This window comes from Bombina bombina, chromosome 3 (genome assembly GCF_027579735.1).
Source record: "Bombina bombina isolate aBomBom1 chromosome 3, aBomBom1.pri, whole genome shotgun sequence".
NCBI classification, from domain to species: Eukaryota; Metazoa; Chordata; class Amphibia; order Anura; family Bombinatoridae; genus Bombina; species Bombina bombina.
Window position 1 is genome coordinate 271,489,572 of NC_069501.1, and position 144,179 is coordinate 271,633,750.

Here is a 144,179-nt window from a genome sequence, read left to right on the forward strand (position 1 = left end):
TATTTCACAGGTAACTTTGTATTTATTTTAGCTAGTTAGAATAGTTATTAAATAGTTATTAACTATTTAATAACTACCTAGCTAAAAGAAATACAAAATTACCTGTAAAATAAATCCTAACCTAAGTTACAATTAAACCTAATACTACACTATCATTAAATTAACTAAATAAACTACCTACAAATAACTACAATTAAATACAATTACATAAACTAACTAAAGTACAAAAAATAAAAAAAGCTAAGTTACAAAAAATAAAAAAATAAGTTACAAACATGTTAAAAATATTACAACAATTTTAAGCTACTTACACCTAATCTAAGCCCCCTAATAAAATAACAAACCCCCCAAAATAAAAAAAATCCCTACCCTATTCTAAATTAAATAAATTTCAAAGCTCTTTTACCTTACCAGCCCTTAAAAGGGCCATTTGTGGGGGCATGCCCCAAAAAGTTCAGCTCTTTTGCCTGTAAAAGAAAAATACAACCCCCCCCAAACATTAAAACCCACCACCCACATACCCCTAATCTAACCCAAACCCCCCTTACAAAAACCTAACACTAATCCCCTGAAGATCATCCTACCTTGAGTCGTCTTCACTCAGCCGAGCCACCGATGGAACTGAAGAGGACATCCGGAGCGGAAGAAGTTAATCCTCCAAGCGGCGCTGAAGAAATCTTCCATCCGATGAAGTCATCATCCAGGCGGCGCTGAAGAAGTCTTCGATCCGGCCGATGTCATCTTCAAAGAGGCGCTGAAGAGGTCTTCTATCCGTGCGAAGTCATCTTCCAAGCCGGGTCTTGAATCTTCCTTCCGCCGACGCGGAACCACCTTCTTCACCGACGGACTACGATGAATGACGTGTGCTAGGTCACATAATTTATTATAGGTGGCGACGATGTAGGGGGGGCAGGATAGGGGTTAATACATTTAATATAGGTTGCGGCGGGTTCAGGGAGCGGCGGTTTAGGGGTTAATACATTTATTATAGTTGCGGTGGGCTCCGGGAGCGGCGGTTTAGGGGTTAATATGTATAGAGTAGCTTGCGGTGGGCTCCGGGAGCGGCGGTTTAGGGGTTAATATGTATAAAGTAGCTTGCGGTGGGCTCCGGGAGCGGCGGTTTAGGGGTTAATATGTATAGAGTAGCTTGCGGTGGGCTCCGGGAGCGGCGGTTTAGGGGTTAATATGTATAGAGTAGCTTGCGGTGGGCTCCGGGAGCGGCGGTTTAGGGGGTAATAACTTTATTTAGTTGCGGCGGTGTAGGGGGGGACAGATTAGTGGTGTTTAGACTTGGGGTACATGTTAGGGTGTTAGGTGCAGACAGCTCCCATAGGAATGAATGGGATGTCTGTCAGCAGCGAACTTGTACTTTCGCTATGGTCAGACTCCCATTGATTCCTATGGGATCCGCCGCCTCCAGGGGTGGCGGATTGAAAACCAGGTACGCTGGGCCGTAAAAGTGCCGAGCGTACCTGCTAGTTTTTTGATAACTAGCAAAAGTAGTGAGAATGTGCGGCACTTGTGTGCGGAACATCTGGAGTTACGTAAGAATCGATCTGTGTCGGACGGAGTCCGGCGGATCGATGCTTACGTCACAAAATTCTACTTTTGCCGGTCTCGAGCCTTTGATAACTAAGGCATATCAGCCTCGCCACAAATACGCTGCGGAATTCCAGCGTATTTGAGGTTCACGGCTTGATAACTACCCCCCATGATATCAATTAAACTGGATTCTAGGAAGGACATTAACCTATGTTCTACATTTAAGTTTTTACATGTTTTATGTTTAGATGTCTAACCGGATACCAGTTTTATGTGGTTTGTGCACATCAAGACAAAATGTTGTATTTGATTTTCAATAGGCAGTCTTCAGGTATATACATTTTCTATTTCCAGTGAATTCCAAACTCTCCATACTACTGGGTATAGATGTTCTCTATTTTGTTTCAATACTGTCTGCTTACAGGCTCAAGAGTGATTCCTTACCCCAGCATATTGGTATAGACCTATTGTATTAATATGTTTTATTTATATTAGCATTTCATTTTAGCTATCAGCTGCTCAGTTTCTTTAAACTTTATATGCTGGATTTAACCCTAATGACATATAATTCCTGCACCTTGCAACTTGCCTGCTATTGTCTATAGGTTCTGTCAAGGTTGGGTAATGTTTGTGGAAGGTACTATTTGATCAAGTTACCGCTTGAGCTAGGTATGTGCTAGGTACCATGTGTCCTAGACGTTAGGTACTGTATGTGTTGGGCACTGTATGTGCTGGATACTGGATATGCCAAGTGATATGGGTGCTCGTTGGCGTTGCTGAATATCCGGTGTGCTAGGTGTCTTGTGTGCTAAGTACCATGTGTGCTAGGTTCAATGTGTGCTAGGTACTGCGTGTGCTAAGCAAGGGGGGTGCCAAGTACGGCATGTGCTAGGTATAGCGTGAGCTAGGTATAGTAGGTGCTAGGTACAATGAGTTTTAGATACAATGTGTGCTAGATATAATGGGTGCTAGGTATAATGTGTGTTAGACACAGTATGTGTGAGGCACAGCGTGCGCTAGATTCAATGTGTGCTAGGTGTCATCCAAGATGGCGTCCCCTCAATTCCGATTGGCTGATAGGATTCTATCAGCCAATCGGAATTAAGGTAGGAAAATCTGATTGGCTGATGGAATCAGCCAATCAGATTAAAGTTTAATCCGATTGGCTGATCCAATCAGCCGATCAGATTGAGCTCGCATTCTATTGGCTGATCGGAACAGCCAATAGAATGCGAGCTCAATCTGATTGGCTGATTCCATCAGCCAATCAGATTTTTCCTACCTTAATTCCGATTGGCTGATCATCATCTTGGATGACGTCCCTTAAAGGAGCCGTCATTCGTCGTAGTCCGTCGGTGAAGAAGGTGGTTCCGCGTCGGCGGAAGGAAGATTCAAGACCCGGCTTGGAAGATGACTTCGCCCGGATAGAAGACCTCTTCAGCGCCTCTTTGAAGATGACATCGGCCGGATCGAAGACTTTTCTTCAGCGCCGCCTGGATGATGACTTCATCGGATGGAAGATTTCTTCAGCGCCGCTTGGAGGATTAACTTCTTCCGCTCCGGATGTCCTCTTCAGTTCCATCGGTGGCTCGGCTGAATGAAGACGACTCAAGGTAGGATGATCTTCAGGGGATTAGTGTTAGGTTTTTGTAAGGGGGGTTTGGGTTAGATTAGGGGTATGTGGGTGGTGGGTTTTAATGTTGGGGGGGGTTGTATTTTTCTTTTACAGGCAAAAGAGCTGTTTTCTTTGGGGCATGCCCCCACAAATGGCCCTTTTAAGGGCTGGTAAGGTAAAAGAGCTTTGAAATTTATTTAATTTAGAATAGGGTAGGGCATTTTTTTATTTTGGGGGGGTTTGTTATTTTATTAGGGGGCTTAGATTAGGTGTAAGTAGCTTAAAATTGTTGTAATATTTTTAACATGTTTGTAACTTATTTTTTTATTTTTTGCAACTTAGCTTTTTTATTTTTTGTACTTTAGTTAGTTTATGTAATTGTATTTAATTGTAGTTATTTGTAGGTAGTTTATTTAATTAATTTAATGATAGTGTAGTATTAGGTTTAATTGTAACTTAGGTTAGGATTTATTTTACAGGTAATTTTGTATTTCTTTTAGCTATGTAGTTATTAAATAGTTAATAACTATTTAATAACTATTCTAACTAGCTAAAATAAATACAAAGTTACCTGTAAAATAAATATAAATCCTAAGATAGCTATAATATAATTATTAATTATATTGTAGCTATCTTAGGGTTTATTTTACAGGTAAGTATTTATTTTTAAATAGGAATAATTTATTAAAGTATAGTGTAGTGTTAGGTGTAATTGTAACTTAGGTTAGGATTTATTTCACAGGTACATTTCTCTTTATTTTAGCTAGGTAAGCTATTAAATAGTTAATAACTATTTAATAGTTATTGTACATGGTTAAAATAAATTGAAAGTTACCTGTAAAATAAATGTAAATCCTAAAATAGCTAGAATATAATTATTATTTATATTGTAGCTATATTAGGGTTTATTTTAAAGGTAAGTATTTAGTTTTAAATAGGATTCATTTAGTTAATAAGAGTTAATTTATTTAGATTTATTTAATTAATATTTAAGTTAGGGGGGCGTTAGGGTTAGGGTTAGACTTAGGTTTAGGGGTTAATAATTTTATTACAGTGGCGGCGGCGTAGTGGGGGGCAGGATAGGGGTTAATAAATTTATTATAGGTGGCGACGGTGTAGGGGGGGCAGATTAGGGGTTAATAAATGTATTATAGGTGGCGACGGTGTAGGGGGGGCAGGATAGGGGTTAATAGGTTTAATATAGGTTGCGGCGGGTTCATGGAGCGGCGGTTTAGGGGTTAAACTATTTATTTAGTTGCGGAGTGGTGCGGGATCAGCAGGATAGGGGTTAATAATTTTATAATAGAGGGCGACGGTGTAGGGGGGGCAGGATAGGGGTTACTAGGTATACTGTAGGTGGCAGCGGTGTCCGGGAGCGGCGGTTTAGGGGTTAAACTATTTATTTAGTTGCGGAGAGGTGCGGGATCAGCAGGATAGGGGTTACTAGGTATACTGTAGGTGGCAGCGGTGTCCGGGAGCGGCGGTTTAGGGGTTAATACATTTATAAGAGTTGCGGCAGGGTCTAGGAGCGGCGGTTTAGGGGTTAATACATTTATAAGAGTTGCGGCAGGGTCTAGGAGCGGCGGTTTAGGGTTTAATAACTTTATTTAGTTGCGGGAGGCTCCGGGGGCGCCGGTATAGGGGGTAGAACAGTGCAGTTTAGTGTGAGTGCTTAGTGACAGGCTAGCAATAAAGCTGGGAAAAAGCCGAAGGGCAGCGAGATCGGATGAGTGATAACTGTCACAGTCCGCTGCTCATCGCCCCGCGGCTTTTTGACAGCTTTATTTGATAACTTAGGCGTATTTTTTCAGGTCCGCGGCGGCGAAGGTAGGCGAGCTTAGGCGGGCGTATTGGGCCGGCGAAGTCAGAAAAGTAGACGGCTTGATAACTACCCCCCCATGTGTCAGCAATGAGATCTACAGGGTTACATCTATGAGATATAATGAGAAAGCAAGTACTGGGCCAAGATATAATGCAGCCATCTCCCTTCTCCACCCCGGGGCTTTCAATGACATGTCTGCCAACCATTATTACCCTCAGTCTATCTGCAGATTTTCGCAATGGTGACCCGTTACTCCACGTGGCTCCTCAAATTGGCGGACGTCCCCCAGCTGCTGCCAGGTACTCAGTCCTTATTACGGTTAACCAGGGATAGTATTTTTAGGGATGAGCTACCCCTAATATTCAGGGCCTATTATAGCCCCACGACATCCGCTTAGCAGGTGTTCATACTTCAGATTATCTCCTTTGCCTGCAGCCTGGGATCGCCACCCGGAGCTGCAAGGTTAAACAGATGACTCCTCTTTCTCCTGCCTCAAACAGCATGCTTATATCCCACACAACAGAGCTGCTTACTTTTGGCAATCAGTTGTTTCTTCTCAGCTACGGTCTACGTGCCAAAGTTTTGTCAGCGTCTATTTTGGATTTCGGCTAGCCGCGTGGTGCACTGCATATGTTAAGATGGCGCCTGCATAAGCTAGTGCTGTGTCTTTACAGCTTCTTTCTCCGTCCTTGCGGTTCATCTGGAGCGTGCAATTCACCAAGTTTGATAGGAACATGCCTCCTCCAGTAGCCCCAAGTGGTGACACTGCTCATATTTGAGAATTAGGGCTTAAAACATCCATTTCATGATTTCACTACACGGAGCTCAGCACTAACACATCCATCCATGAGTGCTGCTTGGCTCCGCCCCTCCAATTTACTTTTATCACCAATTTTGCTTTGTTCTCTTGGTATTCTTAGTTGAAAAGCTAAACCTAGAAGGTTCATATGCTAATTTCTTAGACCTTGAAGACTGCCTCTAATCTGAATGCATTTTGACCACTAGAAGGCATTAGTTCATGTGTTACATATAGATAACATTGAGATCATGCACGGGAAGTTACCCTGGAGTGAGCACTGATTGGCTAAAATGCAAGTTTGTCAAAATAACTGGAATAAGGGGGCAGTCTGCAGAGGCTTAGATACAAGGTAATTACAGAGGTATAAAGTGTATTTCTATAACATTGTTGGTTATGCAAAGCTGGAGAATAGGTAATAAAGGGATTATCTTTCTTTTTAATCAACAAAAATTCTGGTGTTGACTGTCCCTTTAAGCCTTAAGTATAAAGGTAAATTCTTCATTCAGAGAATACACTTAAATTGCGATTAAAAAGAAAAGCCCATGATTCCCACTCCCCCTGACATGTTTCGCAGGAAGACTTTATCAAAGGCTCAGAGCTGAATTTACAATATTGACAGCATTATTAGAATATACTATGAAATAGCATGCACAAAACGGGATTAATACTTTAGTAACACTTGCAACAAATGTATCTTTATATCTAATAGACAACACTTATGAAAGCAGGATAACTGTTATGCTGATATTTTTTGCACTTTTACTTAGCAGTACTAAACCTCAATCGATAAGAGTTGTACCTTGTGGTATATGGACCCTCTATAATTGACCTGACTTTATGACTATTTAAATGTATGTTTGTTATACATACTGACAATATAATAATATCTCTATCGCCAATTCTGATTATAATTAACCATTGGGTCCAACTATCACTAAATGTGAAAAGTACTACAAGACTATCTGCAGTTAACCCCTTAGGGGCCAATTTATTATTGTGCGGGCGGACATAATCCGCTATAGTGGATCATGTCCGCCACATACGCTGTCAGCATTTATCATTGCACAAGTATATCTCGTAAAGGTTTGTGCAATACCGCCCCCTGCACATTCGCGGCCTATCAGTCGCTAGCAGGGGGTGTCAATCAACCTGATCGTATCCGATTGGGTTGATTGTTGTCTGCTGCCTCAGAGGTGGCGGATGAGTTAAGGAGCAGCGGTCATACGACCGTTGCTTCTTAACTTCTGCTTTAGGTGGACCTGAAGCGGAGTGAGTCGGCAGCAGCATATGCTTCATAAATTGATCCCTTAATGTTTAACTAATATGGCTATATAGACACTTTGCAGCCCTTTCTACTCAAATACCTGAAAACATCAAATATATTTTTTTTTTTCAGTATTAATATTTAATAATGTGTTTAACGGTTTATTTACTATAAATATTTTACTTTCTAATGTTCTTCACAGAGGGGAAAATGGTTTTTAAATAGATAATTCAATATATGTCTGTATATAGGCAGGGTGGGGCCGGGAGTGACTGGGGTGGGCCGTGTGGGAGCAAGAGCAACAAACAGGGGGGGAGAGAGAGCAACAGAGAGGGGGAGAGAGAAAAAGAAAGGTGGGAGAGAGAGCAAAAGAGAGGAGAGAGAGGACACAAGAGAAGGGAGAGAGATCAAAAGAGAAGGGAGAGAGAGGAAAAGAGAAGGGAGAGAGAGCAAAAGAGAGGGGAGAGCAAAAGAAAGGGAAGAGAGAGCAAAAGAGAGGAAAAAGAGAGAAAAAGAGAGGGGGAGAAAAAGCAAAAGAGGGGGAGAGAGAGTAAAATAGAGGAAATAAAGAGCAATAGAGAGGGGATAAAGAGCAAAAGAGAGGGGAAAGAGAGCAAAAGAGAGGGGAGAGAGAGCAAAAAGAGAGGGGAGAGGGAGCAAAAGAAAGGGGAGAGAGAGCAAAAGAGAAGAGAGAAAGCATAAGAGAGGAGAGAGACTAAAAGAGAGGGGGTAGAGAGCAAAAGAGAGGGGGGAGGGAGCAAAAGAGGGGGAGAGAGAGCAAAAGAGAGGAGAGAGCAAAATAGAAGGGGAGAGAGCAAAAGATTGAAGAGAGCAAAAGAGAGGGGAGAGAGACCAAAAGAGTGGGGAGAGAGAGAGTAAAAGAGAGGGAAAAGAGAGCAAAAGAGAGGGGAAGAAAGAGCAAAAAAGTGTGGGGAGAGAGGAAAAGAGAGGAGAGAGAGAGCGCAATAGAGAGGGGAAAAAAGGTATAAGAGAGGTGAGAGAGAGCAAAAGAGAGGATAGAGAGAGCAAAAGAGAGGGGAGAGAGAGCAAAAGAGAGGGGAGAGAGAGCAAAAGAGATGGGAGATAGAGCAAAAGAGGGGGGGAGAGAGAGCAAAAGAGAGGAGAGAAAGACCAAAAGAGAGTGGAGAAAGAACAAAAGAGTGGGGAGAGAGAGAGAGCAAAAGAGAGGGGGAGAAATAACAAAAGAGGGGGGAGAGAGAGGAAAAGAGAGGAGAGAGAGTAATAGAGAGGGGAGAAAGAGCAAAAGAGGGGGGAGAGAGAGCAAAAGAGAGGGGAGAGAGAGCAAAAGAGAGGGGAGAGAGAGCAAAAGAGAGGGGAGAGAGAGCAAAAGAGAGGGGAGAATGAGCAAAAGAGAGGGGAGAGAGAGCAAAAGAGAGGGGAGAATGAGCAAAAGAGAGGGGAGAGAGAGCAAAAGAAAGAGAGTAGAGAGAGAAAGCAAAAGAGAGGGGAGAGAGAGCAAAAGAGTAGGGAGAGAGAGCAAAAGAGAGGAGAGAGAGACCAAAAGAGATGGGAGAGAGAGCAAAAGGGAGGGTAGGAAGCAAAAGAGAGGGAAGAGAGAGCAAAAGAGGGTGAGAGAGAGCAAAAGAGGGGGGAGAGAGAGCAAAAGAGAGGGGAGAGAGAGCAAAAGAGAGGGCAGAGAGAGGGCAAAAGAGAGGGAGAGAGAGAGCAAAAAAGAGGGGGGAGAAAGAGAGCAAAAGAGAGGGGGAGCTCAAAAGAGAGGGGGAGAGAGAGAGCGCAAAAGAGAAGGGGGAGAGTGCAAAAGAGAGGGGGAGAGAGAGTGCAAAAGAGAGGGGGAGAGAGAGAGCAAAAGAGGGGAAGAGAGAGCAAGAGAGGGGAGAGAGAGAGAGCAAAAGAGAGGGGGAGAGAGAGAGCAAAATAGAGGGGGGAGAAAGAGAGCAAAAGAGGGGGGAGAGAGAGAGAGCGAAAGAGAGGAGGGGGGGAAAGCGCAAAAGAGAGGATGGAGAGAGAGTGCAAAAGAGAGGGGGAAAGAGAGAGCAAAAGAGAGGGGGAGAGAAAGCCAGAGAGGGCGAGAGAGGGAGCAAAAGTGGGGGGAGAGAGAGAGCGAAAGAGAGAGGGAGAGAGAGAGCAAAATGGAGGGGGGAGAAAGAGAGCAAAAGAGGGGGGAGAGAGAGAGCAAAAGAGAGGAGGGGGAAAGCGCAAAAGAGGGGAGGGAGAGAGAGTGCAAAAGAGAGGGGGAAAGAGAGAGCAAAAGAGAGGGGGAGAGAAAGCCAGAGAGGGCGAGAGAGGGAGCAAAAGTCGGTGGAGAGAGGGAGCGAAAGAGAGGGGAATAGAGAGAGCAAAAGAGAGGATGGAGAGAGAGAGAAAAAGAGAGGGGGAGAGATAAAACAAAAGAGAGGGGAGAGAGAGAAAAAGAGAGGATGGAGAGAGAGAGCAAAAGAGAGGAGGAGAGAGAGAGCAAAAGAGAGTGGGGAGAAAGAGAGCAAAAGAGAGGGGGAGAGGGGGAGTGCAAAAGAGAGGGGGAGAGAGAGAGAGTGCAAAAGAGAGGGGGAGAGAGTGCAAACGAGAGGGGGGAGAGATAGAGAGCAAAAGAGGGGGAGAGAGAGCAAGAGAGGAGGCAGAGAAAGCAAAAGAGAGGGGGAGAGAGAGAGCAAAAGAGAGGGGGGAGAAAGAGAGAGCAAAAGAGGGGGGGAGTGAGAGCAAAAGAGAGGAGGGGGAAAACGCAAAAGAGAGGGTGGAGAGAGAGTGCAAAGAGAGGGGGAGAGAGAGTACAAAAGAGAGGGGGAGAGAGAGCAAAAGAGAGGGGGAGAAAAAGCCAGAGAGGGGGAAAGAGAGGGCAAAAGAGGGGGGAGAGAGCGAAAGAGAGGGGGGTAGAGAGAGCAAAAGAGAGGGTGAGAGAGAGCAAAAGAGAGGGGGGAAGAGAGAGCGCAAAAGAGAGGGGGAGAGAGAGAGCAAAAGAGGGGGATAGAGAGAGCAAGGGGTGGGACCACTGTACTGCAAAAAAATGGCCTGTGTAAACCGGCTTTATGGCCTAATATATATATATATATATATATATATATATATATATATATATATATATATTTAAAAATAAAAAGAAAATTTTCTTTTATGTGAAGAAAATTTGTATGTAAAATATTAATAAATCACATCAGCTATAGCGCACTTGTTTAAATGCAGTCGAGTTATAGTGCGAACAAGAGGTGTTAGCTTGTTTTGTTTTTTTTACTTTGCAGCTCTATTGACATCTAAGGGGAGAAGACGTTAACATGGTCACGATATCCGAAATCCAGTGGTTAGCACACATTGAGGTAAAAGAATATGATAATATTTTACTTTCAACTTATATTATGCATCCTATCCCCAGCACGTAAAAACTTTACTTTCAGCGGTATAAGCACTTGAACGACCAAGCTAATTACCGCTCCACTTGTAATCTAGCCTTTAATGAGACAAAAGAAAAAAGGACTGACTATATTTTTGCTTCATCTGATATGAATGCATTTTAGGTATATCTCATACCTTTGGTTTTGTTATTGTAATGCATGTACCATCTAACTGTGAAACATATGATAAAAATAAGGTAATGCCTATTTGCCCACTAGTACGCCAACCTATTTTTAGGTTGGTGGGAGCACTCCCACATCTTTGGAGATAGGAATACGTTTAAGTCTGATATAGTCATGTACAAGAGGTACATAGACGACCTCATCTTTATATGGAAGGGGTCTAATGATCAAGTCTCAGAATTTGTGAATTATTTAAACATAAACACCATAGGGCTCTCATTCACATTTGAGCTACAACAAACCAACATAAACTACCTTGATCTAACATTAACAGGCACAGGACAGGGAATAACAACCAAAACATACAGAAAACAAATATCAGGTAATTCCCTCTTACATGGAAGCAGTTGTCATCCCAAACAAACAGCGGCTGCTGTAGCGAAAGGTGAATTTATTCGCCTAAAACACAATTGCACGCAAGAGTCAGAGTATAATAAACAAGCTAATGAATTGGTGACGAGACTCAAAGAGAGAGGATACCACAAGAACACAATTATCAGAGCTAGAAAACAATGTAGCAAAATAAGCAGAGAAAGTCTTTTCAATACAAAAAAGAAAAAACAAGAGAATTTCAAGGGAGTTAATTTTGTGACGACTTATAGTTCACAATATCAACAGATCACACAGGTTGTCAAAAAACATTTTCCCCTTCTGGCAGCAGACGATAAATTAACAGAATTAGTCAAAGAGGGAATTAGGTGTAGTCCCAGAAGAAGTCCGACTCTAGGGAACATACTATCTCCCACATTAATAAAACAACAACCCACCAACACCAACGCATGGCTGAGCAGTAGTGGTATGTACAGTTGTGGACACAACAAATGTAAACCCTGTGACTATATTGATAAAACTAGGGAGTTCACCTCTTGTGTCACTGGAGAGGTTTTTCCAATAAAATCTCTAATGAACTGCATGTCGAAAAAAAATTAAATCTATATGATTCGGTGTACCAGATGTAATGTCCAATACATAGGACTCACATCTATAGATATCAAATCAAGAATCAGAGAACACCTCTCTACCCTAGAGAGAGGTAAGTCCACGACCCCTCTCGTTCGACACTTTTCTGAACTTCATAGTGGAAACCTTAACACCATGAGATGGTGTGCAATAGAACAGGTAAAGGTGCCGAACAGAGGGGGGGATATGGACAAACTACTTGCCAAAAGAGAGATATTCTGGATGTTTAAACTTCAGACAAGACATCCACAGGGTCTCAACTCAAAGTATGATATTATCAATTTCTGGGAATAATTTTTGATAATTTGCTTAAAGAAATATTTCCAGAACAAGCCTAGTATATATATACTCTCAACCAGTTCAGTGGAATTTGTATATATACAATTAAACAGTATCCACCCAGTTTTAGAACTATCTATCTAACTGGAGGCTAACACTGTGAAACAAACAAGTACTCTTTAAATATATAACCTTTCCATGTAGATCATGGCCAGTTTAAAAGACAGAATGCACATGAGACTCTGATAGAATCCTACTTATTTCTAATAGTGGAATTAGGGACCTTTATCACATACTGTATATCTAATAGTGAAAGTACCCTATCCTTGTTTCCAACTGACACTTATTTAAGACATACAGCATTTCTTTTTTTATCTTACTTCACTCTCCCTAGCACAGAATTAGTAAAAATACCTTAACATAGTATCTATTTCAAGTCTACAGACAGATTGTTCTCCTAATTGTTCTAACTTTGCTTATTACCCTACAGGTAAATAAAAAGTTCTATCCAGAAACTGTATATTAGAAAACATCTAGTAACTTAAGAATTAAGTATTTCCTGAGGGTAAGTCAAAAACACAAAGAGATAATTGTACCAAATAATGACTTTTGGAGTATTAATATTTATTTGTGAATTCACTTATGTAAGAACAGAGGTGTATTAATTTTATCTTTATTTCTATAGATCCTGACACAATGTATTTCCATGTATATTGTAATTGTATTACTGAATACTAAGCAATCGCATCTAATTATATGTTTTAGGGATTTTTAGCATATTATCCCTTATCTACATAATGTTTAAAATAGTGCATACTAAACATGTGTGTTACAAATAATGTCCTGAGAACGTACAGGTTTAGTTATAATATAGTGTAGGTGTACATACTACACTAAACAAACAAATTACACAATTACTTCTCTTTACAGATTTAAGACATAGTTTTATTATTTAAATATTTTTGTATTCCAGTCATGTGTAACAGAATAGGGTCCCTATGTATTAGGTTTAGTATATATCACTTTCCAGACTCCTTTATGTTTAATGTTAACAAGTGCAAATGCTTTCAATGTACAGACTAGATAGCGTTAATGAGATTTTATCCAATCACTAAGCAGCAAAGGGTTTTTAAATGTATCAGGGACTTTTCACAAACAGGCTATGATTACGGGCAACGCCCGAAACGCGTAAGCCAGTGTGCCACGCTATCCAGCATACAGATTTTGACCGCTGTATATATTTCTTTTAAATGAAGACGAATAAATGTTATGTTTTATTTCAATACAAGGAGCGTGTTACCTTTTTTAAAATTTTTTGTAATGCCTATGGAAGCCAGAAAAAAGTATAACCAAAGAGTCAAAACCCTTTGAGAAAACCAGATAATCTGAAAAGGGAATCTGTATAAGGAATTTAATCAATTTATTTTCTTACATTTTTCCAACTCCCTCTCCCCATAGACTTCTATGGGGCACACTATAAAAGCTAACCTGCCATGCCGCACGCACAAGGTGGGAATCGTGACTGGATTGTTAGTGCTTTCATGGGTAGAGGAAGGAATCAGCAGCAACCTGGGTTATTGGCTGGGCCGTGGGGGAGGGGTTACTTTGTTGGGCCGGGCCAGAGGGGGGGGTGTGCTGGGGTCGATGTTCAAAAATATCCAGGCCGGTCTGATTTCCAAGTTCGGCCCTGATAGTGCACTCTGCACTATTAGTTGATGACCACTTTTAATCTAAGCCTCTATCTTTTGGGTAAATATGTTATCTCATAGATTAGCAAGCCTTTTACATGACAAAAATAGATTTTTTTTGTCTGTTTTAAAATTAAGTGCAATTTTTAATATTTGTATTTTTTTTCATTGTTTAGAAACAGTAACATTTTCATTTGAGATTTGTTCTCTGTCAGATTTATTGTGATATAGCTTTACAAATTTACTACAAGGGCATATTTAGCATGCAAAACATTTCACAGTTAATGAAATGCCTGATCTTAATTTTAATACCAGTATGCATAAAACATTGCATTAGACACACTGCTCCCATTTTAAATTATCCACTGACTTAGATAATAACCAAGAGTCTATAGTAGTGACTTCACTTTATTCTTTTGTTTCCCAGTCTGTGTTTTGTGGATCCCTGGTGTTCTATTTTGTATGATTAGGGATAACACAAGAATAATTGCTACAAAACATTTTTCTCTGTAGAACATTATGTACAGGAAACAAGAATATAGCAGCTGTGGGTATAAGTCATTGACAGCAGCATTAGGGTCTTGGGAAGATTTGTGTTAATGAAGGTTTAAGAGTTACTTTTAGGGTTAAACAATTGTCTGCATTTTTACATTTGAACTGCAAAATAAATGTATCCCTTAACATTTGCTCAGCAATGTCAAGGTTTCTGTAGAGTGAATATTAACATTGAATGTTAACATTCTAATATTTGAAGGTATCATTTGAATAATACATTTGAATATAAATGCCCTTACTTTGGAGTATCTGAGAATCAACATTTGGGATTCTGTTATTTTTTTTATTTTTTTTTAATAAATGTGCAATGTGTTAAAAGGTTTTTCAATATTGAACTTTTTAAATCTTAAAAAAACTACACGCATAAATGGCCAGATTACAAGTGGAGCATTATTTAATGCTCCCGCTCGAGCGTTAACTGTGCTTGAAGTAAGCTTTTTGCACTCGTCGGGTTGCGCTTATATTACAACTGTTTTTGCTCACACACAAACCGACGTGTGTAAAAAAGCCAAACTTAGAATATCATGCGCACGATAACCTATTCCCTTCTAGAAGTCAATTGAGCAAAGCCAATCCCATATTCTCAAGTGCATTAACCCGACATGAAAATATAAATATTTCACATTCCAATGTTCTTCACATAGAAGAATATGTTCTGTTAATTGATAAACACACACACACATATATATATATATTCATATATATATATATATATATATATATATATATATATATATATATATATAGGCTCCTTTCAACAGCTCAGCCCACCAGTGTCAGCTGCCTGGGTGCAGAAATATCAGGAAATACCCACTCAAACAAATGCACTCTCAGGGCTTTCAAAAATAGAATAGCAAAGGTTATTTTTATTGAAATGTTTTCGGGGATACATCAAACAATATATAGGCAAACAAATCATGTTGTAATCAAAACACACACACTCCAACCTGTGTACTCCCAAAGTGGCGCCAAAGTGAATTGCTGGAACGCAAACCTGCGTTCCACTGTTTCGTGCCACCGGAAGGACTAATATGTCACTTCCGGTTTCGCCATATTCCACCGGCTCTTACAAAATATACATAAATATATCATATAAGAAAATAAGTGTTAATTCAATAGTGTGTCTTACATAACATAGTGAACTTTTAGTGATACATGCCAACATAGTAACCTGTATGATTACTCTTAGAGAACGGGTCTTAGTTGCCATGCCAACGGTCCTAAACATCCGGTCTCGTAGTGTATTGTCAACAAACAAAAAATAACTTATAAGTGATCACACAAACATTATGAACTACAAATGTCATGAGTGTATATGCACACACAGCTTGTGATCTGAACTTCTTTCATTTGACATATCGTGACTTACACGTATGGGGATGGTATATTAGAGGCTAGAAGTGGTAACCATGGGAACGAAAACAAAATACAAAAGTTCCAATTAATCTGTAACCATTCTACTAACTCATGTGTGTTTTTACTAATGAACGCTGGACCGTTATCAGAATTAATCTGAAGCGGACAACCAAATCTGGGAATTATTTCAGTGGCTAAAATTTTAGCGACTGTTTTTGCATCTTCCCTCTGGGTAAGAAAAGCTTCTGGCCACTTAGAAAATTGGTCAACTATTACAAGCAGATATAATTGTTTAGTGCCAGTTTTTGGAATATGTGTAAAATCAATTTGTAGATGTGTGAATGGGGCTGTAGGTGGGGGTAAGTGGTCATGCTTGGCTTTATTGGGGATGGTTGCATTGGTCTGTAAGCAATATACACATCTATTAATGTATGCCTTGCAATGATCACCTATACCTCTAATGTAGAAAGATTGCTTCAACAAGTTAGTTGTTGGTTTTATACCTAGGTGTCCAACACCATGGGCTTGTGCTATAAAGAGTGGTGCACTGCTTTCCGGTATGCCCACCTTCCCCTCTTTAGAAAACAAATCATTCTCATCTAAAGTTAACCCTTTAGTAGTCCAGAAAGATATGTCACTAGGAGTGGCATGTCCCTGGAGTTCAAGAAGCATATGGTCTGTAGGACATGAAGGTGGGGCTAAAACAGCATACATACGGATGGTGGATCCGGGTGTATGAGAAACATAAGCAGCCTCTTTAGCAATTTTATCTGCAAGCGCATTACCCAAGGAAATAGGGTCAGACTTGTATGTATGTGCACAGCAATGTATGATCGCTATGTCCTTTGGGAGTTGTATGGCCTCTAAAAGGTCATTAATCAGGTCTGTATGAGAGATGGTCTTGCCATCTGCTGAAACAAAACCACATTGTTTCCATATCATACCAAAATCATGCACAACCCCAAAAGCATAGCGAGAGTCAGTGTAAATGTTAACAGATTTATTTTCAAACAATTTACATGCTTTTGTAAGTGCTATTAATTCTGCAGCTTGTGCAGAAGGATGAGGAATGGGGCCTGCATCTAGAACAATGTCTGGTAGTTGCACAACGGCATAGCCTGTCTTATAAATACCGTCACTAGGTCGGGAACAAGAACCATCAACAAACACATTATCAGCATGGTCAAAAGGTTTATCCATCAAGTCAGGTCTTGGTGTGGTAATGTGGTGTATTACATCTATACAATCATGGTCTGTTGGAAAGTCTGGTGATCCTGTAAGTAAGGCACTAAGTATTTGAGTTGGCCCTGAGGATACACTACTATATTTAATAGTCAGATTTGTATTATTCAGTAATATACATTCATAACCAGAAAGTCATGTGTTGGGTAGTGACATTTTTTACAAGATGTAAAACTTGGTGACTAGTGTGTAGTACTATTGGATGGCCTAATGTGATTTTTTCAACCATCTCTACAGCCATGGCGCAAGCCGCCAATGCTCGGAGACATGCCGGCATCCCTTGTACCGGTATTGGAACTACTTTGGAAAAGAAAGCTACGGGACGCATATTGCCTCCACCATGCTCTTGGGCACAGACAGCAGCTGTGGTTTTACAATTATCCCTCGCATACAAGTGAAATGGTTTACAATAATCAGGTAGTCCTAAAGCAGGGGCACTAATAATGCTAGTCTTCAGAGCTATGTAGGATTTAGTCATGTCTGTGGTCCATTGTATATGTTCAGGGCTATCCCCTTTTGTGGCTTGCCTTAGAATGGAACCATGATGGGAGAACTCAGGAATCCATTGTCTGCAATAATTAATCATACCTAGAAAGGTGAGCATGTCCTTTCTAGTAACTGGCTTTGGGATCTGTTGAATAGCTTGGATTCGTTTGGGACTAATGGACCGGTGGCCTTGGGAAAGCACAAAACCAAGGTAATCCACTTTTGTCACTCCTACTTGTAGCTTATGTTTTGCTATTTTATGACCTTCAGCAGCAAGGTGTTTTAACAGACTTATTGTATCTATTGTATTTACCTCCTGGTTAGGACTACACAACAGTAGGTCATCGACGTACTGAAAGAGGACGGAACCTTGGCTGGGAGTCCATGACCGCAAAGAATGTTGGAGCACCAGCGAGTAGACCGCAGGTGAGGCCACATAGCCTTGAGGGAGGCGTGTCCAGGTAAGCTGACGCCCATTATAATAAAAACCATAAGTAGCTGTGTCTCAGGGTCCAATCGGACTGAAAAAAATGCGTTAGCTAAATCAATGACTGTAAATATACAGGCGTCATGTGGAATGGCTGTGAGTAAGGTTGTAACATCTGGGACTATTGGGGCAATTGGGATTACTATTTCATTAATTGCCCTTAGGTCTTGTACTAACCTATATTCATTGTCTTTCTTTGGGATTGGATTTATGGGGGTATTATAGGGAGAAACTACTGGACGGAGGATTCCTTGTTTAAGGAATTCCTCTATCATGGGTCTTATCCCTTCTTTCTTCTCTCTAGACAATGGATATTGTTTAATAAACACTGGAGTAGTATTAGGTTTTAATCTGGCTTTATATGGGGTACACTGAACTAAACCAACGTCAAGTTTTGAAGATGCCCATACAGCGGATGGGACATCTGTCAATATGTCATTATAAAAACACAGGTTAGTGGACCCTAGACTCACGTCTAACCCACCCTGTCTAGTGACAGCTACTTTCACTCCAAGGGGACCCATAAGATCACGACCCAAAAGGTTAAGGGGACACCAAGTTATAATACGAAATGGGTTCAAAAGTTGTTGGCCAGTACAGGGTACCCTAACTTCAAGTGGCGGTGTGATGCGAGTCTGAGTCAGCACTCCATTAATCCCTAAAGAAGGTTCAGATTTTTCAGTAATGCCATCATACATATCTGAGCATAAGGCAGAGCATGTAGCTCCTGTGTCTACTAGAAATGGTAGGGGTTCTCCCTCTACTTCTAGGACTAAGTACGGTTGCTCATGATAACTTGTTGACACCACTGGAAAAATTGGAGTGCTACCTTCTAGGCACCCATATGGCCATTGTATGTTGTGTTTGGGTGCCTCCATGGGTGCAGGGGCTATGTAAGGCTGTCTGTTATACTGTCGGGGATTGTAAGGGGGGCCAGAATTATTAGGGGATTTTGGGCATTCATTTTTTCAATGTCCCTGTTCCCCACAGTTAAAACAATGTGTTCTGTTTGAAGTATAATTCCCTCTAGCTCTTCCTCTAGCTCTCCCTCTACTTCTTCATTCCCTCTTTTATATTGTGGGGTTATTGTAGGGGGGTAGGAAGGTGTTACTGGTTCAACCTTAATTGGGGGTTTGGGCATAATTGGGGGTTTAGTGACCTGGTATCGGGGAGTTACAGAAGGTCCTGGCAAGGTCCATTCCTGGGGTACCTGAGCAGAGGCAATAGCAATAGTCTCTAGATCTATGTCACTAGGGGATGGGAGGCTAGGATATAGTCTGTTATATGATGGCAAAGATAGGTGAGGGGCATTATATGGGGCAGGGGGGGTGAATATGCTCTCTGTCTTTGCTTCTCACTTTTACCCTTCTTTTTATTCCCATCTATATCAATATATTGCCAGTTGGAGCAACAGTCAGCCAATTTTCCCCACCCTTTTTCATATAATTCATATAACCATCCTGTGTCACCTTTATACCATGGAAATGCCTCTTCATCACCTAGACACAACCCTTTTACCATATTCATATGAAATTTATCATTATCCCCCTCTCTGGGGAATGGATCAGAGCTTCTCATAGCTTCTGTCCATTCTGCCATATTCTGAACCCAAGGAATAATATACATAAACCCATCGGGCGACACCCTTCCCACATAATCTTTACATTTTTCTCCTGGTCTAGGTGATGGAAATTGTTTAGACTGGGATTTGCCCATTCTCCACTCCTAACTTATCTTTTAAAACTTTTACAACAAAATATAATATAATACAAAAAAAAAAAAAAAATAATAAAAAATAATAAAAATAAAAAAATACAATACCTTTACATTTAAAAGCAATTAATTATTGAATCTTTTTTGCAAAAACCACATTAACTAGAATGGTTGTACTCCATTACCAGTTATTGTGCTTAATGCCTAAGTTTACAACAAGAGAGAGAGAAAAAAAATCACTATGCTGATTCTTTCAATAGTATCTGGCATTAATTATCTCTAGGTCAAAGGTCACCCTTCACCAGAAAAAATGTAGCGTTTTAACTAACATTCAGAAACAGCAATACATATTAGCAACAGTTTACATTCTTAATATTCTATACAATAAGCAGTATTTTGCCATATAGCATATTTACAAAGCAAGCAGCATAAGAATTCATATAAACAATGCAGTATTTATCTTATAACTTTAAAGCAATGTTAGCCATACAGCGTATTTCAAAAGCAAGCAGCAAGAAAATGTGTGGTTTAACCCTTCAGCCAGACTTTATATAATCTTTCTACCAAAGAAATCTATTATTCCCTTTTTATTTTTAATCTACCAAAGATTTATTTAGAATCTACCAAAGATTCATATATATATTTAACCTGATTTCTACCAAAGAAATCTACTATTCCTCTTTTTAGACAATAGTTAGAATCTACCAAAGATTCACATATATATTTCCCAACTATTCCTATGTAAAATTAAACTTAAGGGGAAAAAAGGTCAGAATAAAAAAGACTCTTTGTTCAACTCACCTTCTGAGAGTTCCCTGTTTCATCCCACGTGTCTGACACCAGTTTGTAGGGTTACTTCTATTGTTCCTTAGCTCTGCTCTGGCTGATAAAGGTGAACCCCGAGTCTAAACACCCCTAATCTTACACTTATTAACCCTTAATCTGCCGCTACCAACATCGCTGCTACCTACATTATACTTATTAACCCATAATCTGCCGCTCCAGACATCACCGTCACCTACATTATACTTATGAACCCTTAATCTGCTGCCCCCAACATCGCCGACACCTACATTATATTTATTAACCCCTAATCTGCTGCCCACAACATCGCCGACACCTACATAATGTTATTAACCCCTAATCTGCCGCCCATAACATCGCCGCCACTATATTATATTTGTTAGCCCCTAAACCTAAGTCTAACCCTTACCCTAACACCCCCTAACTTAAATATAATTAAAATAAATATAAATAAAACTTACAATTAATAATTCAATAATTCCTATTTAAGACTAAATACCTATAAAATAAACCCTAAACTAGCTACAATATAACTAATAGTTACATTGTATGTATCTTAGGGTTTATTTTTATTTTACAGGCAAGTTTGTATTTATTTTAACTAGGTAGAATAGTTACTAAATAGTTATTAACTATTTAATAACTACCTAGCTAAAAGAAATACAAATTTACCTGTAAAATAAAACCTAACCTAAGTTACACTAACGCCTAACCCTACAATTAAATAAATTCCCTAAATTAAATACAATTAACTAAATTCAATAAAATTAGCTAAATTACAAAAAAAAAACACACTAAATTACAGAAAATAAAAACAAATTACAAGATCTAATCTAATAGCCCTATCAAAATAAAAAAAGCCCACCCAAAATAAAAAAACCCTAGCCTAAACTAAACTACAAATAGCCCTAAAAGGGCCTTTTGCAGGGCATTGCCCCAAAGAAATCAGCTCTTTTAATGGGGAGCTTAGTTTTTTTTAGTTAGGGTTTTATTTGGGGGGTTGGTTGTGTGGGTTTTATTTGGGGGGTTGGTTGTTTGTATTTTTTTTTTTACAGGTAAAATAGCTGATTACTTTGGGGCAATGCCCTGCAAAAGGCCCTTTTAAAGGCTATTGGTAGTTTAGTTTAGGCTAGGGTTTTATTTTGGGTGGGATTTTTTATTTTGATAGGGCTATTAAATTAGGTGTAATTAGTTTAAAGATCTTGTAATTTGTTTTGCTTTTTTCTGTAATTTAGAGTTGGTTTTTTTGTAATTTAGCTAATTTTATTGAATTTAGTTAATTGTATTTAATTTAGGGAATTTATTTAATTGTAGGGTAAGGTTAGGTGTTAGTGTAACTTAGGTTAGGTTTTATTTTAAAGGTAAATTTGTATTTATTTTAGCTAGGTAGTTAGTAAATAGTTAATAACTATTCAGTAACTATTTTACCTAGTTAAAATAAATACAAACTTGCCTGTAAAATAAAAATAAACCCTAAGCTAGATACAATGTAACTATTAGTTATATTGTAGCTAGTTTAGGGTTTATTTTATAGGCAAGTATTTTGTTTTAAATAGGAATTTTTTAGGTAATGATATTAAGTTTTATTTAGATTTATTTTAATTATATTTAAGTTAAGGGGTGTTAGGGTTAGACTTAGATTTAGGGGTTAAAAAATGTAATATAGTGGCAGCGACATTGGGGGTGGCAGATTAGGGGTTAATAAATGTAGGTTGGTGGCGGCTCTGTTAGGGACAGCATATTAGGGGTTAATAATATTTAAATAGTGTTTGCTAGGCGGGAGTGCGACAGTTTAGGGATTTATATGTTTATTATAGTGGCGGCGATGTCCGCAGCGGCAGATTAGGGGTTAATAATTTAATTTTAGTGTTTGCGATGCGGGAAGGCCTCGGTTTAGGGGTTAATTTATAGTTTATGGGTGTTAGTGTACTTTTTAGCACTTTAGTTTTATGCTACGGCTTTGTAGTGTAAAACTCATAACTACTGACTTTAAAATGCGGTACGAATCTTGACCGAATAGGGTGTACCGCTCACTTTTTGGCCTCCCAGGACAAGCTCGTAATACCAGCGCTATGGAAGTCCCATTGAAAATAGAGTATACGCAAATTGCGTAAGTTGATTTGCGGTAAGGCCAAAAAAGTGTGCGGTGCCCCTAAATCTGCAAGACTCGTAATACCAGCGGTAGTGAAAAAGCAGCGTTATAACGCTGCTTTTTCAGTATAACGCTAAACTTTTAATCTAGCTGTATGTCTTTTTAGTCTGGTACATTAGATGCAAATAATGCATGACTTATGCATAAGTTATACTAATTGTAGTTATACTACCTTAATAAAACATTGTTTCAATACCACCTTAATTCCAAATGATTGAAGATTTAACCAATGAGTATCTGAACCGACAGGAATTAAGATGGTCCTTTATAAGAGCATAATCAACTAGCCACACTTATCTTGATAAAGCCCTGGAAAGGGTGAAACGCATTGAAAGCAGTGGCTGATGTTGTTTTGTGTTATCACAATATTGCTTTTATTCCTATGATGAACTTTTTAACCCGGGTTTATTGACTTTGTAACAATGAACAGCAATTTTTACTTAAACCTCGTGCGTGCGGAGCACTAAGTGCAGGAGTGGCTTCTATTACCACAATAAACAAGGTGTGTAACCAGCATTTTCTACTTAAAGTTACCCATCGAATAAGGCTACCGAATCCAGAAGGGATAAAATTTGCAAGTGTCACCCGTGACGTCAGACACCATCGGTCACGTGAGGGGAACTTTGCGGTTGTGAGAAATCCAACCAAGCCGAAATACTTACCTTCATAATCTGAGTGGCACAGGAGCCCAGGTATGAGTGAACGTGCAGAGACTGCATATAAGAGGATTGAGTGATTTGGAGGTAACCTTTATCCTTTTCCTTATCGGAATTGTGTGAGACTTTAAACTTATTTCAACTGATTCTAAGGTGGTATAACTTTAAGAATATGTTTCCAGTAAATGCTATTAAGCTTCAAATATAAGATCTTTTGGTACATCAATAAATTGGAACTTTGAATTGGAAGATGTTGTAATACTAACAAGTTTGTTGCTTCTCAGTGTATCTAAATGATTTGACACATTGCACATTTATATATATATATATATATATATATATATATATATATATATATATGTATATATATATATATATATATATATATATATATATATATATATGTTCTAAGGGACACATCACTAATTTTTAGATAGATGAATAAATGTTTTTAACATATGTTGAATAACTAGATGCATTAGTGATGCACTCTTACTAATATCTAATAATCTAACGTATTTTATTTAAACAAATAGAAGGAATTGTTTACTGTAAGGTGCCTGATATATCTGACCCTAGCGCACTACTATATATCTATAATCAGGAGAAAGCATCCCCAGGCTTCTTGGCATTGATGAGGTTGAGACGGCTTCTGGGGTTAGTGGAGCTTACACTGGCCCCAAAGGTAGAGCGTCCAAACTTTTCAACATTTGCGCAGCTTTGCCTCCCCGGACGAACGAATAGTGCTGATATACATCAAAAGGAAAGACAGAAAGACAAAGCCTAATGGTGAATTCTAATTGTGTGTCATACACTTCCAAAGATGTTATCATGTAAGTATTGAATCTTGTATGTTATTAATGGGAAGAAACATTTAGCTCCTCCTCATTTGTCCTCCACATAGCACTGGAGGACAACACTGCATCATCCTTTGCATAGGGCAAGAGTTAATGTATCCTCCTGTATTGCTTTGACCCTTTTTATGGTTTCAACGCAATTTATGTAAAGCAGCATGCAGATTAAGCATGATAAACTGGTTACAATATGATTATATGAATCTATGTACCACTGGCTAGTTCTTCACCAATTCTAGTCACAGCCAGATCCAATTTCAGAAAATATCACATTTGGTTTAAAGGTGAGATTAAGTTAATTGTAAACTGCACTAATGCTCCATTCATCAAGACTGCAATCAAAAAGCAAAATTAGTCTGACATTTTAGTCATCTATTTGGAATAATCAGCTTAGTCCCTGGGTAAATTCTATTTCTGATTTCCATCGATGAGGTTGACAACTTTAATTTTCTCATATATTTCTCTAAAAGGTTATAATTTATGAAGATTTTAATGTCACTTAATCCTTTAACTCTTCATCTAAGAAACTATTATGTTAATGTTTTTCATAACAAGTCAAAATATATTGATGGCAAAAAATATCTATGTTTTATGTATGTAAATTTAATATAATTTCAGAAATGAAAATTACAAATGCTTAAATATGCAGGGTTATGATGGTAAACTTAGATGATTTCATCAAAAATATTTGTAATACATTTTTTAAATGAAGGGAATGCCAAAGGGGGCACGGAATGATTGGATAGACCCAAATTCTTCATCGAAGACACAGAGGGCTAGATTACAAGTGGAGCGATATATATAATTTTCATGAAAGCGATTGTAGCACTCCACTTTGTAATACCAGCGCACGATAATGTGCGCAGGTATTACAAGTTAGCCGCAATGCGAACGCGAACTAGCGTTCGTATTGCTAGGAAGCATTGTGCTCACGAGAGCGCGCTTCCATAGGCTCCTATGAGAGCCTTGTTCTGATGCCGTCAGAGACGGCATCAGAACTTCAGCGCCAGCAAAGGGGAAAAATCATGCAGCGATGGCAGCAATCAAATAGATATGTATATGCTGATATAAATATATATTTATGTGTTAATAGAGGAGCACTATTTGAATCAAGGGGTGCCCAAAAGCCAACCTATTAACACAAGGGGGGCCCAAGAGCAAGTGGTTAGAACTAAAGAGGGGTCCAATAGGCTGCCTCCTATTTTGAAGAATAAACCCCCAAAAATCCCAACTACATGCCATTATAGGGAGGACCCTAATCTAGTAGGAGGTGAATACCAATGAGGTAGAGAGAGTACAATTGGAACAGGTTTTTTCCCTACCCCCAAGAGCACCCAAAGGGGGGGAGGAGAAAACCAAGAACCTCAGTACCAACAGAGGGAGCAGAGTCATTACCCCCTGAGAAGATGCCAGTGGAGGGGGCGTTACAGAGAAGGAATGTAATTTATCTGTCTGACTACCAACTGACTGAATCTGAATTTAAAGTTTTAAGTTTGGGTTTAACCTTTGTACCCACAACTAATTTCAACCTGTTCAGGATTTTATTAAATGTGAACAAACTAATCAGGAACCTGACTCTAAAGAAATGTTATTTCTCTCAGAATTAAGGGGAACACAATGAGAGACCTGATGACATTGATGTGGGAATTGATTCTGAATGTAGTAGTTCACATATTGAGTCCAATTTTGATTTTTGGGAGCTTTGTGATGTAAGGTCATTGGAATCTCTTCAGCATGATGAAAACATTATAGGGTCTGTAAAGCCCAAAACCCTTGTTCTGGAGTCTAAATCAACATTCTATCCTATACAGAACAGGTGTTCCATCCTGGAGAATTTTCAAAAAAGGATTGAAGAGTTTTGACTAAACTACAATATGTTACGGACAGGGGTGGAGAGATCAATATTACTAGGAATAAAAAGAAAGCTCTAGAAAGCCTGAGTAGCAATGCAAAGAAAGTCATAAGAGCTGTAGACAAGGGTGGTGCCATTGTTGTACTGAACAGAACAGATTTTGTGAAGGAAGTACACAGACAACTGCAAAATGAACAGGAATATGTTAAATTATTGAGTGATCTTACTAGAGCATTCCGGCAACAATTGGCCTCCATTGTGGATGATGGGGTAGAGTTGGGTTATATAGATCAGGACACAAAAAGTTACTTACTTGTACAGAATCCGGTTAGTCCTGTCTTTAATCACCTACCAAAAGTTCACAAATTGTTAATCGTCATACAGGGGAGGCCAATTGTCAGTGGAATTGGTTCTCTACTAGAGCACATTTCTGAATGAATTGACAATGTTCTACAGCCACTGGTGAGCATTCTATGTAGTTTTATATCTGATACCAAACATGTTCTAAATCTGTAGTCAAGCTTGGTATGACAGAGTAATTATAGATGGCTTACGGTGGATGTTAGATCATTGTATTTAACCATACCACATGAAAAAGGACTGGAGGCTGTAAAAGATATGGTGTTGACACAAACTACATTGAATATGTGGTCAGGGTAACCATATTCCTGCTTACCTACAACCATTTCCAGTTTGAGGAGAAGTTCTTTTTCCAGAGATGTGGGACGGCTATGGGGGTCAAGTTTGCTCCCTCCTATGCCAGCCTGTTCTTGAGTTGGTGGGAGCTGTCCCACGTCTTTGGCAAAGGGAATGCCTTCAGACAAGAAATAGTGTGGTATATATACTTCATTGATGATCTCCTATTTATTTGAAGAGGTACTGAAAGGGATCTTGAAGAATTTATTGTATGTTTAAACACTAATTGAGTGGGAATAAGTTTTACATCAGAAACTCATAAATTAGAGTTAAACTTCTTGCATTTAACACTAAAGGGTACTCCAGATAAGGGAATCAAGACAGAAGTATATTGTAAAGCTATCTCAGGGAACTGTCTCTTACATGAATCCAGCTGTCATCCACAGAGGGTCTTTAAGGGGGTAGCGGGGGGTCTATGTATCCACCCCAAAAGGAACTGCACTAATGTAGAGAGTTATGAGAGACAAGCTAATAACCTAGCAGAGAGATTGAGAGAAAGGGGACATAGATCTACAACTATTTCCAGAGCAAGGAGGTCAGTTAAGCAAATAGGAAAGGAGAGTTTACTGACAAAAGTAAAGGAGAATCCTAGAAGGGCTGTAGGCAATAAAGTTCATTACAGATTATTCCCAGCAATATTCTCAAATTTGTCAAATTATTAGTAAACATTTCTCCTTCTTGTCAGCAGACAATGGCCTACAGACTACAGAAGAAGAGGGCATTAGATTTGCCTGCAAGAGAGGAAGAACAATTGGTAACAGAGTAGCCCCCACAAGAGTGAAGACAAAGGAAAGTGATAACTCCTACTGGCTTGGATTCAATGGGATGTATCGTTGCAACTATACAGCGTGTGTGGCATGTGAGAAGGTAGAATTGGGTAAAAGTTTTAATTCCACAGTTACTGGAGAAAGGTTCCAAAAATGTTTATGCCTTAATTGTTGCTCCACATACGTTATATACTTGATCACCTGTACCCCATGTGCCCTACAGTATGTGGGACTCACAACCAGAAAGGCAAGGGTTAGAATAAAGGAGCATCTTTCAGACATAAGAGTAGGCACCCTGACTACACCGCTAATTAAACACTTTGCTGAATACCATCAGAAGGATGTGAGAAGCTTTAGATGGATAGCTATTGAGAGAGTTTTACCTTTAAAGAAAGGGGGCAATAGGGCCAGGAGGCTGGTGGAGAGGGAGACCTTCTGGATCTCAGAGTTCGATCTAATACATTTCTGATAGAATAGGATAGAATATCTATTAAGGAGTCATATCAGATTTTCATTGACAGCAATAGAGATAGCAACCTAATCAGGGAATTAAATGGTTAACCTGAGTGCTAGTATTGCAATAACATTCAGCACAGTTTATATTGTGCTATACTGAATTGATGTCAGGATAAAGAAATGTTTATTTAAAATAATTCAGTGTATATATTGAGTGTATCTAAGGGGATAGATTCATTCAAGGTGGAGACAGTAGAAGTTTTTGTTACATTACACAATATACATAGAGACGAGATTATAACGGAGCTTTGGAGCAGGATGTAATGGGAATGGTCGGACTTTTGTATATGTACATGTGTTTTAATTTTTCTACTTGTCTGGATTTCCTTTAGAAGAATAAATACTAGGGATCCCAGGTAGCTTTAGACTATGAGTCTCAATAGCGGACCATTGCATTGTAAGTTGCAACATTATACTGTTTTCTATATATACATATTTTATAGCCTCAAGTTAGGTATGAAATAATATGGAGAGAGGGACTTAAGCGTTGATTGCACAAAGAGTTTTATCTGGGGGCTAGGAGTACGGCGTAAGACAAAAATGTCAGCCTGTATCTTTTACTGTTTTACCCCAGGGGTTTGTGTTTACCCCGCTTTTAAATTTGTAAATGAATAAAAGTTGATTTTTTTACTCCTATTTGCGGTGCTCCTTGAATTCTTGGATTGTACTCATTGATTGGCCTTAAGTGAGCATGTCTGGCAGGGGATTGGTTAGAAGCATTTCTCTGACGAATAGGTGGATTTTGGCCACGGAGCATAATGCGGAAGTAGTGATTGCCTGCATTTAGCTAACAAGAGTATCTGGTAACCCCCCCAGGGAGGATAGGAAGTGGATGATACCACTCCAGGGGTGGGCAAATGAGGAATACCTGTGTGGCTGAGACAGATGACAAGCATCATGGACTCCTCACAGCAAGTCGCTATTTTACTATGATTTTAGGCAATAACCCTATTTCCTTATATTGAGAGCACCGGTGAGGTGCATATAGTGCCGCTTGGACTGTCACATTTATTGCTAATATAACTGCTCAAGTTTGAGCTCACTACTGTCCTACCTGTATTTAATACTGTAGCGATGTAACAGACCTTAACTCTTTCTTATCACCACTTTTATATTCACATATTAACACACAAACACACATATATATATATATATATATATATATATATAAATATAAATGTTTATAAGCATATACATATATAGTTACTGGGAACAAACAGTTCCCATTGACCCCCAATGTAGAGGCACTTTCAGTGCTGTTTTCTTTCTAACACCCCACTCCCTCCAACTTAAACCCCAAAATACTGCTTAGTGCAGTAAATATATTACAAAATAAAGATGCAGCCATCTTTATTTTTTAATTGACTAAACTAGACAGTATTTTGGGTGCATTTGGGACAGATTTATAAAATTAACTAGAAATCCGATCTCTGGTAAATTTTATAAGCGCTAATTGCTACCGCAAGCTTGCGGTAGCAATAACCAGCCACTTGTAATGGCTGGTATATTGTTGCACTCCTGCAAACGGGCAAATTTGCCCGTTTGTGGGAGTGCAATAATTTAGCGCTCCACTTGTAATCTAGCCCAGAGTATGAGTTGCGGGCGTAGGACTGGCGCAATGTTTAACTACACCAAAGGTGAATTATTTTAAAAAATTAAGTGTCTACATTTATTTTCATGAATGAAAGTGCCCCTCATTTAATCATTCATTACAATATTGTTGATGGAATCACTGAAATTTTCCATCACTTTAAGGAAAGTATAGCAGCTTAAGGGTTACAAGAAAAATTGATTAGTAAATCTTTACCTACACATTTTGAACAATGAAGAAATCCCCACATAATTATTTTTTGTGTTGGTTGCGTAGGAAATGTAGAATTATAGGGACCTAGAAAACAAATATTTTGCAATAACTCTACATTAGTCTTAAAAATGAAATTGCTATTCGTAACATTTGAGTGCTATTAAAAGTCAAGAACACTGACAAACACGTGTGAAGCATGAAATATGGCAGCTGCTCTTTAATTCAGACATAACAACAGCAATGACACAGGTATACTGTCACATTTGTGTATTTTGTCAGACACATGTATTGTTACATGAAATAACTTTTCTGCAACTGTTATTGTAGAAAGGAACTGCACCCCCCCCCCCCACACACACACACACTCAAATGTGTGAAAAACATAACTTGTCCATCTGGAAGCTGTTTTATGCCACTGATTCCTCATCAGAGCACTGCAAAACAAATTGCTGATAAGCTTTAAGGTACATGAAACTGATTTTTTTCTTTCTTTCATGATTCAGCTAAAGCATGTAATTCTTAACAACTTTCTAATTTACAACCCCAATTCTGAAAAAGGTTGGGAGAGTATGGAAAATACAAAAAAACTAACAAAAAGAGTCATTTGAAAACCCAATTCACCCTGTACTATATAGAAAACACATTAACACATTATTTGATGTTTTACTTTGTGAATTTAATGTATTTTTTAAAATATACACTCATTTCAAATCTGATGACTACAACATGTTACAAAAAAGTTGGAACAGGGGTAATAGGGATGTGACAAGTTGAAATAAGAAGGTGATGTGAAACAGGGGAGGCGATCGTTTAATCAGGGTCGGTGCTAGACTATTTTGTGCCCTAGGCAAGACCAGCTATTTGTGCCCCCCACCCACCAAAAAAATAAATAAATTAAAGCAAGAAAACATGAAACTCCTAGTGCATATTATTATTATTATTAATAATAATAATAACAATGATTATAAACTTAAAAAATAGCCCTAGGTGAAATGGGATGCTTCCTGTCACTGCCCTTACTGTTTGTGTGAGAGGAGCAGATAGCATGATCTGGGGAATGCGTGATGTGTGTGTGTTTAGGGCAGGTAGGGTGAGTAGGGGGCTGTGTATGTGAGAGGGAGAGTCAGGTATGGTGAACAGGGGGCTGTTTGAGTAAGAGGGGCAGCTAGGGTGAGCTGGGGGCTGTGTGTAGGTGTGTGTGAGAGATAGGTAGCTAGGGTTAGCTGGGGGCTGTGTTTGTAGGTGTGTGAGAGATAGGCAGCTAGGGTGAGCTGGGGGCTGTGTGTGAGAGATAGGCAGCTAGGGTGAGCTGGGGGCTGTGTGTGAGAGATAGGCAGCTAGGGTGAGCTGGGGGATGTGTGTGTAGGTGTGTGAGAGATAGGCAGCTAGGGTGAGATGGGGGCTGTGTGTGTAGGTGTGTAGGACTGGTAGGGTGAGCTGGGTGCTGTGTGTCTAGGTGTGTGAAAGATAGGCAGCTAGGGTGAGCTGGGGGCTTTGTGTGTAGGTGTGTAGGGCAGTTAGGGTGAGCTGGGGGCTGTGTGTGTAGGGCAGGTAGGGTGAAATGGGGGCTTTGTGTGTAGGTGTGTGTGTTTAGGGCAGGTAGGGTGAGCTGGGGGCTGTGTGTGTGTGTGCAGGGCATGTAGGGATGGGGGAAGAAGAGGGAGGGAGAGAGAGAGAGAGAGAGAGAGAGAGAGAGAGGGAGAGGGAGGAAGATAGGAGATTTATTCTTCTGTTAAAGGGGCATAGAAGTATGGCACTGAAATATAAAATGTTACAATTTTAGTAGAACAGACAAATTAGAAAGTCTGGGAAGGGATATTGATAAAATTTCAATTTTATTTTATCAAAAATACTATTACACACATATTAAAGGTACTCTATGGGTTCCATAATGCCAATCCATGTACATCTGCTGGGCATATTAGCTCAGAGATTTCTGGTAATAAGTTCACCTTGATATAGGGTAGGTGGTAAAATATCGCTTACCTGTAATAAACACTGTCAGTATATTTCCCTTAGCCTGCAGCATCTTCTTTGGTGTTGCCATACCCAGCAGCCTTTCACCCACTAACAGGCAGTGTTCAAGCACAGTATCCCCAGAGACTACCGGCAGGTACAGGTAGCACAGCCAGTGCAGGAGTACCAGGAGCAATACATAGAGAAGCAATGCAGGGGTCAATCCCATGTCAGAGCTCTGAGCTGGAAAACCTTAACAACAAGCAGGAGAAGAGAAACCACATGACTGTGTAAGGCTGTGAGCCCAGAGTGAAGGGGAAGATGCGAGCTTCATGACTGGCACAGGAGAGGTGTGAGAAATGAAAGAAGTTCAAGGAGCATTAAAAAAGTAGGTCAAGGGGGAGTGGCTAAGAGGCGGCCATGATCAGTCGCATTTCATGAAGCTCCTGGGAATACTCCTTTGTTTCACAAATTATCCTGGGATATAGCTTTTATTTTAACCTATTCTTATAGGATCCTATTACTGTTCAGCTGGTAGCATTGAAATTCTCGGTGATTCCTATAACTGAGCACCCAGGAGCTGAATTAGCTTATCAAGATCTTAGGCCGTCATCTCTGTTTGGAGCCTGCAGCGGCTTGTATCTACTTTTAATGCTGTATAGTTTTCTCTCTGAGCTCCGAGATCATGTAATACAGCTATTATTTACCTGGGGACTGTGGCTCTAACAGGATTACTACATTCAGAACTCTTTACGGAATAACTGCATTTATCAGGAGACGGCCTATACACTTTCACTTTGCTGTACCATCAAACCCCCCGGTAAGCCGGGTTATACTGGGCTTGTTGATCGCTGATTATCTATCGCAGGATGGAGGAGTTAAGTCTTGCCGCACTAGCCCTATTACGAGATCTGGACCGCAGGATGGAATCACAGTTTGCGGATCTTAGAGCTTGCATTAGAGAGGCCTATATGGAAGATGGAGCCCTGAGACCCCTTCCGCCTAAATCTTCTCCCTCCGTATCACAGGAGATATACTCTGCACAAGCTGGGACTTTACATCATACCTCCGTTAAGCCTGATATGATCCCGGAATCGATGGTGACTGAGGGCTCAGAAGAAAGTCCAGATATGCGCTATTTGGGTGCTTCACGTTCTCGGACAGAGGCACAGCAGCAACTGCGGACACTAAGCAGAACCCTAAGGCATAACCGCAAGCGACATACAAGTGAGGAGCTTGTGTCGGATCTTCAACCACCTACCTCAAGATCAGACAACAACCAGAAATGTATACCCTCACCCTCGGTGGCTTGTTCTGGGGATGCGGCCGGCCCCTGGATGGGGCACTGGGGACTCTCTCCTTCTCAGCTCGCAATAAAACGATTCTCTGCCTGGGTTGGGATCCTGACCTCTGCTCCTCCAAGACAACTTCATACAAAGGACTACCTTGACCTCCCACTGGTTTCAGACATATATCTCTATACAGAGTGGGTCTTTTCACGTAACAAAATGGACTTTAGCAGAGCCGGTATTGGATAAGCACTAATCTCTTTCTTTGTCTCTTATCTCTGTTTTGTTTTTTTCTCTTCTTGTTGGGGAAATGCATATTGGGTCTGCAATCTTGTGTGTACGGTGTGTGGACCTTATTTATGTATGTACCTGTCTTTTCTTTTGGCACCCAGCTTTAAGTTGAATCTCTTATGTTTCACATGCAATGTTCATATCCTGAGGGCATATTGTGATACTTGTAAAGGGTATACCTAGCTCTAGTTGTATATACTACATACATCATTTATAATGCTGCTGAGTGCACTGATAACTTTTTTCAAACCCCTTCACACATCCATTTTTATTTTTTTATTTTTTTATGTTGCACCACTAGAATTAACGTCCTGAGACTCCCTTTGCTCCCAGTTACTAATTTGTCTCTTTATTTTATGGGAACTCTTACAGTGAGATGTTATATGGCTCATATCAATAGTTAAGAAATATCACACACAGGCCATAAAAATGTAGGAAACCTGGATACAAGCTCCTGTTGTGCTGCGTCATGCCTAGTGTACATTAGCCCTCCTCTGTTTTTGTTTTTGTTTTACAGTCACAAATTGTTATGTATGTAATCTGCATTTTCTCTTGATTTATGGTGTCAATAGGGTGGCTTATAATCCTGGGATATTCTCAGAGTGGTCTCACCCCCTATGGGTTGTGAAGCTTATGTTCCAGCATTATATATTATTCCATAGTCCCTTGGTTTCAGCACGTAATTAAAGACTAATATAGCCTAATATATATTTAGTATACCCTAGATGAGTACCTCATTAAGTACATTTAACCCTCAGTAGTAGCTCCTAGATGCCTTTATGCCACGCAAATTTTTAATTCTCCTTCCATTGAATGTCCCCCTCCTTGCAAGTTTGATAATATAGAATTAGAACTCTGAGACATCTATCTATAGCAATTCGCTGCAATATTGTGACTCCCCTTAAAAGCTATTAGTGAATTCTGAGATCTGCTATTCATGTTTTCTTACTGTTGTATAGTATACACAACTATAAAGGAAGATTTATTCTCTTTAAGAGTTTTATTAGTTTGCATACCTCTCTACTTGATTAGCCTCCCATTTCAACCTCTTCCTTGCCCACATAATTGGACATGGTCCTAAATATGCATGTACCCTCTGCTTAGGGATGTTATGGAAAAAAAACTCCATCCTGCCTCTAATATTGAGTAAAGTGTTATTAGATTATCAGAGCCCGAACCCCCACCTCCCCTACTCTCTCACAGAGCAGCTCTTGACTGCTGACACCCCTCCCCCCCCTACTTTTAATATCTAGGTCCAAAAGTGGCCATTCCATAAACCAATCCTCTCCTTTTGGTTCACTTTACATTTCATAGGTCCAAAAGTGACCTCTAATGTCATAAGAGGAATCAAAAGTAGAAATTATATAAAATAGAGGTTCTTAATAATTCACTGCAATACTTCACTTTTGTATATCAAGCTATTTGTAAGTATTATATGCTTCTGTTATTTCTGTGTTATGAGATTGCATTCATTCTGTATTTTGCATAAAACCTCAATAAAAAAAAAAAAGTAGGTCAAGCAGGTGCCGGGAGGAATTTGAAGACTGTGATGTCATCAGCCTGTGCCGCATAATATGGTAGCTCAGGGATAGCTGCAGCAGAGGCTTAAGGTGGATTAGACTGTGACACACAATGATCTGATATTGACAGCAGTCCTAGCATTGTCGCTGCGCACTAGGTGGCTGCCTAGCTTGCCTATTGGGAGCAACGGCCCTGAGTGTAATCATAGTATATAAGGAGCCTCCAAAAAAGGCTTAGTCCTTCAAGAGCAATGATCGGTCAAGGCTTACCAATCTGCCAACAGAAGCGTCAGCAAATAATCCAACCCTTTCAGAAAAACATTCCCCAAAGACAAATCAGAAGGATTTGGGCATTTTACCTTCTACAGTTTACAATATAATTAAAAGATTTGTGGCCAAGCAGTGCCAGTGAGCGTGATGTCTCTCCCTTAGAAGTCAATGGGAGCGTGACGTCACCACCAGCATCGCAGACATTGCCGCTCATCTGCATTTTTCTGTGGTCAAGAGGGGGCCTATTAGAAGTAGGCCTACATGGCGCATACACTGAAACAAAAACTAGTTTCTGTGTAGTCACACTCCAAATATTACCAACAGCACATAAGTTCACTACACCTAAGCTAACTACTTCAGGAGATGTAGTCTTGCCAGCTAATAGCTGGCGAGACATACATGGCTGCTTTCTCCTCGCAACCTGGACTTTACTGATTCGAACATATGGCACTGGTGGCAATATGTCCAAATCAAAGTACAGCCTACGCCCACTAGTATGCCCCACTAACTCCCCCTGATCACCTATACCTTTGCCCCATCTAAGCTAAACTCCCCCTGCACTGCCTCACAACCTCCCACCGATTGCCTACACCTATGTCAGAGCTTGCCTACACTCCCCCTGAACCACCCAGATATCTCCCCTGACCACCTACACCTGCGTCATACCTAACCTACACACACCTGGAACACCAAGCTAAGTCCCTAGTACCGCCTACACTTATGTAATGTCTAACCTACTCCCCTGGAATGCCCAAACTAACTCCTACATTCTGCCTATTGTCTGCAAACTTCTTGACTACAATAAAGTATACTAAATAGTAAACCTCCCCATTATAACTATAGGAGCTATGTTGCTAAAATTATAAACAATGTTTAAATTATGTGTCATGGAGATGTGCTTAATGCCAGTGGCCGACCGCCGGAGGGCCGGCAAAACTCAGTTGGCCTAGTTGGACTCCTGGAATTGAGCGTCAATCAATAATTGAGCCCCAGTCTAGCGCTTTCTAAAAGGGGTGCTGATCGAACAGGGTAAATGGAATCAAGTTGCCCTTTTAGTTTGTTGTCGGCAATTTGATGAGGCACCTGGGGATATTACTTTTTTGGGGGTGCTACCATCTGGGAGGAATGGCGGACTGGAATTAAATTGTTGAGAAAATATGCATCGTCCTGTACAATGTAGATTCTTTAAATTATTGTAGATATCTTAAAATGAATTTATTGTTACTTGCTGTGTTTATTATTTCAAACATAAATATATATTTGAAAATATGGGCAAGATTACATATGCGGCTTTGCCTGCAAAAAGCGATGACGCCGGTTTTTACGCGGTTTTGTTATTACATATACCGTGTAGCATACAAGTATATTTTACTCGTCGCCCGCATTTTTTACTCCCATAAACTAACATAGAACTGGAGTCGCCATTCGGTATTACATATTCAGTGCAAGGACTTACACGTGCAGAATTGATAAAATCTACTCCATTTTTATCGTGCCGCATATAGGCAGACGCAGCATCCCTTGCACTGACTAAAAAAGCAACTTAACTCCCTGAAAGCCTTAAACACACAGCTAGATTATGAGTTATGCGTGCAATAGGAAAATTAACTAACGCAAAAAAAGTTGCGTTATTTAACTCCCTATAGCACAGCTATTACAAGTTTTCAAAACAGCTGGTTTGTGCGTGCGATATGGTGTTTTTAAACTCCATACCACACACAAATCAAGCGCAGTTTTGATGTGCTCGTGCACGCATTCCCCATAGACATCAATGGGGAGACCATGTCAGAAAAAAGTCTAACACCTGCGATCGCGGAAAGAAAAGCTCCATAACGCAGCCCCATTGATGTCTATGGGGAAAAAAAACTAACGTTTAAATCTAACACCCTAACATAAACTCTGAGTCTAAACAACGCTAATCTGCCCCCAACCGTTATTAACCCTTAATCTGCCGCCCCCAATATCGCCACCACCTAAATAAAGCTATTAACCCCTAATATGCCGCTCCCAATATCGCTGCCACTATTAAAGTTATCGCTGCCACTAGTTAAAGATATCAACCCCTATTTCCCTGCACCCCAACATCACCCACACTATAATTGTCAGGCTTCTGTACGTTCATCGCCGTGTCGCCGCGGCTCCCGGATCTCCTCCATGGGCTTTGACGTCTCGTTGCCTAGCAACGTGACGCGATCGTTCCAAACACGCCCCTCTGACGTCACGGCGTCTCTGCTTGGGCTTTAAAAGATGGCGGGAGATCCTCCTCAGGGCCCGTTTGTTCTCTGTATTCCGGACTGTATTGTGAGTACCTTATTCTGAACCTAACCTGCCTGACTTCGCTTGCCTGAAACCTGTTTTGGATATTTTTGATTCCTGCCTGCCTGACTTGGAGTTTTCCAGGTTTCCTCAATCTTTCTGTTTAAATGTTCTGACCCTTTTCAGCTTGATCATTTGCTTTACTCTAACCTGCTAAAAAGAACATTTACCTTTGTTTGGTGCTAACCTGCTTAAAGGGACATTTATCATTTACTTTACTCAAACCTGCTAAAAGGAACATTTACCTTTGTTTGATGCTAACCTGCTTAAAGGGACATTTATCATTTGCTTTACTCAAACCTGCTAAAAGGAACATTTACCTTTGTTTGGTGCTAACCTGCTTAAAGGGACATTTATCTTTTGCCTTACTCAAACCTGCTTAAAGGAACATTTACCTTTGTTTGGTGCTAACCTGCTTAAAGGGACATTTATCTTTTGCCTTACTCAAACCTGCTTAAAGGAACATTTACCTTTGTTTGGTGCTAACCTGCTTAAAGGGACATTTATCTTTTGCTTTACTCAAACCTGCTTAAAGGAACATTTACCTTTGTTTGGTGCTAACCTGCTTAAAGGGACATTTATCATTTCCTTTACTCAAACCTGCTTAAAGGAACATTTACCTTTGTTTGTTGCTAACCTGCTTAAAGGAACATTTATCATTTGCTTTACTCAAACCTGCTTAAAGGAACATTTACCTTTGTTTGTTACTAACCTGCTTAAAGGAACATTTATCATTTGCTTTACTCAAACCTGCTTAAAGGAACGTTTACCTTTGTTTGTTTCTATCCTGCTTAAAGGAACTCTTTACTTTGTAATTGCAAACCTGAGTGGGTCACGTCCTGGTTTATTCTCAGTGTGCTAGCGTGTGTTTTACTTTTCATGCTAGCAGTTGGGTAGAATCCTGGGCTGATCCGTTACGGCTGATATTACAAACGGGCCATAAATGGACCCCACTGAATTATCCATGGCCGTGGCCCACCAGGGACAATTACTGGGTTCTCATGCTACTCATTTGCAATCCTTGGACACTAAGTTAGATCAGATAACAGCATTATTACAGAACTTGGTTGCTCCTCTACCTCCCAATCCTGCTCCTTTGGAACCCACGCCTCCTCCGATTCCTCCTACAAAGTCACAAGGACAACTCAGTCCTAGGATACCCCTTTCCGGATAAATATGATGGGAATCCTGAAGACTGTAGAGGTTTTCTGAATCAATGCCGCCTTCATTTCCGTAACTGTCCTGTTCTCTTTGCTACTCCCTCTTCTAGAATCACATTCCTTATTTCCTTAATGAAAGGAAAAGCATTGGCCTGGGTATCACCTTTGCTTGAAAAGAATGATCCTATACTTCTGGATGTGGATTCTTTCCTTTCAGTATTTTCAAATGTCTTTGACAAGCCTGGAAGATCCTCCGCTGCTGAAGCTTCCCTCTTAGACCTAAGGCAGGGAGCTCAACCCGTGTCTCAATATGCCATTGAGTTCCGCACCCTTGCATCAGAAACTACTTGGAATCAGGGAGCTCTTAGAGCAGCTTTTCGTAAAGGACTTTCTGAACGTCTCAAAGATTAATTGGTTTATCGGGAACTCCCAGAGTCCTTAGAAGCCTTGATTAATCTTTGTATTTGTCTCGATTCCCGATTTCGGGAACGTCAACAAGAAAAAGAGAGAAATCAGAAATCCTCAAATCGTCCATCTTTTCGTCTGGCTCCTCGTTTCTCAAACCCCATAACTCCAGCTTCTCCACCTTCTGACCAGGTTGAGCCCATGGAAGTAGGCACCATAAAGTTGACCGAAACTGAACGCCTGAGAAGACGCTTTCTTGGCCTGTGTTTGTACTGTGGTCTTAAAGGACACTTATTAAGGGATTGTCCCTCTAGACCAGTAAAAGCCAGGGCTTAACTTCTGACCGAGTCTAAACAACGCTAATCTGCCCCCAACCGTTATTAACCCCTAATCTGCCACCCCCGATATCGCCACCACCTAAATAAAGCTATTAACCCCTAATATGCCGCTCCCAATATTGATGCCACTATTAAAGTTATCGCTGCCACTAGTTAAAGATATCAACCCCTATTCCCCTGCACCCCAACATCACCCACACTATAATTGTCAGGCTTCTGTCCGTTCATCGCCGTGTCGCCGCGGCTCCCGGATCTCCTCCATGGGCTTTGACGTCTCGTTGCCTAGCAACACGCCCCTCTGACGTCACGGCGTCTCTGCTTGGGCTTTAAAAGATGGCGGGAGATCCTCCTCGGGGCCCGTTTGTTCTCTGTATTCCGGACTGTATTGTGAGTACCTTATTCTGAACCTAACCTGCCTGACTTCGCTTGCCTGAAACCTGTTTTGGATATTTTTGATTCCTGCCTGCCTGACTTGGAGTTTTCCAGGTTTCCTCAATCTTTCTGTTTAAATGTTCTGACCCTTTTCAGCTTGATCATTTGCTTTACTCTAACCTGCTAAAAAGAACATTTACCTTTGTTTGGTGCTAACCTGCTTAAAGGGACATTTATCATTTACTTTACTCAAACCTGCTAAAAGGAACATTTACCTTTGTTTGGTGCTAACCTGCTTAAAGGGACATTTATCATTTGCTTTACTCAAACCTGCTAAAAGGAACATTTACCTTTGTTTGGTGCTAACCTGCTTAAAGGGACATTTATCACTTGCTTTACTCAAACCTGCTTAAAGGAACATTTACCTTTGTTTGGTGCTAACCTGCTTAAAGGGACATTTATCTTTTGCCTTACTCAAACCTGCTTAAAGGAACATTTACCTTTGTTTGGTGCTAACCTGCTTAAAGGGACATTTATCTTTTGCTTTACTCAAACCTGCTTAAAGGAACATTTACCTTTGTTTGGTGCTAACCTGCTTAAAGGGACATTTATCATTTGCTTTACTCAAACCTGCTTAAAGGAACATTTACCTTTGTTTGTTGCTAACCTGCTTAAAGGAACATTTATCATTTGCTTTACTCAAACCTGCTTAAAGGAACATTTACCTTTGTTTGTTACTAACCTGCTTAAAGGAACATTTATCATTTGCTTTACTCAAACCCACTTAAAGGAACGTTTACCTTTGTTTGTTTCTATCCTGCTTAAAGGAACTCTTTACTTTGTAATTGCAAACCTGAGTGGGTCACGTCCTGGTTTATTCTCAGTGTGCTAGCGTGTGTTTTATTTTTCATGCTAGCAGTTGGGTAGAATCCTGGGCTGATCCGTTACGGCTGATATTACAAACGGGCCATAAATGGACCCCACTGAATTATCCATGGCCGTGGCCCACCAGGGACAATTACTGGGTTCTCATGCTACTCATTTGCAATCCTTGGACACTAAGTTAGATCAGATAACAGCATTATTACAGAACTTGGTTGCTCCTCTACCTCCCAATCCTGCTCCTTTGGAACACACGCCTCCTCCGATTCCTCCTACCCAGTCACAAGGACAACTCAGTCCTAGGATACCCCTTTCCGGATAAATATGATGGGAATCCTGAAGACTGTAGAGGTTTTCTGAATCAATGCCGCCTTCATTTCCGTAACAGTCCTGTTCTCTTTGCTACTCCCTCTTCTAGAATCACATTCCTTATTTCCTTAATGAAAGGAAAAGCATTTGCCTGGGTATCACCTTTGCTTGAAAAGAATGATCCTATACTTCTGGATGTGGATTCTTTCCTTTCAGTATTTTCAAATGTCTTTGACAAGCCTGGAAGATCCTCCACTGCTGAAGCTTCCCTCTTAGACCTAAGGCAGGGAGCGCAACCCGTGTCTCAATATGCCATGGAGTTCCGCACCCTTGCATCAGAAACTACTTGGAATCAGGGAGCTCTTAGAGCAGCTTTTCGTAAAGGACTTTCTGAACGTCTCAAAGATGAATTGGTGTATCGGGAACTCCCAGAGTCCTTAGAAGCCTTGATTAATCTTTGTATTTGTCTCGATTCCCGATTTCGGGAACGTCAACAAGAAAGAGAGAGAAATCAGAAATCCTCAAATCGTCCATCTTTTCGTCTGGCTCCTCGTTTCTCAAACCCCATAACTCCAGCTTCTCCACCTTCTGACCAGGTTGAGCCCATGCAAGTAGGCACCATAAAGTTGACCGAAACTGAACGCCTGAGAAGACGCTCTCTTGGCCTGTGTTTGTACTGTGGTCTTAAAGGACACTTATTAAGGGATTGTCCCACTAGACCAGTAAAAGCCAGGGCTTAACTTCTGACCGAGGGACTGAGTTAAGCCAAATAGGATTTCATTCCCTCAATAATAAACTTTATGTTCCAGTGAGTCTCCAACTTGGAGGAAATAAAATTCATACTCAAGCTCTCATTGACTCGGGTGCTGCAGGAATTTTCATTGACTCTACCTTTGTATCTACTCACACTATACCCTTACTTAGAAAAGAATATTCTATTCCTGTCTCTACTGTTAGTGGAGATCCTTTGGGTTCCGGACTTATCCAGTTTGCTACTAAGCCCCTTCTCTTTACTGTAGGAGTTCTTCATTCTGAGATAATATGTTTCGCCGTCATTTCGACTCCGCAATTTCCCATAATCTTGGGTCTTCCCTGGCTCCAATTACATAATCCTATATTCTCTTGGACACAAGGTGAACTCACTTTTTGGGAATCTTCATGTCAAACCAATTGTCTTCAAGTACCCACAAAAATACCACTTACAGTTGCTCTCACTACTGATACCTCTGGGTCAATACCCACTCCTTATCAAGACTTGATTGATGTTTTTTCCAAGAAAGAAGCAGAATGTCTCCCTCCTCACCGTCCTTTTGATTGCCCCATTGACCTTCTTCCTGGGGCTCCCTTACCTCGTGGCAAAACTTATCCACTTTCAAGACCTGAGAATGTAGCTTTGGAGGAATATATTCAAGATAATTTGGCTAGAGGATTTATTCGACCCTCTTCCTCTCCTGTAGGGGCTGGATTCTTTTTTGTGAGTAAGAAGGATGGAGGTCTGCGAGCTTGTATTGATTACAGGGGTTTGAATCAAATCACTATCAAGAACAGTTACCCTTTACCCCTTATTCCTGAACTGTTTAATTACCTTCAAGGATCCACAATATTTACTAAACTGGATCTTCGTGGTGCGTACAATCTTATCCGTATGCGCAAGGGGGATGAATGGAAGACTGCCTTTAAAACTCGATTTGGACATTACGAGTATCTGGTCATGCCTTTTGGGCTTTGTAATGCCCCTGCTGTTTTTCAACACTTTGTGAATGAGATTTTTTGAGATTTCTTTAACACTTTTGTCATCATATACCTTGATGATATTCTAATTTTTTCTCGAAACTATCAAGATCATGTGCACCATGTCAGAAAAGTATTGCAACGGTTAAGAGACAACCATTTGTTTGCCAAATTGGAGAAATGTTCTTTCCATCAAAGATCCATACCTTTCTTGGGTTATGTAATCACCGAATCCGGATTCGAAATGGATCCTACCAAACTTACTGCCATTTTGGATTGGCCTAGACCTGAATCTCTTAAGGCATTACAACGTTTTCTGGGTTTCGCCAGTTATTATAGGAAATTCATCAAAGGATTTGCAACTATTTCTTCTCCTCTTACTTCTCTCACTAGAAAGGGGCAGAACTGTAAAGATTGGCCTCCAGAGGCTATTAAGGCTTTTGAGTCTCTTAAAGAGGCCTTTGCTTCTGCACCTATTCTCCACCACCCAAATCCGGATTTTCAATACATCCTGGAAGTGGATGCTTCTGCTGTAGCTGCTGGGGCTGTTCTTTCCCAACGATTACCTGACACTGGAAAGATTCATCCTGTGGGATTCTTCTCCAAGAAATTTACTCTTTCTGAATTGAATTATGACGTAGGCAATAAGGAGTTGCTTGCCATCAAAATGGCTCTGGACGAATGGAGGCATTGGTTGGAGGGTATTCCATTACCATTTTCCATACTCACAGATCATAAAAATCTTCTTTATCTCCAAACTGCCAAACGTTTGAATTCCAGGCAAGCTCGTTGGTCCTTATTTTTCTCACGTTTTCATTACAATCTGTCTTATATACCTGGTTCTAAGAATATTAAAGCTGACGCTCTTTCCAGACAATTTCAAACCACCTCTATTCCAGAGTCTGGTACTATCCTTCAACCACATAGAGTCATAGCCCAGTTATCAGCCTCTTGCTTACAAGACTTACAGACTGCTCAAAAGGATCTTCCTTCGTCCTGCAAACCTCCTGATGGTTTGCTATTTGTTCCTGAACGTCTTCGCTCCAAGATTCTTCATTGGGCTCATGATAGTCCTCTCTCCGGACACCCAGGTATCAGTAACACTACTCGGAACCTCAAACAATATGTCTGGTGGCCTACCCTCATTCAAGACGCTAAAGACTATGTTTTAGTATGCACACAATGTGCTGCCAATAAGACTCCTCGTCAACTTCCTCATGGTTTGCTTCAGCCTTTGCCCATACCTCACCAGCCTTGGACCCATTTATCCATGGATTTTATAACTGACCTTCCTCTTTAAGCGGGAAACAACACTATTTGGGTGGTAGTCGACAGGTTTACTAAAGCAGCTCATTTTATTCCTTTACCTGGCTTACCCTCTGCTAAAAGACTTGCTGAGCTTTTTCTTTTACATATTGTGAAATTACATGGGTTCCCACTGGATATCGTCTCAGATAGAGGTGTACAATTTGTTTCCCGGTTCTGGAGATTACTCTGCAAACATTTTGGAACTACAATCTCATTGTATACTTCTCATCATCCACAGTCTAATGGCCAAACCGAAAGGGTTAACCAATGCCTGGAGACTTATCTTAGACATTATGTGGATCATCATCACTCTAATTGGACTCGCTATCTTCCATTGGCGGAATTGGCGCATAATGAACGTTACAACTTGTCTCTTCAGTCTCCTCCTTTTTATGCAGCTTATGGATTCCAACCCAGGACGTTTCCTCTACATACTTCTTCCACTGAAAATCCTGCTTCTGATCATTCTGCTCGGAGATTGACTCGCCATTGGCGGAAAATACGTCTTCTCCTTTCCAAAGCCTCTAAGCGATACAAGTACTTTGCAGATCGCCGATGGAAGAAGGCTCCCAAATATCGTCCTGGAGACAAGGTTTGGATTTCTACGCGTCATCTCCACCTTAAACAACCTTCTACTAAATTGGGACCCCGATATGTAGGTCCTTTTCGAATACTAGGTCAAGTTGGTTCTACTGCTTATCGAGTTGCTCTTCCCAAGACTCTCAAAGCCCATCCTGTCTTTCACGTTTCGCTTTTGAAACCAATGATGTCAAATAGGTATACTAAACCTTTGCCTAAACCTCCACCTCTTTTGGTTCATGGTCAACCTGAATTCGAAGTTAGCCACATTCTGGATTCCAAACTTCATGGCAAGAAATTGTACTATCTCATTCATTGGAAGGGATATCCAGTCACTGAGCGTTCCTGGGAATCTGCTCAGCAAGTACACGCTCCGTCCTTGATTAAAGCCTTTCGCAGAACTCATCCTGCTAAGCCTGGTCCTGTCCCCCGGAGGGGTCCTTGAGGAGGGGGTGCTGTCAGGCTTCTGTCCGTTCATTGCCGTGTCGCCGCGGCTCCCGGATCTCCTCCATGGGCTTTGACGTCTCGTTGCCTAGCAACGTGACGCGATCGTTCCAAACACGCTCCTCTGATGTCACGGCGTCTCTGCTTGGGCTTTAAAAGATGGCGGGAGATCCTCCTTGGGGCCCGTTTGTTCTCTGTATTCCGGACTGTATTGTGAGTACCTTATTCTGAACCTAACCTGCCTGACTTCGCTTGCCTGAAACCTGTTTTGGATATTTTTGATTCCTGCCTGCCTGACTTGGAGTTTTCCAGGTTTCCTCAATCTTTCTGTTTAAATGTTCTGACCCTTTTCAGCTTGATCATTTGCTTTACTCTAACCTGCTAAAAAGAACATTTACCTTTGTTTGGTGCTAACCTGCTTAAAGGGACATTTATCATTTACTTTACTCAAACCTGCTAAAAGGAACATTTACCTTTGTTTGGTGCTAACCTGCTTAAAGGGACATTTATCATTTGCTTTACTCAAACCTGCTAAAAGGAACATTTACCTTTGTTTGGTGCTAACCTGCTTAAAGGGACATTTATCATTTGCTTTACTCAAACCTGCTTAAAGGAACATTTACCTTTGTTTGGTGCTAACCTGCTTAAAGGGACATTTATCTTTTGCCTTACTCAAACCTGCTTAAAGGAACATTTACCTTTGTTTGGTGCTAACCTGCTTAAAGGGACATTTATCTTTTGCTTTACTCAAACCTGCTTAAAGGAACATTTACCTTTGTTTGGTGCTAACCTGCTTAAAGGGACATTTATCATTTGCTTTACTCAAACCTGCTTAAAGGAACATTTACCTTTGTTTGTTGCTAACCTGCTTAAAGGAACATTTATCATTTGCTTTACTCAAACCTGCTTAAAGGAACATTTACCTTTGTTTGTTACTAACCTGCTTAAAGGAACATTTATCATTTGCTTTACTCAAACCTGCTTAAAGGAACGTTTACCTTTGTTTGTTGCTATCCTGCTTAAAGGAACTCTTTACTTTGTAATTGCAAACCTGAGTGGGTCACGTCCTGGTTTATTCTCAGTGTGCTAGCATGTGTTTTACTTTTCATGCTAGCAGTTGGGTAGAATCCTGGGCTGATCCGTTACGGCTGATAATAATATTTCTATTAACCCCTATTCCGACACTCGCCGACATCACCACAACTAAGCTATTAACCCCTAAACCCCTGGCCTCCCGCATCAATACCACTAAATAAACCTATTAACCCCTAAAAAACCAGCCCCCACATCGCAACAACCTAAATTAAACTATTAACCCCTAAACCTAACGTAACCCTAAGCCTAACCCTAACCCTAAATGTAACCCTAACCCTAACAAAACCCTAACACCCCTTAACTTTAACATAATTAAAATATAGCTAAATTAAACTTACAGTTACTAACTAAATAATTCCTATTTAAAACTAAATACATACTTACCTGTGAAATAAAACCTAAGCTAGCTACAATATAACTAATAGTTACATTGTAGCTAGCTTAGGTTTTATTTTTATCTTACAGGTAAGTTTGTATTTATTTTAACTAGGTAGACTAGTTAGTAAATAGTTATTAACTATTTACTAACTACCTAGTTAAAATAAATAAACAAACTTACCTGTGAAATAAAACCTAACCTGCCTTACACTAAAACCTACCATTACAAAAAAATAACAAACACTAAAATTACAAAAAATAAAAAACCTACCATTACAAAAAATAACAAACAAAATAATCTAAAACAATAAAAATTATTCCTATTCTAATACTCTTTAAAAAAAAAAAAAAAACACCCCAAAATAAAAAAAACCTAATCTTTGGGGGGCCTTAAAAGGGCATTTTGTAGGGCATTACCCTAAAGTTAACAGCTCTTTTGCTGCAAATCAAAACAAACACCCCCTAAACGTATACAAACCCCCACCCCCCAAACTCACAAAATAAAAATAAAGTAAAACCTATTCTACCCAATTGCCCTGAAAAGTGCATTTTTATGGGCATTGCCCTTAAAAGGGAATTTAGCTCTTTTGCTGCCCAAGTCCTAATCTAAAAATAACAACCCACTCCAAAACAAAAAAAATACATTACACAAAATAACAAATTATCAAAAATAATAAACATTATTCCTATTCTAATACTCATTTAAAAAAAAAAACACTCCAAAATAAAAAAACTAATCTAGAATAAACTACTAATAGCCCTTAATAGGGCCTTTTGTAGGGCACTGCACAAAGTTAAACAGTAGTGATGTCGCAAATAGTTCGCCGGCGAATAGTTCCCGGTGAACATAGCTTGTTTGCGTTCGCCGCGGCGGGCGAACATATGCGATGTTCGATCCGCCCCCTATTCGTCATCATTGAGCAATACTTTGACCTTGTACCTCACAGTCAGCAGACACATTCCAGCCAATCTGCAGCAGACCCTCCCTCCCAGACCCTCCTACCTCCTGGACAGCATCCATTTTAGATTCATTCGGAAGCTGCATTCTTAGTGAGAGGAGGGACAGTGTAGCTGCCTCTGATTTATTAGGGAAATCAATAGCTAGGCTAGTGTATTCAGTGTCCACTACAGTCCTGAAGGACTCATCTGATCTCTGCTGTAAGGACAGCACCCCAAAAAACCCTTTTTAGGGCTAGAACATTAGTCTGCTTTTCTTTTTTTTTTCCCCTGTGTATTCTAATTGCAGTTGCCTGCCTGCCAGCGTGTGTCAGGCTCACAGCATATACTGTGCCCACTTGCCCAGTGCCACCACTCATATCTGGTGTAACAGTAGTGTACATTTAAAAAAAACAACACTTTTTTGACTGTGTTAAATAATAGCAGTCAGTTTCCTTCACACGTGTGTGTTTCAGTGCCTGCCTGCCAGGGCACAGTGTCACCCCAGTGCAACTCATATCTGGTGTAACAGTAGTGTACATTTAAAAAAATCAACACTTTTTTGACTGTGTTAAATAATAGCAGTCAGTTTCCTTCACACGTGTGTGTTTCAGTGCCTGCCTGCCAGGGCACAGTGTCACCCCAGTGCAACTCATATCTGGTGTAACAGTAGTGTACATTTAAAAAAATCAACACTTTTTTGACTGTGTTAAATAATAGCAGTCAGTTTCCTTCACACGTGTGCATTTCAGTGCCTGCCTGCCAGGGCACAGTGTCACCCCAGTGCAAATCATATCTGGTGTAACAGTAGTGTAACAGTAGTGTACATTTTAAAAAAACAAACACTTTTTTGACTGTGTTAAATAATAGCAGTCAGTTTCCTTCACACGTGTGCGTTTCAGTGCCTGTCTGCCAGGGCACAGTGTCACCCAGTGCAACTCATATCTGGTGTAACAGTAGTGTACATTTAAAAAAAAAAAAAAACCACTTTTTTGATTGTGTTAAATAATAGCAGTCAGTTTCCTTCACACGTGTGCGTTTCAGTGCCTGCCTGCCAGGGCACAGTGTCACCCCAGTGCAACTCATATCTGGTGTAACAGTAGTGTACATTTAAAAAAAACAACACTTTTTTGACTGTGTTAAATAATAGCAGTCAGTTTCCTTTACACGTGTGCATTTCAGTGCCTGTCTGCCAGGGCACAGTGTCACCCCAGTGCAACTCATATCTGGTGTAACAGTAGTGTACATTTAAAAAAAAAACCACTTTTTTGACTGTGTTAAATAATAGCAGTCAGTTTCCTTCACACGTGTGCATTTCAGTGCCTGCCTGCCAGGGCACAGTGTCACCCCAGTGCAACTCATATCTAGTGTAACAGTAGTGTACATTTAAAAAAAAAAAAAAAACACTTTTTTGATTGTGTTAAATAATAGCAGTCAGTTTCCTTCACACGTGTGCGTTTCAGTGCCTGCCTGCCAGGGCACAGTGTCACCCCAGTGCAACTCATATCTGGTGTAACAGTAGTGTACATTTAAAAAAATCAACACTTTTTTGACTGTGTTAAATAATAGCAGTCAGTTTCCTTCACACGTGTGCATTTCAGTGCCTGCCTGCCAGGGCACAGTGTCACCCCAGTGCAACTCATATCTAGTGTAACAGTAGTGTACATTTAAAAAAAAAAAACACTTTTTTGACTGTGTTAAATAATAGCAGTCAGTTTCCTTCACACGTGTGCATTTCAGTGCCTGCCTGCCTGCCAGGGCACAGTATCACCCAGTGCAACTCATATCTGGTGTAACAGTAGTGTACATTTAAAAAAATCAACACTTTTTTGACTGTGTTAAATAATAGCAGTCAGTTTCCTTCACACGTGTGCGTTTCAGTGCCTGTCTGCCAGGGCACAGTGTCACCCAGTGCAACTCATATCTGGTGTAACAGTAGTGTACATTTAAAAAAAAAAAAAAAACACTTTTTTGATTGTGTTAAATAATAGCAGTCAGTTTCCTTCACACGTGTGCGTTTCAGTGCCTGCCTGCCAGGGCACAGTGTCACCCCAGTGCAACTCATATCTGGTGTAACAGTAGTGTACATTTAAAAAAATCAACACTTTTTTGACTGTGTTAAATAATAGCAGTCAGTTTCCTTCACACGTGTGCATTTCAGTGCCTGCCTGCCAGGGCACAGTGTCACCCCAGTGCAACTCATATCTAGTGTAACAGTAGTGTACATTTAAAAAAAAAAAACACTTTTTTGACTGTGTTAAATAATAGCAGTCAGTTTCCTTCACACGTGTGCATTTCAGTGCCTGCCTGCCTGCCAGGGCACAGTATCACCCAGTGCAACTCATATCTGGTGTAACAGTAGTGTACATTTAAAAAAATCAACACTTTTTTGACTGTGTTAAATAATAGCAGTCAGTTTCCTTCACACGTGTGCGTTTCAGTGCCTGTCTGCCAGGGCACAGTGTCACCCAGTGCAACTCATATCTGGTGTAACAGTAGTGTACATTTAAAAAAAAAAAAAAAAACACTTTTTTGATTGTGTTAAATAATAGCAGTCAGTTTCCTTCACACGTGTGCGTTTCAGTGCCTGCCTGCCAGGGCACAGTGTCACCCCAGTGCAACTCATATCTGGTGTAACAGTAGTGTACATTTAAAAAAAACAACACTTTTTTGACTGTGTTAAATAATAGCAGTCAGTTTCCTTTACACGTGTGCATTTCAGTGCCTGTCTGCCAGGGCACAGTGTCACCCCAGTGCAACTCATATCTGGTGTAACAGTAGTGTACATTTAAAAAAAAAACCACTTTTTTGACTGTGTTAAATAATAGCAGTCAGTTTCCTTCACACGTGTGCATTTCAGTGCCTGCCTGCCAGGGCACAGTGTCACCCCAGTGCAACTCATATCTAGTGTAACAGTAGTGTACATTTAAAAAAAACAAACACTTTTTTGACTGTGTTAAATAATAGCAGTCAGTTTCCTTCACAAGTGTGCGTTTCAGTGCCTGTCTGCCAGGGCACAGTGTCACCCCAGTGCAACTCATATCTGGTGTAACAGTAGTGTACATTTAAAAAAAAAAAAAAACACTTTTTTGACTGTGTTAAATAATAGCTGTCAGTTTCCTTCACACGTGTGCGTTTCAGTGCCTGCCAGGGCACAGTGTCACCCCAGTGCAACTCATATCTGGTGTAACAGTAGTGTAGATTTAAAAAAAAAAAAAACACTTTTTTGACTGTGTTAAATAATAGCAGTCAGTTTCCTTCACACGTGTGCGTTTCAGTGCCTGCCTGCCAGGGCACATTGTCACCCCAGTGCAACTCATATCTGGTGTAACAGTAGTGTACATTTAAAAAAAACAAAAACACTTTTTTGACTGTGTTAAATAATAGCAGTCAGTTTCCTTCACACGTGTGCGTTTCAGTGCCTGCCTGCCAGGGCACAGTGTCACCCCAGTGCAACTCATATCTGGTGTAACAGTAGCAGACATCCCAACCTGCAAAAACTCATTTCAGGGAGGTGGCTTCTCCCTCTACTGCGCCGACACCCCCCCCCCCCCCTCCCAGTTATATATTGGACACCTTGAAACCCTAAATAAGTTGGGGACTTATCATTAAAGTAGTTTCCCGCTAAAGTCACATTAAAAAAGTAGCTTTATTGCACAACCACATACGATAAACCTATTTTCCAGTGATCGTACGCTTTTTGAATGCTCAAATATTTTAGATTACAAAGTTTATTTACGTGCAGTAAATAAGGTAGTATTTGTGTTTTTATTTTATTAAAATCAGTGGGGGGCTTTTTGGTTACTGATACATGCTTTGAGGGTTCTATAATGTCCCAGCAACTAAAGGCATTCCTTAAAGAAACACTTTTCCGGATTTGCGCCACATTGGATCATGGTACTTGGAGTTTCAGGGAGATTGCACTCCATTTGCTGGCATCAGGGAGCCACTATTACAATCAGGGAGACTCCCTGAACTTCAGGGAGACTTGGGATATCTGCAGTAGTGTACATTTTAAAAAAACAACACTTTTTTGACTGTGTTAAATAATAGCAGTCAGTTTCCTTCACACGTGTGCATTTCAGTGCCTGCCTGCCAGGGCACAGTGTCACCCCAGTGCAAATCATATCTGGTGTAACAGTAGTGTAACAGTAGTGTACATTTTAAAAAAACAAACACTTTTTTGACTGTGTTAAATAATAGCAGTCAGTTTCCTTCACACGTGTGCATTTCAGTGCCTGCCTGCCAGGGCACAGTGTCACCCCAGTGCAACTCATATCTGGTGTAACAGTAGTGTACATTTAAAAAATGCAAACGAAAGGAATACACTGCAATCCTCTAAAGTTAGCATAAGTTGTTTAATATCCATACATAGATTAAAAAATCTTGGTAGGCAACAGAGTTGTTAAAATCAAAAGAATAGGCAGAACATTTTCAGGAACCAGTCTGTCCTACATGTTTCGGTCAATTCCTTAATCATGAACATCACCCCAGTGCAACTCATATCTGGTGTCACAGTAGTGTAGATTTAAAAAAAACAACACTTTTTTGACTGTGAAATAATAGCAGTCAGTTTCCTTCACACGTGTGCGTTTCAGTGCCTGCCAGGGCACAGTGTCACCCCAGTGCAACTCATATCTGGTGTAACAGTAGTGTACATTTAAAAAAAAACACACTTTTTTTGACTGTGTTAAATAATAGCAGTCAGTTTCCTTCACACGTGTGCGTTTCAGTGCCTGCTAGGGCACAGTGTCACCCCAGTGCAACTCATATCTGGTGTAACAGTAGTGTACATTTAAAAAAAAAATACAATTTTGACTGTAATAGATTGAATAGCAGTTAGTTGTCTGCAAGCGTGTGTGTCAGGCCTACAGCATCTACTCTGCCAACTTCTGCTAGTGCACAGTGCCACTCATATCTGTTGTCACAGTAGCTTGCACGCATAGTACCACTAATTGAAAAAAAAAATGACAGGCAGAGGCAGGCCACCCCGCAGGGGCCGTCGTGTTCATGGTGCTGTGATTCCCTTTGGCCCTAGAATAATGCCCAGTGCCCAGTGTTCAGAGGCCACATACCCTGAACTCGAACAGTTCTGAGGACATAGTTGACTGACTAACACAGGACACCCAATCTTCTACAGCTTCCGCTCGGAACCTTGACGCACCATCCTCCTCCAGCTTAGCTTCGGGCACCTCTCAAGTTACCACTCGCCCGCCTGCCGCCACCACCAACACTAGCACCAAAGCCGCTTCACTTGATCTGTCAGAGGAGTTATTTACATTATCAGTTGGAAGAAATGAGTGCATCTTTTTCCATCTCCTGGTTCCTGAAATCGATGCTATATACACATCCCCTGATAGGGGATGTAACAGGGATTAAACTGATAAGAATAGTACTACTTAACACACCACTCCTATCTGGTGGCACATTAGATTGCATGCGCAGTGCCCCAAATTTGAAGTAGGAGGACTGACCAAGCATCTTTTTCCATCTCCCGGTTCCAAAAATCGATGCTCCTGATAGGGGACGTTACAGGGATTAAACTGATAAGAATAGAACTACTTAACACACCACTCCTATCTGGTGGCACATTAGATTGCACGTGCAGTGCCCCAAATTTGAAGTAGGAGGACCGACCAAGCATCTTTTTCCATCTCCCGGTTCCTAAAATCGATGCCATATACACGTCCCCTGATAGGTGACGTAACAGGGATTAAACTGATAAGAATAGTACTACTTAACACACCACTACTATCTGGTGGCACATTAAATTGCACGCGCAGTGCCCCAAATTTGAAGTAGGAGGACCGACCAAGCATCTTTTTCCATCTCCCGGTACCTAAATTCGATTCCTTATACACGTCCCCTGATAGGGGACGTAACAGGGATTAAACTGATAGGAATAGTACTACTTGACACACCTTATAATAATGCAGAGAGAGGCAATGCAGAGAGAGGGGTCTGAAGAAGAGGAGTCAGAGGAGGAAGGTGGCTTTGAGGAGGTGGAAGACCAAACACAGCAGGCGTCCCAGGGGGCTTGTTGTCAACATTCGGGGACCCTTGTTGTTGTACGTGGCTGGGTGGAGGAAGAGACCTTCAATGACATCAGTGAGGACAAGGAATGGGACATGGTTAGCTTGGCATCCAACCTTGTGCAAATGGGGAGTTTGCGGTTGTGCAAATGGACTGTTTGCGGTTGTTTGCGGTGCGTTAAACGGGGAGTTTGGTTTGTCACTGTGAAGCGGGCGTAATCCTTACACTACCTGATCAATACAACATCATACCTGATGTTTTAAAGCACGTTATTCCAAACAATTTAGGAATGTTAGGTGATTTATGCCCTTTATGGATTAAAACCAGACTCTGCATCAACTATGTAATTTTCCATTGGAGTTTTGCCATGGATAACCCTCCGGCATGCCACAGTCCAGGTATTAGTCCCCTTGAAACAACTTTTCCATCACTATTGTGGCCAGAAAGAGTCCCTGTGGGTTTTAAAGTTTGCCTGCCTATTGAAGTCTATGGCGGTTCGCCCGGTTCGCGCGTTCGTGAACTTTTGCGGAAGTTCGCGTTCGCCGTTTGCGAACCCAAATTGTTATGTTCGCAACATCACTATTAAACAGCTCTTTTACCTGAAAAAAAAATATACAAAGTCCCACTAACATTACAAAGCCCCACCCCCCCAAACCCACAAAATATATAAAACTAGCTAAAAAAAACTAATCTACCCATTGCACTGAAAAGGGCATTTGTATGGGCATTGCCCTTAAAAGGACATTTAGCTCTTTTGCTGCTCAAACCCTAATCTAAAAACAAAAACCACAAAAAAACCTTTAAAAAAACCTAACACGATCTTCATCCAGGCAGTGAGAAGTCTTCATCCAGCCGGCCTTTTCTATCTTCATCCACGTGGCAAAGTCCTCATCCAGGCGGCGAGATGTCTTTAACCAGACAGCCTCTTCTAACTTCATCCAGACAGCATCTTCTATCTTGATCCCTGCGGCGCAGAGCGGGTCAATCTTGAAGACATCCGGTGCGGAGCATCCTCTTCATACAGTCGTCGCCGTACACTAAATATTTTTAGGTTTTTTTAAGGGTTTATTGGGTGGGGGGGGGTTTAGATTAGGGTTTGGGCTATTCCTAAACAAGCTAAATGTTCTTTTAAGGGCAATGCCCATACAAAAGCCCTTTTCAGGGCAATGGGTAGCTTAGGTTTATGTTAGAGTTAGGTTTTTTATTATGGTGGGTTGGTTGGGTAGTGGGTTTTACTGTTGGTGGGTCTTTGTATTTTTTTTACAGGTAAAACTTAGGGCAAGGCCTTTTAAAGGGACAGTCTAGTCCAAAATAAACTTTCATGATTCAGATAGGGCATGTAATTTTAAACAATTTTCCAATTTACTTTTATCACCAATTTTGCTTTGTTTTCTTGGTATTCTTAGTTGAAAGCTTAACCTCGGAGGTTCATATGCTAATTTCTTATACCTTGAAGGCCACCTCTTGTCAGAATGCATTGTAACAGTTTTTCACCACTAGAGGGTGTTAGTTCATGTGTTTCATATAGATAACACTGTGCTCATGCACGTGAAGTTACCCGGGAGCCAGCACTGATTGGCTAAACTGCAAGTCTGTCAAAAGAACTGAAATAAAGGGGCAGTTTGCAGAGGCTTAGATACAAGATAATCACAGAGGTTAAAAGTATATAAATATAACTGTGTTGGTTATGCAAAACTGTGGAATGGGTAATAAAGGGATTATCAATCCTTTAAAACAATAAAAATTCTGGTGTAGACTGTCCCTTTAAGGCCTTTTGGTAGTTTATTGTATTCCAGGTTTTTTTTTTATTTTGGGTGAGCTTTTGATTTTTATAGTGCTATTAGATTAGGTGTAATTCTTTTTTATTTTTGATAATTTTGTTTGTTATTTTTCGTAATTTAGTGTTTGTTATTTTTTGCAATTTAGTCTTTTTTATTTTTTGTAATTAGAGTAGTGTTAGAATTTTTTTAATGTGTAATTTAGTTTATTTAATTGGTAGTTAGTTTAATAATTTATTAGTTTAATTTAAATTTAAGGCTAGATTACGAGTTTTGCGGTATGAGTGAAAAGGTAGCGTTATGGCTCTTTTTTACTACCACTGGTATTACGAGTTTTGCAGGTTTAGCTGCATCGCACACTTTTTTGGCCGTAACGCAACGTAACTACCGCAGCTCTCAAAAAGTCCTTTTTCAATGGGACTTCCTTTGCGCCGGTATTACGAGTTTGCCTTGGAGGCCAAAAAGTGAGTGGTACAGCCCATACCGTCAAGATCCATAACGTAAATTGAAAGTCAGTAGTTATGGGTTTTATGCTACAACGCTGTAACATATAACTCATAACTAAAGTGCTAAAAAGTACACTAACACCCATAAACTACATATTAACCCCTAAACCGAGGCACTCCCACATCGCAAACACTAAAATAAAATTATTAACCCCTAATCTGCCGCTCCGGACATCACCGCCACTATAATAAACATATTAACCCCTAAACCACCGTACTCCGGCATCGTAAACACTAGTTAAATATTATTAACCCCTAATCTGCCACCCCTAACATCACCGCAACCTACCTACATTTATTAACCCCTAATCTTCTGCCCCAATGTTGCCGCCACTATACTAAAGTTATTAACCCCTAACCCTAAGTCTAACCCTAACCCTAACACCCACTAACTTTAATGTAATTAAAATAAATCTAACTAAAACCTACTATTAATAACTAAATAATTCCTATTTAAAACTAAATACTTAACTGTAAAATAAACCCTAAGATAGCTACAATATAACTAATAGTTACATTGTAGCTAGCTTATGTTTTATTTTTATTTCACAGGCAAGTTTGTATTTATTTTAACTAGGTAGACTAGTTAGTAAATAGTTATTAACTATTTACTAGCTACCTAGTTAAAATAAATACAAATTTAACTGTAAAATAAAACCTAACCTGTCTTGCACCTAACCTTACACTACAATTAAAGGGACACTGAACCTAAATTTTTTCTTTCATGATTCAAATAGAACATGACATTTTAAGCAACTTTCTAACTTACTCCTATTATCAAATTTTCTTCATTTTCTTGGTATCTTTATTTGAAATTCAGAAATGTAAGTTTAGATATCGGCCCATTTTTGGTGAACAACCTGGGTTGTCCTTGCTGATTGGTGGATAAATTTATCCACCAATAAAAAAGTGCTGTCCAGAGTGCTGAACAAAAAAAAAAAAGCTTAGATGCCTTCTTTTTCAAATAAAGATAGCAAGATAACAAAGAACAATTTATAATAGGAGTAAATTAGAAAGTTGCTTAAAATTGCATGCTCTATCTGAATCACAAAAGAAAAAATTTGGGTTCAGGGTTCCTTTAAATAAATTAAATTTATTAAATACAATTAACTAAATTACAAAAAAAAAAACCCCACTAAATTAAACAAAATAAAAAAGAAATTATCAAATATTTAAACTAATTACACCTAATCTAATAGCCCTATGAAAATAAAAAAGCCCCCCAAAATAAAAAAACCCTAGCCTAAACTAAACTGCCAATAGCCCTTAAAAGGGCCTTTTGCAGGGCATTGCCCCAAAGAAATCAGCTCTTTTACCTGTAAAAACCAAACCCCCCAAATAAAATCCTAACTAAAAAAACCTAAGCTCCCCATTGCCCTGAAAAGGGCATTTGGATGGGCATTGCCCTTAAAAGGGCATTTAGCTCTTTTTCCACCCAAAACTTAAGCTAAAAATAAAACCCACCCAATAAACCCTTAAAAAAAATCTAACACTAACCCCCGAAGATCTACTTACAGTTTTTGAAGACCGGACATCCATCCTCAATGAAGCTGGGAGAAGTCTTCATCCAAGCGGCAAGAAGTGGTCCTCCAGATGGGCAGAAGTCTTCATCCAGACGGCATCTTCTATCTTCTTGAATGAAGGTTAGTAACTATTTACTAACTAGTCTACCTAGTTAAAATAATTACAAACTTAGCTGTGAAATAAAAATAAAACCTAAGATAGCTACAATGTAACTATTAGTTATATTGTAGCTAGCTTAGGGTTAAATTTTACAGGTAAGTATTTCGTTTTAAAAAGGAATTATTTAGTTATTAATAGTAGGTTTTATTTAGAGCTGATTTCTTTGGGGCAATGCCCCGCAAAAGGCCTTTTAAGGGCCATTGGTAGTTTATTGTAGGCTAGGGTTTTTTTTTTTTTTTTTGGGGGGGACTTTTTTATTTTCATAGGGCTCTTAGATTAGGTGTAAAAAATTTAAATATTTGATAACTTATTTTTTATTTTGTGTAAATTTTTAGTTTTTTGTAACTTTGCAATTTTTAATAGTATATTTAAATTATTTGAATAGGGTTAGGTTTTTAAATATATAATATAGTTAATTTAATTTGTAGTTTACTGTAATTTTAGTATAAAAGTTAGGGTAGACTAATTATTAGTTCAATATTGTTTATTATAATTTTAGTAATAGTTAGGGTAGACTAATTATTAGTTCAATATAGTTTATTATAATTTTAGTATAATAGTTAGGGTAGATTAATTAATAGTTTAATATAGTTTAATGTAATTTTAGGCTAATAGTTTGGGTAGGTTAATTAATAGTTTAATATAGTTTAATTTAAATCTAAAGGTAAGTTTTAATTCATTATAAGATAGGGATGAGTTAATATTTAATGTACAGTTAGCGGGTTGTTAGGTTTAGGGGTTAATAGGTTAATTTAGTTTATGGCGATGTGGGGGGCTAGCGGTTTAGGGGTTAATAGGTTTAGTAAGTGGTACTGATGTGGGAGGCTAGGGGTTTAGGAGTTCATAACTTATTTTTAGTTGCGGTGGGCCCCGAGAGTCGCGGGATAGTGGTTAATACTTTTATGTAGGTGGCGGCTGTGTCGGGGCGGCAGATTAGGGGTTAATAAGTATAATGAAGGTGGCAACGGTGTTGGGACGGCAGATTAGGGGTTAATAAGTATAATGTAGGTGGCGGTGGTGTCGGGACGGCAGATTAGGGGCTAATAAGTATAATGTAGGTGGCGACGGTGTTGGGACGGCAGATTAGGGGTTAATAAGTATAATGTAGGTGGCGACAATGTCGGGCGGCAGATTAGGGGTTAATAAGTATAATGTAGGTGGCGGCGGTGTCAGGACGGCAGATTAGGGGTTAATAAGTATAATGTAGGTGGCGGCAGTGTAGGGGGCGGCATATTAGGGGTGTTTAGACTCGGGGTATATGTTAGGGTGTTAGATGTAAACATAACTTTTATTCTCCCATAGGAATCAATGGGATATCGGGCAGCAGCGAACATGAGCTTTCGCTGCTTTCAGACTCCCATTGATTCCTATGGATTCCGCTGCCTCCAGGGCAGCGGATTGAAAAGCAGGTACGCTGGGCCGGAATAGTGACGAGTGTACCTGGTAGATATTTGTTAACTAGCAAAAGTAGTCAGATAGTGTAGTGACGTAAGTATCGATCTGTGTCTGACTGAGACTGGCGGATCGTATGTTACGTCACAGATTTCAACTTTTGCCGGTCTGTAGGCTTTGATAAATAAGGGGAATCAGGCTCGCCACAATTACGCTGTGGAATTCAAGCGTATTTGCGGTTGACGGCTTGATAAATAGGCCTCCATGTCTGAACTTCAAATGAGTAGTAGAATTGTTATGACAAATTTCAAAGTTATGTCTGTTTCCACTCCTTCTGCATCATGTGACAGACATCAACCAATCATAAATGCATATACATATATTCTATAAATTCTTGTACATGCTCAGTAGGATCTGGTGACTCAAAAAGTGTAATTATAAAAAGACTGCACATTTTGTTAATGGAAGTAAATTGGAAAGTTGTTTAACATTGATTGCTCTATCTGAATCATGAAAATTTAATTTTGACTTGTGTCCCTTTAACAATATAAACACTTAACACTGGTAGGAAAGTGTCAGACGGCTCCATTACTGCAAGGAACTTATACAGGAGTTAAGTGCAGAAAAAACAAGCTTACAGCTAAACCGTAATATCCTTGACTCCAGAAATCAGTAGGATTTTCCTGTAAGAAACAAACAGAAGGAGCAGTAAAAAAAACTAATTTTATTAAAGGACCAGTTAACCCAGTAGATTTGCATAATCAGCAAATGCATGATAAAAAGACAATGCAATAGCACTTTGTCAGAACTTCAAATGAGTAGTAGATTTTTTCTGACAAGTTTCAAAGTTATGTATATTCCCACTTCTTCTGAATAATTTGACAGCCATCAGCCAATCACAAATGCATATACGCATATTCTATGAATTCTTGCACATGCTCAGTAGGATCTAGGGACTCAAAAAGTGTAAATATAAATAGACGGTGCACATTTTGCTAATGGAAGTAAATTGGAAAGTTGTTTAAAAAAATGCATGCTCTATCTGAATCATGAAAGTTTAATTTTGACTTGAGTGTCCCTTTAACAATATAAACACTTAACACTGGTAGGAAAGTGTTCTGATGACCTAGCTTCTAAGGTAGATTTTAGGGACAGAGTCAGAAGGCTCTATTACTGCAAGGAACTTATACAGAATTAAAGTGCAGAAAAAAACAAGCTTACAGCTAAACGTTAATTTCTCCATTAAGAAGGCCCTAAAGAAAGGGAAACACTTACCCCTTCTGAAAAGAACTCTTAAAAACGTACAAATTTGAAAATTATACAAGTAGAGATGTGGTAGTACACAGGACACTTGTTATCTAAATAGCGTACATAAAAAAGGAGGAGCACGTCAATTTGAAGTCACATAAAGAAAAGAAAAAGCATGCCAAAGCTTACGCCATCATGCCGATGCACACGGGGCCGAAATTTGACGTGCATCAAAGTTTGAAAAGCTGTTAAGCATTAAAAAAATACACAGTGAAAATATAACGCATAATTATAAATGCTTAATAATAAAAAAACAAAGTGGAATTACCTAAAAAAAATATAACTGTAAATATAAAATAAAAAATAAAATACTTACTAATAGGCACTCTACTATTAGAGGAAATCAGTAGGAAGCTAAAACCAGTGCTGAAACATAATAGCACAGGATCTGGAATAGGATTATATTGACAAACCAACAGGTGGAGGCAAAAGAACCCTGTGACATCCGAGGAAAGGTATGTAATTAAATCTCAATAGGTTAAATATCTGCCACTACCTATACTCCAAATACACCCCTCCAACAATCAATGTACTATGGGGGGAAATGGGCCTCAACTTGGCATGAAAACTCCACTGGAGAATCAAATGCCAGTGAGGTGGGAGTGGTTTATAGAGCTCTTGGGGTTTGGGAAACATTGCCTCCTTCTAGAGGAAGGGAAGAGTAATTTCCAGGAGTTATGGATCATGGACTCTCACCACCTGTATGAAAGAAAAAAATGCTGCTTACATTTCTCTTTTTAGGTAATTATATGATGTATGCGTTTTTCTTAAACTTTCCAGATATATATTTTTTTATATCTCTGGCTAAACGCAATTGTCATTTGCATTCCAATTTTCTAGTTTGCACAAGTCTGCAGAGCATGTACATTAGGTTTTAAATTGTATTACTTTGCATAATGTTTATTCTAAAATTCTCTATATAGGTTCTTAATGAACATACTGGCAACAATGCAAATCCATTAGAGATTGCTATACAAAATTGGCACAGTTTTTTGTTTCATTTTTCTATTCCATTCCAATCCATCAGAAGCACAGCTGTTTTAATTAATTAAACTGTGCAAGTTATATCTACTATAAATCCAGACCAGAACATTTCATTTTATGACTACTTGGGATATCACTCCAGTCTCAAATTGTCCAAATGCAAGTTCTAGAAGAAGTTTACATGGGCTGAATGGTTTTGACAATAATTAGTCATAATCTTAAGTGGCTTATTATGGGGTGGATGAATGGATTGTAGTTGACTTAAATTAGAAACCCCACAATAACCCACTTGATAAATATTGGAAGGATAGTATAAGAAACATGTAAATCATACTTACATTTCATCCTGTCTTGAGTCAAATTACATTTTTAAAGTGTCCAACTACTTAATTGAAATCATGAAAGGGACATCAAACACTTTGAGATGGTAATATAAAATGATAAATTGTATATATGTATATAAAAACTTTGCAATACACTTTCATTATTTATTTTGTCCCCTTTTCCTGTTATCTCATTCTGAAAATTGTGTGCGTTACAGTTCCTGTTAGAAGTGGAAGTGCAGAATACTGTGATATTCCCCACAGCCATTAACTGCACACTCTAGTGACTTATTTATAACTGTGTCTAATTAGACTCAGCAGTGAAAGAAGCCTAAGTTATAACATGGCATCACCCATTGCGTTATAGACACCAAAATGTTACACTTATTTTATCAATATTTAAACAACTAATTGAACTTTAAAAAATCCATCTACATTTTATTCTTAGTCTAATTTTTCCTTTGAATGCTTCATTCTAATTAGCATTTATTTAGGGACAGATTACAAGTGAAATGCTTTTTAATGCTCCCACTAGTACGTTAACTGCGGTAGAAGTAATATTTTTGCACGCGTCGGGTTTTGCTTGTATAATGAAATAAAAATAAACTGTTTTTGCTCCTGCACTAACCCGACGGCGCAAAAGGCTGAACTTAGAATATTGTGCATGCATTCATGTATTCCCCCAAAGAAGTCAATGGAGAGAAAAAAGATTGGAAAAAACACCCATAAATATATACATACTGTATATATATATATATATATATATATATATATATATACACACACACACATACATATACATGTTTAGTGATGTATATGTATGTATCTCTGTTAAAGTCCTTTGGCTGCCTTTTTTTTTTTTTCTAACGGTTGATACCTTATATCTTTGAGCCCTTTTAACTTTTTTGTGCAAAATAATTTTTTTAATATTTTTTATTAGATAGTGTTATTAGTGTAACTGTACTTTGTAATGTATTTTTGATGTTTTGTGACACTTGTTTATTTCACAAAACTGTTAATTAGAGCTCTGAGGACACGGTAATCATTCTAGCGTAATACCAGCGGTAAACCCGATGAGCGCAAACACCCATGATAATCCTCATATCTCTCTCCTTCAGCCTGATTTGAAATATAAAAATATAAAGAATCCCAGCCACAGAGTCTTAGAAATTGATTCAACACAAAATGTTTAATTTTGTAAATACAGGTTATAGCATCAAAAAATGGAATAGCCCCAAAGATGAAAGCTCACTCATCACCACACATACCCCAACCACCAACCACATCCATACTCCCACCAAGCAATCCTAAACAGAAGATTAAACCAAATAATACTCTAGACCAAAAAGAGCAAAAGGTATACCCACTGGGCGTCCCCAGTGAGTGCAGACACACTCCACCTGTCATTCAATCCAAATATATCTATATAGCTTCAAGAACAAAAATAATTAAGTAATGTTTCACAATATCAACATAACCTCATATAACTGCAGAAAAGAAATGTTCATGTTATAGGACACTTGTATCAAAATGACAGAAGGGAAAACAATCCATATTGAAATTTTGTATCCAAACTGAGAAAGTGATTATCTTGTAGAAACAGAAACAAAAAATCCAAATGTGCATTTAAATATCTTTTCCACAGATATAGATTCAAATGTCCTTTCTTATTGACAGAAAACAAACTGGATGTCTTAACTAAGATGTGACACGTTATCTAGTCAGACTGTGTTGAAAAAGTGTCCTTTTGAGGATTTTGTGAACCCATAATAAAGAATTACTTGAAGCGTACTGAGTGCCGCCCTTATATTCTGCGGCTAACGGAGCAGATGATTAAAGTATTCAAAGTATAGTCCTTGTAATAAGTAGCTTGCATTACAAATATATATAGCCCACGGAATGAATTCTTGGTCATATACCCACTAGCGAGATATGTCCGTGTAATAAGTACAACCTCACACTCTATGTAATCTTCACTCACGGTAAAGCTATGTTCTAGTGTGTCGATAACCGTATGCCCCTAATATGTACCAGGACAGACTAGTATAAAGTAGCATCGGTAACTTTGTATACAAGATCACAACATTGCAGGGCCAGTCATTAGCCGCGATATTACCTGACACTTCGGTTTAGCCAGCGTCTTAAGACTTTACCATGAGACTCGTCCCTTCAGTGTGGAAATGTGCTTACTAGTGCCAATGTCCCATCTCGTTCCTGTGGGTAATGCCAGTGCTCAAAGTTGATGTGGGTTGTGATAGCCATTAGCAGGGTCAGTACAGGTGTTGGCATCTGAGCTGGTTCTGACGCGCGTTTCAGGGACTCCTCCCCTTTGTCACTGGCATTACCCACAGGAACGAGATGGGAGATTGGCACTAGTAAGCACATTTCCACACTGAAGGGACGAGTCTCATGGTAAAGTCTTAAGACGCTGGCTAAACCGAAGTGTCAGGTAATATCGCGGCTATTGACTGGCCCTGCAATGTTGTGATCTTGTATACAAAGTTACCGATACTACTTTATACTAGTCTGTCCTGGTACAGATTAGGGGCATACGGTTATTGACACACTAGAACATAGCTTTACCGTGAGTGAAGATTACATAGAGTGTGAGGTTGTACTTATTACACGGACATATCTCGCTAGTGGGTATATGACCAAGAATTCATTCCGTGGGCTATATATATTTGTAATGCAAGCTACTTATTACAAGGACTATACTTTGAATACTTTAATCATCTGCTCCGTTAGCCGCAGAATATAAGGGCGGCACTCAGTACGCTTCAAGTAATTCTTTATCATGGGTTCACAAAATTCTCAAAAGGACACTTTTTCAACACAGTCTGACTAGATAACGTGTCACATCTTAGTTAAGACATCCAGTTTGTTTTCTGTCAATAAGAAAGGACATTTGAATCTATATCTGTGGAAAAGATATTTAAATGCACATTTGGATTTTTTGTTTCTGTTTCTACAAGATAATCACTTTCTCAGTTTGGATACAAAATTTCAATATGGATTGTTTTTCCTTCTGTCATTTTGATACAAGTGTCCTATAACATGAACATTTCTTTTCTGCAGTTATATGAGGTTATGTTGATATTGTGAAACATTACTTAATTATTTTTGTTCTTGAAGCTATATAGATATATTTGGATTGAGTGACAGGTGGAGTGTGTCTGCACTCACTGGGGACGCCCAGTGGGTATACCTTTTGCTCTTTTTGGTCTAGAGTATTATTTGGTTTAATCTTCTGTTTAGGATTGCTTGGTGGGAGTATGGATGTGGTTGGTGGTTGGGGTATGTGTGGTGATGAGTGAGCTTTCATCTTTGGGGCTATTCCATTTTTTGATGCTATAACCTGTATTTACAAAATTAAACATTTTGTGTTGAATCAATTTCTAAGACTCTGTGGCTGGGATTCTTTATATTTTTATATTATTAGAGTCTTAGGCCAGACTCCATCCTGTGCCTGAGCAAGTGTCTGACTGAAAGGTGGTGCGGTCACCACTCACTATTACTGATTTGAAATATATTCCTGCCCCAGAACTCCAAGAAAATACAAAGATTTTACACTCAGCTGTTCAATCTGCCCTCTGCTAACTAACAGCCTGATTTGAAATATATTCCTGCCCCAGAACTCCAAGAAAATACAAAGATTTTACACTCAGCTATTTAATCTGCCCTCTGCTAACTAACAGACAGCCTTCTGGCAAAATCCTCTTCCAAGGTTAAAATCACCAGGTCCTTCAAAAAATCTAATCTTCAATCATTTCAAAATTACATCAAGAACCTCCCCTGGCACAGATTAAACCTTATTCCAGATTTAGACTCTGCAGTTGAATTCTTTCAGTCCAAACTCCTACAAGTTTGGAATTTGCATGCCCTCTGCGTAAGGTGAGAGTAAAAGCAGCACATATGAATTGGATCACAGCTGACTTCATTCAAATGTACCAGTTTCGGGATTCATTGTGGTCAAAGTTCAAGCATACTGGCTCTATGAATGATCACTGTGTATATAGACAATGGCGAAATATATGCTCTAAACAAACAAAATTGGCCAAGCCCCAATATTTCTGTAAAAATCTGAACAATAACATATCAAACCCTAGAAAGTTTTGGAAAGTCATAAATAATTTACACACTCCCCCAATCCACTCCCAACCCTCCACTGTCAAAGTAGACAACCAAACCCTGCAACTTCCCTTAGAAGTAGCAAATGCCTTTAATATTTTTTTTTGTCAGATGCTCCACCACCCTGATTGACAAACTAATAAATGACACACATCCTGAAACTACAAATGTGGATCAGGCCCCACTAAATCTGCAAAGACCCTATATAGAGAAGTTCAATTTTAGACCTGTACCCATCAATGTCATTAAGAAACACCTTAAAAATCTAAAAATGAAAAACCAGTCTGGACCTGATCAAATCCCAGCAATGCAATTGAAGCTCAGTGCACCGGCAATTGCTAAACCTGTCACAACCCTAATTAACGAATACTTGGTGTCTGGATGCATACCCAAACTTTGGAAGACTGCAAGAGTAGTGCCTATCCATAAAAGTGGTGAGTTAACCTTGGTTACTAACTATCGCCCAATATCATTGCTCCCAGTATTGTCAAAAATCTTAGAAAAATGCGTTAATACACAACTATGTGAGTATTACCAACAATTTAACTATCTGACCCCTGTTGAATCAGGTTTCCACCTGAATCACTCCACTACAACTACCCTCCTAAAAGTTTGCACCGACATCCAAACTGGCATGGAACAAGGAGACCTAACTGGAGCTATATTCCTTTTGCAAAGGCCTTAGACACAGTAGATCACGACATACTACTTCTCAAACTAAAAAACTCAGGTATTGGTGATCGTCCACTAACCTGGTTTCGATCATATGTATCGGATCGATCACAGTACGTCTCCATTTCTGACAGCGACTCCCTCCCTCTTCCAGTCACGTGTGGTGTTCCCCAAGGTTCCATTCTCGGCCCCATACTATTCACATTATTTATAAATGATCTGCCAAATGTCTGCAAATCCTCAACTGTACACATGTACGCAGACGACAAGGTAATATATGCAAACAAATCCGATCTGCCACAGCTTGAGGCAGTGCTCCAAGACCAGTTCACAGAAGTAGAAAAGTGGATCTCAAAAACCAAACTCTTCCTAAACACTGACAAAACTGTCACAATGATCTTTGGAATGGTACCTAAATTACACAAACTACAAAATTCCCATCTACGCATCAAAACAAAATCTAATTGCACACTGACCGCAGTCTACTCTTTCAAATACTTGGGTATGTTGTTAGACCCCAATCTATCTTTTGACCTACACATAGAAAAACTTGCATCTAAACTCTATCCAAAACTAGGTGCCCTGTACAGAAACAAATCCTGCCTCAGCCCTACAGTAAAGGAAAAGATTGTACATTAAATGCTGATGCCAATCATGGATTATGGGGCTGTAGTATATGCACTTGCACTGCAAACTCACCTTAATAAACTTAATACACTATATAACTCGTTCTGCCGCTTTGTGCTACAATGTAACTACAGGCGCACCCTCCTTCTTTCCAGCCTTGTGTTTAAGAGCTTTTCTGGGAAGCTCCCACCCTACCTGAGCAGAATGCTCTCAACAGCTGTTCCCACCTCCCATAACCTCTGATCCAGTACCAGCACATTATTTAGTTTGCCTCCATACAAAAAGAAAGCAGCTCGATCCTCCTTTTTCTACAGAGCACCACAATTATGGAACAACCTCCTGCACACTTTAAAACCTTCCCCAAGCCTAAAATCCTTTAAGAGATCCCTCTTTGCATATCTCAAAACAGAATGCACCTGTCATGGTTGATTATATATTTCCTACCTGTTCTATGTTAAATTTTGCATTTATTATGTATTAAAGGGACACTGAACCGAAATTTTTTCTTTCATGATTCAGATAGAGCATGCAATTTTAAGCAACTTTCTAATTTACTCCTATTATCAATTTTTCGTCGTTCTCTTGCTATCTTTATTTGAAAAAGAAGACATCTAAGCTTTTTTTTTATTCAAAACTCTGGACAGTACTTTTTTATTGGTGGATGAATGTATCCACCAATCAGCAAGGACAACCCAGGTTGTTCACCAAAAATGGGCCGGCATCTAAACTTACATTTTTGCATTTCAAACAAAGATACCAAGAGAATGAAGAAATTTTGATAATAGGAGTAAATTAGAAAGTTGTTTAAAATGTCATGCTCTATCTGAATCATGAAAGAAAAAATTTGGGTTCAGTGTCCCTTTAATATTATTTTTGTATTTTATTGTACCCTATTGTATCAATGCAATGTTTTGTGGACCCAGGACATACTTGAAAACGAGAGAAATCTCAATGTATCCCTCCTGGTAAAATATTTTATAAATAAAACAAAATATCGCTTGTGCACAAATGTTTGCACTCCACTCATAGAGGCCTATTTAACAACGACCTCGCTGAATGCGGAGAGCAATACGCTCTCTGTATTCAGCATTGCACCAGCAGCTCTTGTGAGCTGCTGGTGCAACGCCGCCCCCTGCAGATTCACGGCCAATCGGCCGCCAGCAGGGGGTTGTCAATCAACCCGATCGTACTCAAGCGGGTTGATTTGTGGCGATGTCTGTCTGCCTGCTCAGAGCAGACAGACAGGGTTATGGAGCAGCAGTCCAGACCGCCGCTTCATAACTGCTGTTTCTGGCGAGCCTGCAGGCTCGCCAGAAGCACGGGGCGTCAAGCTCCATACGGAGCTTGATAGATAGGATCCATAATCTGGCCCTTAGTGTTTAATGTCTCTTTAATGAAAAGCATTTGGGAGGGTTTTTTTGTTGTTGTTAAAAACAAGGTTTTCCTATGATTTGGAAATGCCTCAAATGAAATAAAACCTTAAAAAAAAAGATTACAATAGATTTCTTTGCAAGGGCAAGGTGTATTACAAATAACACAGCTTTTTCATATTCTTCTGAAGCATGAGGAATACTAATTTATTTATCCAAAATTGGTGGAGGATTTTACATGTTAAAATATAGCAATCTAAGTTTAAAGCTGCAGTTTTGACTATTGTTCAGATAGTCACATAGGCATAAATTGCATTCCAGCAAAAGTATTTGACATGTTATCACAGTCTAATAAGGGTTCCATAAAAAGCGTATTTGATATATTTTATGGTTTACATGACTTTAAACTATGACAGTATCTTGATCCTTAGTACTTGGCCACAATACAATCCCCTTATTTCAATGCATTATTTTCTAAAAACATTGAAGATCTCATAAAAGAACGTTGTATTTCAAACTTTTTGAGGCTCTAGGGTTGCTATTCAAATGGTTTGTCTGAACAGCTTATATTCAATGATATTTTTGTATGCACACTTGGAAATTTGAATCATTACACCCTATAGTCTAGTCAAAATTAAACTTTCTTATTTCAGATAGAGCATGCAATTTTAAGCAACTTTCTAATTTACTCCCATTATACATTTTTCTTCGTTCTTTTTCTATCTTTATCTGAAAAAGCAAGAATATAAACTGAGTAGCCGGTCCATTTTTGGTTCAGCACCTGGGTAGCGCTTTCTGATTGTTGTATAATTGTAGCCACCAATCAGCAAGTGCTACACAGGTGCTAAACCAAAAATAGGCCGGCTCCTAAGCTTACATTCAAATAAAGATACCAAGAGAACAAAGTAAATTTGATAATAGGAGTAAATTAGAAAGTTGCTTAAAGTTGCGTGCTCTATCTGAACCATGAAAGTTTAATTTTGGCTAGACTATCCCTTTAATGACATGAATAATGTGTACATAAATACAGTGCCCAGCATTACCGTGAGAATGTAATTAATATCTCTAATGCAAACAGGCAATGTAAGACTAAATAACGTGATGAAGGAAAGTAACATTAAAAAGGGTGACAAAAACATAACAAACAAAATCATAATGCAAAAATGTAATACACAATATTAAAATAATAAATAAAGAACAAGCCAAGAAAATATATATATTCGCAATAGAGGTGTGCATTCATTTTTTTAAGGGGGAAATACTTACCTTAATGCACTGGAGAGAGCACTAACCCAATCCTCTTAACGTCAGATCCCCTGCCATGCTAACAGGAGGCTTAGCGCGTTCGGCTCCCAGGACCTCCACTAAAGTTAGTGCAGGTCCTGGTAACCGAGAGCGTTAAGCCAGGTATTAGCATGGCTGGGACTCTGGCAAGCAAAGGATCGGGGTAGCGCTCTCTCCCAAGCACTTTATTGGAAGAATATGTAGCTACAGGTGAACTTTTCACCAGTAGCTTTGAAACATTTACATTTGTTTAACTAAAATGAATGTAAATGTTTAAAGAATTTTTTTTTTCCAGTTAAAGGGAGATTTCTACATTCAGAGATGCGGGGCAGCTATGGGGGCTAAGTTTCCCTCTCTTACCCCAATTTATTTTAGGTTGGTGGGAGCTGTCCCACATCTTTGATGGTACAAATACCTTTAGAAATGTAATTTCTGTTTATAAATATTTTATAGACAATTTATTATTTGTGTGGTTGGGTACTTTTGAACAAGCGGTTGCTTTTGTGGATTACTTAACTAACAATGAGTTAGGTTTGAAATCCACCATTGACTACCATAAGGAGCGTATACATTTATTTAATGGTATGCTAACAGGAATTGACAAGGGTAAAATTATGTCAAGGGTTTATCGCAAACCTATATTTGGCAACTTCTTGCTACATGCTTGGAGTTGCCACCCCTGACATGTCCTGTATGCGGTAGAAAATGGGCAGTTTTCAAGACTGCGACACAACTGCTCTAAATAAAGAGAAGATCTCCAGGAGGTTGACCAGCTGATTTCTAACTTGAAGGATAGGGGTTATTCCCACAATGTATTTCAGAGGGCTAAACAGGAGGTGAGCAAGCTAGATAGGCTTTACTGTAAGAGAAGCAAAAAAAAAATAGAAGTACTGACTTTAAGGGGGTAACTTTGTTTACTTACAGTGCCGAATACTATGAGATCTTGTAAAATTATGCGCAAAAATGTTCCCCTCCTTTTGGCGGATGAAAAACTACAGAAAGTAGTTGAAGAGGGTCGTAAATATTCTCATAAGGGTGTAAGACAATATAGTCTCACCGTCCCAATTGAGACCTTTAGCACAACAGCAAAGCTTGTAGCTTACCTGTCATGGGATGTATAGATGTGGCCGTCGCAAATGTAAGCCTTGCATTCATGCTGCATAACAGACTCTTTTTTTTGTCTCTAGTTACTGGAGAGGTGTTCAACATTGTTAGTTGTTTAAATTGCAATTCAATTTATGTGATTCATCTCATCACTTGCCAACAGTGAAGTGTGCAATTAACCCCTATGGACGTGTGCTCAAGAATACGTGAACATTCCTCGACCATCAATGTGAGCCCCTCCTCCACTCCCATAGTACATCACCAGAAATGTCTACTTACTTTCAAATGGTGTGCAATTAAAAAAGTATCAAGGCCTAAAAGGGTTGGAGATAGATTAAAACTATTCAGCAAAAGGGAGTTGTTTTGGATATTCAAGCTTAGAAAGTGATTGCCCCTGGGCTTAAATTCTGAATATGACCTGATTAATTATTGGGAGTGACTACTCTCATGTCATTGAAAGATAATTTGACCATATCTGCAATTTTAGCATTCTTACCGTATTATATATAGATACTATTGTAAAGAAATGTAATTGTATATATGCATCAATGCTTTATGATATGAGCATGTTTTTGTGACAATGCGATTAATACCAATAGCTTTGTGTAATAGGATATAGTGTTCTTAATATGTCATATTAAGGAACATTATAACAGTGTTGCTATGCAGGATCTTATAAAAAATAGAAGACTACAAGCATGGTATTTCATTCTTTTTGTTACAATGGTTCCTATTGCAACACTGTTGTATTGATCGTTATGTGGGATGTGCACTTTAAGAAGCAAGGGGATGGATTTAATGTGCATTATTCTATTATGCACTTCTTTTAAATGCTGGTGTAATGATTAGACTGTATGGCTATGCCTATGGCCCTAATGTCAAAATGCGTAAGCCAGTCTTGACCTCAGCCCTGCTCTATGTGAATCGCTCTGGAATTAACTATTCTTTCATCAAAAGTCAAGTTTTATCGATGGCAAGTTTGCTTATTGTTTTAAAGGGGTATATATGCACATACTCGAGAGCAATATATGCTTTATTCAGTGTGCCTTTTGTGTGATTAAAGGCTCACACGCTGCCTAACCACGCAATCCTTAATCATAAGAAAAAGAGTCAATGTATCTAAACATGTATTTATTAAAGGGACGGTCAACACCAGAAATGTTGTTGTTTAAAAAGATAGATAATCCCTTTATTACCCATTTCCCAGTTTTGCATAACCAACACTGTTATATTAATATACTTTTTACCTCTGTAATTAACTTGTATATAAGCATCTTCTGACAGCTCCCTGATCACATGACATTTTATTTATTATCAATTGACTTTCATATACATTTATTTAATGTTATGCTAACAGGAATTGACAAGGGTAAAATTATGTCAAGGGTTTATCCCAAACCTATATTTGGCAACTTCTTGCTACATGCTTGGAGCTGCCACCCCTGACATGTCTTGTATGCGGTAGCAAAGGGGCAGTTTTCAAGACTGCGACTCAACTGCTCTAAATAAAGAGACGATCTCCAGGAGGTTGATCAGCTGATTTCTCGCTTGAAGGATAGGGGTTATTCCCACAATGTATTTCAGAGGGCTAAACAGGAGGTGAGAAAGCTAGATAGGCTTTACTGTAAGAGAAGCAAAAAAATAGAAGTACTGGCTTTAAGGGGGTAACTTTTGTTACTTACAGTGCCGAATACTATGAGATCTGTAAATTTATGCACAAAAATTTTTCCCCTCCGTTTGGCGGATGACAAACTACAGAAAGTAGTTGAAGAGGGTCGTAAATATTCTCATAAGGGTGTAAGACAATATAGTTTCACCGTCCCAATTGAGACCTTTAGCACGACAGCAAAGCTTGTAGCTTACCTGCCACGGGATGTATAGATGTGGCCATCGCAAATGTAAGCCTTGCATTCATGCTGCTTAACAGACTCATTTTTGTCTCTGGTTACTGTAGAGGTGTTCAGCATTGATAGTTGTTTAAATTGCAATTCAATTTATGTGATATATCTCATCACTTGCCAACAGTGAAGTGTGTAATTGACCACTAGGGACATGTGCTTAAGAATACGTGAACATTCCTCGACCATCAATGTGAGCCCCTCCTCCACTCCCATAGTACATCACCAGAAAAGTCTACTTACTTTCAAATGGTGTGCAATTAAAAAAGTATCAAGGCCTAAAAGGATTAGAGATAGATTAAAACTACTCAGCAAAAGAGATATGTTTTGGATATTCAAGCTTAGAAAGTGATTGCCCCTGGGCTTAAATTCTGAATATGACCTGATTAATTATTGGGAGTTACTACTCTCATGTCATTGAAAGATAATGTTACCATATCTGCAATTTTAGCATTCTTACCGTATTATATATAGATACTATTGTAAAGAAATGTAATTGTATATATGCATCAACGCTTTATGAAATGAGCATGTTTTTGTGACAATGCGATTAATACCAATAGCTTTGTGTAATAGGATATAGTGTTCTTAATCTGTCATATTATGGAACATTATAACAGTGTTGCTATGCAGGATCTTATAAAAAATTGAAGACTACAAGCATGGTATTTCATTCTTTTTGTTACAATGGTTCCTATTGCAACACTGTTGTATTGATCGTTATGTGGGATGTGCACTTTAAGAAGCAAGGGGATGGATTTAATGTGCATTATTCTATTATGCACTTCTTTTAAATGCTGGTGTAATGATTAGACTGTATGGCTATGCCTATGGCCCTAATGTCAAAATGCGTAAGCCAGTCTGTAACTCACTGCTACAGTTAGGAAAGGAGTTAGTACATGATGGTTTTGGCGTATAAACAATTAGGTAACTGCCTGAGGCATCAGCTGCATTTCAGGGTAACCTAGGTGGATTTATGGATGGTGTAAATTGTGCAGCACAAACACTACATAGTTATTATTTTATTTAATAAGTTTTAATTTAGGTTATTAGATAAAACGATATTAAAAAGACATGTTACAAGAATATTAAAAACATGCTCACTGTGGTCATGACATTTTAAAAGAGTAGATAGACATATTAAATACACATGCAGTTGACTGTTTTCAGGAAAGACAATAAATTACATCACCGTAATTATACTGAACAAGCTAAACTGAAACCTCTTTTTAGGTATTAGAAGTCCCTTTCATTCCACAATGAGCCACTCATGGACCCAAACAAAACAATGATATTATTTATTAACCCCTATTCCGCCGCTCCCTGAAATCCTCACCACTCTAATAAACTTAATTACCCCTAAACCACTGCCCTCCCTCATCACAAACACAATTTAAAATATTATTAACCCCTAATCCGCCCACATCACCCCCACTATACTAAAGTTATTAAGCCCTACACCGCCGCCACTATACTAAACCTATTAAGCCCTAAACCTCCAATTCCCCAGAACACAATATACTAAACTATTAACCCCTAAAATGAAAGCCCCCCACATCAAAATAAACTAAATTAAACTAGTTATGCCTAAACCTAACAACCCCCTAACTTTATATTAAAATTACAATTTACCTAGCTTAAATTAAATTAAAACTTAACTGTCAAATTAAAAAAAAACAATTAAACTAATATAATTATTAAACTAAAATTAAACTAGCTACCAATTATATTAAACTAAACTACACATTAAAAAAATCCTAAACTACTCTAAAAATGACAAAGTATCTAAATACAAAACAAAAAAATACTAAGTTACAAAAAATAACAAACACTAAATTACGGAAAATAACAAATAAAATTATCCAAAATAAAAAAGAATTACACCTAATCGAATAGCCCTATCATAATAAAAAAGCCAACCCAAAATAAAAAAACACTAGCCTACAATAAACTACCAATTGCCCTAAAAGGGCCTTTTTGGGGGCATTGCCCCAAAGATATCAGCTCTTTTACCTGCAAAAAAACACAACCCCCCCAACAGTAAAACCCACCACCCAACCAACCCCCCAAAATAAAAAACCTAATTCTAAAAAAACCTAAGCTACCCATTGCCCTGAAAAGGGCATTTTTATGGGCATTGCCCTTAAAAGGGCATGTAGCTCTTTTACTGCTCAGATCGTAAACTAAAAAAAAAAAAAACACCCAAAAAACCCTTAACAAACCTAACACTAACCCCAAGACAATCCACTTACAGTTTTTGAAGTCCCGCTTGAACGATCTTCATCAAGTCCTGATCCAGACGGCGAGAAGTCTTCATCCAGGCGGCCTCTTCAATCTTCATCCCGACGGTGAAGTCCTGATCCAAATCAGCCAATAGGATTTAAGCAGCTCTAATTCTATTGGATTGGAATTTTTTTTTATTTTTGATAATTTGTTTGTTATTTTCTGTAATGTATATTTTATGGGGTGTTTTTTTTTTTTGCAAAAGAGCTGTTTAACTAAGGGCAATGCTTTAAGGGCCCCCCAAAAGGACCTTTTAAGGCCCCTTGGTAGTTTGGGGGGTGGAGGTTTGTATAGTGTTTGCATTTTTTTGGGAGCAAAAGAGCTGTTTATATCAGGGCAATGCCCTACAAAAGGCCCTTTTAAGGGCCCCCCAAAAGGTCATTTTAAGGGCCCTTGGTAGTTTATTCTAGATTATTCTTTTTTATTTTGGGTGTTTTTTTTGTTTTTTTTAAAAAGGGTATTAGAATTGGAATAATCTTTATTTTTTTTGGATAATTTAGTTTTTTCTTGTAATGGTAGGTTTTTTATTTTTTTTGTAATTTTAGTGGGGGTTTTTTTTGTAATGTTAGGTTTTAGTGTAAGGCAGCTTAGGTTTTATTTGACAGGTAAGTTTAACAGGTTTATTTTAACTAGGTAGTTAGTAAATAGTTAATAACTATTTACTTACTAGTCTACCTAGTTAAAATAAATACAAACTTACCTGTGAAATAAAAATAAAACCTAAGCTAGCTACAATATAACTATTAGTTATATTGTAGCTAGCTTAGGTTTTATTTTACAGGTAAGTATTTAGTTTTAAATAGGAATAATTTACGGCTAGATTTAGAGTTCTGCGGCCAAAGGGGTGCGTTAGCTACGCATGCTTTTTTTTCCCCGCACCTTTTAAATACTGCTGGTATTTAGAGTTCACAGAAGGGCTGCGTTAGGCTCCAAAAAAGGGAGCGTAGAGCATATTTAACGCCACTACAACTCTCAATACCAGCGGTGCTTACGGACGCGGCCAGCTTAAAAAACGTGCTTGTGCACGATTCCCCCATAGGAAACAATGGGGCAGTTTGAGCTGAAAAAACTCAGCTCCATTGTTTCCTATGGGGAAACACTTCCTATGTCTGCACCTAACACCCTAACATGTACCCTGAGTCTAAACACCCCTAACCTTACACTTATTAACCCCTAATCTGCTGCCCCCGCTATCGCTGACCCTTGCATATTATTATTAACCCCTAATCTGCCACTCCGTACACCGCCGCAACCTATGTTATCCCTATGAACCCCTAATCTGCTGCCCCTAACACCGCCGACCCTATATTATATTTATTAACCCCTAATCTGCCGCCCCCGCTATCGCTGACCCCTGCATATTATTATTAACCCCTAATCTGCCGCTCTGTACACCGCCGCAACCTACGTTATCCCTATGTACCCCTAATCTGCTGACCTAACACAGCCGACCCCTATATTATATTTATTAACCCCTAATCTGCCGTCCCCAACATCGCCTCCACCTACCTACAATTATTAACCCCTAATCTGCCGACCGGACCGCACCACTACTCTAATAAATGTATTAACCCATAAAGCTAAGTCTAACCCTAACACTAACACCACCCTAACTTAAATATAATTTAAATCTAACAAAATAAATTAACTCTTATTAAATAAATTATTCCTATTTAAAGCTAAATACTTACCTGTAAAATAAATCCTAATATAGCTACAATATAAATTATAATTATATTGTAGCTATTTTAGGATTAATATTTATTTTACAGGCAACTTTGTATTTATTTTAACCAGGTACAATAGCTATTAAATAGTTATTAACTATTTAATAGTTACCTAGTTAAAATAATTACAAAATTACCTGTAAAATAAATCCTAACCTAAGTTACAATTAAACCTAACACTACACTATCAATAAATTAATTAAATACAATACCTACAATTATCTACAATTAAACCTAACAGTACACTATCAATAAATTAATTAAATACAAATACCTACAAATAAATACAATGCAATAAACTAACTAAAGTACAAAAAATAAAAAAGAACTAAGTTATAAAAAATAAAAAAATATTTACAAACATTAGAAAAATATTACAACAATTTTAAACTAATTACACCTACTCTAAGCCCCCTAATAAAATAACAAAGACCCCCAAAATAAAAAATGCCCTACCCTATTTTAAATTAAAAAAAGTTCAAAGCTCTTTTACCTTACCAGCCCTGAAAAGGGCCATTTGCGGGGCATGCCCCAAAGAATTCAGCTCTTTTGCCTGTAAAAAAAACACATACAATACCCCCCCAACATTACAACCCACCACCCACATACCCCTAATCTAACCCAAACCCCCCTTAAATAAACCTAACACTAAGCCCCTGAAGATCTTCCTACCTTATCTTCACCACGCCGGGTATCACACTGACCCGTCCTGGCTCCGATGTCTTGATCAAAGCCCAAGCGGGGGGCTGAAGACATCCATCCTCCGGCTGAAGTCTTGATCCAAGCGGGCAGAAGAGGACATCCGGACCGGCAAACATCTTCATCCAGGCGGCATCTTCTATGTTCTTGCATCCAATGACGAGCGGCTGATCTTCAAGACCTCCAGAGCGGATCCATCCTCTTCGTTCGACGTCCAACTGAAGAATGAAGGTTCCTTTAAGGGACGTCATCCAAGATGGCGTCCCTCGAATTCCGATTGGCTGATAGGATTCTATCAGCCAATCGGAATTAAGGTAGGAAAATTCTATTGGCTGATGGAATCAGCCAATCAGATTCAAGTTAAATCCGATTGCCTGATTGGATCAGCCAATCAGATTGAGCTCGCATTCTATTGGCTGTTCCGATCAGGACGGATCGGTGTGATACCCGGCGTGGTGAAGATAAGGTAGGAAGATCTTCAGGGGCTTAGTGTTAGGTTTATTTAAGGGGGGTTTGGGTTAGTTTAGGGGTAAGTGTGTGGTGGGTTGTAATGTTGGGGGGGGGTATTGTATGTGTTTTTTTTACAGGCAAAAGAGCTGAATTCTTTGGGGCATGCCCCGCAAATGGCCCTTTTCAGGGCTGGTAAGGTAAAAGAGCTTTTAACTTTTTTAATTTAGAATAGGGTAGGGCATTTTTTTATTTTGGGGGTCTTTGTTATTTTATTAGGGGGCTTAGAGTAGGTGTAATTAGTTTAAAATTGTTGTAATATTTTTCTAATGTTTGTAAATATTTTTTTATTTTTTGTAACTTAGTTCTTTTTTATTTTTTGTACTTTAGTTAGTTTATTCCATTGTATTTATTTGTAGGTATTTGTATTTAATTAATTTATTGATAGTGTAGTGTTAGGTTTAATTGTAGATAATTGTAGGTATTGTATTTAATTAATTTATTGATAGTGTAGTGTTAGGTTTAATTGTAACTTAGGTTAGGATTTATTTTACAGGTCATTTTGTAATTATTTTAACTAGGTAGCTATTAAATAGTTATTAACTATTTAATAGCTATTGTACCTGGTTAAAATAATTACAAAGTTGCCTGTAAAATAAATATTAATCCTAAAATAGCTACAATATAATTATAATTTATATTGTAGCTATATTAGGATTTATTTTACAGGTAAGTATTTAGCTTTAAATAGGAATAATTTATTTAATAAGAGTTAATTTATTTTGTTAGATTTAAATTATATTTAACTTAGGGGGTTGTTAGTGTTAGGGTTAGACTTAGCTTTAGGGGTTAATACATTTATTAGAGTAGCGGTTCGGTCGGCAGATTAGGGGTTAATTATTGTAGGTAAGTGGAGGCGACATTGGGGGCGGCAGATTAGGGGTTAATATATATAATATAGGGGTCGGCCGTGTTAGGGGCAGCAGATTAGGGGTACATAGGGATAACGTAGGATGCGGCGGTGTACGGAGCGGCAGATTAGGGGTTAATAATAATATGCAGGGGTCAGCGATAGCGGGGGCGGCAGATTAGGGGTTAATAAATATAATATAGGGGTTGGCGGTGTTAGGGGCAGCAGATTAGGGGTACATAGGGGTAACGTAGGTGGCGGCGATGTACAGAGTGGCAGATTAGGGGTTAAAAAATTTTAATAGAGTGGCGGCGATGTGGGGGGACCTCAGTTTAGGGGTACATAGGTAGTTTATGGGTGTTAGTGTACTTTAGAGCACAGTAGTTAAGAGCTTTATAAACCGGCATTAGCCCAGAAAGCTCTTAACAACTGACTTTTTTCTGCGGCTGGAGTTTTGTCGTTAGATTTCTAACGCTCACTTCAGCCACGACTCTAAATACCGGCGTTAGAAAGATCCCATTGAAAAGATAGGATACGCAAATGGCGTAGGGGGATCTGCGGTATGGAAAAGTTGCGGCTGCAAAGTGAGTGTTAGACCCTTTCCTGACTGACTCTAAATACCAGCGGTAGCCCAAAACCAGCATTAGGAGCCTCTAACGCTGGTTTTGACGGCTACCGCCAAACTCTAAATCTAGCCGTTAGTTAATAATTGTAAATTTAATTTAGATCTATTTTAATTATGTTAAAGTTATGGGGTGTCAGGCTTAGGGTTTGGGTTGGGTTAGGGTTACGTTAGAGTTAGGTTTAGGGTTAATATAGTTTAATTTAGGTTGTTGTGATGTGGGGGGCTGGCGGTTTAGGGGTTAATAGGTTTATTTAGTGGTAGTGATGTGGGAGGCCAGAGGTTTAGGAGTTAATAACTTTAGTTGCGGCAATGTTGGGAAGCGGCGGAATAGGGGTTAATAACTTTAAAATAATTTAGACTCGGGGGTTTATGTTAGGGTGTTAGGTTTAAACTGTGTTTTCTTTTTCCCCATAGGTATCATTGGGGCTGCGTTACAGAGCTTTTGTTTCCACGATCGCAGTGTTAGACTTTATTTTTAGCCTGCTCTCCCCATTGATGTCTATAGGGAAAGCGTGCACGAGCACGTCAAAACACTACTGCTTTTGTGTGCGGTATGGAGCTCAACACAGCCATATCGCCCACAAAAGCCGTTTTTTTTTAAACTTGTAATGGCAGCACTATAGGGGGTTAAATAATGCAACTTTTGTTGCGTTCTTTACTTTCCCTATAGTGCTCAAAACTCGTAATCTAGGTGAATGTTATTTAAAAAACAAGTATATCATGACCCAGATATCGTTATGATTAGGTGTACCTACTATGTTCAGTGTGGTTTGCATATAGGATTATTGCAATACAATTGTAAGTCATCACATAAGCAATAGACCAAACTGGTGTAAGGCACAACTACAGAGGACATTTGTGGAAAATAAGCTTACCAATGCCAATTTGATGAAGTGTAAAAGTTTAAGGCCAATCCTGACCAAAGTCATTTAGTACATTCAATCTATTTCTCATATGGTTATTATATGAACCATAGTCTCCTCACCAGTTTTTTCCCTTTAGTTGTTTAACCGGGAAGAGGTTCAGTCATATAATGGTCAGTCATATAATGGACATTTGTTAGGATCTGGGCCACCTTGATGCCTTAGGTGGGTTGGGATACAGGCCCTAGTTGTGAAAGTCCATCAGTACTGTCCACCTCAGCAGAACTGTATATTGAGTCCAATCTGATATTTGGATGTCTGGTAACTCTAATGCTGTCCTGGAGGTAGTACACTGTTGCGCTAATCCTGTCAATGGAGCCTTCACCAGCTTCAAGGAGGCTGGCCCCATCCTCCCCAATGGCAGCCGTGAGTAGCCTCATTCTAGTTCTCTCCAGTGTAGGCGACCTGGATCTTGATATATCAGCAGTTTCTCCAAATTCTGGTACTGGTCTCTTTTAACTGGAGCGATAAATATTGGTGCGCTGAGTTTTTGACCTATGTGATCTGCTGTCTTGGTCTTCAGAAGCGTGACTGTTCTTAGATGCAGGTTCTGATTAGTCATCTTTTTGCATAGTAGCGTCAGGTCATCAAATCAAGAGTCTATTTTATGTTCAAATTCCTCCAGAAGAGCTCTCAAAGTTATGTGTAGTTCCCCCATATTGCTAACAAATAGAAAGAAGGCAGTCTATGCAGGGCTGCCGTACCCAGAGTATGTAGGCCACCATCTGAGACCCCAATGGCCAAGTTCAGGACTCCTAAGTCCTAAATACAATCTGATAAAAAAATCAGGAATGATAGTTTGTTTGTTGCCATAAGTTTAATCTAAGATCAGCTGTTAGATTCCTAAGTAGATAGGACGGATAAACAAGGCTTAGTCAGGAGCCACTGAAAGTGCGGCTGTTAGCCATCACTGCCTGGACATGCCCCTCACTGCATATTTTTTTATTCAGCACTGCAGCAGTGGTGATTGTTAAACATAAATTATTTATGGATACAGTAGCATGACCATCTCTAATTGCTTTCTTGTTTGACTGAGACAAGTTATAAGTGAGGCTTCCTGTTGGTCAGGGGTGTGTGTGTCATGGCGGCATCCAGTAGCAGCTCTGTCCTGACCCTTGGACACTGGGGTTCCCTTACCACTGACAGCTTCTATAGCTGGCATTCATTTAGTGAATGAATGCAACATACAAAATGTATTGAATCCCTAAAAAAACACTATAAATTTAAAGGGGCAGTGTAGTCAAAAAAATAAAATTTTATGATTCAGATAGGACATGCAATTTGAAACAACTTTCCAATTTACTTTTATCATCAAATTTGCTTTGTACTCTTGGTATTCTTTGTTGAAAGCTAAACTTAGGAAGGCTCATATGCTACTTTCTAAGCCCTTGTAGGCCGCCTCTGATCTCAGTGCATTTTGACAGTTTTTCACAGTTATACAGAGCTATTTCATGTGTGCCATATAAATAACATTGTGCTCACTCCTGTGGAGTTATTTATGAGTAAGCACTGATTGACTAAAATGCAAGTCTGTCAAAAGAACTGAAATAAGGGGGCAGTCTGCAGAGGCTTAGATAAAAGGTAATCACAGAGGTAAAAAGTATATCAATATAAGTTTTTGTTATGCAAAAATAGGGAATGGGTAATAAAGGGATCATCTATCTTTTTAAACAATAACAATTCTGGAGTAGACTGCCCCTTTAACTCACTGTCACAGTAAGACAAAGAGTTAGTACACAGTATGGGATGTCCTATTATAGACCTGCACATTGGTGAACATTTCTTATAATCTCAAACCAACTTCATGTGCAACAGTAAACAATATTAGCAGTCAGTTATTGTGTATAATATTATTCCATATTCATTTCACTTAGCAGACCCTACACACTCACATCAAGTTCAAGATCCACTCTACAATCTCAACCCTCAGCTTCGTAATTGTATATAAAACCCCCAACCTAAGACCCTTACCCACCTTCAGATAGTTTAACCTATGTTTCTCCTTAGTTAATTTCTCTTCTAAACCTCAACTTACCTCCCACCTTGATTCACTACTGCAATGTCTAGAGGATCCCATTTTATTGAACTATCCCCATTATTGAAATTGTGTTTAAAAATTGAGACTTTTTAGTTAAATGTTGAAATGTCAATTATTATTTAAAAAGACATAGAACTATGAAATATACAGAGGAACTTTTCAGAAGCATAAAAAAAGGATTTTTCTGCATTAAAAAAAAAATAGTTTAAAATCTACAGATTGTACTGCTTATACTGAAGCACATTCATGGGTTTAAAAAAAAATATGTACCTATCTATCCCCATTCATACAAGACTTGCTGGGTTTCTCTAAACCATTGCCTGCTATCTACAATGTACATTTATACAAACTATTACTGTCTCTTGAGCATGAAACAATCTTGATGGAGAAGGGAGTTGAGGAGGACATGGAACCAATATAGATATTAGAATTAGATTTAAATTTGAACAACTGAAAAAAAAGTTAACACAAATAAAAAATATATATATATTTCATTATGCTCTGAACTTAATGATATTTAAAATAATAATACAATAATCCAGTGAGTCCTCAGCAAAAATAAGCAACCCATTTATCTTGCAGAGTTTGACCATTATATGCTTAGAGAAAATGTCAATGTATTATAAGAAAATCATGACGCTTATCTGATAAATGAGAAGCAGAACAGTCATTCATTGTATGCCGATGTTTTGAAGAGAGAAATATAATCCAATTTAGAGAGCTCTCAAGTAAATAGAACAATTAATTTCAGAGTGTGCTTCAGCAAGAAAAGAAACCTGCTGAGGGTCTCTAAATCTCAGCTGAAAATACAAAAGAAAATAAAAATTCATTTTATTATCCTTCACAATAAAGCAAATTACCACTCTAGAGCATTTCATTCAGACTTGTATTCTTTTCTTTGGATGTATTTCTGTAATACTGACCTTAGTTTTTGCATGTTATTTTTTTATATATATATTTATTTAGGTTTTAATAACTGTTTTGAGAGTTTGTTCATTTTTGACATAACAAACTACAGTACTGAACAATATGGTAAAGGAACACATTGAGCCTTGGTTTAGTCAACATAATAATGTCAAGTGCCTATATAACTAAATATGCCTTATGGTGTGCTAAAGCTAATGGCTCATAAATCCCAGTGCAACTGCAATAAAACATTTATAATGTATAAACGTATGGTTATGGTTATGGTTATATGGTCTATTGCTGCTCAACTTAACAATAAGTTAGATACAGATCATTTGCCATAACTAATTTGGACTTGGAGGCTCACTTGTATATTGTGAATTAAATCAGGTCAGAATTATTGGTGTTGATCCAAATTTACATTAAATATATAAAATTATACATATGGGAACACTCTCTTTACAATACATTAGATTTAGTATTCATCTATTGGCTACCTTTTGTAATTACAAACCATTGGACGTGCAGTAAAATATATATACCAGATAAGCCTTCCAAATTTGTATATGACAGAAATATCTGGTATTTTTACTCTTGAAATAAGTTAACACACAAAAATATAGCAAAACAAGGCTTTTTTTTTAGACTTTTCAACATGGGTTTTGTGGGGTTTCTATTCATTTACAATGCAGCAAAATATACATATTTATGATGAAAGTTAAACATAGTGGCTAACACATTCAGTATTGATGATGATGACCAGCTAGGGGGCTTGAATGCAGATATTTTCATTTAAAGGGACAGTGTACCTTAATTTTTTTCTCTCCTTTAATTTGTTCCAAATGATCCATTTTATTTGCTGCTGGAGTGTATTAAATTGTTAATAATAGCCCCTTTACCTTTAAATCAGCATTTGAAATAGTTTATTTATCCTGTGGTATCCCTATCTATAGTGAAAAATGATATACTTAAGAATTGTAGAAAAGCTGTGGAAAGATAGTAAACAGAGAAATTACACTCCAAGTGGGGTTTAGGAGAGATAAGTAATACAATGTTAATTTTCAATTCCCTTTAAGGGCCTGATGATCGGTACCATGAGGTCCCTCAGTAACATTTAAAAAGGAGATTTTTTTCTTGCGTTGTTTCTCTCTCTCTCTAATTTCCAGGTTACTCCCTTTTCTTAGAAAATTCAGTAAGTTTTGACCCTGTGAAGTCTGCTCTATAATCAGAATTTGTAAAATCATAATCCTAAATACACTGCTGTATACAAAATAAAATAGAAAATAGATAGTGCAAAGTTTAAATGCAATACAATTTAATTGGAAGTTTAAAGTGATATAAAATAGAAAGCACAATGTGTAAATGCAGCAGAACTGTCATGCCATTATCTCATTCAGCACGAACTTACGGAAGTGGGAGGAGTTAGTTCAGGAGCGCGAAAGTAGCGTTTGTGATCCTAGCTAATTGAGTGTGCTCCACCACCCACTTTGATCGATCTCCTTGGTGCAGAGTGGATTGCTGCACCGGAACAGTGCCGGGTGGAGAAGGGAGAGAAGCCGGCAATTTAAAACGGAAGCTCTGTTAACCATCTAGGCTCAGTCGCTAGAGCCACAGCCTGCCCTTTTATCACACAGTGGAGGACTGTTTTCCCCCTGCTGCACCGGCCTAACACTAACATGAGCTGGTCTGTACCTAGATCTTCGCTAAAAGTCGCACCACCAAATTTGAAACTTGCTCTTGGAATCAGTAAGATGTGCTCCCAGGACCCCCAAGTGGTCATTGTTGGAGAGGAGTGGGTTATACCGCCCCTCTCTAAGCCGGACCACCCGGGATAGGAGCTCTCCAGTACCAACAACCCCAAGCCTAGGGTTATCGCGGAGCAGGAGTTATCCGGTATAGAAGATTTCAAGGGAATCAGAAAAACTCACAGCCACCTTTTATCTCTTATTTGGAATAAAGAACCAGTGGTCTTAGGGGGCGGAGCCAGCTCTGATACTGATTGGTTGCATGTTGTGGTAGCTCTGACTATATTCTATAATTAAAACTTTATTTGACCATTCAGTTTAACTTAATGTGGGCAGTTACCCTGCCTAATGATTTATAGATCTGGAACCTGTAACCCAGAGTTTGAGAGACACTAGCAAGCAAAGGTAATCCATGTGGTATTAAAGCTTTTTGCACTGGGATGGATGAGAAGAGCCATTTTACAGCCCGCATGGTGACATGGAGGACCCACTAAGATATGAGCACGTAATACTAGATCTGCTAATCAACAAGCTTTTGGAGTTGGAGCACGCAGTGATCTTAGCCCTGGATGCGAGCCCGGATAGCCCTGTGTTAGCAACTTGGAGAAATGGAACACAGAGGCGAGCACTAGCTCAAGTTTTGCCCGGGAAGCCAGCGGAGGGTGAGACTAATAGACCCCCAACCACCCTGGTAGCTGAGGTCACAAATAGTGGGTTTGCCAAATCCTTAGAGAATACCCAGTTTGTAGATGACCCAGTTACAGTGCCTGACTGCGGAGTGGAAATGTCAAACATAAGGCTTCAACAAGACAGCCAGCTTCCAAAAGTAACAATAGGGAGTGAACGGCCCCCTTTGCCCGGCTTTGAAGCTTTGCAGTGCCCTGATCATGGAGGAGACAACTACCTCTGGAACGACTATAGGTAGAACAGGGAGAGGAAACCCTGCTACTGAGCCAAGCCGTATCGCACAGGAAATATCGATCACACTCTGGCCTTCTGAAGCGGCTGCAGAGTCATACTCGATGTATTGTTCAGATACAGATTCTCCCTCCCATAACATCACAGGCTTCTCATTTACCTACCTACATGGACGAACAGAGATGACTCTTGGGTTTGAGAGTAGCCGATTTCCACTCAGGAGAACTTTGCGGGCGGAGTGGTCCCCTCCACAAGATTTAATTGCCTGTGAGAGATCCGGAGTCGGGTAAATACATAGCTGGCGGTCTGTGGGCAGACTGCAATTGAGACTTACACCCCGGACTAGATTGAACTTTTGTTATCCCTGTGCAGTATATCCTTAATTTTATATTATATGTAACGCCAATATACCTTTCTCCTGCTATCATATAATGTTATAGTCTAGCTCCATAAAACTATAAGCATTCAAGTACTTAAAAAACATGATTATATAGGTTTTAAAGTTTGCCTCAATTAGTTCCCTAATGTGTTTCATAATACAGGTAAGACACATACCTAAGTCTTATTTCAAGATATTCTAGACGTTTTCATTAAGTTTCAATATTTTATCAGTTCCTGCTGTTCTAATTATGCATAATGTCAATTGTATTAGATTAGGGGATGGGGTTTCATGTTTTATATTTCTTTACAGGTCTTTTGTACATGCTGTTTTGACCAACTAGAATATATTATGCCTACAGTTTGATCCTTTCCTAGAGGCATAAACATGTACCAGTTCCTACAGTTCGCTTTGTTTGATATGCAGATATTCTAATGTGTGTATAGATAAAGGCCAAATGCTATTCATAATTATATTAGTGGAGCTGGAGCTACTCAACTATGGTAATTGTTATGCTGTCCAATCTTATTGGATGATTGGGTGCAAATATGATGTGTTGTCTTTAGAATATTGTATTTTTACTTGATATTACAGGATAGCCCTAACTGCATATAACCGGTTTAAGTACAGTAGTTACTCAATTTCACTTAGCATCATCTAACAAAGCTAGTTAGTTATGTAAATAATATGCTGGCTGTCCTGCAACTGCCTCTAGTAATTCTAATCTAATTTGCATAATAGTACATTTTTGATGTTCAAGCTATATAGATTAGGACGCCTTTCAGAGTATTTTACCCCTATGTTGAAGATAGTAGTCAAAGTAGACTATTTCTTAGTTTCGAAGAGTTAATTTCACGAAACTATTTAGATGCTATTAACACATCTACCCAGTATTATCCTGAGGAGAGAATACATTTCAACCTGGTAATAACTTACGGTGCTTATTCGAGGTGGTGGTAAGCTCATTTGCCCTGCCGTCAGCGGCCGAGATGGTGGGATAGGTGGGCTATAGTCAGACACCCACTAGAAGCATTATCTTCTCTTAATATTAACAAACAACTAAAACCGTATTTATTTCCTCATATTACACTTCGCTTTGCACATGATCTATACTGGGAAATGGTCTCCTAGATGTGATGTACTTTTGATCAGGACTCTGATAATCGACCTGGCAGCAATAGCTCACGCAACATACCAGCTCCTTATATAGGTGTTTTAATCTATGTCATATATACATTTGGTCACATGACTTGTTTGGAATAGACAATATATTACACGTTTATAGTTCTTCAGTACCCTAAGGAAAGTTATACTACAAGCATAGTGAAAGGTATCTCCCCTCACCCCTTTTCCACTCTGCTTGTCAGGGTGGGTCATATCAACACCCCTTTTCCGTCTTGTCCAGTGGTGACAACAATTCCAGAGGGGAGATACACTTTATATTACTTCCCCTATAAGTCTAGCGCTTATAAGGTCCTGTAGAGAAGACTTGTTTCACTGAGTATTTTATATGGTTCACACTCCATGCCTAGCTTATATCTCTCTTTGCAACAACACATATATTCTTTATGTAATGTGAAACACAACAAGAGAACTCATCCGGAAAAGTAACCAGGATGAAAAAAGACAGGGATTTCAGCACTCTTTTAAAAATAATCAATATTTTACTAGCACAATATTATATACATAGATTACAAAGGAGATGGCATATGGGCCCCACCCCCTCCTCTCTGCCCTCGCACTACAAAGAAAGGCAACATTCACAATGTGAAAAAATTCAAAGTAAATTTGCAACAGTAATATATTACAAAAAAATATATATTGGACCTTTCGAGTCCAATAGATTAAACCTGACCGGTCAGGGGAAGGCATAGGTCCAGCCGACCGGATCACTTGATGTGCGTGTGAGGATCTCGGAGAAAGTAACTCTCAACAAGCCTTCGCGGTTACTTTATAGACATCTTTAAAGCAAAGTCCGGATCAACATTTGGCAATATCTGTCATAGACTTACAGCTACCTGGCACGGCCTACAATTTACTGAATCATTCAGGTCATATGGTTCCATATTTTTATTAGATTCCTTGCCACTAACTGTACTAATCAGCTCTGGACATTGTGCATTAACTTTGCACCTTGGCAAACGCTGCTCTGTCGAGAGGGCGTACAGCTTTCCTTAGGAACTTTCAAGGATCACAGCTTATCTAATAATAATGGATGGATGCATGCTTAGCACTAACATATTCCTTTGCTTACCTGCATAGCATGTGCCTATGCTATTGCTTTAATGTGTCCACTTTGATTCCAGGCATCAACCTTCTATGCTTTGATATTAAGTTTACCAATGCCATTTTCATATGATGATTTAAATGATTGGCTCACAAACTTATGTACATATCCTGAGGGCATGTTGCCATTGATCACTTAGATCCCACTTCTATTACCTGCCCGACTGTGCATACCTCCCGGGTGAGGTGTCGGATGCAGCAGGGTGTAGTTGATCTTTGAAACACACTTTCCCTCTGTATATACTTTATATATTGTACATATTGCAAGGTATGCCTGATAATTCTATACCGTCTATTGTAAGGCTGTCACCTCTTTCTTAGATCCCATATACCGTTTAACCTGCCCAGCGAGAACCTCTCCACAGGGGTGCTGTGTGCAGCAGGGTGTAGAAAGTGTGACTGGTCTCACTATGGCCAACTCTGCATTTTGCTGTATCAATGTTTCTGGGCAAATTGTATCGCACATCCCCTGACCGGTCAGGTTTAATCTATTGGACTCGAAAGGTCCAATATATATTTTTTTGTAATATATTACTGTTGCAAATTGACTTTGAATTTTTTCACATTGTGAATGTTGCCTTTCTTTGTAGTGCGATGGCAGAGAGGAGGGGGGGGCCCCATATGCCATCTCCTTTGTAATCTATGTATATAATATTGTGCTAGTAAAATATTGATTATTTTCAAAAGAGTGCTGAAATCCCTGTCTTTTTTCATCCTGGTTACTTTTCCGGATGAGTTCTCTTGTTGTGTTTCACATTACATTACTCTATAAGGGTCTGCACCACATTTATTCATAAGCTAAGGTGGAGCCGATTACGGCATCCCTTGTAATACTAATCTATAGCAATTGCTTCTCTCCCGTATCTATTTCTTGATTTCTTACATATATTCTTTAATTAACCAACCTCAAACGGTTATCTCTTGACTCCGCCCCTCCCTCCCACTCCTTCCCTCCCTTTCCCTAAATCTGAGAGATAATTTAGAGATATATATCACCAGACAATACCATCACTTCCTTACTTTCCCCTTCTTCCCTTTTGTTCTACACCAATGAGCTTACTACGTAAGCGACGGAAAATATATCCTATAGAACCCTTATTTTAGTTTTTCATGTATGACTGCACGTCTCATCGTTCCTTACTACCCTGTTTTAATGGTGGAGTGACAGGCTTCAATATACAGAAAACAGTGAAGACACTTTTATTTATTAAAGTATTTGTTTCCAGCCATAATACATTTGAGTGCTCCGCAGGTCTTCAATATTTGGACCCTGACTAACCACACCGTTATCCCCAATGTAAATATTTTCTCATGATCTGTTCTGTGATCAGAATGATAATGTGACATACTATATATTTCAATCTTCATTATCATCTTCCCTATTTCGAAATTACTACCCCCCCAACTAGTGGCATTATCGGTATCTCTGACCCAAGAGTGGTCGTTTTTTTTGTGAGGGGAATAGCCATATATATAATAAAATTGATAGAGGTTTCAAACTAAAGTTATAGGTGAAAAATGTACAGGCAGCGATATTTTTGTTTCAGAGTCATGTTTTATTTTTATCTTATAATATACAAGAGGTACATTTTACAACTATGTTCATAGCAACATTATCTAAGCTAAAAAAACTGTATTATGACTGTGCTGTAACCTCGTTTTGACTGATATTTTATATAACCTCAATAAAAATATATTTAAAAAAAAAAAAAAAAAAGAACCAGTGGCCTTTTCGTAGTTTGAGGATTGCTATGCAGTGGCACACGCATACTACGAGTCAAGAAACCACAGATAAGTAAACATCCAGTATCCTCTTGGTATCTTAACCACTTGTTGTTGCTTACTTAAAGATTAACTGTCTTATCTGGCAGGACTCACTAGATCTTGCCCACTATTTGAGCATAAATTGTTTTCCTGGAAGAATTAATTGTGGGTCATAGCAATGACATTGTTATTTGTTAAAGGGATATAAGAAGAAGTCTCTAGAAGCAAATTATTTTTCAGCTCAAAGATGATAAAAAGCTGAGCAAAGGTCTTAGAACTTTCCATTGAACTATTGTTTAAGATCTGCTCCGTCAAGGGTCACACTGTTGGACTATAATTTTGGGACATTATTTGCTTTTTCTCTCTTTTAGGGGGAAAAAAAAGAGGTTATATTACAGCTATAAAGAAAAAACAATATATAGGTGTAGTCAAGATCCAGTTGTATTATTATATTATTATATTATTGTACTACCAACTCTTGAGTTTTAAGTAATCAGCTCTAGGATAAGGAGGAATTATTGTTTGAATATCATATCCATCATTAATTCTAGAAATATCTGCTGTAAGAGAAAAAAGGACAGAATTGTTTTATAGGATAACAAAATTTTTAAAAGTATACATCCTTTTGTATATTGTTGCACATTCTTTATTTTTTTCATGTTAAAGGTTCTGTATTAGTCTGATGATTCTGGCTCACAAATAACTGTGGCCTCTTAAGGTATAGTCATATATCCTAACTGATAAATAAGGGCCATGCTATATACTTTGGATTGATTCTATAGTGAAACTAAATATATAATTGTCATCATTAGCGGTTAGAGATTGATACTTTTTTATAGAGGGTCTTGTATTAATTAGATTGAGTATATTGGTCCATAAATAATTGTGGCCTATAAAGGCTTAGGTATATACCTTGACGGATAAATAAGGGATATACTATATACTATATAGATGACAGAATTCATTACTTACATACTATAGTATAATTAGACACTTAAAGGCTTAGTCATGTATTCTGACTGATAAGTAAGAGACATGTTATATATGTTATTTATCTGATTAAATTTATCACCCAGAAACTACAGTGAAATTAGATATTTAACTTATATTAAACAGACCCAGGTTCACCTTTAGAAGGGTCTAATCTTGTTTAACTTGATGATATTGGCTTTTTTTTTAAAAGCCAGGGTATAAAGGCTCAGTAATTTATTTTGTCTGATTAATATGCTATATGTTTGAATCTATTTTCTAAAAAAGCTTCACTAGACAGCAATGAACGGCGTATAAGTCAATTAGGCCACAAAGGTTTTTCAATTCTCTACAGACTGCTAAGTTCTCTGGGGAATATTTGATATATTTGAAATATCTATTGGCATCTGTCTTGCTTTATAAACTAAGTAGATAATAGTTACCCAAGCTGATATATATATACATTGAGTAGGGGACTGTATCATTTAAGAGGAGGAGAGGTACTTAAAGAGAATATATTTTCAATGGATAAGATAACACCTCTCCCTATTTAAAGTAGGAACTGGCAAAACTCAGAGAATAAGGGATAAGTCTACTAGTTTATAAGGTGGTGCTCCATTTTTATTTATAAGGAAGTCGAAGTTAAAAAAAAAAAAAAAAGAGAAAAGAGGATTCACTTTTTGTTTTATATACGTTTAGGGCACGAATACCCAAACTCATTTATTATCTCTGTGGGTGTATTGCTACACCTTTTAAATATATATTTTTTTCTGTCATCCCTTTCCCCTCACTTAAAACACATTTCACCTTTCCTCTGCAGTTTCTGCTGTATATAATAATCACGGTGTCTACACAGAACACTCCCTTATATTCTATCGGTTGCAGATGGATAGATTTTTGACTAGTAGTAAAAATAATAGTGAAAATATGCCGCCCAAACAATTAAAGAATAGGAAACCCCGAAATAGTATTGGTTTATCTGATTTAGAACAAGTAGAGAAAAGTCCTAATATAAAAGTCACCAGATTGACACAGAGAGCCTAGTTAAACAAATCTCTGACATTTTCCTGCCACAATTTGATAATATAATTTGATATATAATAATAATGTTTATGTCTAATGAAATTAAACAATTTCCAAATAAAATGTCAGATATAGAATCCAGAATCTCTGATATAGATGATTTACAATTTAGCCAACAGTCCTCATTGGACTCTCAAGCAAAATTAATTCATTCCCTCCAACTTTGTATAGATGACCTAGAAGACAGGTCTAGAAGAAACAATTTAAAGTTTATAGGAGTTCCAGAATCTCAGGAGTATACTGATGTTATAGAATTAATTGCTCTTCATATACCTAAAGCATTCGGGTTTCCATCTGAACAGCTTCCAATAAAAATTGAAAGAGCTCATAGAGTAGGCCCAGTTAATTTAAAAGACGGAACCCCTAACTTAAAAAGACCTATAATAGCAAGGTTCTTGAATTTCCAGGATAAATTTAAAATTCTCACTTTATATCGTAAAAATAACCCTTTTGAATTTAACAATAAGCGAATCTTAATATTCCAGGATTTTGCGGCAGAAACTTTAAATAAAAGAAAGGAAATTTCTCCTTTTTGTACCCAGTTGATTGAATTGGGGATAAAGGCAACTATAATTTACCCTCCCAGATTAAAACATTTTCATAACTCAGAGATGACATTTATAGACAATTCGGAAGATGCAAAACAGTTCATTAAAAATGTTAAGTTACAGCAAAATGAGAAAACACGATAAGTTCAGCTTAGTAGGTATCAGGCTGTATCATTATGTATGTATCATTATGTATGTTTGTTTTTTTTTCTCTCTTTCCTCCTTTTTGTCTCTCTCCCGCACCTTTTCCCCTCCCCTCAAATATCACATAAAGCGGTAATCTATATTTTCTGGAGGGCCAAGAGAAAACTAGAAAGGGTTTATAGCATAGATGACAAAACCTATTAAAATACTTTCTTGGAATGTGGGAGGGATCTCCTAACCCATTAAGAGAAAGAAAATAATACATCTCTTGAAAAAATCTTCCCCAGATATATTTAATATATATATTAAAGTTGGGCTGGATTGGAGAGGTAATAGCTGTTCCTGCAATAGGTAGGAAAAGGGGAGTGGCTTGTTTGTTTAATAAAAATTTAGAGTATGAGATTTAATCACAATTTTTAGATAAAGATGGTAGATTTTTAATTTTAAGGGTATCCATACAGGGGCTTGATTTGACGGTCTGTAATGTGTATGCCCCCAATGAATATTGTCCAACGTTTTGGAAGAAATTATTTACCAAGCTCATAGATCATATAGACTTGCAGATATTAGTGGGAGGCGATTTTAATAGTGTGTTTAATCCTTATCTTGATCGGTTGAAAACTGTACAGATTGATAGTTATTCAAGAGAAGCTAAAAATATTGGTAACTTTGCTAAAAGTCTTAAATTGAAAGATGTCTGGAGGCTTCAGCACCCAGATTAGAGAGCTTTTACTTGTGAGTCTAAGACTCATAAAAACTTTTCGAGAATAGACATGTTATTAATAACAGTTAGAAAAAAGAGAAAGAGGACTCTCTTAAAGAGGTGCGCAATGGTGAGAAGCCAGTTGAAGTGAAGATCGTCTTGAGGCAGCGGGTCACTCAGACGGATAGGCAGCACTATTAGGAGTGAAATCAGGAAGGAAGATCTGTATGGACAGAAAACAGAGGCGCCTTATGGGACAGTATCACTCATCAGATAGAAGATAATAGTAAAGCAGCCCAGAGCGGGGGTACTCACAAAAGTAGCGGCATAAACGTATGCCTCACAGCGCAGGACGGGACCTTTTTTCGCCCGACAGACACACCAGCTGGATTAGCACAAGGAGTCCGGGACCCAATCAGCAGCAGCTTGCAGGACCACATCACAGGGGAGCTGTCCGTGATACACCCAATCACCGGCCTTGGCAGTATGATGGACAGGTTGGTGAGCCAAACAAATAACGTCAAACGTAGAGCAGGAATATCAAAAACTTGGAAGTTTATTTAAAATGCATAAATAAAAGTATAAAAGATATGCAGCAATAAGCAACGCGTTTCTCGACCCTCCGGTCGTTTCATCAGGCTTATCATGAATATTGTCCAACGTTTTGGAAGAAATTATTTACCAAGCTCATAGATCATATAGACTTGCAGATAATAGTGGGAGGCGATTTTAATAATGTGTTTAATCCTTATCTTGATCGGTTGAAAACTGTACAGATTGATAGTTATTCAAGAGAAGCTAAAAGTCTTGGTAACTTTGCTAAAAGTCTTAAATTGAAAGATGTCTGGAGGCTTCAGCACCCAGATGAGAGAGCTTTTACTTGTGAGTCTAAGACTCATAAAAACTTTTCGAGAATAGACATGTTATTAATAAGTGAATCTCTTCTGGGTGCTGAAATTTCAACTGACATCTCTAATATTGTTTTGTCTGATCATGCAATTATTTCTCTTTCGATTGATCACCTGAATTTTAAACAGAATAAAAATACAAGTTTCTTTTTTCCCTCCTTTATTATATCCAACATTAAATTTGGAAACTGGCTGCGAGCTAAATGGAGAGAATTTGTTCAGCTTAATAAAAGTTATTTACCGAAGATAGAATTTTTTTGGGAAACAGCTAAGGCCTTTCTTAGAGGTCAGATTAAGGCCTATATGAGTGCAAGGAAAAAGAGTCTTGGTAATAGAGAAATCCAACTGGCTAACCAGTTAAAGAATATATATTTAAAATATTTAGAAAATCTTTTCAGGCAAAATTGAACTAAATATCAGGAAGCAAAATCAGAGAGAGAAGTTTTCTTAAATCAACAAATAATGCAAAAAGATATTATTAATAATGCTAGATTTAACAGATTCTCCCCGAAAACAGCGAAATTATTAGCTAATGTAGTAAAAAGTAAACGGAAACATAATTTTATTGGAGCTATTAAGGTGGATGGGAAAAGATATACCTCTCCAAAAGATATTTTAGCTCAATTCCATATTTTTTATAACTCATTATACTCTGCTGATAATATTGATTTGGAGGCCAAAGCTAATTTTTGGAATAAAACTATTACTCCCAAGATCAGTAGGACTCAGTTGGATTTATTGAATAAGGAAATAACATTAGAGGAAATTATACAAGTTATAAAGGCCTCACCAAATGGCAAAGCTCCTGCACCTGACTTAATTTCCAATCAAGTTTTATAAAATTCTACAGGCGGATGCCAGTCATGTCTTGGTTAGTATATATAATATCTACTTTGTCAATAACATTCAACCTTCAAGATATTTTGCAGAAGCTAACATCACATTAATCTATAAAAAAGATAAAGATGTAGAATCATTGGATACATATCGTCCAATCTCTCTACTTAATGTAGATTACAAAATAATAGCTAGTATTATGGCCAATAGACTTAAGGGGATTTTAGAGGAAGCAATACACACAGATCAGAAGTAATACACACAGATCATGTCCAGTAGAACCTTACAGAAAAACATTAGAACGGCCATGTTTTTAATTGAACAGATGCTTTCAGATCAAAGAGATAAGAGGTATAAACATGTAGACTTTGCTTTGTTGACGGTTGATGCCGAAAAGGCATTTGACTGCATTTCTTGGGACCATCTTTTTAGGGCATTGAATAGTTTTGGGATAATAGGAAATTTTTCTAATTATATTAAACTAATATATCAAAAGCCAATTTCATATATACAGGGAGTGCAGAATTATTAGGCAAGTTGTATTTTTGAGGATTAATTTTATTATTGAACAACAACCATGTTCTCAATGAACCCAAAAAACTCATTAATATCAAAGCTGAATAGTTTTGGAAGTAGTTTTTAGTTTGTTTTTAGTTATAGCTATTTTAGGGGGATATCTGTGTGTGCAGGTGACTATTACTGTGCATAATTATTAGGCAACTTAACAAAAAACAAATATATACCCATTTCAATTATTTATTTTTACCAGTGAAACCAATATAACATCTCAACATTCACAAATATACATTTCTGACATTCAAAAACAAAACAAAAACAAATCAGTGACCAATATAGCCACCTTTCTTTGCAAGGACACTCAAAAGCCTGCCATCCATGGATTCTGTCAGTGTTTTGATCTGTTCACCATCAACATTGCGTGCAGCAGCAACCACAGCCTCCCAGACACTGTTCAGAGAGGTGTACTGTTTTCCCTCCTTGTAAATCTCACATTTGATGATGGACCACAGGTTCTCAATGGGGTTCAGATCAGGTGAACAAGGAGGCCATGTCATTAGATTTTCTTCTTTTATACCCTTTCTTGCCAGCCACGCTGTGGAGTACTTGGACGCATGTGATGGAGCATTGTCCTGCATGAAAATCATGTTTTTCTTGAAGGATGCAGACTTCTTCCTGTACCACTGCTTGAAGAAGGTGTCTTCCAGAAACTGGCAGTAGGACTGGGAGTTGAGCTTGACTCCATCCTCAACCCTGAAAAGGCCCCACAAGCTCATCTTTGATGATACCAGCCCAAACCAGTACTCCACCTCCACCTTGATGGCGTCTGAGTCGGACTGGAGCTCTCTGCCCTTTACCAATCCAGCCACGGGCCCATCCATCTGGCCCATCAAGACTCACTCTCATTTCATCAGTCCATAAAACCTTAGAAAAATCAGTCTTGAGATATTTCTTGGCCCAGTCTTGACGTTTCAGCTTGTGTGTCTTGTTCAGTGGTGGTCGTCTTTCAGCCTTTCTTACCTTGGCCATGTCTCTGAGTATTGCACACCTTGTGCTTTTGGGCACTCCAGTGATGTTGCAGCTCTGAAATATGGCCAAACTGGTGGCAAGTGGCATCTTGGCAGCTGCACGCTTGACTTTTCTCAGTTCATGGGCAGTTATTTTGCGCCTTGGTTTTTCCACACGCTTCTTGCGACCCTGTTGACTATTTTGAATGAAACGCTTGATTGTTCGATGATTACGCTTCAGAAGCTTTGCAATTTTAAGAGTGCTGCATCCCTCTGCAAGATATCTCACTATTTTTTACTTTTCTGAGCCTGTCAAGTCCTTCTTTTGACCCATTTTGCCAAAGGAAAGGAAGTTGCCTAATAATTATGCACACCTGATATAGGGTGTTGATGTCATTAGACCACACCCCTTCTCATTACAGAGATGCACATCACCTAATATGCTTAATTGGTAGTAGGCTTTCAAGCCTATACAGCTTGGAATAAGACAACATGCATAAAGAGGATGATGTGGTCAAAATACTCATTTGCCTAATAATTCTGCACTCCCTGTAAATATGAATGGTATAACTTCTCCCAGTCTTAGTCTCCAGAAAGGAACTAGACAGGGCTGCCCGCTGTCACCACTTTTGTTCAATATATCTCTAGAACCTCTGGCAATTCTTTGTAGAGAAAGACTAGAAGGGATCTTGCTGGGGAATAAGAAGATTACCTTGTCTATGTATGCAGATGATATCCTCTTTTACATAAGTAACTCCAGGAAAAATATACCTCTTATTCTTGACTCAATCGATGAATTCAGTAGTTTTTCAGGTTATAAAATAAACTTGAATAAGTCAGAAATGTTATGGATTATAAAAAAAAAGAACAGTCTTCTTTTAAATCCCTTTAAACCAGCATCTGCAAAAATTCGATATCTCGGAATAGTCCTTTCAAATAATCTGATTGACTGGTATAAATTGAATTATCCTCCCATCTGGCAGAAATGTATAGGCTCTCTAAAAAACTGGTCTAAATTACCTCTATCTTTATCGGCAAAAGTAACTCTTATTAAAATGATGCTTTTTCCTAAAATTCTTTTTCTCATGCAGAATATTCCAGCCTTTATTCCGGTTAAAGACCTACAAAATTTCAATATTTAATGTTTACAATTGTTATGGGGAAAAGGGAAACCTCGGATTGCACTCAAAAATTTAGCACACTTGAGAATAGATGGGGGGTTAGCTCTACACAACTTGAAATGATATAACTGGGTCTGTTTAGCAAAAAACGCGCTAGATTGGTTAACAGGTACAGCATTCATTACTAATTATCAAGATGAGGAGAATGCAATCTCACCTCTATCTCTTAGAGCTCTTTTACATTATCCTGTGACAAAGCCTTCTGAGAGAACGAATTTCCAATATACTGTGTATAATATCACACAAGCTTGGAAGAAAATATGTCAAACCCTACATTAATAATTTAGAATATCACAATACTTACTGATTAGGGGAAACCCACAATTCATAAGTGGTATAGAAACATCTGCCTTTTGTGATTGGAATAAAAAAGGACTAACTCAAATTGTTCAATTAATAGACCCACAAACCAATGCGGTTAAGACTTTTGATTCCCTAGTTAAAGAATATAATCTAAAAAGATTAATTTTTTTTGCATATCTACAAGTGCATCATTTTATTGATACTAATAAATTGACAGATTTTAGTGTAAGTAATTTGGGGCCTTTAAATTATATCATTAATATTTAACAAGCTGGGAATTATTCAATTTCTTGCCTATATAAAAGTATAATATCTTTAGAAGCTCAATGAAAAATATTAGACTTATATAACAAGTGGCGCAGGGATCTTAGAAACTTAAACTTTGATCATTTTGAAAAAAGTTTTATATTGATCCCTGAATATACATGAGTAATCTCTTTCAGAGAATCCCATATTAAATTATTAAATAGAGCTTATCTAACTCCCTGGTGGATATCTAGATGGAAGAAACAGGAAATCGTGAAGTGCTCAAGATGTAGCACTCCCAAAGCTGATTTGATCCATGCTTTTTATCTCTGCCCAAAGATCCAACAGTTTTGGTGTAAAGTAGAGTTTTGGCTTAACAAGTTTTTACCCTTCAAAGTTAAAATAAGGATAGAACAAATTAGATTTTTGGTTATAGAGAAAGAGATCATGAATAAACAGCTAATAAATACAGCCAGTTGATCTTATGCCATTGGAAGGATAGAAATGCACCCAGTATTGTAGCTTTTACTAGGAATATGATAATTCAATTAACAATACAGAGTAAAGATCCAATGATCTTTTTCTATAATCATCTTCAATCATTTTTGGTAAAATGGGAAAAGGTTATAACGTCACAATCAGAAGATGTACAGAGTCAGATTTTATCCCCTTTACAGGATTCCATTTTGTTCCAGCAATGAATACTGTCAGATAGGTATAGACATCTGGGAAGGATGGTTAATCCAGAAGTATAAATTAGTTGCTTGACCAGCCAAAGATATTGATGAGGGATGGGCTAAGGTGGGGAGAGGGGGAGACATTTTCTTTTTGTTTTTTGTTTTTGGTTTCTGTTTTGGTTCTGTGTTGTTTTGTCTTTTTTTTCATTTTTTTTTCTTTTTTTTTTATTATTAGTGTTTATCTTGATTTAGTTAAATGTGCTTTGTCAAGGTATGTATCTGTTTTTATTCTATTTTTTTTTGACAATAGCATAGATTTATTTTTTGAATCTTTTTGTATGTTTTAAAATAAGACTCAGAAAATAGGAATTTTCTCCAGTTGTCGTTATGATATACTGATAGAAAACAGTAAATTTATGATAATAATCTATTTTTTCCTTTATTTGTTATATAGAGTACAATGTCCTAATTGGATTGTCATTTGTGTATTTATAGCCCTGCGAGGCGCTGAAATTTATGTTTTTTATAGTTCTTTTTTTTGGTTGTTGCTGCCTTATTTATGTGATGGAGATATATATATAAATAAAAAAATAAATAAAAAAAGAACTGTCATGTCATGCAGTGCTGTATTGCTCTGGGCTTGTCTCTCCTTCACATAAAGAAAAGCAGGGAACCCCCCTTGGAGAAGTACAGCAAAATCTGCCTTTGAAAATTTCACTAGGGATCTCGCAGTGCTGGAGGATCATTTTATAATATCTCACTTGAGCAGAGAGGTTTTGAATATCAGGGCCTAAATGAGAATTTGCAAAAACGTAAAAAATATTAATAATCAAGATCTGAGGTTTGAATAGCATAATCCCACAAATCATAACAAAAGCTGATTGTAAGTGGGTTTTTTTTGTGAGTTGTAACAATACAAAGTAGTGGGGGAGTTTTCACAGAAGAAAAAAAAAACATGTAAAATGTTTGTTCTTTATCGGACTAGAATGGTGTCAAGGGGTTGAGCATAATCATTTGATAACTATTAGCATTTTTATGGCTGCTGATGAACCATTTTGGATGTCAATGCTATCACAATTACCCATTTTCACTGAATACTTACAGCGTTTTTTTCATTATTGATTTAATGAAAATAGTCCTGAACCAGTCCTGTTTTTTATCACATTTCAAATTTTTAATACATATTAGATAATAAAATATATCTGCATGACAAATTTAAAGGACCAGTAAATACAGTAGAGTTGCATAATCAACAAATGCACAGTAACAAGACAAATCAGTAGCACTTAGTCTGAACTTCAAAAAAGCAGTAGATTTTTTTTCTGACACATTTCAAAGTTATGTTGATTTCCACTCCTACTTCATCATGTGACAGCCATAAACCAATCACAAATGCATATATGTATATTCTGTGAATTCTTGCACATGCTCAATAGGAGCTCATGACTCAAAGTGTAAATATAAAAAGACTGCACATTTTGTTAATGAAATTGGTTTAAAATTGCTGTTCTATCTGAATTATGAAAGTTTAATTTTGACTTGAATGTCCCTTTAATAATGAATGTATCTTGTACAAATAGTATATTTAACAAACAATAACTGAAAATACTAAACTTATTTACATAAAATTTTCAAGATTTATATTAATGATGGTAAATAGTAAGCACCATTAAAGGGACAGTAAAGTCATAATTAGATTGATTCAAACAGAGCATACAATTTTAAACAACTTTCAAATGTACGTCTATTATTTAATTTCACCTAGATTTAGAGTTTTGCGACCAAAGGGGTGCGTTAACTACGCATGTTTTTTTCTCCCCGCACCTTTTAAATAACGCTGGTATTTAGAGTTCTCTGAAGAGCTGCGTTAGGCTCCAAAAAGGGAGCGTAGAGCATAATTTACCGCCACTTCAACTCTAAATACCAGCGTTGCTTACTGTAGAGGCCAGCTTGAAAAACGTGCTCGTGCACGATATCCCCATAGGAAGCAATGGGGCAGATTGATCTGAAAAAAACCTAACACCTGCAAAAAAGCAGCGTTCAGCTCCTAACGCAGCCCCATTGTTTCCTATGGGAAAACAGTTTCTAAGTCTGCACGTAACACCCTAACATGAACCCCGAGTCTAAACACCCCTAACCTTACACTTATTAACCCCTAATCTGCTGCCCCCACTATCGCTGACCCCTGCATTATATTATTAACCCCTAATCTGCCGCTCCGGACACTGCCGCAACCTACGTTATCCCTATGAACCCCTAATCTGCTGCCCCCAACGTCGCCGACACCTACATTATATTTATTAACCCCTAATCTGCCCCCCAATGTCGCTGCTACCTTACCTACACTTATTAACCCCTAATCTGCCGACCGGACCTCGCCGCCACTATAATAAATGTATTAACCCCTAAAACGCTGCACTCCAGCCTCGCAAACCCTATAAAAATTGTATTAACCCCTAATCTGCCCTCCCTAACATCGCCGCCACCTAACTTCAAGTATTAACCCCTAATCTGCCGACCAGACCTCGTCGCTACTCTAATAAATGTATTAACCCCTAAAGCTAAGTCTAACCTAACACTAACACCCCCTAAATTAAATATAATTTAAATCTAACAAAATAAATTAACTCTTATTAAATAAATTAATCCTAAATAGCATTTATATTTATTTTACAGGCAACTTTATATTTATTTTTACCAGGTACAATAGCTATTAAATAGTTATTTACTATTTAATAGCTACCTAGTTAAAATAATTACAAAATTACCTGTAAAATAAATCCTAACCTAAGTTACAATTTAACCTAACACTACACTATCAATAAATTAATTAATTAAACTACCTACAATTACCTACAATTAAATCAACTAAACTAAATTACAAAAAACAAACACTAAATTACAAAAAATAAAAAAAGATTTCAAGAATTTTAAACTAATTACACCTACTCTAAGCTCCCTAAAAAAATAACAAAGCCCTCCAAAATAAAAAAAATGCCCTACCCTATTCTAAAATAAAAAGTTAACAGCTCTATTACCTTACCAGCCCTTAAAAGGGCTTTTTTGCTGGGCATGCAACAAAAAAAAACAACTCTTTTGCCTGTAAAAAAAAACATACAATACCCCCCCAACATTACAACCCACCACCCACATACCCCTAATCTAAGCCACCCAAATCCCCCTTAAAAAACCTAACACTAAGGCCCTGAAGATCTTCCTACCTTGTCTTCACCCGGCCCGGGTATCACCGATCCGTCCAGAAGAGGGTCCGAAGTCTTCATCCTATCCGACAAGAAGAGGTCCTCCAGAGGGTCCGAAGTCTTCATCCTATCTAGCAAGAAGAGGTCCTCCAGAGGGTCCAAAGTCTTCATCCAGGCGGCATCTTCTATCTTCTTCCATCCAGAGCGGAGGGGGGCCATCTTGAAGCAGCCGACGCGGAAACATCCTTCCTCACTGATGGACTAACGATGAATGAAGGTTCCTTTAAATGACGTCATCCAAGATGGCGTCCCTCAAATTCTGATTGGCTGATAGGATTCTATCAGCCAACCGGAATTAAGGTAGGAAAAATCTGATTGGCTGATTGAATCAGCCAATCAGATTCAACTTCAATCCGATTGGCTGATTGGATCAGCCAATCAGATTGAGCTCGCATTCTATTGGCTGATCGGAACAGCCAATAGAATGCAAGCTCAATCTGATTGGCTTATCCAATCAGCCAATCGGATTGAACTTGAATCTGATTGGCTGATTCAATCAGCCAATCAGATTTTTCCTACCTTAATTCCGATTGGCTGATAGAGCTCCCTAACGCTGGAGTCACCAGTGACTTAGGGCACTTTAGAAACTGCCGGCGCCATACAGCCAATCAGATTGAGCTTGCATTCTATTGGCTGATCGGAACAGCCAATAGAATGCGAGCTCAATCTGATTGGCTGATTGGATCAGCCATTCAAATTGAACTTGAATCTGATTGGCTGATTCAATCAGCCAATCAGATTTTTCCTACCTTAATTCCGATTGACTGATAGAATCCTATCAGCCAATCGGAATTCGAGGGACGCCATCTTGGATGACGTCCCTTATAGGAACCTTCATTCATCGGGAGTCGCCGGAAGAAGAGGATGGATCCGCGTCGGCTGCTTCAAGATGGTCCTGCTCCATGCCGGATGGATGAAGATAGAAGACACCGCCTGGATGAAGATGTTTGCCGGTCCGGATGTCCTCTTCTTGCCGGATAGGATGAAGACTTCGGACCCTCTTCTGGACCTCTTCTTGCCGGATAGGATGAAGACTTCGGACCCTCTTCTGGACGGATCGGTGATACCCGGCATGGTGAAGACAAGGTAGGGAGATCTTCAGGGGCTTAGTGTTAGGTTTTTTAAGGGGGTTTGGGTTAGATTAGGGGTATGTGGGTGGAGGGTTGTAATGTTGGGGGTGTATTGTATGTTTTTTTAAATGCAAAAGAGCTAATTTCTTTGGGGCATGCCCCGCAAAAGGTCCTTTTAAGGGCTGGTAAGGTAAAAGTGCTGTAAACTTTTTATTTTAGAATAGGGTAGGGCATTTTTTTTATTTTGGGGGGCTTTGTTATTTTTTAGGGGGCTTAGTAGGGGGCTTAGAGTAGGTGTAATTAGTTTAAAATTCTTGTATTCTTTTTTTATTTTTTGTAATTTAGTGTTTGTTTTTTGTAATTTAGTGTTTGTTTTTTTGTAATTTAATTTAGTTGATTTAATTGTAGATAATTGTAGGTAGTTTATTTAATTAATTTATTGATAGTGTATTGTTAGGTTTAATTGTAACTTAGGTTAGGATTTTATTTTACAGGTAATTCTGTAATTATTTTAGCTAGTTAGCTATTAAATAGTTATTAACTATTTAATAGCTATTGTACCTGGTTAAAATAAATACAAAGTTGCCTGTAAAATAAATATAAATCCTAAAATAGCTACAATATAATTATTCGTTATACTGTAGCTATATTAGGGTTTATTTTACAGGTAATTATTTAGTTTTAAATAGGATTAATTTATTTAATAAGATTTATTTTTTTTCGTTAGATTTAAATTATATTTAACTTAGGGGGGTGTTAGGGTTAGGGTAAGACTTAGCTTTAGGGGTTAATACATTTATTATAGTAGCGGTGAGGCCCGGTCGGCAGATTAGGGGTTAATAAGTGTAGGCAAGGTAGCGGCGTGACGTTGGGGGGGGCAGATTAGGGGTTAATAAATATAATATAGGGGTCGGCGAAGTGGTGGGTATAATGTAGGTTGCGGCAGATTAGGGGTTACAAGTATAATGCAGGGGTCAGCGATAGCAGGGGCGGCAGATTAGGGGTTAATAAGTGTAAGGTTAGGGGTGTTTAGACTCGGGGTTCATGTTAGGGTGTTAGGTGTAGACTTAGGAAGTGTTTCCCCATAGGAAACAATGGGGCTGCGTTAGGAGCTGAACGCTGCTTTTTTGCAGGTGTTAGGTTTTTTTTCAGCTCAAACCGCCCCATTGTTTCCTATGGGTGAATCGTGCATGAGCACATTTTTGAAGCTGGTCGCGTCCGTAAGCAACGCTGGTATTGAGAGTTGAAGTGGCAGTAAATATGCATGTACGCTCCCTTTTTGGAGCCTAACGCAGCCCTTCAGAGAACTCTCAATACCAGCGTTATTTAAAAGGTGCGGGGGGAAAAAAACACGCGTAGCTAACGCACCCCTTTGGCCGCAGAACTCTAAATCTAGTCGTAAAATATTATATTATATATATATTAAGTATAATAACCCTATCTAACTCTAACACCCCTAACTAAATTCTTATTAAAATAAATCTAATTAATATTAATATTATTAATTAAAATATTCCTATTTAAATCTAAATACTTACCTATAAAATAAACCCTAAGATAGCTACAATGTAAATAATAATTACATTGTAGCTATTTTAGGGTTTATATTTAGTTTACAGGTAACTTGGTATTTATTTTAACTAGGTACAATAGCTATTAAATAGTTAATAACTATTTAATAGCTACCTTGTTAAAATAATTACCAATTTACCTTGTTAAAATAATTACCAATTACCAATCCTAACCTAAGTTACAAATACACCTACACTATCAATAAATTAAATAAACTACAAATATCTAAACTAAATTACAATTAAATAGACTAAACTAAATTACAAAAAAAAAACCACTAAGATTACAAGAATTTTAAGCTAATTACACCTATTCTATAAAATAACAAAGCCCCCCAAAATAAAAAAAATTCCCTACCCTAATCTAAATTACAAAAGTTAACAGCTCTATTACCAGCCCTTAAAAGGGCTTTTTGCGGGGCATGCCCCAAAGTAATCAGCTCTTTTGCCTGTAAAAAAAAACACAATGCCACCCCAACATTGAGTCGTCTTCACCCAGCCGGGCCGAACTCTTCATCCAATCCGGGCGATGTCTTCACCCAAGCAGCAAAGAAGAAGTCTTCCATACGGGCGATGTCTTCATCCAAGCAGCAAGCGGTGGTATTGTGTTTTTTTTACAGGCAAAAGAGCTGATTACTTTGGGGCATGCCCCGCAAAAAGCCCTTTTAAGGGCTGGTAATAGAGCTGTTAACTTTTGTAATTTAGATTAGGGTAGGAAATTTTTTTATTTTGGGGGGCTTTGTTATTTTATTAGGGGGCTTAGAATAGGTGTAATTAGCTTAAAATTCTTGTAATCTTTTTTTATTTTTTGTAATTTAGTGTTAATTAATTGATAGTGTAGGTGTATTTGTAACTTAGGTTAGGATTTATTTTACGGGTAAATTGGTAATTATTTTAACAAGGTAGCTATTAAATAGTTTTTAACTATTTAATAGCTATTGTACCTAGTTAAAATAAATACCAAGTTACTTGTAAAATAAATATAAACCCTAAAATAGCTACAATGTAATTATTAATTACATTGTAGCTATCTTAGGGTTTATTTTATAGGTAAGTATTTAGATTTAAATAGGAATATTTATATAAATAATATTAATATTAATTAGAGTTAGATAGGGTTATTATAGTTAATATATATATAATATAATAACTATATTAACTATATTAACCCTAATATAATTAGGGTTAATATAGTTAATATATATAATATAATAACTATATTAACTATATTAAACCTAATATAATTAGGGTTAATATAGTTAATATAGGTGGCGGCGGTGTAGGGGGATTAGATTAGGGGGTAATACATTTATTATAGGTGGCGGCGGTGTAGGGGGATTTAGATTAGAGGCAAAAGAGCTGATTACTTTGTGACAATGCCCCGCAAAAAGCCCTTTGATGGGCTGGTAAAAGAGCTGGTTAGTTTGGGGCAAAGCCCCGCAAAAAGCCCTTTTCAGGGCTATTTGTAGGGTTAGACTTAGGTTTAGCGGTTAGGGATATTTTAGGGGTTAATTAATTTAATATAGGTGGCGGCGGTATAGGGGGATTAGATTAGGGGTTAATAATTTAATATAGGTGGCGGCGGTATAGGGGGATTAGATTAGGGGTTAATAATTTAATATAGGTGGCTGCAGTATAGGGGGATTAGATTAGGGGTTAATAATTTTAATATAGGTGGCGGCGGTGTAGGAGCTCACATTAGGGGTAGTTAATGTAGGTGGCAGCGGTGTAAGGGGCTCACATTAGGGAGTAGTTAATGTAGGTGGCGGCGGTGTAAGGGGCTCACTATAGGGGACAGTTAATGTAGGTGGCGGCATGGTCCGGGAGCGGCGGTTTAGGGGTAAACACTTTATTAGGGATTGCGGCGAGGGATCGCGGTTGACAGGTAGATAGACATTGTGCATGCGTTAGGTGTTAGGTTTTATTTTGCAGGTAGTTTAGGGAGTTACGGGGCTCCAATACACAGCGTAAGGCTTACTACACCTGCAATTTGTGGCGAGGTGAAAATGGAGTAAGATTTCTCCATTTTCGCCACGTAAGTCCTTACGCTGTATATTGGATACCAAACTGCGCTGGTTTGGTATACCTGTCTATGGGCCAAAAAACTACGGCCGAAGGCAGAAATATACGAGCGTAACTTCTAGGTTACGCCGTATATGTGATACCAAACCCAGTGCAAAATTTGGCGTCGCCGTTTTTTGCGGGCGAGGCTGCATATTGGATCGAGGCCCAGATACGTATAGATAGATAGATAGATAGATAGAGACATACAGATATTTTAGCATAAGTTTCAAATACGTATTCTTAAGTGTTTCTAAAAGATATACTGTAATATCATTTTTGAAAGTTTAAAAAGAACTAAAATCCTTGCCAAATATAGGTATTTAAAATTTCATAATTGGTAATGAATCACGAAACAGTAATTATAAATTATGTACTTGTACTTTGATAGGTTTTAAAAAGTAGCTGTGTAATGCTCAATTTTGAAAAGAACTACATAAATTAAACTGTACTGCTAACACCAGTGATTAATATTTAGAAAAATGTAATCAATGGTTATGAATTAAGTGGAGTTGGAATAATCTTTCTGAAATAAATCAATTTTTTTAAAGAAAATTAGTTGTTTAAAATTATGTTAATTCTACACCTTTAGATATGCTGATGACAAAGAAGGTATTAATGTATAACAAATTATTATGCAAATCTGGAAATTATATAAAAAAGATAGAAATGGATTTTCTTATAAAATAATTGAAAAAGGTCATTAAAAAACAAATACCTCTTTTTAACCTTGCATGCATTTTAATAATATAATTACAACTTTAGCCCCTTAGTTATTTTGTATTAACATATTTTTTTTTTTTATTTTTTTTTTTTGAAAAATGTTTTTTTATTGAGGTTGAAGTCATACGTAACAAACAATATTTCACCCACACAGGGTAAATACAAAATACAAAGCAGTAATAATACTCAGTACATGGAATGAGAGTGATACAAATCAAGTATTCATGTTAAATAATAGCAAAAAGGTAGTGAAAATTATCAGATTAACCTGTGCAGGGGTAGGAATGACCTCTTTTAGATTTTCCTGCATAAACCAGCCACCACCATATGTAACAAAGCAAGATAAAAAGTAAGTACACATGTTCAGGGATCCTAATGACAAGGTAGATACTGCGTAGGATATATTGAGATTATGGAAAGTTAGACATCTCCAAATTAAAAAAACCTTATGAATGCAATCATACAAATAGGGTACTTATAAGTATACATGGGTAGTAGTCTGGCTTGAGGGAGGGGGGAGTCAGTGGGCCAGAGCCACTTTTAATAGAGTAAAAGGGAGGGGGGGGCGGTGCCAGTTAATATGACAATTTAGTGAGTGGAGTAAAACCTCAGAGCTTTAAGATAAACTGCAATATAGACCTTTCCTCTATGTCTAATATAACCAAATTTAAGCTAGGGCATGCAGTAGTAAGGATAGTTTCCCGAGTAAGATATAGACAGGGGAAGATAACTAGCTACATGAATAATTAGAGATAAAGAGGACGCCCACATCTCTGTATGTCTCTAACACGGCGTACGCTGTAGCTTCTGTATATACATCTCAACTAAGATCCACAATCCATCCGACACGCCGGGCCGCGTCTTCCCAGTTAACACGGCCCAACAGTATCCAACAGACCATGTATTGGGAATATAACAACAAATAGACACTGTATATGCTTGCGTACAAATAAGTTCAAATGTAATTGTTATAGTGCTGATCCTATAGTATTAGAACTAAAATGATTCCAGCTAAGACATATAAGATTTTAAGAGCAAGCCTAGGATATTAGCTTCTGAAGGAGCACGATGGGGCTAAACATAAGGGTCCAAGTCCTTATTGGTCGAGTTATATATGCATTTCAAATTGCTCCATTATTAAAGGAGTTCGGGAGACAAACTGTTGCTACATCTAAAAATAGAGAGGATTCTGTGCCGTACACATACACCAGTACAAAAGTACATATATGAGGATCAAAATAGCCTGGTATATGATATACGCCACAAAACTGTAGAAGTCATAAGTCATAATGGAGTCTATATTCAAAAGGACTGTATAAAATAAATGAGCAAATAGATAAATCATAAGCGTTAGCTGCATAAGTTATAAGGCAGAGAGATTCAATACAGGACATGTTAATAGGCTTAAATGGATGCTATTATTATCTAAAAATAAATGAGAAAATATATAAATCCTAAATGTGAGCTGCAAAACTTGTAGGACAGATATCAGTAAACGCTATCTGAATATTACCCAGAAAAAACAAACAATGATACTGGGCTCTAACAATAACATATGAGGTACTTCCAAAATATATAATCAGCTTTAACTTCGTGACCTTAAAAACGGCAGTACAATATAATATAACAACACTGCACCTCTAACACATTGCAAACATATACAAAACATTGTATAGGAGAAAAATCAGTCCTATAAGACATTGGGAGGTCTGAGTAACCAAGCGTTGAGTACGCTGTATTAAAACGAATACTGTATAATAATAAGTGAGATTTGGTTAAGAGAGTGTCTCTAGGGATCCTTTGCGATGTTGTGATCAGAGTAAAGTCTCAGTCTTAGGACTGCTTTTAAGAAAAGGAGTATTGTGATACAAACAGTTTCTATGCTAGAAGTTTAGGAAATAAAAGGCCACTGATGCAAAAATATAACATAGCTGAGTAAAGGCAATTTCAAGAGCAGACAACAGTGATGAGGGTGTCTAGATAGGGGCCGCGATAGCCAGTGTTTACCCTATACCATATCTGTATCCAGTCTGGGCATCAGAACAGCAGTTCAGGAGATCGTAGGCTCGAAAACCAAACTGAGACCAATAGTAACAATCAGGGAGCATGCATCTGCTCTGACAGGCACTATAAGAAAGGGCCGCTCCAAACCATGGCTGGTGCATAACTCTGTGCTGCGTGGCCAACAGACCTCCGGACTTCCAAAAGTAGGTAGACGTATCCTCCGCCACAGCGGCTGAAAGCAGCTCCAATCCACACTGGGCTGGTAAGTCAGATTCGGCCACTGATTCCCCCTCCGCCGACAAGGCTAGCGGTGGATACCGCTTTTCATCAGATGGAAGGTGCGACCCAGGGTTCAGTGACAGACCTAGCGAGCGCTGCATATCTGTGTTTTTGGGGAATCCCTCTAGTCTCGGCATAGCGGTCACTATGTAGACTGATGCAGCTGAGCTTGCTGGTGCCAGATCATTGGTAGTAGTACCAGGCAATACTGTAGATATGTCTCTTCTGGGCAACGTAGCCTGCAGTGATTCAAAGGGGTATTGAATAGGTAGCATGTTATCTGTTCGGCTATCCACGTGGGTGTTGCATCTGTAAAAATGAGTAGCGCCATCTTGGTCATGTAGCCGCACAATGTCAGATCTTAAACTGTGAAAATGAGCATCAGCTTTGTCCAAAAGGTCCCTCAAAATGGAAGCGAGGCATATGTAGGTCACCTCCATCTCACAGGCTTAATAAATAAGATAGAAAGGATTTTTTAAAATGGCATATAGAAAGGCTTTTGGGACTAGGTTTCAGGAGCTCTCCTAAAACATGTCTTTTCTCAGTAGCAGTTGGCTCCGCCCCCTGTATTAACATATTTTAATTTTTAATTGAAAGGGTACAGTTTCAATACCATTTTAACTTTCTAAAAACCCTCTTTAAGAGACATGGAATGCATGAATGTTGTGACCTGCTGTGCACAAACCACAAGAATGACACTAAGCTTAAAATATATTACTTACTGAGTTAGCCCCCAGCTAGGTAATAAACTCAAAGTAATAAACTTTAAACATTATCATACCCAAACAAACTGCTGTGAACCCACTTGTAACCTCAACCCTTCAATATGACTGCCTTAAAATAATTATCTATACTCATGTCCTTCCCTACCTCAATGATCTCCAATATCTAGGCCACCTGCTCAAGCCCAAAACATCTGGTGGCCTCCTACTATGTAATCAACCCTAAACAATCTCCCAATATTCTTTTGAACTTTCTAATTCACCCCCCACTGCCATTCCCAAAAACACATCCGGAACCACTTTCCACTACAATGCCCAACACTTAATAGGTCCCTGTACACAACTTCCTCATAGCAAATCACCTCCTTAAGGGCCATCCTAGCGCCAAGAGAAACCCAAATACCTTAAATTTTCCATTAAGTTCCTCTTTATATTTGTGGATCTTGATATGCAAATTGAGTGCTGTTAATAGTGATTTGAGTGTGATACAACTGCTGAAAAGGAGCTGCCTCTATATATTTTGTAACAGTATCACATTATTCCTGACCATTTTTTAAATTAATTTAATGTAGGAAACTTTGCTTTGCATCTAGTGAAAAAGCTTTTTTTTTTAAAAAAAAAAAAAATATATATAATTCCATTTAGGAAATGTGCATGTTTTGTGATTTTCTTGTTGTCACACTTTAACAAAGGTTATGTCAAGTAGGAGAAGGAACAAGAAGCTGAGGTAAGAGCTTTGGATTTTGTCAATAAGATTAGTATGAAAAACATGGTGAAGTGAAATTATGCTTTCAACAAAATAAGTACTCAAAAGACTCTATAAATCAGGAACAGACCAAAGGTCGAAAACAGATGGGCAAGTAGATCTCAAGAAAGAAACAAGAGATGAGGTTAAGGACAGGTGAAATATTATTAACAGGTATAAATCCAGAAAGCACAATACAAAAGGGGCAAAACTAATGGTGGGTCCTTATTATGGGGGGGGGGGGGGAGTTGAAGGCGTATTATTGGTAGGGAGAGTGTGGGTGGAGGCATAGTTATGGATGATCCATGGGCAAAGTAATTGGCAGGGGAAGCAGAGTCACCAGTGTTCTGAGAAACAGGTGGTCTAAGGGGTGTTTAGGCAGTTGTGGAATGTGGCCTGCCTAAAAGGACAGAGCAGAGAGTAGTATGTTTTACCTTTTTACCCTCCTTCTCAGTCCAATGTGGGTGCAAAATTGAAGATTGAGGGTGCTTTCTCCCCCTCTAGAGCTACTTCTGGACAAGACTAATCAGGAATAGAAGATAGTCAACATCAACAACAACAATTTAAACAGCAGGCAACACAGCAAAAATAATCAAGTCAAAGTTCAAAGCAAAGGTTAGAAATGAGATACAAACAGAATAGTACATAGAAAGCTTGCAGATGACAAGGTATAGAGTGTCACATTAAAATCAAACTCTCATGACTCACATAGAGCATGCAATTTTAAAAAACTTTCCAATTTACTTCCATTAATAAAATGTGCACTGTCTTTTAATATTTACAGTTTTTGAATCACCAGCTCCTACTGAGCATGTGCAAGAATTCACAGAATATACATATATGCATTTGTGATTGGCCGACGGATGTCACATAATGCAAGGGGAGTGGAAATAGACATAACTTTGAAATTTGTCAGAAAAAAATCTATTTCTCATTTGTAGTTCAGACAAAATACTATTGCATTGTCTTGTTATCAAGCATATGTTGATTATGTAAATCTACGGTATTTACTGGTCCTTTAATAGTGTAATTAGCAAAAATAGTACAAATGGTAAACTAATTTTGGAAAAGTTAAGGGTAAACTTGTGAATCCCATTAACTGTTGAACTCCTGTTAGAGAGGTATATCATAAATGCCCCAGCTTTTATGGCAGAAGTAACTGAGGTAGAGAAGGTGTCTTCTATAGAAACTGGACCAGTGGGAGAACAAACACTCAGAGAGGACAGCATGACAGTGATGGGATCCATTAATGGGGTCCAATGCTTAAAATTATGCTGCATGTGCCCCTAACACATGCTTTTCATAGGGTCTATATTGGCCTTTGTATACTGTTGCACCATTATGAAGGTTATGTTATGCCTGATACGCCCCAATGGCTGAAGTAGGGAGTATGGCAGATTGACTGGATAATGTTCAGGCATTGACAGATATTAAATACTGGGATAATTTAGTATGAGGTGCCTGCTGAACTTGAAGAAGACAGAAAAAGATTCAGGAGAGTCTCATAGGTGAAGTCAGTAACAGAACTGGCAAGTAAATCCCAAGAAAGAAACAAGAGACAAGAACAAGTAAAAGGCAATAATCAGTTATCAATCCAGAAAGCACAGTACAAAGAGATGGTTCAAGCCAGGAACAGTACATAACCCAAATCATCAACAGGACTTAAACAACAAGCATCCAGTATAAAGAATCAAGGTCAATGTTCAAAGTCAAGGTCAATAACAAGATCCAAACAGAATTGCACACCCAAAGTTTGCAAACAAGAAACAATACATTGGTGAAGCACAGAATGCCACGTAGCAAACAAAGTGCAGTACATAAAAGTTGCATGACTTGAACAATGCGATGTAGTAAAACAAATGCAAAAAGTGAATACCCCTTCCAAAAAATACTGAATAAATTTACCGGAAGTTAGGTAAAAGAAAATTATCTATCATCTAAAATAGGGCATATATATTAAAGCTTTTATTTCTTTTTAATTTATTTTTTTAAATAAAGGATGTTCTTAAACTTAGAAATAAATGTTTATTTTCTTATGTTTGTGGAGTACTTCATGGTGCATTAGTAGGGCTGACATGAACATCAGTTTTCTATTACAATAAAAAAAGCTTTGACTTTTTATAATTAACATGTTAAAAAATAGTTCTTTAATTTTATGCATGATACAAATTGGTTGTCTGAAATGTTCCTTTAATCGAAAACTTAAAGGGACAGTCTAGTCCAAAATAAACTTTCATGATTCCAATAGAGAATGTAATTTTAAATAATTTTACAATTTATGTTTATCACCAATTTTGCTTTGTTCTCTTGGTATTCTTAGTTGAAAGCTAAACCTAGGAGGTTCATATGCTAATTTCTAAAACCTTGAAGGCCTCCTCTTCTCTCAGGGCATTTTGACAGTTTTTTCACCACTAGAGGGTGTTAGTTCATGTGTGTCATATAGATAACACTGTGCTCATGCATGTGGAGTTCCAGAGAGCCAGCTCTGATTGGCTAAAATGGATGTCTGTCAAAAGAACTGAAATAAGGGGGCAGTTTGCAGAGGCTTAGATACAAGGTAATCACAGAGGTAAAAAGTGTATTTATATAACTGTGTTATACAAAACTGGGGAATTGGTAATAAAGGGATTATCTATCTTTTTAAACAATAAAAATTCTGGTGTAGACTGTCCCTTTAATACAAACTGCCAATCAAATTTGGTGTTACATTTAAGTGTTGTGAACATTAAAAAAAGTGCATTAACTATACTTGACTATGTTAAGAGTAAATTTTTCATGTCTAGCTTAATAATTGCAATGAGAGATTATATTAAAAGTAGAATTCTTTGGTATCATCATATGAACAAATATACATTCACAAATGGCAATAGACTTTGGTTTACTCACCTTGTACCTGGCAACTTTGCTGAAATAAATCGTTACCAAGCCTTCAAGCTACGGTCTCCGACTCCTCTCCTTGGGATACAGTGCTTTGCATACAGCGGATGGGATACCGCTTCAGGCTGACTGGGGACTTTGCCCTTTGTTCGCTTCCCACAGGTGCTTACTGGCTTCCTCAGTGACCTCATCATCGAGCGCTTACGATTAGCACCATCGCTCTGACTTCAGAATGTTCCTGTTACCACGAGACAACAGCTGAACCAGCGTGCTGTGGCCATTTCCTACCGACGGGACTGGGAGGTTTCTGCCTATCGGGACACGCCGGTGGATGTTAACTACAACAGCTGCTTACACAGACCGTCCGGTATTGAGGTACAAGATTAGACTTTTATGTCTATGAGGATCTAACATCACTTTGTTCAAGCAGAGCTAAGCTAAGTATACTTTAATGGTTATACTACACATTGGTTTACATTGGTTCACTTCCAGGACTGAGTCCATTACCAGGATAGATAAGGCGACTAGAACTGTCTGTCTTCGGATATCTTCCGGTTTTAGGAGTTTCTTTGTTAAGTGACTCTATTTTGGACATTAGCACACTACACTAACTAAGTGTTTTGACTTTCTACGTTTGGAAGACTCCCTTACTATGGGTGCATTGGTACCTCTGGAATCTTTTCCTGTATTTACCTAGCTGCAGTTAACATTTGACATCTTATTCAACATTTTTATATTGTTCTTGTGCTCTGTAACATATATATATATGTATATTTATATCTATATATATATCTATATATATATATCTATATATATATGCATAGATATATATATATAGTATCTCACAAAAGTTAGTACACACCTCACATTTTTGTAAATATTTTATTATATCTTTTCATGTGACAACACTGAAGAAATGACACTTTGCTGCAATGTAAAATAGTGAGTGTATAGCCTGTATAACAGTGTAAATTTGCTGCCCCCTCAAAATAACTTAAGACACAGCCATTAATGTCTAAACCGTTGGCAACAAAAGTGAGTACACCCCTAAGTGGAAATGTCCAAATTGGGCTCAAAGTGACAATATTTTGTGTTGCCACCATTATTTTCCAGCACTGCCGTAACCCTCTTGAGCATGGAGTTCACCAGAACTTCACAGGTTGCCACTGGAGTCCTCTTCCACTCCTCCATGATGACATTATGGATCTGGTGGATGTTAGAGAACTTGTGCTCCCCCACCTTCCGTTTGAGGATGCCCCACAGATGTTAAATAGGTTTGAGGTCCGGAGACATGCTCGGCCAGTCCATCACCTTTACCCTCAGCTTCTTTAGCAAGGCAGTGGTCATCTTGGAGGTTTGTTTAGAGTTGTTATCATGTTGGAATACTACCCTGCGGCCCAGTCTCCGAAGGGAGGGGGTCATGCTCTGCTTCAGTATGTCACAGTACATGTTAGCATTCATGGTTCCCTCAATGAACTGTAGCTCCCCAGTGCCGGCAGCACCCAAGCAGGCCCAGACCATGAAACTCCCACCACCATGCTTGACTGTAGGCAAGACACACTTGTCTTTGTACTCCTCACCTGGTTGCCACCACACATACTTGACACCATCTGAACCAATTAAGTTTATCTTAGTCTCATCAGACCACAGGACTTTTCCAGTAATCCATTTCCTTAGTCTGATTGTCTTCAGCAAACTGTTTGCGGGCTTTTTTGTGCATCATCTTTAGAAGATGCTTCCTTCTGGGATAACAGCCATGCAGACCAATTTGATGCAGTGTGTGGCATATGGTCTGAGCACTAACAGGCTGACCCCCCACCCCTTCAACCTCTGCAGCAATACTGGCAGCACTTGTACATCTATTTCCCAAAGACAACCTTTGAATATGACTCTGAGCACAGGCACTCAACTTCTTTGGTCAACCATGGCGAGGCCTGTTCTGAGTGGAACCTGTCCTGTAAAGACGCTGTATGGTCTTGCCCACCATGCTACAGCTCAGTTTCAGGGTCTTGGCAATCTTCTTATAGCCTAGGCCATCTTTATGCATAGCAACAATTCTTTTTTTCAGATCCTCAAAGAGTTCTTTGCCATGAGGTGCCATGTTGAACTTCCAGTGACCAGTATGAGAGAGTGTGAGAGCGATAACACCAAATTTAACACACCTCCTCCCCATTTACACCTGAGACTTTGTAACACTAATGAGTCACATGACACCGGTGAGGGAAAATGGCTAATTGGGCCCCAATTTGGACATTTCCACTTAGGGGTGTACTCACTTTTGTTGCCAATGGTGTAGACATTAATGGCTGTGTGTTGAGTTATTTTGAGGGGACAGCAAATTTACAGTGTTATACAGGCTGTACACTCACTACTTTACATTGTAGCAAAGTGACATTTCTTCAGTGTTGTCACGTGAAAAGGTATAATAAAATATTTACAAAAATGTGAGGGGTGTACTCACTTTTGTGAGATACTGTATATATATATATATATATATATATATATATATATATATATATATATACACACACATACACAGGGCGAATACAGTTTTTTTTTTGCTTTCAGATACCATAGTCAGGTTTGTAAGTAAGGGCATGTGCTTAAAACATTCATTTAAAAAAATGCTCTGTACCCAAAGACAGTTAATTTTTAGCAGACACATTTTCTTCTACCCCCACTGCCACTACCTCATGATTACATATCTTTTTTACAGCAAATACTGCAGTATTAACAAGATCAGTATAGGTGGAAGTCCATGATTAGTTGTCCAGGTTATGACCCATGTTAAATTACAAAAACAAAAATTGGACATTAAACTAGCTTAGATTGAAACTGCCGCCCTGGTTTACACCACTTTGCTCCATGTGAGAGGAAGATAAATGCAGTCTATACATTGTTCCAAATGGTCAGCTTAATAAATGTATTAAAATGATTTAATTTATTATGGTTTAAAAAAAAAAATACTGCACAATAAGCTGTTCACAATGGCTAAAAATATGCAAAGAAGGGGTGGAATAGTGGGTGTGATGTGGGTGGGTGGAATCAGTGGCGATTAACATTTTGGACTGGCTAGTAGCTTAGGACTTGAAATTTTGAGCCCTGTTACATACACACACACACTTTGGAGCCCTTTCTACTCAAATACCTTAAAAGTTAAAAAATCATTTTTTTAACAATCTAAATATATAGTCCTGTGCTTAACTGTGTTTTTGCTGTAAATATTTTACATTCCAGTGTTCTTCACTTAGAAAAAAATATTCCTTTAATTTTTAAATATTTATTTCTCTATCTATCTATCTATCTATCTATCTATCTATCTAGAATCATATGAGACTATGAATCATATGAGAGGGGCCAATTTATCAATGTCTCTCCAGCATGATACGCTGAAGCGTATTATGTCCGACAGACATTGCTGAATGCTGACAGCATACGCTATCGGCATTTAACATTGCACAAGCAGTTCACCAGAACTACTTGTGCAATGCCACCCTTGAAGATTCGTGGCTAATCGGCCGCTAGCTGGCGGGTGTCAATCAGCCCGATCGTATAGGATTGGGCGGATTGCAGACCGCAGCCTCAGATGCAGTGGAGCAGTTATGGAGTAGCGTTCTTAAGACCGCTGCTTCATAACTGCTGTTTCTGGTGAGCCTGAAGGCACACACAGAAACAGGGGCATAAAGCTCCATTCGGAGCTTGATAATTCGGCCCCTGTGTGCTCTCTTTTAACATCTTTATTATTTATTTATTATTATTTATAAAAGAGAGAGCTAAGTCTCACGTGATTCTACTGATACTTACGGACCATAGCTCTGAAAGAAGATAAAAGAGTGCAGTCTCATATGGATATATATATATATATATATATATATATATATATATATATATATATATATATATATATATATATATATATATATTGAATGTATTCGTTTAAGATTCATTCGGATTCAAATAAATTCGGATGTATTCGGATGTATTAATTTCGGATTCGATTTGTAAATTCGGAAGTTCGGTATGTGTTATGTTGATTCAGATGGTTCCAAGTTACACAAGCGTTATTATTTCACTGTTCTATCTCACTAAATATCACTAAATTTAATTTTTATACTGAATTGTGATTAATTCAGATTCGGATTAGTTTAGTTTCGTTACTAGGGTAATTTGGAATTTCAAATCGATTAGAATCTCCAAATTTAGCTAATTTGTCCGAATTTCATTTCAGAACAAAACGAAACACACGTCTAAAATATATATATATAAATATAAATATATATATATATATATATAAATATTTATATATATCTGTATATATTCATATAGATATATAGGTATAGATATATATTTTCCAAAAAAAATAATCATATATATATGTTAATCAATTTTGTGAAGAATATTGGAATGTAAAATATTTCTAACTACATTCGGGTTTAACAATGTAGGTCAAACATGTATTATATATTTTCTTCAGTGAGTTCCATTGAAGAAGTTAAGGTGATTGAGATAGCCAAAGTCCTGAAGTTATTATGCATTGCGTTTCGTTTGAGTGCAACAGTTACTTTAAATTTGTAATGCTCTTGCTAATCTCTCCCTATATATATATATATATATATATATATATATATATATATATATATATATATATAGGTATATATATATATATATACACTTATATAAATACTGTTCATGCGCTGAAAAACTCCGCCTGTTGCTTCACTTACTGAACGGCATAATGAGTCTAGGGTTGCTGGGGAAATGTATGCAGCTTGCACGATGCGTCTGTTCAGCACACCAAAGAATTAACACGATAATATGCAGTGCAGTGCACTACAGCCCAATGATGTTGAAAGGCAGCCTCTCGATAAAATCCAAGAAGTTAATTATTATTATTATTTAAAAACATAGACAATGGTACTCATAAGAACACATCTTCATAAGATACAATCATAATGAACACAGGTTCACCTGCATACGCATTTTGTGCATGCGCACTTGGTCACTGCATGGGTAGCCACCTGTGCACACCTCTATTAAACAATTTACTTTTAAAGGTACAATGTGTGTTCTTATGTGTTAGCTATTTACATATGTATAAACAATAATTTCACAAGTCTGTTGATAACAGTTTATGATAATATGCAGTGCAGTGCACTACAGCCCAATGATGTTGAAAGGCAGCCTCTCGATAAAATCCAAGAAGTTAATTATTATTATTATTTAAAAACATAGACAATGGTACTCATAAGAACACATCTTCATAAGATACAATCACAATGAACACAGGTTCACCTGCATACGCATTTTGTGCATGCGCACTTGGTCACTGCATGGGTAGCCACCTGTGCACACCTCTATTAAACAATTAATGTGTGTTCTTATGTGTTAGCTATTTACATATGTATAAACAATAATTTCACAAGTCTGTTGATAACAGTTTATGATTTTACACCAGCTCATTGATACTATTTAAAACAGAAATTAAACCGGTTTGTAAATATATATATGTGAAAAAATATATACATATGCTATCATGGAAAGACACAGTTGTCTAAATTGTTGTCTCAATTAATTCGTATAAAAAAATGTATATATAGGAAAAGTGGACTGACACAAAAAGACACAGTATCCCAGATTGCCTATAAGGTTGTATATTATGTACACTACACTAATACATAATTAATCCAGTGTAAAATATTTCTATTTTATGTGATGTATAGAACCATATTAATCAAAGGTTGTTTCTACATTGTTCCATGTGAAGAGATGTGAAAGAGAGGAGAAGAAACTATAGTTAGATAAACAAATCAAGATCTCTCCTCATATTTAGACCTTGGGGGTTACTAGTTTGTAAGGTAAAGATCCAGTATACCTCTCTTTTATTAAGTTTGTTTTCTCTATCTCCTCCCCTCTTCCACATAGGAACATGGTCAATACCCTGTAAATACAATTTAGACATGTCAGCATTGTGCAATTCTTTAAAGTGTCTTGCAACAGGAGTATCAGATTCAACATCTTCTATTGATCTAAGATGTTGAAGAAACCTATCTTTTAAGGAAAGTTTGGTTTTACCTGTATATTGCTTAAGGCAAATTTGGCATGTTAACAAATAAACAACATGTGTCGTAGCACACGTTATTTAAAAATTAATGTAATGTTCCTTCTGCGTACTGTTAGATTAAAACTTCCGTCCTTCTATAACATGGGAACAAGTTTTGCAGATTGGACATCTACAGGTATACCTCACTTTACAGCACTTCACTTTACAGTGCTTCGCTAATACAGCGCTTTGTGGAGCTGAAGTTCAACCTCCAAGGATTTTGAAACAGTGCTGTAATCATCATGAGATTGCGAGAAAAGTGACTGGCACCATTTTGTTATGCTTAGTTCACTCTGTTTACAGCATTACAGTGCAATCTGTGTCTTAGTGTTATATTCTGGCAAATTGTACTACAGTAATTGTCACTATTTTACAGGTACAGTATTTATTGAATACTAATTGAATATTGTGCTGTGCTAGTGTTAAACTAAACGTAGCACTATTGCACCCCTAATATATGTTCGTTGAAATGTGTTTTCAAGTTTTCAAACACACTGGCAAGTGAAAGAAAGCTTGCCTTGTTTCACTTTAAGGCGGTTTTCACTTTACAGCGGGGCTCTGGTCCCTAACCCGCTGTATGAGCGGGGTATACCTGTATATTTAAAGAAACCAACTTTCTTTTTAAGCCAAGTAGTGTTAGTCTTATTGAGCAAGTCTGATGGAGACAGAAAATTACCAAACGTTTTGGCCCTTCTAGTGACAAAATCACAGCCTTCCTCCACTATCTCTTTAATAATAGGATCAATATACAAAATTGGTAAAGATTCTTTTATAATATTTCAAATATTGTGATATTCATCACTGTAAGTAGTGATGAATTTAAGTTTGGATTGTCCCTTCTTATTACTCAAGGTTTTTTCTTATATTTCAGTAAATTTTCCCTTGGTGTATGTTCTATCTCATCCCTCACTTTATTCAGCAATAGCGTATCATAGCCTCTATCTTTTAATCTGTCAGTGTTATTGCAACTTGTTTACAGTATTCCTCATCCTTTGTACAATTTCTACTGGCTCTGATGTATTCCCCTTTAGGAATACCCCTAACAACATGTCTGGTGTGATAGGAATTATATTGCAGGATAGTGTTCCCTGCTGACGGTTTTCTGTATAGGGTAGTGTGAATATGTTCATTCTCAGACATTATCTGTATATCAAGAAAGTCTATCTAGTGTGCATTGTCCTCGCCTATAAAAGAAATGCCCGTTGTGTTACAATTGAGATAGTCACATATTTTTTTATCCAAACTCTCATCTCCATCCAAGATGAATATCAGATCGTCAATGTACCTATAATACCGTATGATATTCTTCTTAAAGGGATTTTCATCCGCATAAACGTGGGACAGCTCGCACCATCCCATAAAGAGATTGGCATAGGAGGGGGCAAATTTTCCCCCCATAGCCATCCCATGTCTCTGCAGATAGAAATCCCTTTGAAAAATAAAGAAATTATGTGTCAACAGGTACTCTATGGCATTTAGCAAAAACTGTTTAGTAACCAAATCAAAATTTCCATATAGGTTGAACATATTCTCTATAGCAATTATACCTTTCTCATGTGAGATAGATGTATATAATGATGATACATCAGCCACTAAAAACCTATATGTAGACTCCCAACGACACTCTTTTAATTTAATAAGTAAATCTATTGTGTCTTGGATGTAGCTTGGCAAATTTTTCACTAAAGGCTGTAGAAAGCTATCTACCACTTCAGACAGTGGTTCATTGAGAGAGTCTATCCCTGCTATAATGGGGCGACCTGGAGGATTGTGTGGATTTTTGTGGATTTTGGGGGGAAAATGAAAAATCGGCATAACTGTAAATTGTGCTATAAGATTCTCACAGATTGAGGTGTTGATAATGTTGTTGTACTTGGCTATCTGCACTATTTTTACCAATTATTTTCTGAATGTCTCTATGGGATTCTCTTTAAGTTTTACATATACATCTGTGTCACTTAGCTGTCTTTCTGCTTCTGCAATGTAATTAGTGGTATTTAAAACCACAACATTTACACCTTTGTCTGTTTGCCTGATTTTCCTTATTGCTAGTTAGTTGTTTAAGGGCTATTTTTTCTTTCGGTGTCAAGTTACTGTGTCCATATTTTTTTTTTATGGTTCTATCATTAAGATTTCTAAGTTTGTCCTCAACCGCTTTTTCAAATATATCTAGAGCTTAAGTTCTAGTGTGAACAGGATAGCATTGGCTTCTCTTTCTTGTTTTAAAGCTTTGTTCTGTTACAGTATTTTCTTCCTGTTGTCTCTGTATACTATCCTTGGACATTACTTGTAAATCTACAACTGTACACCATTCAGAAAAAGAAAATGGCAGATTATTCTCTGGTTTTGTATTTCTCTGTGTACACACATCCTTCTGTATGTTCAAACCAACCTTTTCATGGATATGTTTACGCAATGTTATCTTGCATGCAAAATTGTTAACATCCATGACAGTCTCAAATAAATTGAATTGATTTGTAGGTACAAAGTTAAGGCCTTTAGACAGTAACATTTTCTGTGTATCATCCAGAGTTATATCAGACAAATTAATCACATTGTTGTTACTCATATGTATTTCTGATTTATTTGTCCCTTTGATCTGGTTATATAGGTCTTCTGAGGATTCTTCCTTTGATTCTTTCCTAGGTAATACATCTTTGTTGTGTCTTCCCTTCTTGCCTTTGCCCCTTCCCCCTCTATGTTATTTTTTCTTGATGTTGCTCTTGGGGCATCCTCGTTTTTTGATTGCTGAGATGAGGCTTCTATGGCTGGTATTTCAGATGGTTGTTGTAGTACTGTTGGAACATTTGAGTCTTCAACCACTTCAAGATCTGATGAGTCTATTTCAAACTCTGTATCCGAAAAGGTGACATTTTTGCCTGTTTTAGGAAGTTTTCCTTGATATTTTCTGTGCTTTTTTGACTTAATTCTTGAAAAATCTTCATGTGTCGATCTATATACCTGCTTGGTATCATAGTCTCTTTGATCCCTGGTCATTTTACGGGATTTGAACTGCTACAGTTCCTGTCTGAAAGTATTCATATTGATCTCAAATTGTTTGTCATAATTTTTGAATTCCTCATCTTTTTTCAAAGTTATCAATTTATCCTGTACATCACGCATTTCCCTTGCTAAATCTGATCTCTGTTTTCTCTTGTTAAGTGTGTTCAGTCCATGGGTCATCCATTACTTATGGAATATATTCTCTCCCCAACAGGAAATTGCAAGAGGATCACCCAAGCAGAGCTGCTACATAGCTCCTCCCCTCACATGTCATATTCAGTCATTCTCTTGCAACCTAATAGATAGGATGTTGTGAGAGGTCTGTGGTGTTTTTATACTTAGTTTATTCTTCAATCAAAAGTTTGTTATTTTAAAATGACACCGGAGTGTGTTGTTTATTCTCAGGCAGTATTTGGAAGAAGAATCTGCCTGCGTTTTCTATGATCTTAGCGGCAGTAACTAAGATCCACTGGCTATTCTCGCATATTCTGAGGAGTGGGGTAACTTACAGAAAGGGAATGGCATGCGGGGAACCCTGCAAATGAGGTATGTGCAGTAAATTATTTTTCTAAGATATGGAATTGACTAAGAAAATACTGCTGATACCGATGTAATGTAAGTAAAAGCCTTTAATACAGTAAGAGCGACTGTTAGCAGGCTGGTTTAAATATATACAGTAAAGTAATTTTCTAAGGAATGGAATTGACTGAGAAAATGCTATTAATACTGAAGTGATGTTATAAGCCTTAAATGCAGTAGGAAGACTGGTATCAGGCTTATCAATAGAGATACATGCTCCTTAAAAAAGGGGATGTTTAAAACGATTCTGCTGGCATGTTTAATCGTTTTGTGAGGTACATTGGTGATAAAACTTGTTGGGGCATAAAATTTTTCCACATGGCTGACAATATTTCTGCATAGAAACAGTTAACTGAAACTCCCAATATTGTAATATTGAGTAGGAGGGGCCTATTTTAGCGCTCTTTTGACGCAGTAAAAATACAGGCTCTGTCTTCCTGCTTCATTCTGCTTGACACGGATCGTCTCCAGACAGCTTAAGGGACTTCAAAAGTCATTTTGAGGGAGGTAATCAGTCACAGCAGACCTGTGACAGTGGTTTTTTGACTGTATTAAAAAACGTTTTTTTGCTTATAAAAACCGTTTGGGTTTTAAGGGGTTAATCATCCATTGGCAAATGGGTGCAATGCTCTGCTAACTTAATACATTTACTGTGAAAATTTGATTGCTATAACTCATTGTTATTTCAACTGTGACAGTTTTCTGTGCTTCTTAAAGGCACAGTAGCGTTTTTCTTTATTACTTGTAAAATTATTTACAGTGTTTTCCAAGTCTGCTAGTCTTATTGCTAGTCTGTTTAAACATGTCTGACACAGATGAATCTGTTTGTTCACTATGTTTAAAGGCCACTGTGGAGCCCCACAGAAACATGTGTACCAAATGTATTGATTTCACTTTAAATAATAAAGGTCAGTCTTTATCTATAAAAGAATTATCACCAGACAACGAGGGGGAAGTTATGCCGACTAACTCTCCTCACGTGTCAGTACCTTCGCCTCCCGCTCAGGAGGCGCGTGATATTGTGGCGCCAAGTGCATCAGGGACGGCCATACAAATCACATTGCAAGACATGGCTAATATTATGAATAATACCCTGACAGAAGTATTATCTAAATTGCCAGAATTAAGAGGCAAGCACGATCGCTCTGGGGTAAGATTAGAGCGCGCTGGTGTTTCGAGAGCCATGTCCGATACTGCGTCACAGTTTGCAGAACATGAGGATGGAGAGCTTCATTCTGTAGTTGACGGATCTGATCCAGGGAAACCGGATTCAGAGATCTCTAATTTTAAATTTAAGCTTGAAAACCTCCGTGTATTGCTAGGGGAGGCTCTGAATGACTGTAATACAGTTGTGATTCCAGAGAAATTATGTAGGCTGGATAGATACTATGCAGTACCGATGTGTACCGACGTTTTTCCTATACCTAAAAGGCTTACAGAAATTATTAGCAAGGAGTGGGATAGACCTGGTGTGCCCTTTTCCCCACCTCCTGTATTTAGAAAAATGTTTCCAATAGACGCCACTACACGGGACTTATGGCAGACGGTCCCTAAGGTGGAGGGAGCAGTTTCTACTTTAGCTAAGCGTACCACTATCCCGTTGGAAGATAGTTGTGCTTTTTCGGATCCAATGGATAAAAAATTGGAGGGTTACCTTAAGAAAATGTTTGTTCAACAAGGTTTTATCTTACAGCCCCTTGCATGCATTGCGCCTGTCACTGCTGCTGCGGCATTTTGGTTTGAGTCTCTAGAAGAGGCCATCCACTCAGCTCCATTGGATGAAATTATGGATAAGCTTAAAGCACTTAAGCTAGCTAATGCATTTGTTTTGGATGCCATTGTACATCTAACTAAACTAACGGCTAAGAATTCCGGTTTTGCCATTCAGGCGCGCAGAGCGTTATGGCTTAAATCCTGGTTAGCTGATGTGACTTCTAAATCTAAATTACTTAATATTCCTTTCAAGGGGCAAACCTTATTCGGGCCCAGCTTGAAATAAATTATCGCTGACATTACGGGAGGTAAGGGTCATACCCTTCCTCAGGACAATGCCAAATCAAAGGCCAAACAGTCTAATTTTCGTGCCTTTCGAAACTTCAAGGCAGGAGCAACGTCAACTTCCTCCGCTCCAAAACAGGAAGGAACCGTTGCTCATTACAGACAGGCCTGGAAAACTAACCAGCCCTGGAACAAGGGCAAGCAGGCCAGAAAACCTGCTTCTGCCCCTAAGACAGCATGAAGGGATGGCCCCCTATCCAGAAACGGATCTAGTGGGGGGCAGACTTTCTCTCTTCGACCAGGCGTGGGCAAGAGATGTCCAGGATCCCTGGGCGTTGGAGATCATATCTCAGGGATATCTTCTGGACTTCAAGACTTCTCCTCCTCTAGGGAGATTTCATCTTTCAAGGTTATCAGAAAACCAAATAAAGAAAGAGGCATTCCTATGTTGCATACAAGACCTCCTAGTAATGGGAGTGATCCACCCAGTTCCGCGGACGGAACAAGGACAGGGATATTATTCAAATCTGTTCGTGGTTCCCAAGAAAGAGGGTACCTTCAGGCCAATTTTGGACCTAAAGATTTTAAACAAATTCCTAAGAGTTCCATCATTCAAAATGGAAACTATTCGGACTATCCTACCCATGATCCAAGAGGGTCAGTACATGACCACGGTGGATTTAAAGGATGCCTACCTTCACATACCGATTCACAAAGATCATCATCGGTTCCTCAGATTTGCCTTCCTAGACAGGCATTTCCAGTTTGTAGCTCTTCCCTTCGGGTTGGCTACGGCCCCGAGAATCTTTACAAAGGTGCTGGGCTCTCTTCTGGCGGTTCTAAGACCGCGAGGCATAGCGGTGGCTCTGTATCTAGACGACATCCTGATACAGGCGACAAGCTTGCAAATTGCCAAGTCTCATACAGAGATAGTTCTGGCATTTCTAAGGTCGCATGGGTGGAAGGTGAACGTGGAAAAGAGTTCTCTATCACCACGCACAAGAGTCTCCTTCCTAGGGACTCTGATAGATTCTGTAAAAATGAAAATTTACCTGGCGGAGGCCAGGTTATCAAAACTCTTAGATGCTTGCCGGGTCCTTCATTCCATTCCACACCTGTCAGTGGCTCAGTGCATGGAAGTAATCGGCTTAATGGTAGCGGCAATGGACATAGTGCCATTTGCGTGCCTGCATCTCAGACAGCTGCAGTTGTGCATGCTAAGTCAGTGGAATGAGGATTACTCAGATTTGTCCCCTCTACTAAATCTGGATCAAGAGACCAGAGATTCTCTTCTCTGGTGGTTATCTCGGGTCCATCTGTCCAGGGGCATGACTTTTCGCAGGCCAGATTGGACGATTGTGACAACAGATGCCAGCCTCCTAGGCTGGGGCGCAGTCTGGAATTCCCTGAAGGCTCAGGGATCCTGGACTCAGGAGGAGAAACTCCTCCCAATAAATATTCTGGAGCTAAGGGCAATATTCAACGCTCTTCTAGCTTGGCCTCAGCTAGCAACACTGAGGTTCATCAGATTTCAGTCGGACAACATCACAACTGTTGCTTATTTCAACCATCAAGGGGGAACCAGGAGCTCCCTAGCGATGTTGGAAGTCTCAAAGATAATTCGCTGGGCAGAGTCTCACTCTTGCTACTTGTCAGCGATCCACATCCCAGGAGTGGAGAACTGGGAGGCGGACTTTCTAAGTCGTCAGACTTTTCATCCGGGGTAGTGGGAACTCCATCCGGAGGTATTTGCTCAACTGGTCCATCATTGGGGCAAACCAGATCTGGATCTCATGGCGTCTCTCCAAAATGCCAAACTTCCTCTTTACGGTTCGAGGTCCAGGGACCCGGGAGCGAAGCTCATAGATGCTCTAGCAGCTCCTTGGTTCTTCAGCATGGCTTATGTGTTTCCACCGTTTCCTCTGCTCCCTCGACTGATTGCCAAGATCAAACAGGAGAGAGCATCAGTGATTCTGATAGCGCCTGCGTGGCCACGCAGGACCTGGTATGCAGACCTAGTGGTCATGTCGTCCTGTCCTCCATGGACTCTACCTTTGAGGAAAGACCTTCTAATACAAGGTCCTTTCAATCATCCATATCTAATTTCTCTGAGACTGACTGCGTGGAGATTGAACGCTTGATCCTATCAAAGCATGGTTTCTCCGAGTCAGTTATTGATACTTTGATACAGGCACGAAAGCCTGTTACCAGAAAAATCTACCATAAGATATGGCATAAATACCTGTATTAGTGCGAATCCAAGAGTTACTCGTGGAGTAAGGTTAGGATTCCAAGGATATTGTCTTTTCTCCAAGAGGGTTTGGAAAAAGGCTTATCAGCTAGTTCTTTAAAGGGACAGATTTCTGCTCTGTCTATTCTTTTGCACAAGCGTCTGGCATTAGTTCCAGACGTCCAGGCCTTTTGTCAAGCGTTAGCTAGGATTAAGCCTGTGTTTAAAACTGTTGCTCCTCCGTGGAGCTTAAACTTGGTTCTTAAAGTTCTTCAAGGAGTTCCATTTGAACCCCTTCATTCCGTTGATATTAAACTTTTATCTTGGAAAGTTCTATTTTTGATGGCTATTTCCTCGGCTCGAAGAGTCTCGGAATTGTCTGCCTTACACTGTGATTCTCCTTATCTGATTTTCCATTCAGACAAGGTAGTTCTGCGTACTAAACCTGGGTTTTTACCTAAGGTAGTCTCTAATAGGAATATCAATCAGGAGATTGTTGTTCCGTCATTATGTCCTAATCCTTCTTCAAGGAAGGAACGACTTTTGCATAATCTGGATGTAGTCCGTGCCCTGAAATTCTATTTACAGGCAACTAAAGATTTTCGTCAAACTTCTTCCCTGTTTGTCGTTTACTCTGGACAGAGGAGAGGTCAAAAAGCTTCGGCAACCTCTCTCTCCTTTTGGCTTCGTAGCATAATACGTTTAGCCTATGAGACTGCTGGACAGCAGCCCCCTGAAAGAATTACAGCTCATTCCACTAGAGCTGTGGCTTCCACCTGGGCCTTTAAGAATGAGGCCTCTGTTGAACAGATTTGCAAGGCTGCGACTTGGTCTTCGCTTCACACTTTTTCAAAATTTTACAAATTTGACACTTTTGCTTCTTCGGAGGCTGTTTTTGGGAGAAAGGTTCTACAGGCAGTGGTTCCTTCCGTTTAAGTGCCTGCCTTGTCCCTCCCATCATCCGTGTACTTGGCTTTGGTATTGGTATCCCATAAGTAATGGATGACCCGTGGACTGAACACACTTAACAAGAGAAAACATAATTTATGCTTACCTGATAAATTTATTTCTCTTGTAGTGTGTTCAGTCCATTGCCCGCCCTGTCTTTTTAAGGCAGATCTAAATTTTATTTAATACTTCAGTCACCACTGCACCCTATGGTTCCTCCTTTCTCGTCTTGTTTTGGTTGAATGACTGAATATGACATGTGAGGGGAGGAGCTATGTAGCAGCTCTGCTTGGGTGATCCTCTTGCAATTTCCTGTTGGGGAGAGAATATATTCCATAAGTAATGGATGACCCGTGGACTGAACACACTACAAGAGAAATAAATTTATCAGGTAAGCATAAATTATGTTTTTTCTTAAATTTGATCAAAAGATTGATTAATGCAAAGGAACATGTGTCCAGTATATTATTCCACTTTGATATAAAGTCCACATCTGTTACACTGAATGAGGGGAAAAAATTAATTCGTAATCACCTTGGAATTCTTTTATGATGTACATAAATCAGGAAAGATTTAATATCCAATTCTAATTTGATATTTTTCTTTCTCAGCATGTCTATTTCAAAAAACATGCTATCAATGGTATGGATCAACTCATCCACTGACTCATAATCACATTCATTGAAGTTGCTAAATACATACGATCCCTCCTGTCTGTCTTCCATTTCAAAATTGTTAGCACTGATGCTGTTGTCGTTATATTAATCATAAATTAATCATAAATTAATTTCTGTTTTAAATAGTATCAATGAGTTGGTGTAAAATCATAAACTGTTATCAACAGACTTGTGGAATTATTGTTTATACATATGTAAATAGCTAACACATAAGAACACACATTGTACCTTTAAAAGTAAATTGTTTAATAGAGGTGTGCACAGGTGGCTTCCTATGTAGTGACCAAGTGCGCATGCACGAGACGCGTATGCAGGTGAACCTGTGTTCATTGTGATTGTATCTTATGAAGATGTGTTCTTATGAGTGCCGTTGTCTATGTTTTTAAATGGAATAATAAACTTCTTGGATTTTATTGAGAGGCTGCTTTTCAACATCATTGGGCTGTAGTGCGCTGCACTGCATATTATCGTGTTAATTCTTTGGTGTGCTGAACAGACGCATTGTGCAAGCTGCATACATTTCCCCAGGCAACCCTAGACTCACTCTCCATTATGCCATTCAGTAAGTGAAGCAACAGGCGGAGTTTTTCAGCGCATGAACTTAAGGTGAGAGTGTTTGTGGCGCTATACCCTACAAAGATGTACTAAGGTATTTTGTGTCTGTTTATGGGGCATTAGCTGCCTATACAATCTCTCATGACTTTACCTTTGAATCAAAGGCTTTGATATGTATTTGGCTGTTTCAACGGAAGCCAATTATACACACTAAAGTGAGATAACATTTGCTAATCAATTAAAGCAAGGTTGATTTTTAGTGAAGAGTAAAGAAAGCGCTTATACACAAACAACTGACGGCTGAAGACGAGGTGAGTGATTAATATAATGACAACGGCATCAGTGCTAACTATTTTGAAATGGAAGACAGACAGGAGGGATCGTATGTATTTAGCAACTTCAATGAATGTGATTATGAGTCAGTGGATGAGTTGATCCATACCATTGATAGCATGTTTTTTGAAATAGACATGCTGAGAAAGAAAGATATTAAATTAGAATTGGATATTAAATCTTTCCTGATTTATGTACATAATAGAATAATTCCAAGGGGATTACGAATAAAAGATTTTCCCTCATTCAGTGTAACAGATGTGGACTTTATATCAAAGTGGAATAATATACTGGACACATGCTCCTTTGCATTAATCAATCTTTTGATCGAATTTAAGAAAAAACAGAGATCAGATTTAGCAAGGGAAATGCGTGATGTACAGGATAAATTGATAACTTTTCAAAAAGATGAGGAATTCAAAAATGATGACAAACAATTTGAGATCAATATGAACACTTTCAGACAGGAACTGTGGCAGTTCAAATCCCGTAAAATGACCAGGGATAGCAGAGAATTACAAGAATTACAAGAATTTTAAACTAATTACACCTAATCTAATCCCCCTAATAAAGTAAAAAAGCCCACCAAAATAATAAAATTCACTACCTTATATTAAATTACAAATAGCCCTTAAAAGGGCATTTTGCAGGGCATTGCCCCAAAGTAATCAGCTCTTAAACCTGTAAAAAAAAATACAATACCCCCCAATATTAAAACCCACCACCCACACACCCAACCCTACTCTAAAACCCACCCAATCCCCCCTTAAAAAAACCTAACACTACCCCCTTGAAGATCACCCTACCTTGAGACGTCTTCACCCAGCCGGGCACAAGTGGACGTCCAGAGGGTCCAAAGTCTTCATCCTATCCGGCCAGAAGAGGACATCCAGACCGGCAGAAGGCTTCATCCAGGCGGCATCTTCTATCTTCAACCTTCATTGAAGTTCAATCCGATTGGCTGATCCAATCAGCCAATAGGATTGAACTTGCATTATATTGGTTGTTTCCTACCTTAAATCTGATTGGCTGATAGGATTCTATCAGCCAATCGGAATTCAAGGGACGCCATCTTGGATGACGTCACTTAAAGGACCAGTCATTCAGTCATCGGCCATCAGATGAAGAGGATGCTCCGCGTCGGATGTCTTGAAGATGGACCCGCTCCGCTCCGGAAGGATGGCGATAGAAGATGCCACCTGGATGAAGCCTTCTGCCGGTCTGGATGTCCTCTTCTGGCCGGATAGGATGAAGAATTCGGACCCTCTGGACATCCACTTGTGCCTGGCTGGGTGAAGACGTCTCAAGGTAGGGCGATCTTCAAGGGGGTAGTGTTAGTTTTTTTAAGGGGATTGGGTGGGTTTTAGAGTAGGGTTGGGTGTGTGGGTGGTGGGTTTTAATGTTGGGGGGTTATTGTATTTTTTTTACAGGTGAAAGAGCTGATTACTTAGGGGCAATCCCCCGCAAAAGACCCTTTTAAGGGCTATTTGTAATTTAGTATAGGGTAGGGAATTTTATTATTTTGGGGGGCTTTTTTATTTTATTAGGGGGATTAGATTAGGTGTAATTAGTTTAAAATTCTTGTAATTATTTTTTTATTTTCTGTAATTTAGTGTTTGTTTTTTTCGCAATTTTGTTTATTTAATTTAATTGTAATTAATTGTAGGTAGTTTAGGTAATTAGTTTAATTATAGTGTAGTGTTAGGTGTAATTGTAACTTAGGTTAGGGTTTATTTTACAGGTAAATTTGTATTTATTTTAACTAGGAAGTTATTAAATAGTTAATAACTATTTAATAACTATTGTACCTAGTTAAAATAAATACAAAACTGCCTGTAAAATAAATATAATTCCTAAGCTAGCTACAATGTAACTATTAGTTATATTGTAGCTATCTTAGGGTTTATTTTATAGGTAAGTATTTAGTTTTAAATAGGAAAAATGTATTTAATTGTAGTAAATTTATTTATATGTATTTAAATTATATTTAAGTTAGGGGGGGTGTTAGGGTTAGGGTTAGATTTAGGCTTAGGAGTTAATAAATGTATTATAGTGGCGTCGATGTTGGCGGCAGCAGATTAGGGGTTAATAAATTCAATATAGTTGCAGCAATGTTGGGGGGGCAGATTAGGGGTTAATAACTATAATATAGGTGTCGGCGATGTTGGGGGCAGTAGATTAGGGGTTCATAAGTATAATGTAGGTGGCGGCGGTGTCCGGAGCGGCAGATTAGGGGTTAATAATCTAATGTAGGTGTCAGGGATAGTGGGGGCGGCAGATTAGGGGTTAATAAGTGTAAGATTAGGGGTGTTTAGACTCGGGGTTCATGTTAGGGTGTTAGGTGTAGACATAAAATTAATTTCCCCATAGGAAACAATGGGGCTGCGTTAGGAGCTGAACGCTGCTTTTTTTCAGGTGTTAGGTTTTTTTTCAGCCAGCTCAGCCCCATTGTTTCCTATGGGTAAATCGTGCACAAGCACATTTAGCCAGCTTACCGCTACCGTAAGCAACGCTGGTATTGAGGTGAGATGTGGAGCTAAATTCTGCTCTACGTTCACCTTTTTGCGGCTAAAAAAACCTGTTATACCAGCGTTACTTTAGATGAGCGGTGAGAAAAAACTAAGCATTAGCAACACACCCCTGTTAACGCAAAACTCGTAATCTCGCCAAATGTAATTAATTTGTCTGATATAACTTTGGATGATACACAGAGAATGTTACTGTCTAAAGGCCTTAACTCTGTACCTTCAAATCAATTCAATTTATTTGAGACTGTCATGGATGTTAACAATTTTGCATGCAAGATAACATTGCGTAAACATATCCATGAAAAGGTTGATTTGAACGTACAGAAGGATGTGTGTACACAGAGATATACAAAACCAGAGAATAATGTGCCATTTTCTTTTTCTGAATGTTGTACAGTTGTAGATTTACAAGTAATGTCCAAGGATAGTATACAGACACAACAGGAAGAAAATACTGTAACAGAACAAAGCTTTAAAACAAGAAAGAGAAGTCAATGCTATCCTGATCACACTAGAACTTAAGCTCTAGATATATTTCAAAAAGCGGTTGAGGACAAACTTAGAAATCTTAATGATAGAACCATAAAAAAAAAAATATGAACACAGTAACTTGACACCGAAAGAAAAAATAGCCCTTAAACAACTAACTAGTAATAAGGACAATCAGGCAAAGGTGGAAATGTTGTGGTTTTAAATACCACTAATTACATTGCAGAAGCAGAAAGACAGCTAAGTGACACAGATGTATATGTAAAACTTAAAGAGAATCCCACAGTGACATTCAGAAAAGAATTGGTAAAAATAGTGCAGATAGCCAAGTACAACAACGTTATCAACACCTCAATCTGTGAGAATCTTATAGCACAATTTCCAGTTATGCCTATTTTTCCCCAAAATCCACAAAAATCCACACAATCCTCCAGGTCGCCCCATTATAGCAGGGATAGACTCTCTCAATGAACCACTGTCTGAAGTGGTAGATAGCTTTCTACAGCCTTTAGTGAAAAATTTGCCAAGCTACATCCAAGACACAACAGATTTACTTATTAAATTAAAAGAGTGTCATTGGGAGTCTACATATAGGTTTTTAGTGGCTGATGTATCATCATTATATACATCTATCTCACATGAGAAAGGTATAATTGCTATAGAGTATATGTTCGACCTATATGGAAATTTTGATTTGGTTACTAAACAGTTTTTGCTAAATGCCATAGAGTACCTGTTGACACATAATTCCTTTATGTTTCAAAGGAATTTCTATCTGCAGAGACGTGGGACGGCTATGGGGGCAAAATTTGCCCCCTCCTATGCCAATCTCTTTATGGGATGGTGGGAGCTGTCCCACATTTATGCGGATGGAAATCCCTTTAAGAAGAATATCATACAGTATTATAGGTACATTGACGTTCTGATGTTCATCTTGGATGGAGATGAGAGTTTGGCTAAAGAATTCTGTGACTATCTCAATTGTAACACAGCGGGCATTTCTTTTATAGGCGAGGACAATGCACACTAGATAGACTTTCTTGATATACAGAAAATGTCTGAGAATGAACATATTCACACTACCCTATACAGAAAACCGTCAGCAGGGAACACTATCCTGCAATATAATTCCTGCCACCCCAGACATGTTGTTAGGGTATTCCGAAGGTGGAATACATCAGAGCCAGTAGAAATTGTACAAAGGATGAGGAATACAGTAAACAAGTTGCAATAACACTGACAGATTAAAAGATAGAGGCTATGATACTCTATTGCTGAATAAAGTGAGGGATGAGATAGAACATACACCAAGGGAAGAGTTACTGAAATATAAGCAAAAAATCTTGAGTAATAAGAAGGGACAATCCAAACTTAAATTCATCACTACTTACAGTGATGAATATCACAAAATTTGTAATATTATAAAATAATCTTTACCAATTTTGTATACTGATCCTATCATTAAAGAGATAGTGGAGGAAGGCTGTGATTTTGTCACTAGAAGGGCCAAAACTTTGGGTAATTTTCTGTCTCCATCAGACTTGCCCAATAAGACTAACACTACTTGGCTTAAAAAGAGAGTTGGTTTCTTTAAATGTAGACCTCCAATCTCCAAAACTTGTTCCCATGTTATAGAGGGACGGAAGTTTAAATCTAACAGTACGCAGAAGGAACATTACATTAATTTTTACATAACGTGTGCTACGACACATGTTGTTTATTTGTTAACATGCCAAATTTGCCTTAAGCAATATACAGGTAAAACCAAACGTTCCTTAAAGGATAGGTTTCTTCAACATCTTAGATCAATAGAAGATGTTGAATCTGATACTCCTGTTGCAAGACACTTTAAAGAATTGCACAATGCTGACGTGTCTAAATTGTCAATACAGGGTATTGACCATGTGCTTATGTGGAAGAGGGGAGGAGATAGAGAAAACAAACTTAATAAAAGAGAGGTATACTGGATCTTTACATTACAAACTAGTAACCCCCAAGGTCTAAAAATGAGGGAGAGATCTTGATTTGTTTATCTAACTATAGTTACTTCTCCTCTCTTTCACATCTCTTCACATGGAACAATGTAGAAACAACCTTTGATTAATATGGTTATATACATCACATAAAATAGAAATATTTTACACTGGATTAATTATGTATTAGTGTAGTGTACATAATATACCACCTTATAGGCAATCTGGTATACTGTGTCTTTTTGTGTCAGTCCACTTTTCTTATATATAAAATTCTTCATACAAATTCATTTGAGACAACAATTTAGACGACTGTGTCTTTCCATGATAGCATATGTATATATTTTTTCACGTATATATGTTTACAAACTGGTTGCGAAAATAAATTAATTTCTGTTTTAAATAGTATCAATGAGTTGGTGTAAAATCATAAACTGTTATTTACAGACTTGTGGAATTATTGTTTATACATATGTAAATAGCTAACACATAAGAACACACATTGTACCTTTAAAAGTAAATTGTTTAATAGAGGTGTGCACAGGTGGCTACCTATGCAGTGACCAAGTGCGCATGAACGAAACGCATATGCAGGTGAACCTGTGTTCATTGTGATAGTATCATATGAAGATGTGTTCTTATGAGCGCAGTTGTCTATGTTTTTAAATGGAATAATAAACTTCTTGGATTTTATCGAGGGGCTGCTTTTCAACATCATTGGGCTGTAGTGTGCTCCACTGCATATTATATATATATATATATATATATATATATATATATATATATATATATATATATAAATAATGCAATTCAGCAGTCACTCCTATAATTACAGTATTGTGTTACATTTTGGGGAAAGATGTATACACTTGGGGAAAAAATTATGCATTTAATAAATAAATTTGGTTGTTTAGTGTAAACCTCTGACATGCAAAAACAATTTCACCCTCTTGCCAATGAGCTTTATAACCTTGAGAATTTATCACAATTGCTGTTTCCCTTTTGCTGCTGTAATACATAATTTAAGTTGTATAATTTCCTTTTTTTTTTTGTGGATTTTCTATGATCTTCATTTCTCCAGGAAACAAGCATTTGTTGCATTTATTGTGGTATGTGATACTACCTAAAGAAAAGTGTAAAGTATCTGTTTTAGGATGTACTAAAAAACGCCTGCCAGGATACCAAGAGATTTTCTGGTGGGCTGCAGCAGCTGGGGCTGGGCAGCTAAAATTTAAAGGGACACTGAACCCAAATTTTTTTCTTTCATGATTCAGATAGAGCATGACATTTTAAGCAACTTTCTAATTTTCTCCTATTATCAAATTTTATTTATTCTCTTGGTATCTTTATTTGAAATGCAAGAATGCAAGTTTAGATGCTGGCCCATTTATGGTAAACAACCTGGGTTGTCCTTGCTGATTGGTGGATTAATTCATCCACCAATAAAAAAAGTGCTGTCCAGAGGTCTAAACCATTAAAAAAGCTTAAATGCCTTCTTTTTCAAATAAAGATTTCAAGAGAAGGAAGAAACATTCATAATAGGAGTAAATTAGAAAGTTGCTTAAAATTGCATGCTCTGAGGGATATTTATCAAAGTCTCAACTATGCTGCGTTTTTATTTTTGATACTGTGGTTTGTTGGTTTGTTTGTTTGTTTGTTTTTGTAATTTAGTGGGGTTTTTTGTAACTTAGTGTTTGTTTTTTTGTAACTTAGTAATTTTTAATAGTATATTTAAACAATTTGAGTAGGGCTAGAGTTTTTTTTAATATGTAATATAGTTAATTTAATTGCTAGTTTAATGTAATTGTAGTATAATAGTTAGGGTAGGTTAATTAATAGTTTAATATAGTTTATTTTAATTCTAAAGGTATGTTCAAATTTATTATAAGATAGGGATGTGGTAATTTTAATGTAAAGTTAGCGGGTTGTTAGGTTTAGGGGTTATTAGCTTAATTTAGTTTATGGCGATGTGGGGGGCTGGCGGTTTAGGGGTTAATATTTTTAGTTAATGGTAGCTATGTGGGAGGCCAGGGGTTAAGGGGTTAATACATTTATTTAGTGGCGGCCGGGTCCGGGAGCGGCAGGATAGGGGTTAATAAGTTTATTAAAGTTGCGGCAGGGTCCGGGAGTGGCCGGATAGTGGTTAATAGTGGCATCAATGTTGGGACGGCATCTTAGGGGTGTTTAGACTCGGGGTTTATTTTAGGGTGTTAGGTTTAAACTTAACTGGTTTTCTACCATAGAAATCAACAGGATATCTGGCAGCATCGAACATGAGCTTTCGCTGTTTTCAGACTCCCATTGATTCCTATGGCATCTAGGGTGGCGGATTGAAAACCAGGTACACTTGGCCGGAATAGCCGCAAACGTACCGGTTAACTATTTGATAACTTTGAAAAAGTGTCAAATAGTGCCGAATGTGTTTTCAGAACATCTGTAATGACGTAAGCATCAATCTGTGTCAGATTTAGACTGGCGGATCGCATGTTACCTCACAAATTTCAACTTTTGCCGGTCTGTAGGCTTTGATAACTAGGTCGAATCAAGCTCGCCACAATTACGCTACAAAATTCATTGTATTTGCAGTTGACGGCTTGATAAATATCCCCCTCTATCTGAATTCCGAAAGAAAACATTTGGGTTCAGTGTCCTTTTAAAGGGGCGGTGCTGCTGGTCAGGTTATGCAACTGTAAGTATCACCTCTTTTTTCTCCTCCGAGCTTCATGTATTCAGGCACAAAGTATTTCCTTGTAAGTTTTATTTACCATTTATGTAGCCCTCCTCTGAATGGTTTTCAGTTTCTAGTCAAGTCATACTGTGAAACAGAGTGACACACTGTTTTTAGTATGTAAAAGAAATCAGGGAGTTGTGGATGAAACTGGTTTGTAGGGGGCTTATATAATGGTATATATATTTATTTATTTTAATTTAACTAGAAACAAATATAATTTTATTATTAAAAAAATGTTGATGGAAGGAGTATCCCACTTATCCCCTTGAGAAAAATGTGGTGTGTGCATTTTACAGAATCAACATAAAATAGGGCTGGTCTTCAAATTTTTACATGGTTGTTTTTTATTCTATATCTATTCTAAGATATTTATTAATATAACCGAAAAAAAATTTTTTGTATTTAAAGATTTCCCATATTAAAATAAATACTTGTTTGTTTAGTGCACCTTTCATACACTCACACGCACTCCCCCACACATACGCACAAGCATGAAGCAGAAAGAAAAATACACCAATGCTTTTTAAAATTAAATTAATAATAATAATATTACGACTCAAGTTTGTGATGCTTGAATACTGAAACCCTATTTTAAATAGAGCAATTTATTTATGTTTTAATTTGCTTATGTGTGTGTTCTGTAAGTACTTATCCATATTGTAATATTATAGAATACCATTATATATACAATATTTCACAACTATGATAAAATAAATCACTGCCAATGTAACTGAAAATGATATATCCTTTATTCCTAATTGTCTGCTTTATGATTCTATGCTTGATCAATTTTGTATTTATATTTTCATGTTCTTTTCTCTGCTATACAGTCATTTAATTTTACTATACATTTATAGCTTTACAGTCAACATCCATGGACCCATTTCTGGGAAAGAAAATAACAATTACAGAACTGTTCTATCTCCAGATTGGTACATTTGTAGAAAACCTGCAATAAAGAGAAATGAGGCAAAGAGGAGACACATAATGAAGTATAGTGTTAGATCTTTAGAGAGCAACAGCTGACTTGAGCCTTTCATCTTCTAAGGTCACTATGAAGTACGCAATAATCCCCTAATGTCCACAAAACTGCCTGCGCTTCTTAAAATTTTAAATCTCATCACAAATTCAGTTTTCTTTTACCTTCTGATAACCTCTTTGGTTTTCTTTTATTATGTTTCATCTTTCCACAAATTGCAAATTACTTCTCTTACCACAGTATCAGCATGAAATAATCGTTTGAGATTGCTCTGGGTTTCCAGCCTTAATTGGCTATTCGGAGTAGATTAAGATTCTATATTATCTTTGTGCATAATTACTGTAGCCAGGAACAAAATAACTGTAGAAATGAGCTGCTATATTTAAAACCCACGAGCTGCATTTACAGTCATTCATGAGGAATTGTTACATAGAGGAAAGTGAAGTAAACATTACTATTCAAGCTGAATATGAAATTGCAAGGTTATTGAATATTTTGTTTTAGTCCCTGTTGAAATCAGTTGACTATAAAGTGTATGTGATTTTGTGGAGTTTATAAAGGTTGTTTGCCGCATGTGCTATATATTCAAATTCATTTTGGAATATCATTCCTTTCTTGTCTGGCAATTTTTTTTTATCTTTATCAATTTAGGCTCCTCTTCTGTTACATGCAAAATATAATACTGAAGAGACAGGAATACACAAATAGCAGCATTTTTTTTAAATAATATCAGCATTTTTACGTATCTGTAAAAATGTCAGATTTCAAGTGTTTGTTACTGACAGTTTATAAAATGAGAACTGAACAAAGGCAACCATTCAACCATTCATTGGATTTAGTTTGCTTTCATTAACCAAAGTTGATAAATTATATACATATAAATATGTGTATGTGCATATATAAAACAATAATAATTATGAGGGGGGTGGAAGTCTTGGTGAGTTTGCACACTTTTTTTGTAGGACTTGACCCCAGATTTAAACAGTGAATTACAAAAACAAATTCAAAACCGTAAACAAAATGTCAGAATTTGAATGGTTTCTAACATTATATATATATAACTTGTGCAGTTATTGAGTTTCCTTACAATTATAGGAATTATCTAAATATTCTAGGCCTGTAAGTTTTGCTATTTCATCTTGATAAATGAAGGCTGGCCTGCTTGTTTCAAAATATGCACTGAGATTATATGTGAAGAAAAAGGACATGTATGTGAAACTATTAATGAATGCAAGGTAAATTAAGATGAAAACAGTTTATTGATTGGTATGCTTCAGAAAAAAGTGTTACTATCAATGCTGGGTGTTCCATCACATTCTCTGGGACCGATTAACCAAATGGCGGGCGGACATGATACACTGTAGCGAATCATGTCCGCCCGACATTGCTGAATGCCGACAGCATACACGGTCTGCATTTAACATTGCACAAGCAGTTCTGGTGAACTGCTTGTGCAATGCCGCCCCCTGCAGATTCACGGCCAATCGGCTGCTAGCAGGGGGTGTCAATCAACCCGATCATATCTGATCGGGTTGATTGCTGTCGAGTTAATTGCTGACAAGTTAAGGAGCAGCGGTCTTAAGACCGCTGCTTCTTAACTGCTGTTTCTGGCGAGCCTGAAGGCTCGCGCAAAAACAGGGGCATCAGGGGCCATTCGGCCCTTGATAAATTGGCCCCTATATCTCTCCTGCAAGAATCTGCACTCTAGTTGCAAGAATTCCTGGTTCACTCCCTTAGAACATACCGTGAGAGGGTCATTGTGATAGTTCTCGCAATGCTGATGTATTTTAGATCATTTCACAAGCTGCAGGCAGTTTGAAGGTTGAGCAGGTATAGCTGAAGATGTATTTTGACATTGGAATAGGTAAGCTCATATATATAAAATATGTTCTTTCTTTTTTTTTTTAAGTTATAATTGCCAGGGCTCTCACTTTTCTTGCTACAAATGAATGACCAAATTGTATTAGAAATAAGCAACTTTCATTTGAATAGAACCAAGTTGCATCCTCCTTAATCATACTCATTAGACATGCACACACAAAAAATTAGATTTGGATAAATCATTTGCCATGAAAAAATAAACAATTTACGCCCAGATTACGAGTTTTGCTTTAGAGGCTATGCGGTGCTAACGAGCAGTTTTCTCTCACCGCTCACTTACCTACAGTGCTGGTATTACGAGTTTTCAGAAACTCGTCGTTAAAAGACAAGAAGTGAGCGTTGAGCAAAATTTTGCTCATTACCGCACTCCAATACCAGCGCTGCTTAAGTCAGCGGTGAGCTGGTGTAATGTGCTCGTGCAAGATTTCCCCATAGGAATCAACGGGGAGAGCCGGCTGAAAAAATGTCTAACACCTGCAAAAAAGCAGCGTAAAACTCACTAATGTAGCCCCATTGATTTCTATTGGGAAACACATTTTATGTCTACACCTAACACCCTAACATGAACCCCGAGTCTAAACACCCCTAATCTTACACTTATTAACCCCTAATCTGCCGCCCCTGACATCGCCGACACCTACATTATATTATTAACCCCTAATCTGCTGCTCCGGACACCGCCGCCACCTACATTATACTTATGAACCCCTAATCTGCTGTCCCCAACATCGCTGACACCTACATTATATTTATTAACCTCTAATCTGCCACCCCCAATGTCGCTGCAACCTACCTACACTTATTAACCCCTAATCTGCTGCCCCCAACATCGCCACCACTGTATTAAAGTTATTAACCCCTAAACCTAAATCTAACCCTAAACCTAACACCCACTAGCTTAAATATAATTACAATAAATCTAAATAAATATTCCTATCATTACCTAAATAATTCCCTTTTAAAACTAAATACTTACCTATAAAATAACACCTAACACCCACTAGCTTAAATATAATTACAATAAATCTAAATAAATATTCCTATCATTACCTAAATAATTCCCTTTTAAAACTAAATACTTACCTATAAAATAAACCCTAAGCTAGCTACAATATAACTAATAGTTACATTATATCTAGCTTAGGGTTTATTTTTATTTTACAGGCAAGTTTGTATTTATTTTAACTAAGTAGAATAGTTATTAAATAGTTATTAACTATTTAATAACTACCTAGCTAAAATAAATACAAAAGTACCTGTAAAATAAAACCTAACCTAAGTTACAATTACACCTAACACTACACTATAATTAAATAAATTAACTAAATTAAATACAATTACCTAAATTAAATTAAATTAGCTAAAGTACAACAAAAAACTAACACTAAATTACAGAAAATAATAAACAAATTACAGAAATTTAAACTAATTACAATTAATCTAATAGCCCTATTAAAATAAAAAAGCCCCCCCAAAATAAAAAAAAACCCTAGCCTAAACTAAACTACCAATAGCCCTTAAAAGGGCCTTTTGCAGGGCATTGCCCCAAAGTAATCAGCTCTTTTACCTGTAAAAAAAAATACAAACAACACCCCCAACAGTAAAACCCACCACCACCCACACAACCAACCCCCCCAAATAAAACCCTACTTTTGCCCGTCTGGAGGACCACTTCGCCCGGCTTGGATGAAGATGTCTCCCGGTAAGTCGATCTTCAGGGGGTTAGTGTTAGGTTTTTGTTGGGCAGCAAAAGAGCTATCTGCCCTTTTAAGGGCAATGCCCATCCAAATGCCCTTTTCAGGGCAATGTGGAGCTTAAGTTTTTTTAGTTTGGGTTTTATTGGGGGAGGGGTTGGTTGTGTGGGTGGTGGGTTTTACTGTTGGGGGGGTTGTTTGTATTTTTTTTTTACAGGTAAAAGAGCTGATTACTTTGGGGCAATGCCCCCCAAAAGGCCATTTTAAGGGCAATTGGTAGTTTAGTTTAGGCTTTTGGGGGGGGGCTTTTTAATTTTTTTTAATTTTAATATGGCTATTAGATTATGTGTAATTAGTTTACATTTCTGTAACTTGTTTATTATTTTCTGTAATTTAGTGTTTGTTTGTTTGTTTTGTACTTTAGCTAATTTAATTTAGCTAATTGTATGTAATTTATTTAATTGCATTTAATTTAGTTAATTTATTTAATTATAGTATAGTGTTAGGTGTAATTGTAACTTAGGTGAGGTTTTATTTTACCGGTAGTTTTGTTTTATTTTTTATTTTAGCTAGGTAGTTATTAAATAGTCAATAACTATTTAATAACTATTCTACCTAGTTAATATAAATACAAACTTGCCTGTAAAATAAAAATAAACGCTAAGATAGCTACAATGTAACTATTAGTTATATTGTAGCTAGCTTAGGGTTTATTTTATAGGTAAGTATTTAGTTTTAAATAGGAATAATTTAGTTAATGATAGGAATTTTTAGTTAGATTTCTTTTAATTATATTTAAGTTAGGGGGTGTTAGGGTTAGCCTTAGATTTAGGGGTTAATAACTTTAATATAGTGGTGGCGATGTTGGGGGCAGATTAGGGGTTAATAAATGTAGGTAGGTGGCGGCGATGTTAGGGACGGCAGATTAGGGATGAATAATATTTAACTAGTGTTTGCGAGGCGGAAGTGCGGTGGTTTAGGGGTTAATATATTTATTATAGTGATGACAATGTCTGGTTAGGCAGATTAGGGGTTAAAAAATTTCTTTTAGTGTTTGGGATGTGGGAGGGCCTCGGTTTAGTGGTTAATAGGTAGGTTATGGGTGTTTGTGTACTTTTTAGCACTTTAGTTAAGAGTTTTATGCTACGGCTTTGTAGTGTAAAACTCTTAACTACTGACTTTAAAATGCTGTACCAGTCTTGACAGGAGAGGGTCTACCGCTCACTTTTTGGCAGACTCGTAATACCAGCGTTTTGCAAATCCCATTG